At 41.9% G+C, this 128,525-nt stretch overlaps 5 protein-coding genes across 5 annotated transcripts; 2 read left to right on the forward strand and 3 right to left on the reverse strand.

Annotated features, from left to right (window-relative positions):
- The first annotated feature begins 5,755 nt into the window (after nucleotides 1-5,755).
- eps8l2 (EPS8 signaling adaptor L2) lies at nucleotides 5,756-24,444 on the forward strand. Its single transcript, XM_070907232.1, has 19 exons — nucleotides 5,756-5,849; nucleotides 10,492-10,556; nucleotides 12,129-12,290; nucleotides 13,439-13,588; nucleotides 14,647-14,726; nucleotides 14,868-14,977; nucleotides 15,123-15,193; nucleotides 16,337-16,463; nucleotides 17,445-17,533; nucleotides 17,628-17,702; nucleotides 18,598-18,746; nucleotides 19,441-19,609; nucleotides 19,703-19,737; nucleotides 19,830-19,935; nucleotides 20,249-20,368; nucleotides 21,257-21,332; nucleotides 21,436-21,607; nucleotides 22,600-22,732; nucleotides 23,574-24,444. Exons 1-19 carry the CDS (start codon nucleotides 5,756-5,758, stop codon nucleotides 23,649-23,651), a joined length of 2,061 nt encoding a protein of 686 aa, XP_070763333.1. The 3' UTR covers nucleotides 23,652-24,444.
- Nucleotides 24,445-24,991: 547 nt separating this feature from the next.
- fads2 (fatty acid desaturase 2) lies at nucleotides 24,992-29,543 on the reverse strand. The gene is made up of 12 exons (XM_070907157.1): nucleotides 29,334-29,543; nucleotides 28,668-28,778; nucleotides 28,124-28,321; nucleotides 27,940-28,041; nucleotides 27,737-27,862; nucleotides 27,599-27,659; nucleotides 27,442-27,518; nucleotides 27,215-27,312; nucleotides 26,475-26,571; nucleotides 26,298-26,377; nucleotides 25,254-25,379; nucleotides 24,992-25,043 (listed from the first exon to the last, which is right to left on the reverse strand). Exons 1-12 carry the CDS (start codon nucleotides 29,541-29,543, stop codon nucleotides 24,992-24,994), a joined length of 1,338 nt encoding a protein of 445 aa, XP_070763258.1.
- Nucleotides 29,544-35,399: 5,856 nt separating this feature from the next.
- LOC139287125 (leucine-rich repeat-containing protein 10B) lies at nucleotides 35,400-36,602 on the forward strand. The gene has a single exon (XM_070908111.1). The coding sequence runs from the start codon at nucleotides 35,400-35,402 to the stop codon at nucleotides 36,600-36,602; it is 1,203 nt and encodes a 400-aa protein (XP_070764212.1).
- Nucleotides 36,603-39,052: 2,450 nt separating this feature from the next.
- Nucleotides 39,053-42,196, reverse strand: saxo4 (stabilizer of axonemal microtubules 4). The gene is made up of 11 exons (XM_070908187.1): nucleotides 42,130-42,196; nucleotides 41,885-42,002; nucleotides 40,509-40,671; nucleotides 40,368-40,413; nucleotides 40,121-40,221; nucleotides 39,910-39,975; nucleotides 39,714-39,800; nucleotides 39,569-39,634; nucleotides 39,371-39,465; nucleotides 39,152-39,253; nucleotides 39,053-39,071 (listed from the first exon to the last, which is right to left on the reverse strand). Exons 1-11 carry the CDS (start codon nucleotides 42,194-42,196, stop codon nucleotides 39,053-39,055), a joined length of 930 nt encoding a protein of 309 aa, XP_070764288.1.
- Nucleotides 42,197-57,998: 15,802 nt separating this feature from the next.
- On the reverse strand, nucleotides 57,999-78,439 carry syt7a (synaptotagmin VIIa). Its single transcript, XM_070907282.1, has 8 exons — nucleotides 77,235-78,439; nucleotides 73,249-73,380; nucleotides 63,619-63,721; nucleotides 61,212-61,479; nucleotides 60,217-60,386; nucleotides 59,781-59,895; nucleotides 58,914-59,113; nucleotides 57,999-58,103 (listed from the first exon to the last, which is right to left on the reverse strand). The coding sequence occupies exons 1-8, from the start codon at nucleotides 78,437-78,439 to the stop codon at nucleotides 57,999-58,001; spliced, it is 2,298 nt and encodes a 765-aa protein (XP_070763383.1).
- Between the last annotated feature and the right edge of the window lie 50,086 nt (nucleotides 78,440-128,525).

A 128,525-nucleotide genomic window follows, 5' to 3' on the forward strand; every position in this document is an offset into this window, starting at 1 on the left:
TTGTTTCACACACTAATGTGCTTTAAGTTTGTTCATGAACAGTTGAATGTACAGGAATAACAGATTTTTATTGGCTCTTCTTGTGTCTTTCAGTGTCCATTCAGATTATTATCTATTATTTGTTATAGCTGAATCCACAGCCCCTCTGCACTTATGTGTACAGCAGAAATCGAAGTAGCTTTATCTTTGAGACAATTTCAATATTTGTAAGGTGAAGTTTGGTTATTTATATATATTTAACTGAATTTGTATAATTCTAAAAATGTGGGGATATCTGTTGAAAGTATCGGTTGATCTGTGCTGGGAAGATCTCTCAGGAAGTATCAAATAAAAGAAAAATCTGTTGCTATGTCTGTATGGCAAAGAGACCTGTCAGGTCATGTTCTTCTGTATATATCTTTTATGTGTCAAAGACAAAATCTACATGTGTGTTACTATTGATTATTTCTTTTAAACATCCCACATTATTAAAGTTTCATATTTGTTCATCTTTTCTCCAATAGAGGGCAGACTTGTTTTGATTAAGACAGTGACAACACAGATTTCTTCTTCTTTTCTTAAAGGAACAATGTCTTCCATTTTTAGGACTTTAATGACTCAATAACTCAACTATAGTGTGGTCACACACATGCCAACAACCTTCCAATATTCATACTGATTTGACTGACTCAAATGGCACCTATAAAAAATATTCAAGCTTTTGTTTGGCCCCTTAAACTTTTAACACATATTTGATTTCAGATCAGCACTCAACCTCAGCACTTTATTCACTCAGGTGAAGATCGCAGAGCAGTTTCTTTATTGTTGTATCTATCAGTAACTTTCAGCCCCACATTCTTCAAACAGGTCATTTCTCAGCACTGACAGCTTGAGTTAATGATCAAACCCAGTGGCAAGGTTTCCAAAGTAACCAGTTTCAAAACAAATCACATTTCAGAGTGCATATGCTTGAGCAACGGCCGAGCACACATACAAACACTTGCATTTCACTGACTGCAAGCCAAGCCAGTGTGTGTGCAAGCATTTGTATTTATTCGTTTATTTTCTCTCAGTGCTGGTATAATGAGGTGTGTGATAATTGTTCTTCATTTTTGTCAAAACATTAAAGTGTTTGTTCTTGTACAGTAATACCCAGAAGAGGGCAACCGCATTACCTTAATGATTTTCTTTGCAGGGACAGCACACTACAGCTGGACAAAGAGTGGTCATTCTTACCAGCCAGTGACATTGACACCTGGGCAGTGTTCCACACTGTTGCTCCTCTTTCATTCACCCTGTTGAATCCAACTAGTTTAGACCAGTCACTACTCTGCTGCACAAAGTGAAACCTGAGGAAATTAAATGTTTCTACAACTGAAGAGCTTCCATATAACACTGTATTTAGGCCAATGCATTTGTATACGCATTTGTAAATCATAAACAGAAAACAGTTCTTTATTGCCATATAAAAAATATCACCCAGAGCATCTCATATAAGGAGTCCATATAGGGAACTTGTGCTTTACAGCAGTGGTCAGAGGTTCACAAGATGGTTGAAAAAAGAAAGAAAACAAAATTATATTTATATAACTGATTCTTCTATATATTTTGCTTTTTTCATGTAAAAAAAAAAAAAATCACAAATCAAATTAATTTGGCTAGTGAACACACTTAGACCATAGCTTGTAATGTGGGGTCACAAGTAGATATAGCTTCATTTTAAGGGGTATTTTAATTATTAGAGCACAAAGCATGGTGATTAGATAGCAGAACAATTCGCCCTATGTTTTGAAATCAAGCTGCTGAGTGTGGGGTTATTGTTGTTGTTGCTTTATGTAATGCAGGTTAGTGACACACATGAGTATCACCAGCGTGCATCCAGACGCTCGTCTCTCAGGAAGACTTGCAGCAAATTGAGAGAGAAAAACTTCTCACCGACCGAGCCACCTGCAGTCAAGTGTCCGCGGAGCTCCTCCCCTGTCTGATTGAGTTACCTGCAGCGGCTCCTATCACTCACCTGCTCCCGCGTTGCCTCCTCAGCGACTGTGTTTCTGGGAACCGGCAACAAAACGTCTGCGCTCTGTGTTGGACAGCAACTGTAGACTACTGTTTACACTCTTGGATTTCTACTAGAAGTATCGACCATTTCCCGCGGAGTTCATCGTCCCGGTCGGCTGCGGGCTGTGATGGCAGCCTGATGCTTCAGCTGCTGCCTCGCACACGTTTGTCACCTTGAGCATCTCGTCAGGAAAACACCACCGTGGGTTCCTGTAAGGGGTAAAAGATGCTCTTTCTTTGGTTTTCTTTCTTGCTAAATCATTTTTCCTGAGCCCTTTAATGACTTCATGCTGGTTTCAAAGTTGAGATTGGTTGCACCTATTTGTTTATAGTGTTGATTTATTATTAATGATGTATTGTTTTATTAGGAAATGTCCTCTAATATGTATGAATTGTCAGCTCATTATTAATGTTTTGTGATCAAGGGTGCAGGTTTGAAGCGATATTGACACTTGGAATAAATCCTTCAGAAATTTTACAGTGATTCATCTATGGAGTAATTCACATACTGTAACATTTGGTAAGAGTGATGTTCTGCTTCATTGAAGTTGCAAGAGAGCAGAAAACTACATGTTGCTACCATGAATTTAAATCTGATGTCACCCGCAACCTTAATTACAGCATTTAGCTTTGCTGAGAGGAATGCGCTTTCATTTGGGTTCAAAATGTTTGTAGATAATCTGCTAGTTTGATTTTGAATTGAGAGTATTCAGAGTATACACTCAGACCCTCCACACTGCACCTGTATACTCACAATACACCTGTAACATCATCAGCAGATATCATCATAACAGCATAGCATTAGATAACTGTTATCTCTTACAAAATGCTTATTCAAGAACATGGAGCAACGTCCAGATCAGAGCAGACTCACATTACATAAGCTGTAACTGTCAATATTTTCTAATACCCATCATCAAATGTGTTGTTACATAAAGTCAGATTATTTTCATGCAAAACAGCACACGACATTCTCTGAGCATAAACTGTCTGCAGAATCCCATGTCCGATAAGAAACATGCATGTCATTATACTGATTTGTTTGGTCAGGGATTCTAAACGTCTAGGTTGAAAGAGGATACACTATTTATCAGACATGCATAGTTATTGATTAATGTTCAAAGACTGTGATTTTGCACCTGTTTATGAGGATTTCAGGGTTTCTTATGTGTTTTCTTTAAATTGTTAGCATGACAATTGATGATGATTTAACACATGAAAAAGAAAGAAGCAACACAGACCACATGACTGATACCGCACGCGTAAAACTGTATAAGGGAGGGCTCAGCTGAGCCAGGACTGAAGTAATCATTGTTATTCTCATCGCTCGCAAAAGATTTATTGTCACTGAAAGCAGTGTGAATACGACAACACTTGTCTAACTCATTCCGATAACTTTCAATCAAAAGAGCCAGATATTATCAGTAATTTTGAAAAATTTGTGAGTTTATGTGTAAGATAAGCGCGCAGCACACCCTGCTTCTATTTTTGTGTTATTATTGTTCTAATACTGTGTAATTACCTCTGAATAAAGGGTTGTCATTATGGAACAATAAGCACCTTAGGCTGAGTGGAGGGGAGGTGTGCAGAGGGCCTCTTGCCATGAGGTTGACAACACATGACACCCAGCCTGTCCTGCTCCGGCTTCACCTCCCTCCTGAAACCTGGCAGAGGGCCAGAGCTGGGAACAATAGTGTGCAGAGAAGATGACCAGAGAGATAAGGACAGAAAGAGGAAGTCTACCTTTTGTGCTTGACTTACTAAAGTAAATAGGACTAGTTTTCGTTGCTCATTTGCATCTCTCAGTATGATTTTGTTGATCCTTTAGTCTTCAAACAGGCGGCATGGAGCTACATGTGTGCATCTGTACAAAATCATACTTCAGTAACATTAACTTTGGTCCTGGCTGTGGACAGTTGTTGTTGTGATTTGGCCTTACTTTGCTTCAGAAGATATGAAGGGATTATCTGTTGAGGGCGATTATGTTTATGATCTGCTGCAAGATAAACCTGAGTGACCGCACCTATAATCTGTAGCTGTCATACACAGTATTTACCATGTGCACGTGTAGTTTACCACTGCTTGTTATGCAAAAGCTATGTTTATAGGTCGGAAAGGAGGTTAGGCACTACATGAGGAAATGACTGTCTCATAACACTGTCATGGACAATTCGAGGAAAGCACGCCCAGCGCCACAAAGTGACTCGAGCTCAGTGTCTTACAGGTTGAATTGTTCGTGCAGAACAATTAAAATGCTTGCTGGTGACACAGGATCCTAACATCTCGCCACCGAGTGGGTTGCCTAAAGTGATATACATGGCTCCTTGGAGTCTAAAAGTCGCATAAGGTAAAAGGTGCTTACTATATGTTATCTCCAGTGTTAAATACAATTCACTTTAGCCATTAACTTAGAGACACTTATCAGTGGAATGATAAAGTCCATAACTGATCTTAAAGGGAGCAATGTAGAGACCACTCTGTTGTGTAACAGCTCATTAGGGTTGGACACAGTTAGACTGATACAGTATGTGTTTAGCCTTAGTGTGTGCCTGATATATATTACATAACCTTGTCAGTACATGCCTTGACAGACAAGTCTGAGTCTCCAGGCCCAGAGGGAAGGGCGTGGGAGAGTTTCGCTCTCTCATTTCCTGCTCCCATTAACCTTTCAGATTTAGACACAGCCCTCTGTTACACATTTGCTTCGTCTCCTTTAAGGCCACGCTAATTATCAAATAGATAGCATGGTTGGGTGTAAATACCTACCAAATTAATTAATTGCAGCTATGCAGATATAGTCATCAAGAGAGTGGATCTAATTACACAGTGCATATCAGCCTGCTGTCTGCCATTGTCCCAGATCAGTCCCTTGACTACCAGCAGCACAGGCCCAACACCTGGCTCTCCACAGTGGAAGAACAGGCTGTTTAGTAGACTATGCCTCAACTTTGCATACCATCTCTACAAGCTTAGTGAGGTACCTATAGCTTTGTAACACCATGGACTGTATATGACAGCTCACCAAAGTGGAATGAGAGAGAAAAACGAAAAGATACCTGATACAACAGGCATTAAAACTGTCTTTTTTAGATGAATAATGCATGTTTGTTTTGGTGGAAGATGTTTCCTCTCCGCCACCGGCCATTTCTCTCTCTCAGTCTATCATTGACACCCACTCTTCTTTCTTTCTCTGATTCTCATCCTCTATGTTTTTTTTCTTCAGGTGGATGCCTTAAATCATGAGTGTCCTTGGACCTCCGTCGAGGCAAGCCAAGTGAGTGTCGCACACATTCCTGCTTCCCCTCACATGTTTACCTGTCTGTGTGTTAGCTAATCTCCAGTGCTAGGCTGAGTTGCTGTCACACAGGCGCGAGAGAATCACTAACCCAGTATGTAGAAGGTGGTGTGGGTCAGGGACCTCGGGCACAGAGCGGCTCTGTTGAGAATTGTTTGCTTTGCCTGGGCTCCTGGCTCTAGCCTCCCTTCATGTCCCACACCCCCTCTCTCCCTCCCCCCCTCTCTCTACCTTTTCCACTCTCCCTCTCTCTCCCTGGCTGGTCCATATGTTCAGAATCTCAGACTAATCTCATCCAGTGCTGGCCAGTCTGCTCTCCATATATCACTCCTATTTTGTGGGCTTGCGTTCATGAGAAGTGACAGTGTGGGAGTCTCAGAGGGTTTGTGACACTGACATCCAGACAGAGGTGCAGGGGAGAAGATGAAGAGCATGCAGCGTAACCCTGTCTCCTCTTCTTGTCATTGCAGTGGAGTGGCCAGATCGGACAGCAAGATCAGCGCCAAGGCCCTCTATGGTAAGTGATTGCATAGATTTTATTGTTCGCCTGTTTTCAAGGCTTTGCCTTTACATGCCCTTCAAATATAATTACACCTGATCATATTTCTGTGGCATGAGTCACTACAGACTGTTAACAGCTTAAAGCTTGTAATTGAGGAGGTTGTGCACTCTTACTTGTCAAGCAATCGTTTTATGAAAGCTTGTTTAAGTGTGTTCTTCTTCATTAGACATGATTATTTCTATATTTAAAGCCAGACAATTTTCAATATTTGTCTTATTGTCAAAAGATCCTATGATCCTGTGTAGCCAAACCTTAATTGTTGACCATAAACTGTTAAAAACACATAGATGTGCCTCACTGCTGCACTGGATGACATATTGCTTCATCACGATGAACAAGGGCACTGTAGTTTATTTTGAGTCAGTCCAACGTACACCGTCCTGCTACTGTTAAAACTCTCTAGTGCATGAAATGTGTGTCAGTCCACGGCTGAAAATTGTCCCCAACAAAAACACTATTTACTCCTGCTTGAGTAACTTTTGCTAAAAACAGTGCCCAACAGTGCTGTCTTTTTACAAAAATGAAGCTATAGTATATTTGTGACCCATTTTTAAGTATTACATCTTCAGTAGGAACAAATCACAAATACACGAATACAGTATCTAACGCCAGCCTTATCCTTTGATACCTTTCCAAGCTGTCAATTGTCAAGCTGTGTGGATCAGCACTGTAATTGACTCAAATCACAACAATACTCTATTTGCCATGCAAATGTCAAGAAATCCAGCACTCTTACTCTGCCACATGTTGTTGCAGCCCCACGGCGCCTCTGACCTATCACAGTCTTCTCCCCAGAGCACACACACATAGTGATAAGAGGGGGCCGAGGTCCTGCTGAGGGGCCCTGTCGTGCTCAGGCTGCTGACACCTCTGTCAGACACTGAGGGACATGGGCGGGAGGCTGGGCTCCTGAGGGGAACATGCACAGCATGCTGGGATTTGTAGTCAGATGCATCAGGCTTTTTGTTGTTTGTCTGCTCTTTGTAGTCACGTTGTGTGCAGACGTATATTTATCTTGTCTGACTTTCAATTTTTTGCACATTCTTTGAATTGAAGGAGGGTGACTGTGGTGAAACTCAGTAATGCAATTATGAGATTTTATTTTAGCTGTTGCATACTTGTGCTAGGGCGTGTGTGGGTGACTGAAATGTGCTATGTTACATTAGCAGGGAGGGCAGGGTGTGCCTGTTTTTAATGTGTGGTTGGAACAGGGTGGGGATGCCCATGTCTTGCAGGTGAATAAAAGACGCATTGAAAAGTGGAAAGGAAAAAGGCGGACTCTGCCTCTTGCTCACCTCTGGTCCTCCCCGCGCTGCCTCAGACATTAGCTCACTGGTCCTTGCCGGCACCTCCTACCACACTGCCAACATAGAGGAACATTGTACAGCATATCATAGGCACAGATAGAAACCTACACCGAGCTATGACAGGACGACCTGCTTTCATGCATCGCTATACTGTTCCAAATTTAGAATGGCCTCAAATGACAGATGATGGTATTGTAGGGATGCAAGATGTTCCCAAACCATCTGACTGTGCACCTCGTTGTGTGTGAAACATTTTTGTGCCGTGAAGTCATCCAAATATCCACAGGATGCGCCCACTCCTGTGATCTCTGTGAAATATCCCACTGTATGTGTGACGAGGCTGTGCTGTTTTCCATTGGCTCGTCTCATCTTGTGCGGCAGATGGTCTCCACTACCTTCTCACTGCAGGATGACAGCAACATGTCTGTCCTCCTGAACCAGAGAGGCAGGAACGCGGACAATATTGTGTACCATCCATAAGCAGTGGGAGAGATTTGGATGGATACAAGTCTGTTACTCACTCCATGCTGAATAAACATGTAGAGGAACAACAGCAAAAGTCCCAACTCAATCTCCTGTATGCAAAACTCCCCGTCATTCACACGGTGCAGGGCAGCACACAACTGATGCAAATGATGCACAGGTCCTCCCACCTGATCTGTTATCAGCAGCTTTGGGGTAAAGCAGAGAGGAGCCACATCACACTCACCATCCCTGGACTTTAGACCATCCAGCATCTTTCTTGAGTTTCTCGGTTTGTGGTTGAGGAGCATGTCTCTGTCAGGTAAAATGTGTAGAAAGACTTTGATCTCGTCCTGCTCCCCCTGTTTTTCTACCACTTGTCGTGTAATTTCTGTCAGTCAGCCTTGTTTATGCAGTTCCACTCTTGTTGTGTCTGTTTGTGTCTGTGAAATCAGGGTTGTTTTACAAACTAATGGTATGTGTTTGGCCTCTTACTGTTCTCGATAAACAAATGCGCAATGCAAACCTGTACTGATTTGTTTTACATTAGTTTGACTCTGTGGTGAATCAGGCTGTGAGGCGTGCTGATGTCATATGATCTTTTGATGTTGCATACAGGACTTTATTCTTTTTATTAATCAAACTAAGTTTGAAAAAACTGCTGTCTTGGTTTTGGATCAGGTTAAATTCAGAGCTCAGTTTGTTTAAAGTGCGGTTATTAGGGAGGTTGGATCGTCTGATTGATCTGGGCCATGTATTGTTTTGATAATCTGCCAAGCAGCCATGTTTATCACCGGCCATTGACTCTGGAGAGCCCTGAGGATCTGCCCATCTGCCTGCTAAGTGGCTCTTATTGCACGCTGTCGCAGCGCTGCCAATTGATTGGCGTAAATGTCAGTCATTAATAAGACATGGGCCGAGCTCGACTTTCAGAACAACACCTGACGCTTGTGTTTCACCTGTGTGGAGCCGAGCAGGAAGGAATCAGCAGGAACAGGAAAGACACATGCTTGCGTCATTTGGACGGTGACAGCGGTTGTGTGGATATGAAGTGCTGAGAACACTGAGGAGCTCTATGAGGCAGGTTTACATCACACTGAATCATCATAAAAGGGATATCAAATATTAGAAGGTACTTTGAGCCTTGACACACATTTTGTTAAGTGTTATACAAACAGTAGGGCTTTTGTGTCGCTCTCACTATAAACCACATAAAGACAAATGTGGCTGAACGTCTGTATGAAAAGAAAACCTGTGTGGCATCAAAATGTTGACTCTATTGGGTGGGGGACAGAAAGAGACCTGATAGGAGATCTGGCAGTGGAGTTGATGGCCTGATTATTTAACCGTAATTGTTACCTGCAGACTATTCACCTGGTAAATAGGTCAATGAGCACACTGGCACATTCATTTAACACTGGCCAGTTTGAAAAAAACCCAGCCCCAGCCAACAGTACACGCAATGCTGTGAACAATTTTAAAAGCTCCGTCGTTACAAATGTCGTGCAAACTTTTAAGGGGGTTTTGATATCCCTTCATTGTTTATTGGTCTGTCTGCCCGCAACTTTACTGTTTTGGTTCACTCTCACCGCTCTCATATTGTCATTTTCAGCCGCAGCAGTCAGTTGTTTTCATCAAAACCCAGAAAATACCCACTGTACACTACCTGCTCAGTACTAAACAGCTAAAAGAGAGTTAATGTTGGCCCTTACATTCATCACATGGCCAGAAATAAGACTGATAATGATAATGTAGCTCCATAACTGCTGGATGTGTAATAAAAAACTGTTTGCTAACAAGTCCGCGATTCTGGATTTTTAAATGTGTAGATGAGCTTTTTAAAATGCCTAAGTAATTTATTAAGTTTTTTCATTTTTGTTTGTGGAAAAACCACATCAGACACAAATTATTATTCACAGCAGAGTATTTTATATGTCTTAAAACATGTCTGGAGTGGACCTTTAATTTGGTGTCTATTGTGTGGATTTGTGTGGATCTGTTGTATTCTTGGTTTAATCTTTGTTCAAATCACTGATAGCCTTGACAAAAAATAATTTACAACACTTGCTATTTACGGTACCCTCACCTGCCTGACTACTCAACAGACTTGTAGTAAAAATGAGAGCATTACAGGCTAATTTACAGTATTTTTACCAACTAGAAGGTTGATGACAGTTTACAAAACAGATGGAAGTGAGCGTGGTGCTGTTGAGAAGTAGCGGCACTGCTCTTTGGCCCTGCACTAAATCTTTTTCTGGTGTCCCAGATGGAGCGGGCTTTAAGTCACACAGACTCTTTGATATGAGATTTAATAATTACCTTCTCGGATACACCTGTTTCCAGTTTACTTGTTTACAGGATACATTTAGACAAAATTATGTTAAAAGATGTAATATCACTAGTATAGTTTGACAACTATTGCATTTGTTGCAGAGAAATGCACCTGTAGTTTTTACTGCTCTGTTGTCAAATATACTGTAAAATACACTATCATTTGTCTGAAACAATCATCTTACTGTACATAGAATATTGACATGAATATCTAACAGTATAATAGACTGTTTATAGACGTCTACTGTTGCCCCATGAAAAAAAAATACACATGTTACGTGTCCTTGTTACTTCCTTATTGCGCTGCTGGTCTTTTCAGCTCACACATTAGCGTTTCATTTCATCTGTTCACTCTGCTGAAGCGGGCAACATGTGGACTTTAGGTCAGTGTCACTACTGTGGCTGTTTACATAGAGGGATATACAGTAAGATCACAGGCAGGACTTAGTGGTTTTCTCAGTTTCTCACTTTTAATATGTTTGTTTTCTTATCAACAGAACAGAGGAAAAAATACTCCAACTCCAATTTTATCATGCATGAGACGTCGCAGTATCATGTTGAGGTAAGTTCTGCTCTGTTTCTGTCTCCCTGAAAGATGTTAAAAAATTATAATTTTGACTGTTGATGTATTAAAAAAAGTTAAAATGAAGCAAAATGTACGGAAAAATAGAAAGCTTGGCACAAGATTTGAAACTCAATCACTGTATATTTATTCAATGGCATTGACTGAGGCTGGGAGGTAAACGGATCAGTGTGTGAGGCACTTTTGAGACATGGTGAGGTATAGGAAACCTCACTATGAGTGATCCCAGACCGTTGCAGTTTCCTATGTATTGAACTGTTTATCATCCTTCTATATCATTTAAATGTTTTATTTACTTTTTAATATAATTTACTGTATTATCATTATTTTGTTGCTACATGTGGTACCTGTGTGGTCAGATAAAGGCACCGGATATAATAAAAATAGAATAGATTGCAAATTTTGAAATATGGGCGTTCTGGTAACCCATTCGTTTTAAACCACATAACCATTATGTCTCCAGTTTGAACCCAGCTGAGGACCTTATACTTGAGGTCCACAAATGTACGGATTTATAATTTAAAGGTCATTGAACCTCACGTGTGATGAAAGTAAAGCACTTTCTCTAAATGTTGTGGCGTATTGTTCTGTCGCTCAGAGATAAAAGCTGACAGTCAAGTTCATCTCTTGATCTCTTGATTCTCGATTCTTGAGTTTTATGAACTCTGCCATAAAACAGCTATCAGGCCTCAGATTGCAGCAGTGGGGAGGTTATGTTGGGACATGCTTCAGGTCAGGGATGGTACTGAACTATGCCCCGTGTCCGTGTGGATAGGATTTCTCGAAATGTCTATGCATTATCGCACATGGGCAGGTAATCACAGATAACAGCCGCGCTGGCAGCAGTCGCATGCAGAGCCGGGACGTGGCAATATTGCTGTTTTGACATTAGATAAAACAAGACAGTATTTCAGACAGCTAAATAACATCAGCTGAAGGTATTGTGAGAAATGTTGCAGTATTTTTACAGATTATAGCTGTAAGAAAACTGTCCTAAATATACAGTACAGTTAACAGTTAGAGCTAAATGAATAGTCTGACATTTTGGGCAAAATACTTATTTGCTTTCTTGCTGAGAGTTAGATGAGAAGATTGATACCAGTGTCATTTCTGTATGTTCAATATGAAGCTGAAATCAGCAGCCGGTTAGCTTAGCATAAAGTCGGTACACGGGGCAACAACATCCGCCTACCAGCACCTCTAAAGCTCACTAATTAAAAGGCTATATCTTGTTTTGTTTTTCTTAAACAAAGCGTAAAAAAACATCTACTAGCTCCAGGTTCATATTGAACAGACAGATATAATAGTGGTATCGTTTTTCTCATCAACCCAACTATCTGTAAGAAAGCAAATCTATTAAATTAAAATAAATGTATTTCCCAAAATGTGGAATTATTACTTTAATACAGACAGTTAACTAGAAATAATTTATATTTCAAATTATGCCGATCCAAAGCATACCCTTCCTACTTTCCATACAGCCATTGTTTTTAGGTCATAGTCCCCTCACGGCCAAAAATCTTGTTTACCAACCCACTGTTTTCTCCTCAGCATCTCTCCACGTTCATTATGGACAAGACAGAGTCCATTACCACAATGGATGATGCCATCAAGAAACTGGTCCTTTTAGACTCAAAAGACAAAATCTGGACCCAGGAGATGCTCCTGCAGGTCACGGACAAGGCGGTCAGGCTGCTGGATTGCGACACACAGGTACAGCTCCACATTTGTCCACACGCACGTCATCATCACATTATGTTAAAATGCAATAAATGTCACATTTACAGTCATTGATTTGTGTTTAGGATTTACAGTATAACATATTTGCCAGCAAAGAAATATTTGAATCTGATTTTGTCTCAAAAACATGAAGAAAGTACATCTGTCATTTGTGATGTGCTGTAAAGTCAATTCACGGGTCACTGGGAGAACTGCTCAGCCTGCAAAAACATAATGTCTCTGTGGCTCTGCAGGAGATTTGTCAAGTGTGGAAATATTCAAGTGACATCACCTGGATAGCTCGATAGCTCTCAGATCAATTTCTGCATTACAAAGTAATGTACAAAGGGCATGGAGTTTGAAAGACGTGAGCATTTAAAGATTATGAAGTTGCGTTGTGGGAATTGTAGGATCCAGTGTTTTTGGAGCTAAACGTCAGGATATATCTGCCTTCATTGCATCAGTATTGACCATTCTTCAATACTAAATTTATACACCTGCAGTACTGAGGTGCCTTTCTGGCTCCAGCCCCTCGCAAATGGATGTAGTATATATGTCTGTGTATATTTGTGAAATAAAAAATGTAACATGTATTTTATGACATTTATTTTGTACATACATGTCAAAATGACCTACATACTGTAAATTATTATGATTATGTGCGTTTACACAGTGAACAGCCATTAAAGGAATGGTTTGACATTTTGGGAAATGCTCTTATTAGCTTTTTTGCGAGAGTTAGATGAGAAGATTGATACCACTGTCATATCTATCCATCCATATCTATATCTATATCTATATCTATATATATCTCTATATATATATCTATATCTATATATATACATTCAATATAAAGCTACAACCAGCAGCCATTCTAGCTGTTCCCCCCTGTTTCCAGTCTTTGTGCTAAGCTCAGCTAACCTGCTGCTGTCAGTAGCAGAGTGGCATTCATCTTTTTATCAAACTCTCTGTGAGAATATACATCTAAACATATTTCCCAAAATATCAAATTGTTCCTTATATTATACTTCTCTACCTCATAGACATCTTTTGGAAGACTATTTGTGGTATTGTTGTATCTTATTGAAGGCTTGGCCTACTCAGATAGGCCTCTAACCATTCCTCTGTTCCTGCTCCTGCAGGAAGAGTTGGAGAACTTCCCTCTCCCCACCATCCACATGAGTCAGACGGTCCTGAATCAGACCCGTTACCCTTCCGTGCTGCTGCTTGTGTGTCAAGACAAAGAGCAGCACAAACCCGACATCCACTTCTTCCACTGTGACGAGGTGGAGGTGAGTCTCACTTTGAATGTTACAGGCTTGGCTCAGTTGTCCGTGCATGACTGGTTGGCTTTTGTGTTTTGTGTCATTCATAAATCCAAGCTGCTGTTGTTGGAGCGCCAGGTCAGATTTCAGTGCTGTTGATGGCTGTGTGTTTGTGTGTATCCTTTTACATTTTTTGCAGCCTTGTTCAGAGATATTGGGTGAAGGGAAGATCTCTCCTTGAAAGAGTGTAATACTATAACTTAGACAATAGACAATACCTCTTCATAGTTCAGAATCACTACTAGTAAGTTCAAAGAAAACGCTTAAAAGACTGTTGATCATCATAGTTGGCCTCATAAACACTGAGTATAAAGATCTGAATGTAACGACCTTTGGATTATCACATATGGGTCATGGTTGGCATTTTATTGAAAGAATCTAGATTAAAGTATGGGGGAAAATTGTTATTCCTCTGTCATTTAATGTGAAGGAAGAATAGGAAAGTTTGATGTGTACAAAATCTTAAAGATGTTTTTGGTTTTGGGAGAAAAGCTCAAATGGTTTTGTGATGCATTACTGTGAGTCAGTTAAGTTGATTTATTGAGCGAGCATCAGAATATGCATCACAAGTCAATATAAACAAATTAATGTACAAATTGCGCACTAACACAACATAAAATTGTCAATGCAAGGCCTGTTTGTGGGTTTTTAGATGCTGACCTTTCTATTGTCTGTAGGAACAACAGCAAAAGTTAGGCCTGATTGCTCCTCAGTTTTGCAGCAGCCAGAGCTTTGTGACATAGATGATCGAAGATAAAACGATATGAATGGATTAAAAGTAACTCACTTTGTCCAGTTTATATTATGTAGAATCCATCATAAGGTAGATGTCATTGTCAGTTTGCAGTGAGATATTAAACTGCAAACTCTCAGCATTCAGTTTGACATGGCAATATTACGATTGGATCGCTGGGTACGAGAGGAAGAGACAGATATGTTTTTCCCTAACGATGGCGCTGCGGTATAAAACTGTATAAAAACATATGTTAGAGTTGACTCTGTGTCTCTCTCCTCACTTTCTTCAGGCTGAGATGGTTCATGCAGATATAGACAGTGCCATTGGAGACAACAAGCATGGGAAAAAAATTAGGCTTCAGACTCTGAAGTGAGAAGAGCATTACACACACACACACACACACACACACACACAAATATTGCAGTAAAATACACATTGAAGGAGACACTGGCGATCTGTTATTAGTAGTTAGGGTGCTGAAGGTCTTGATGCCTCCTCCTCTTCCTCCAGGGTGAACCAGGAGAAAATGAAGCGTCACAGAGAAACCATCCTCCCCCACTCGGCCCCTAAAGGCCCCTCACCTGCTGCGAAGGGACGGGTGGCAGCCATGAACACACAGGGTAAGAGTACACACACTGTACATGCACCCAAAAGGAAGCACTTTGTACAGCTCACATACATTCAAAACTACGTTCTCACAACAGCTGCATTCATATCAGTGTGTTTTGTGTTAAATCGCGTGAGCTGTCTTGTGTTTGGATGTAGATCGACGAGCCTCCGGACAAAATGACACAGAGTCACATGAAAAGCTGGCCCAGCGCATTGAGAAGGATGTGGTGAGTGTTTTTACCCACAACGACAACTGTCATTAGTGTGAATGTCGATTCAGCATTCACACTGATGACAGGTATAAATGCCAGTGTGTCAGCATTTACACTGTTGTTCTTCTCGCTCTTAAATATTCTGACTTCTGACTTTTTCCTCTTCTGTATGTTTTTTGGTCAACTTCTACTCCTGCATACTTTCAGCTGCAGAAACCATTCAACTATCAAAATGTTCATCTCTTTAGGGACATGTGTGTTTGTATTCAGTTAAATTTCTACCTTTTATTATTTTGTATAATGTAAGTCAATGGAAAGAATCTTCAAATCCTCTTCAACCTACTCCACTTTGAAATGCTTCTCCTTCCACACACTTACAACTATTACTGAGCAGTGTACTTGAACTAGTAAGATGAAAACATCAACTCGTGCACCGTCAAGTCAATTTTATTTTCTTAGCAAATCACAATTTGCCTCAAGGGGCTTTACAATCTGTACAGCATACAGCACACCCTCTGTCCTCAGAGCCTTGATTCGAATGACAGAAAACTCCCCCAAAAAACTCTTTTAATAGGGAAAAAATGGAAGAAACTTCAGGAAGAGCAACAGAGGAGAGATCTCTCTCCCCGGACGGACAGACATGCAATAGATGTCGTGTGTACAGAATAGATTCGCAACAGAAAATCATAGTATGTACAATTATGAAGACAAAATGTATATTGTAAAACATCTAAACACCAGCTTTTGTAGCAATGTATTTCAGCTCTTAGCTTCTTAAGGTAATGCAGGTAAGCTTCCAATTCTGGCAATTCATTTCACATTTCTGCATTTTCAGCAACGCAGTTTATTCTTCTGTATGTTTTTCAGTCAACTAATGCTTCTGCATACTTTCAGCTACAGAAACCATTCAAATGTAAAAATGTTATGCTCTCGATGGACGTTTCTATTCAACTTTCTAACTTCTCAACTCCCATTTCTACCACACTTACATTTCAGCTTCCAGGTTTTTGAATAGTGTAGTGCAATACATATAGATTTATTTCAGCTGTCAGCATTCACACGCATTTTCAGCAGGAAATGGATTTTCTAGTTACATTGCACAGCTCCTTTCACTGATTTATAATGCTTTATTCTTCATGCTAAATTTGTGTCCCTCAGCAAATCCTCAACTGTGCCCTGGATGACATAGAGATCTTTGTGGCGCAGCTGCAAAAGGCAGCAGAGGCTTTTTCCCAGCTCAACCATCGCAACAAGAGTAAGAAGAATAAGAAGAAAGGACCAGCAGGTCTGTCTCCCTTTCTTCTGATGTGGTGGCACGAATGCAGTGACAATATGTTCATATTGCTCACGTCGCCATGTTTGTGTCTTTTTGTGTCCTGTGGCACGGGACTCTCATCCGGAGACGCATGTGTGGTAGTAGTGGCCAGTTTGTTAAGTAGCACAGTACTCATTACTCAATTGTAATTACTGAGGTAATATTATTACTTCTTATTCACTCCCTGGGAGTGCTGATCTGGTGTATTTCTGTCATGTTACACCCACAGACTTGATGATTGATGTATTATTATCACTGTGCTTCAGTCTGAATTGCAATGTTATTGTTATGTTTTTGTCTGACAGAGTAAAAATATTGGCAATACCGAAGGAAACTAAATTCAGTTTAATTCTGCATGAAGCCTGGCATGAGATGCAGAATAGATGAGTCAAAACAATTTTGTGTTACTTTTCAACACACCCTTTGGTAATAACAATGTAAAAGTAACTCAAAAGTGAGTTGACGCTGACTACAGAGACAGATGTGCTGAAAATGATGTATTCTCAGTTTCTCAACCTTAAACTTGAAGTCAGAATCCCATGTGGGGTTCACTTGTTGTTCAAAAGATTTTTAAGACTGATTGCTATGTTTCTAAAACATATTTCTAATTTAAGAATTAAATCAGAAGGTCACAATGTAAATTCGTTATGTAGCTATGATTTCTTCTCTCCTTTTGGGTCACAAGTTGAGAAACCCTGATGTAGCACATTCTTTCTTGGGCTTTTACTCTCTGGCCAGGTTGTTTATTAACCAACCATCACTGTATTGCTAACTTTTATTTCACTGGAGAATTGTAAGCTTTTGTACAGACGCAAAAATAAGATTTAGGTTTCTGGCTTTGAACCCTGGCCAGAGAGTGAAACCTGTGTCCGGTCTGCAATATGTCTGCATGGAAGTCTGGTAACTCTGCCTGAGTCTGCGTGTGGTCATTGTTGCTCTGGTTGTTTACAGAGGGAATGCTGACCCTGCGAGCCAAGCCCCCCACAGAAGCAGAGTTCATTGATAGCCTGCAGAAACTGAAGCTGGCCTTCAACCTCTTGGTGAGATTTCACAGCTCCTCACCTCCTCATCGCTCATCAGTTGCCCTCTCTTCATCACCTCCTCACTCTGTGTCTTTCACTGCGCCCCCTGTAGGCCAAACTGAAGAAGCACATCCAGAATCCAAGTGCGTCTGAGCTGGTTCATTTTCTCTTCGGCCCTCTGGAGCTGGTAAGAGCTATAAACCTGATGTCAAACAGGTTTATATGGATGAAAGGCTTACAGGATATGCCATCATCCTGAACACATGGGGATTTTTCTACATGTCAACAATATAAATCCATGTAATGCTAAACAAGTTCTCCATGTCATTGGATACCGTCAATGTTGACTGAGCCCACAGGCACATCTGACAAAAATACACTGAGCTTTTTTTTTTAATGCACAGAATGAAAACAGTTTCATTCAACAGTAAAACAGCAGCTTTTGCATTGTCGCCATGAGACGTTCCTCTTTTGTTTTTATTTTTTTATGGCACCACACCCACTGCTGCTCAGCTAGACTGGAGCAACGTGGCTTTCAGCTCTGACTCAGGTGCAGCCACACTTACATAATGGTGGTTTCCAAAGCCGTGGTGTTCAGCCACACCTTAGATACTGCTTGATAGAAGCACAGAGCTGTGATTGGGCTCTGCATTGATATGGTGAAGTAACCTCTGGACACGTTGGATTTGCTTGATAAGGTCGAGATAAAGCCGGAGCAGCAATATTCAAAGAGTGGCCCCGCGGTCACTAACTGTCCGCTACAATCTCAACACGCAGCAGCTTCAGATACATGTGTGTTTTTATTTGTTTTATGATGTAAATAAGATGCCATAAATACATATTTGAGTGTATTTAAAAGAGTTTCCAGATTCAAATTAAGAAATTAGGATTGGGATGCATTCAGTCTTTTGGCAGATTTTCATGAATAAAAAGATTTTAGTAGAAACACATTTTTGTATATTTACACGTTTTGGTGCCCGTAACAAAATTCAGGTATTATATTGGCAAATGTCTTTTCTTCTTAAAACATTGTTAAAAATCACTTGTGTAGTCAATCAGTAAACTTCTGAATGCGTCCACAGGTGCTGCAGAGCTGTGGAAGTCCTGAACTGGTGCGTTCAGTGATCTTCCCTCACCTTTCCAAAGACGCGGTCGACTTCCTGCGGGGACACCTCACCCCCAAAGAGATGACCATCTATGAGCTGCTGGGAGAAGGATGGACCAAACCCAGGTACATAAATGGCTGCATTTACGTAGAGCTTTTATCCAAAGCACTTTACTATTTGCCTCTCATTCACCCATTCACACACACACACACACACACACACACACATGGCAGTGAGCTACCATGCAAGGTGCTGGCCTGAGCACTGGGACCAAATGGACATTTAGACATGGATGCATTATTACTGTTGGCGCTGTCTGGACGGATGGTCATCACGTCCCTCCTCCTCCTCCTGCAGAGCAGAGGGAAAAGCATGTGTGGTAGTAGCAGCCAGCTTGGGGTTTTGTTAAGAAACACAATACTCATTTCTCAATTACATCTCATTACTGAGGTAATGTTGTTACTTATTATTCACTCTCTGGGAGCACTGATCTGGTGTATTTCACTGTCTGGATCACAGTGTCATTGTGAAATTTTTGCCTGACAAAGTAAAAATATTGGCAATACCAAAAGACATCAAAATTAATTTTAATTTTGCATGGAGGCTGGCATGAGATATAGAATAGATGAGTCAAAACAATTTGAATCTTCACAGGTATTGAAACCACACGTGTCAGCTTATTTATGGACTGAAAGTGTGAAAGCAGTTGGTTTATTACTGTCAAAAGTAACAATATTACTGTAACATGTTGCTGAGTGTTGCTTTACCACACAACAGTGGTGTGAAAAAATGTGTTGTTTCTGTGTGTCTCTCCTGCAGAGCAGAGTGGCCCAGAGATCAGTGCGCTCCTCCTTATTACCCAAAGTTTCGTAACGGCTGGGAGCCACCGGTGGAGCTCTTCAGGACGGCCCCATGGGAAACAGAGGGACCCATGGGGCCACTGGGGTCTCCCACCAGCCCCGACTACAGAAAACACACAGCTGAGGGTGTAAGAGTTCTGTTTGTTAGTCACCGTCTGTGAATGTACAGACCATTAAAGGTCCCAACCCCTGAAAATCTAACAACCGGTCTGTTTTTTCAGTTTTATGGAACTCATTCCTCAAGCTCGTCAAATGGGTAAGTAATGAAGTCCTTCACACACTTTGCTGTCACTTACACACACAGATACATGTCGGACTGTGATGAGAGAATACTATGTGTCTTAACAGGTCTTACAATGGGATGCCCCACACCCCCAAATATGCCAAAATTCGCTACCACTTTGTAGCGCGGAATGCCAACGAGCTGTCAGTGCTGCAGGACGAAATCCTCGAGGTAAAAACAGTGTCATGTTATCTTCATGTTCAAGATTGACAGGCAGCTTTTCTACATTTGAACCAAATTCAGATTTGCATTGTAGCATCTGACTGGGACGATGCAAACACTTCCTGGCCTTCTGTCAAGTTAAACATCTCCACTTTCCTAAATGTGATTGCATCTGCTGTAAACAAATAGTAAAAATGAAACTGCCACTGCCAGCGCTGAAGCATTTTCACCTGTTTCCAGGTCAAGAGTGGGTGTTACACGAGACTTGAGTTTAATTACAGTTTTCAGTGCTGTTGAATGAGATGTGAAATGTGTCTCGCAGGTGATAGAGGATGACAAACAGTGGTGGAAACTACGGAATCGCAGCGGCCAGGCCGGCTACGTCCCATTTAACATCCTGGACGTTGTGAAGATAGAGGAGCCAGAAGGCGGCTACAGCCAGGTGACCTGCTATACTGTACACGCAGGGCATTAACATTACATTCTTTGATTAACACACATAAAACTTTTCTAATAGCATCACTAAAACCTCAGCCATTGGTGTCACACTTGGCATTTCTGAGCGTATGTTGTCGCTGCGAGGTGTATTTTTAACGTTGCCACAGGCAATGTGATGTCATGGCAGAAAGTTTCCAGCAGCTACTCTGAAAACATTTTAGACTCATTGTTCATCATCGTTTTGCAGCAGTATTAAGATACCAGTTTGTCTGACTGTAGACTCAGTAGACCAGAATGCAATGCAGCCACAGTGCATGTTGTGTTTTGTATAGACTTTTTTCAGATTTTTGTACATATGGGTCGTATCACCTTCACTCACTTCCCGTACAGTCATAATCCTTAACTCAACTGCACAAGATCACACGGGTTGTCAAGAGGTGTCAGAATGAACTCACTAAAGTATAAAGTAATGAGACTGGTCAAGGTTAAAAGTTCAAAAGATGATTAGGACACAAACATTGTAATGTGGAAGAACATTTGCAGTTTCATCATCTGAACACTGGTCCCAGATCAGTGCAGCTTTGTGTACAAACCCTCTGCACTTGTTACCCTACACATTGTGCAGCATATGTTCCCACCCTCACCAAAAGCCTACATTCCCAAAGACACGCACTGCAAAGCATTCATGCTGCATGCAGGTTCACCAACGCCCTGCAGCAGGTACTGCGTGCAGCTCCTCTTCCTGGTGTGAAATACTTTCACACACATATTTTGCTTTTGGCTCCTGGGCAAAAATGTATCGACCAGCATGAGATGAAAGACAAACCTGTTTTTGGAATAATACTAGCTGCAGTTGCTTTCTTGTGAACTGTGTTTGTGTCTGTGTGTGCAGCAAGGCTACAGGACGTCACCTCCTGGTTCTCTGAGCCATGGAGACAGTTTCAACAAGGGTCGACCCAATGACAAAAGTGAGTGAACACACAGAAAGTAAACAAAGTCAGAATTACAGATCTGTGTTTTTTTCCTTACAAGTTGTTGTAAGGCTTGTTCTTTGTTGTTTCTGCGCTGCAGGGATGGATGAGGTCAACAACGAGTTATTGATGATGATCACTGCTAATAAAAGCCAGCCACCCGCCAGGAAGTTCCGCGTGGAGCGACCATCCGGCAGCCAAGTACCGCTCACCTATGACTCGGGCGCAGAGCAGGTGATCGCATGGCTCAGCGCGAAAGGTTTCTCAAAACCGTAAGTCACCTGCGATGCTCATCAATCCAGGAAATCTAAATATCGTCCCACACCTTAAAGTTGTGTCAGGAAGTATTAAAAATTGATATTTGGATCGCATTCTATTTCTTTAGTACTCTCAGTAATAGATTTTGGTATTTTAGTATTTTCTAGGCATTCATGGTGGAAGATGAATCCTATAGATTTTGATGATCCTCTGACTTTTCCTCCAGCATGAGGTTGACATTTGTGATTTTGAGTGAAATATCTCAACAAATTTGACATTCATGCCCTGCTAAGGATGAATGTGGTGTTCCTTTTCACCCAGCGCCATTATCAGGTCCCTTACTTTATACTAAACACCTGCAAAACTAATGACATTCCCATCAGCCTCGGTTGATCGTCCTAAACTAAGATGGTGAACATGATAAGAATTATATGTTAACATTGTCACTGTGAGCATGTTAGCCTGCTGACGTGTCAAGTCAACAACATCACAAATCACACAAAGGGGCTTTACAATCTGTATAGCATTCATCCTTAGACCTTTGATGACGTCAGCATTTAGCTCAAAGCACACAGAGCCGCTAGCTTTAGCGTTTGTTTAAAGATATTTTGGTACTATGTATACAAAATACAATGATTTGTTGTGTTCAGATGTTTCAGCTATTGGTACTTTTCTTATGTTGGCATCTGGTGTGTTATACACCTTTTTATATGTCATAGGGAAGAACAGGAGTGATTAATGTCATTAATGATGTCTCAGTTCTATTAAATGTCCCAGTTAGTCCTTTCAGTGAGTCAGCATGAACAATATCAGGCCGCTGGAATAGACACACCCCAAATTAATCCAATCTTATTAATGTTATTGATTACACCTGAGCTTCCTGCTGTTTCATGTCAAAATGCCATAAAGACTTTTTTGATCTCGGTGTACTCAGTACAGGAAACAATGTAAAATTAAGAAATACAGTTAATTCATATGTAATAATAAGTACATTAATTGTCTGCAGGACGGTTGAATGTTTGGGGATCCTGACTGGAGCCCAGCTGTTTTCCCTCAACAAAGAAGAGCTGAAGGCGGTGTGCGGAGAAGAAGGCGGTCGTGTCTACTGTCAGATCACCCTGCAGAAAGCACATCTGGAGGTCAGTCAAGCAAACTGCTGACACAGCTGTCACGACAAAGCTGTTTCATTCACAGTTTGACAAAATAAAAGTCACAAATGAACACACTTGTTTCCAAAAAAAATGTGTAATGCTCACATGTCTCAACTTTCAGTCTTTTTCTGGGCATGTTAAGACAAACGAATACTCTCAGGTATATAAAAGCAGAGTATTCGTGAGTCACACTCTTATAATTAATACAGATGCAGTCCAAAAAGTGGGTGTGCACACTCTGTAATCAGGTCAGAATTAACTAGGCAGGATTATGTAACAATTTCAAAACTACCCATATGGATAATAACTTATAATGAACAGTTATGCAGAATATGTTTAAAAAGAAATACACAAAAAGTAATTAAGCCATAACAGTATACAGTAGAGGAATCTTACACCACAACTATTGGAAATATAACCTCTGACACACTTAACTCAGATCTTAAACCATAAAATGATTAATTACCTTTGATATCGTTGAGGATGATGCTCCTTCTCGATACTCGTGACAAGTTTTGAGGTTACATACAACAATAAACAATGTACTTTTACTTTCGTTCATGATTCATGATTCATCCAAAGAACCTTAAAATCTTTTATTGTACTTGGATAAGAAAAGTAGCACCAGCCAGTCTGCCGATGCTTTTGCAATTTTATGTCTTAACAGTCACTGAAAGGCCCTTGTCCAGCTCATGACCTCTGTCCCTTTTAAGTCCTTTGTCTCTCTCTGTATTCTACACCTCATAGAGGATCCTTGAGCGGTGTTTTGAAAGAGAAGACAAACATTTAAAGAAGAATAAAGATGAATCTTCTTGTGTTTCCTTTACAGAAGACGAGTGGAGACTCAGAGCTGCAGGAGATCATGAAGAAGAGGAAGGAGAAGATCAACTCTGGCAGCAAAGACTGAACCGCATGACCATTACTCTCTAACTGCAGCGGCTTTTCAGTGACCTACAGTAGAACATGCTGAAATGTTGTATACATTTTTAATTATATATTTATTTTGTATCACCCAATGTGTACGTATCAAGTGTTTTCCTATCTAATTATGTTGCTTTTATTTAGTATCTTTAAATTTCATTGTTGTATGAAAAGAGGAACATATGAATCTATGTACAGTTATGTGTGTGTGTGTGTGTGTGTGTGTGTGTGTGTGTGTGTGTGTGTGTGTGTGTATGTGAGTGGGAGTGTGTGTATGCACAACATGCATGTAAAGTACATATTTGTACGAGCTGTGTGGTTGATGTTTATGCTCGTTGTCAATATTGCAGCTGCTTACTGAATGACTTGGTAAATACGTAGATCTTAGCTATCGCATATCTAAATCTGTGCCAGAATGTATTGACACATTTTCCAATATATAGCCAATTATTTTCATATTACTGTTTACAGATATAATAAATAATAAAACGTCCTGATTGGTCCCTGCAGATCAGCAGTAGGTGTTAATATAAATCAGAATTCAGACATTCTGGCAACACAAAGAAACTGTCAATAATCCTGCATGAAGTTATTGAGATGCTGTCATTAATGTGTTTTTATGCAGCATGACATTTTTCAGTGTGAACTGCACAGACACACAGGAATATTAAGGAATGTATGAGAGTACGTTGCTCTGATATGAATAATTAAATGAAGATTAAGACAAAACATTCAAGGGGGTTGTAAATATTATTAAAAAGTATACAATTAAAAAATAAACTTGGTAAATATTTGATATCACATCTTTCTTTTGTACATTATTCTTGTGTTTGTGTGTGGATCAATAACACCAGTTGAGGAGAAACAGTCAATACAGTTCCTTTATTGTATACTGAAAGATCAGAACAAGAGTTGCAAGTAAAGAAGAAAGTTTGACAGAAGAAAATTATAATTAAGTGCAGATTAACATTTAAATCTTCAATTACACCAGATTTGTCCGTGTAATTGTCATGTTTTATTGTTCAAACTGTGTCACGTGATAGATAAAGAAAAAAAGAACATCACTTTAAATAACTCACAATCAGTTTTCACAATTTTATTTATAACACCATACTACTAAGGCAGTTTAGAGAAATCCCGTGAGCACTAAAAATCCTGCACAGAATCTGAAAAGACTGAACTATAACACCAACAATAAGAAAAGATCATTCCCACGCTATTAACTGGATTATAAAACCAAACAGATACAATCAATTTATGATGCAGAAGAGGAGACAAAAACATCACTCCTTTTAGGTACAGTGTAGAGAATAAAATTGTCATTGGTCATTTATGGAGATACGCATCGAGCCAGAGGTCCCCTGAGTTCTTCAGTGACCTGAAAATGACAAGAAAATACACAAAACATCAGTTAATCAAGAGCACATCTTTCAGGCAACAGGTGCATCCCTCTTCTTTGTCTGCAAGGAATTTATAGTTTGTGGAAAAAAACATTTACACAAGTTCAACTGGACACACACTTTTCAACAACCTCAGCGTGTCTGACCCTGGCAGTAAATGAATATACTGCTATTATTATTGGACTTACCTGATAACATCAGTGAGGCCTCGCCACATTGTTTTCACCTTGTAAGGAATCCCATGTTTCTCACACAGTGCGCGGACCTGCGGGGCCACCAGGTGGTAGTTGTGGCGCGGCATCGTGGGAAACAAACTTCAGAGACAAAAGGGAACAAAAGACGTCTGTCAGACACAACAGCATCCAACGTGTCTCAACGACTGTGTTTTAAATTACTGTACAGTGAAGGACATCTGCACTTGTTTCACGCTGTGTGTTTAAAACAGTAAAATCTGCAGCGTCTGACTGGAAGCAAACCGCTCAGTGAAAAGGGTCTTTTGCAGTTCACATTTGCTGTACGTATGCTCTTTTGTAATTGATACTGCAGCCTGAGGCAGGCACTTGTCTTTCTACAAAGGAATAAAAATACAGCACATGTGAACTTCAAAAGACCTTTTACTCTGAGCGCAAACCAATACACAACTAGTCGGACATTAAAGTTCACAAAGAAATGAAAATTCTCATTTACAGTAAATTGACTCACCTCCACAAGCATAAAGAGATGTCAGTTTAATTTCCTTCAAATGCATCTTGTTGTGACAGTGCCCTTCATGAACGCTACTATTTTCACAGAACAATTTTGTTTTGTTTTCATATGAGATTTTCTGTATTTTCTGTAGTTTTTGAGTGTTAGACTCCAAATAAATAATAACTAACAATGTTCATTTGATTGCTCAACACTTAGTCACACATTTCTAATGTAATGAGAAATACTTAAGATTTGAAACCAGGTTTTCAGGGTCTTTAAGTAGCTTCAAGGTTGTTAAAATCATCTTCTTCCATGCGGTCATATTCAGTGTATTCTACAGCAGCTCTTAAATGAATCACTACTGTATGATGTTTACACTGAGTAAAATGTGATGGTGATTGCTGTGTGCTCCAAGAGCTTTCAGAGATGCCTGATGGACCCTTAATGCTTTTTTGTATCTACAGAATGAGTTTCTCTCATTTGATTTTAAAAGCTGACACGACTCTACGGCAGCTTTGTGTCAGTTTGAACGCATGTTGACTTACTGGTGTTCGATTTGAAAGTTGAGGTGTCCGCTGAACCAGTCGTTGAGGAAGGACTGCTCGATGTTACACGTGGCTTGTAACTGACGTAGAGGACGAGACAAAAGAGTGCAGGTGAGTTCACACACATCAGCAGCGCCTGCAGGGTGTAAATAGAGGGTTTCATAATGAACCAGGTACCTGCATGGTCAGCCAGTCATGGTGTTTCTCGTGGTCGATGTCCATCGGCAGGTGATTCATCTGAGTCACCCACACAAACCAGTGGCTCTCCAGAAACCTGTCAATCATAACAATACAACACCAGTCACCGAATAATGTGTCACACATCAAAGTGTTGAAATGTGCTATCACTTTCTAATACGCCCTTCTTTATAAAGTGTTTGAAAGTTGAAACTAATTTAAGTTAATAAATGATTTATAGATCAGTAATAAAACATTTAAATAAAAAACTTTTGGGTTGCCAGATTCAGCAAAATGTCTCCAGCGTAACTTGCTCTGTCTTCTTTTAATCTCGGTTCCAGTGACAATGAATGTGCCTCCTTGTGTTTTAAATTGTTCAGAGTATGTTTAAAACGGGAGGTGTGTGTGTGTGTGTGTGTGTGTAAAGATATTCATGTTAGATTTGGGAGGTGTGTTCACTGCACCTGTTACAATACCAGTGCTTAATTTTTGGTGGGAAAGTGTGAGGTGAAATTGGTGAATAGTTTGGGGAAACATGCTTTAAGAAATGTTTGTACACGATGGAGAAAAACTGTAAATTTAAATGAAGAATTCACATTTAAGAAAATCCTTCATTAAGCATTTAAAAACAACTCTCAACTGATCCATTAATTACAACAGATGAACACTTTATAAAGTATGTCTTATTAGAAACTGTTGCCAAAAACAGGTTTGAGTTCAAATTCCTCCAAGTCGTTTACCTGACGAAGCTGATGAGCGCCACTGAGCCAAACAGGCCGTACAGAGGAGCATAACAGCACAGGTAGCGAAGGTAGTAAGACATAGACCAAGCCAGATCCTTCACAAGACAACAAGGTTAGTGTTTGTTTTTCTTCAGTGCTGTAAGCTGAAACATTATCGGAAGCATTCGCCTGCATGTAAACAGAAGATCTTCACTTTAATTGAACTGTACCACACAGCATCTTACCACCCAGTCGTGGCGGGAAATCATGGTGCGTATTATCTGAATGTGGAAGTAAACTGGAATGAGAAGCGGCGGTCCAACTAAAAGAGAAAAAGACAGCAATTATTCCTGAAAGCTTTTTATAGTTTGGGTCTTTTTAAATGACTCCAAGAAAACATACCAAGAAGGAAGTACTGGTGTTGGTGATGGTAGGGCATGTATTTGATCTTTTTTATGCCATACTGTATCAGAGAGGAACAAAGAGTTAGAAGATTAAACACTAGATCACACATAAATCAGAAATATCAGCTTTGTGTACCTCCACTGGTTGAGTGTTTCCAACTACGAACACGTGCAACATGTTGACATCAGGGTCCTTACTGAAGATGTTGGGTTTAGCGTGGTGCTGGAAATGCCGATGGTTCCACCAGTTTGCAGAGGCTCCCTGAGAAAACAAGTCTTTTAATATCCCTGTAAAATGTTCAGAAAAGAAATATATATACGACAGAGAATGATCACTACCTTTAAATGGCCGATGATAAACTTGTGCAACATGTGATTCCACCTGGACTTCTTGAAGACAGACAGGTGGCCAAAGTCGTGCTGCAGCCATCCGGCCTGCGACTGCAGAAGAAGAGAAACAAGCTTTTTGAGATCTGTTCGCCACAGAATTCGACTTATGGTTCGTTCAGAGATAGCGAGCCACCTGAGCGGTTGCCAGCAGGATGGAGCACAGAAACGTCAGAGTCCAGCTGGTGCCCCAGAGCCAGATGATCAGCCAGGCGAGGGCCTCCAGCAGCAGGATGTGACCCAGGTGGAGGCAGAAGAACAAAGGCCGAGCTCGAAATAGACCGTCGCTCTCCGCCTGCGCACGCAACGTGTGGAAATCCCGTATGATTGCAGCCTGAGAGCAGAGAAGAAGAAACAAGACACATGTGAAGCTCAAAAGATGAACGTTTTTAAAGCATTTGAGGGCGTGCAGCATCAGGGTGTTGGTACAGAAAAGAACAAGAAGGCATTAAGGCAGTGTGAGTTATTTAACAGCTAATGAAACACGAGTGTCCAGAATCTCAGATGAACACTGTGAGACTCATGAATAACAAAACAGATCTGTGAATGCTTCTGACCTCCTCCTTTTCCTCAGGTGTTTCTGTACATGCCGCCACGCTGCCCCACCGACACTAAAGACACTAAAGCTGCCACGTAACTAATGTAAAGGTTTTATGTGAAAGATCTGAGCCGGAGCTCACATTTTTGTTTCGGTCCTGGCTGGGCTCCGTCGCTGCCAGCTCTCCAATCTGCAGCGGCTTCAGAAACTTCTGCACAAACTTTAAATCGGGATGAAAAGCAGTGAATGCCTCCTGGAAAACAGAAATGAGAAATCCCGTCAGTGATCAGAAAAAGAAAAAAGACACAGTTCTACACAAATGTGTCTTTGGATCATTTGACCTCTTTGGGCCTCCAATAGTTATTTAAATGAAACCATCTGAGAAGTTTAGATGGAGAATGTGTCTTTGGTTGAACTGCTAACAACTCAGACATCTGAAACATGACAAGCAGCACCAACTTAACACAGACTTTTTGTAAGAAGCCACTGATTTAGAATTATTATAGAACAATGTGTTGGATTTAAAAAGCTTAGCATACATTTTTTCTGAATCTGTTCAGTAACTAGTAGCTGCGGCTGTCAGATAAATGTAGTGGAGAAAAAAATTATTATTTTCCTCTAAAATGTAGCGGAGTAGAAGTATAAAGTAGCATAAAATGGAAGGTAAAGTACCTCATAATTGTACTTAAATACAGTACTTGAGTAAATCAAAATTCCACCACTGACACTCTTCTTCTTCTTCAAAAGCCACTTACATTTCATTATTCATATAATGTGTAAGATATATAACAATAAAAAAACATATCACCGTGGCATCCTCTCCAGCATAGTGGTTGATGACCCGAAACCCTCCTGGGTGTCTTTTGGCCCACTGTGTGATGTTGTAAACCTTTCGATCGATGACGAGCCACTGGTCATTCCTGTTGCAGTGGCTCTGCACCTCCCCCCAGGTGTAGACACCCCCAGCTCGCCCGCTGTCCGGCTCTCCTGGCTCCGTCAGCTGGCCTCCACCTCCCATCCTCGCTGCTGTCTCTGGCCTGGATCCACCTGCACACTGAAAGATCCAGTCAGCCACAAAGTCAGACACCTGGATGTGAGAACAGTCTGCCTCACACCCTCCTGACAGTCGGCAGACACCGGTTGTGCAGAGGGAGCAGCATTCAGAGGAAGAGGGTTTCTTAACCTGTTGCTCTCTTTACTTTAACCACCCAGCTGATTGTATCACAAGTGGAGAAAGACAAAGAGCGGAGCAACATCTTCACTAATAATTGATGATGAAATCCGACAACCAGGAGGCTGCTGAGGAAGCAGGGCGGATTTTCACATATGGACTTTGCATCATGTGTCTGTATCGACATTAACCATGAATTTGAATACCAAGTGTTCACCCTCACATGGTTAAATTCAGGAGATAATCTATATTTAGCCTGTATGTGCGTTTTAGACTATTCATTTTCATAGCAGCGCATGTATATCAATGAGTCGCCTCACCCTAATGTGCGGTTAATGTGTGAAAATAGGACACAAAACCGCCCTGATGAACCACAAACAGTCAATCGAATAACGTTTAGCGCCTGTGCATCGATTAATTCAACAATAATCGCAGATAGCGGGTGGCAGGCTGTCCAGCCTGCAGGCCCGCTGCATGAAGAAGGAAAATATTTCAGACTTACAGTCTCCAGATTTTGGCTACTCTCCCCGGGTTTCAGACACATTAACAGACCGGCTCACTTTGTGTGCTCCCGTTCCGTTCAGATCCATTTTAAATGGTCAACATCCCAAAATTCAGCCTCTCTTCTTCCCCCAATATGTTCACGGACTCATTCACCCACTCATTCAGTACAAATTCCGAGCCGATCATTCGAGGGTTTCTGGGCCAATCGGCGTACAGTATATCCTGGACCACTGGCTGATGTGCAATAGGCTCAACAAGCAGCCCATCTGAGCGCGCTCAGACGGAAAGAGTCTGCATGCGGGAGCACGTCACTTTTTACACTATCCTCCATTATATACAGGGGTGGAGACCTTTCACTTCAGCAGCAATAATACACTCCATGCCTTCAAAATATACACAAGTATTAGCGTCAACATATACTTAAAAGTACCACAGGTGAAAGTAGTAATTATGCAGAATGGCTTATTTAAGATTCATGTACATGTTATAAACCTACTGGATTAGAATCATGCATTAATGTGTCCATCACTAATGTTGCAGCTGGTGAAGTTGGAGCTAATTTGAACTAGGATCTATTTTACATACTGCTGGGTGGCCTAGTCCTTAACAATGCGTCGTCATTTAGTAGTTGATTTATATTTTGTGTTGATCATCTGAATCTGTAAAGTAACAAGTAACTAATGTTGTCAAATAAATGTGTAGAAGTATCAAAAGGCAGCAAATGGAAATACTCAAGTAAAGTACAAGTACCTCAAAATTGTACTTAAGTAGGCCTACAGTACTAGAGTAAATGCACTTAGTTACATTCCACTGATCATATATCAACATACACTTCAGAATATATCACATTATCATTGTACAGTATTCAAAATGGTTGTAGTTGTATTTATGGCTCTTTATTGCATTGTTGTTTATTACTTACGTCATGGTGATTTATGTGGCTTGGCTGCTGTAACGCAGGAGAGTTGGAGAGTAAGTAAATCCTGTAGATCTATAAGTAAAACCTTTACTTGGTTGTTGGCGTTTGATGAGACTTACTAACTCTACCACGTGTGTGTGATGACTCTGCAGAGTGTTGCAAGACAATACAACTTGAGAATGAGCGGCCATAAGTTGCTAAATGTGCGAATATGACAAAAACATGTGTTAATATATAAAATAATATATCATGTGTCGATATGCATAATGTGTTTTGTGGTCTCCACGTTTTCGACACATCTAACTTGCAAGACAAAGGCAAATATTTTTCCACAATATATGTTACAGTAAAAAACATTTTGGGGGCCAATTTTGACATATTTGGGGGAAAAAAACATTTCTTTAAAAGCTTTATTCAAAAGTGTATTTATTTTATTTTATGTGTGTCCAATGAGTCATCTTTTTAAAATGTTGTTTGATCCAACAGGACAATAGTGACAAAAGTAAACAGTCATATAACTGTACTGAAACCATAAATGTTTTTTCTTTCGTTTTTAAAGCTAAAAATAAGAGGACAGGAAAGTTTAGGCTGATAATATTACTGATATATCTGATTATTAACAACATAATATCCATGAACAGAGGCATATTATATATATCATATCAGAGAGGCATATCATATATATGATATATATAATATGTCTCTGTTCATTATATATATACATTATGAAGCTGTCTGTTGCAGTTCCCTCTTCCACCAGCAGATGGTGCAGATGTGCTCCTTTAGTCAGACATCTTCCTTGTCCTCATTTAACCCCGAGGAAGCAACAGCAGCAGGTATCATTACAGTGTTGTGTTGCATACAGACATGCAACAATGTCGTGTGACCCAAATGTAGTATTCCATTGTTAACGATTTGCTCTTTGGTACGTTATGAAAAATGACAATTCATGTCAACATTTCTTTTATCTTGTTTGTATTCCCATATGTTTCCCGCGCCGGCCGGCTGGATCATGCAGTGCTTCATCTGCATTCAACACATTCACCTCAGCAGTCACATCCATTCACCGCCCGAGGTCTCTGTCTGTCTGTCTGCCTGTCTGCTGCTGCTTACAGTCCATTGTGTCATTTCAGGGTCGTTTCAATGCGATGCAGAAATTTGCAAATCAGCTCTTTTGGTCCTCAGCATATCAGACAGGATTATCCTCAAGCAGCGTGCGGCCTGTCTCCCTGTTTGTCCGCTTCTTCTGCCACAGCTCATCAGGCTGACAGAGGCACTGCACATCTGACCCCAGCAGCTTTTCCAGGCTTTTCTTCAGTATCACCACCAAACAAAGCAGGCTGTCAATCACAAAACCTGCCTGCTATTGTCAAGTATTCAGTAAAGTCAGTGGAGAGCAACAAAGTATATTTTGGACAATTTGGAGGTATTTGTACTTGAGTATTTCCAGTGTGGGAGACTTTCCTCTCTGCTGCATTTCAGACAGAAATATTGTACTTTGTCTTCCACTACATTTATCGAATAGCAGAAACTTTCTGGTTACTTTTTTATGATGCAAATATGATGCATCGCTGTAGATTAAACTGCACTTAAACTTCTGCCAGTACTATACAGTGTCGGAAGAAGTATTCAGGTATTTTGCTCAAGTACAAATGGCAATAATCACAATGCAAAAATACTGCATTACAAGTAAAACGTCCTGCATTCAGAAGCAGTTACTTTACTTATTACTGCATTATTGGATCAAATCATTGAGTAAAAGTATAATATTTCCCTCTGAAATATAGTAGACTTGTAGTACAAAGTACTGAAACATAGAATGGAAATTCCTAAGTAATACAAGTACCTCAGAATTGTACTTTAGAACAGTACTTGAGTAAATATATTTAGTTACATTCAACCCCTTGTAATATACTCTTATGGAGTATGGATTAATGATTAATAATTAATTAAAGTATTTTGACATTGTTGTAAGTAGGAGAGGATGAGAATATTCCTCCACTGGGTAAAGTTAGCTTGTGCTGTAACTGCTGTTGCCCTTTTATTTCAAACTTGCTCTGGGCTCAGCCACATTTTGGTGCTATTTTGAGCTGCAGTGTACGAATATATTGTAGTCGTGTCACATTCATTTCAATCTGAACTGCATTTTAGTAGGTTTTGTTATCTACGTACCTATCTATCTATCTATCTATCTATCTATCTATCTATCTATCTATCTATCTGAGCTGGAGAGGGATTCAATTCTGTAGACGTATAAGTAAAACTTTTATGAGGTTATTGGTGTTTGGTGAGACTTTTACTCCACCACATTTATTTGATGACTCTTTGCAGATCAAGAATTTAACAATCTATAAAATGTCACAATAAAACTATAAAAAATATGGTAAAATACTCCTAATCCTCCTAGTTAATGCATCAATATTTCTTACACCGGTCTGAGGTTGGGCACTGTGAGGGGTGGCAGCAGTTTACAGGTTATTTTTGTGTCTGTTCTGTGTCAAAGCAGAAAGTCACATGAAGTTCAGCTTTTTAAATGGTCTATAAAAACCTGCTGAAGCTGATGTCTGTAGTGTTTGATACAAACCAGCACTGGAGTTACCATCTTTGGGGTGTCCAGGAGACTGTGTGGTGATTACTGGTCTTTTACAGTGTATTATGTAGCAATACAACAATAGAAAAATACTCTGTTACAAGTCCTGCATTCAAAATGTGAAGTGAAAGTAAGTATGTAAAGTAAATGAAGTGGAGCAGTACATTATGTTCCTCTGAAATACAGTGGGGTAGAAGTATAGAGTGGCATAACATGGAAATATTCAAGTTAGTCAAGTTTTAAGTACCTCAAAATTAGTTTAACAAAATCAGATGTACATATGTACTATTTGACTGGTGATGAATTAAAACCTTCTTTTTTAAAATTAGTGCAGACATTACAGATAGAGAAAGGGATATAATACACAGACACAGACAATAGGACAATAGGAATAGACAAAAGAAAAGAGGTTTACATGCATGTACACAATAAATGCAACATTAACAAGGAAAAAGTAATGTTTACATGAGATATATACATATACAGTGCATGCATAAATATATTTGTATATATAATAGACATCTGTATACTACTAATGTTAATAATAATTGAGACATGCAGGACAATTATTCTAATAACTCTTTATGTATGTGTGTATGTAATGAAAAATGTCACGTGTGTGTTGTGTGTGTAGGACTATAACCGCACAAAAAAAAGAATAAACAAATAAATAGAATTTACATAATGTTTACGTGCATTATTTAATATTAATGTTTGACCGTGAAAATGCTGACGTTTCAAATCACGTAAAAACACGCGAGCGACAGGAGATAAAGTTTTTTTTTTCATAGACTACTTTTAATAAACAAGCGCACACACACACACACACACACACACACACACACACTGACCATGTGATGTGAATGCCCCCTGTTCCGGTTACAGAGGGAGGGAGGGAGGCAGCAGTTCAATGTAAACCTTCTCGCTGATGGACAGAAGCGGCCAACATCAGGAGCAGAGTCACTCCCTCAGCCCGCTGCAGTTTCTCAAAATGTGCAATTTTCTTCCTCCAGCGCGGATTGTAACTCCGGGAGACCTCGGCCTCTAATGGGGAGCAGCTGCATTAACTCGTGGACACACTTCCATTAACTGTTTTTTTCTTTGCCGCCGGCCAGGTCACCGATCTGCGCACGCACTGTGGGCTTATCCTGCGACAGCCGGCAGGAAGAGGGACAGTGAAGTGACTATTTAGTGTCCTAAAGTGACACTTTTGTCCTGTTCTGATAGAGAGACCGGATCACGTGGACAGGTGACCTCGAAGCTGCCTGTTATCTGTCTCTTAAAAGCCTCGAGGGAGTTCAAGAGGAGAGGAGAGGGTAAGGACTGTAAGAATCCAATTTCAGCTCAAAATTCAGCTGTACTTTGACCTCAACTACCAGCAGCACTATTACTATTATTATTACTATTACTACTACTATTACTATTACTACTATTACTACTACTATCATTACTATTACTCCACAGCTTGTTAGATATTTTCTGCTGGTGTTTTCTGTTCAAGCCTTAGATGAAGGGACGAAGAGATACCTGACAAACATGGCCGCGAGAGTGTTAATTGGCCCCGACCATGATGCTGTTTGCAGCCGAAACAGCAGCAGCTCCCAGGCTGAGGGTTAACTTGTCACAGACACTACCTCATCAAATGACTCTGTCCTGACTCACATAGGAGTCAGGGGCTGCAGGCCACAGCATGGGCAACTCCTCCAGGAAGGGAGAGGGAGAAGAAGAAGAGGAGGATGGGGGGAAGGATGGTGAGGAGGAGGAAATCACTGAGACGAAGAAAGAAGAGGCGGAGGAGGTGGAGGACGAGCTTCCGCTGGGGGTGGAGGAGTTGTTTGAGAGTGGGGATCCCGTGCTGGACTTGAGCTACCGTAAGTTTAAGCGGCTACCCTCGCGCGTTTGCGGACTGATGCACCTGGAGAAGCTGTATGTTTGTGGGAACAGCCTGCGCACTCTGCCGGACAGCATCGCCCAGCTGCAAGGTCTGCGGATACTCGCCCTCGACTTCAACAAGATGGAGGACGTTCCTCAGGCCGTCTGCCAGCTCACTAACCTCACTCGCCTCTACCTGGGCAGCAACCGGCTGATGAGCCTCCCGCCTGAGCTGAGGAACCTGCAGAGTCTGCGCTGCCTGTGGGTGGAGAGCAACTACTTCCAGAGTTTTCCGCGGGAGCTCTACGACCTGCCTAACCTAAAGTCCCTTCAGATTGGGGACAACCGGCTGAAGACGCTGCCCTCTGACCTCTGGCGTATGGAGGCTTTGAGGGGATTATGGCTCTACGGGAACCGCTTTGAATCCTTCCCCAAAGTCCTGCTGCGCATGGAGAGCTTGGAGATACTTGACCTGGACCGCAACAAGATATCAGAGTTCCCCAGCCTGAAGCGTCTCCGAGCCCTGCGCCTGTTCTCCTACGACCACAACCCAGTGGACAGCCCTCCGAATGTGGGCGAGGAGGTGCTCGTGGTTGGGGAAGGCGCTGCGGAGTTCCTGGAGGCGCGTGAGGCCAGGAACGAGAGACTTCGAAAGGCCGCAGAGCAAGAGGCCGAAGAGTTGGCTCTGCAAGGGGAGGAGCCGGTGATTCACGGCATCCTGAAGAACAGCGGCTCCAACTCGAAACAGGCCACAAACGGAGCTGTGGTGACTTTAGGGGACGCAGACAGTAAAGAGGAAGGAGCAAAGGAGGATGAGGAGGAGAGGGAGCTGCCCGTCACTGAGTACGACGGAGCTGATCTTGAATATGACGAGGAGGGGGTCGAATATGAGACGGAGGAGCTGATATGCGAGGGAGAGGGGTTTGAGTATGACGGAGAGGAGCTGGAGTACGAGAGGGCTCAGATGGACTATGAGTATGAGGAGCTGGAGGACACGGGGAGGCAAGATGAAGGGGCATGAAAAACAATCCCCTCATACATCCGTACTCAGATGATCTGCAGGCAGGTGGAGGTGGAAATCCACAGATTCATTATTTTGAAAGAAGCTGACACAAATTAGCTGTGCTGCTAATTCATTATCTATCGTTAACTGTGAAAATAAATGAGCATCGAGGCATTATGAAGCTATAGACCGACAGCACCTGTGACATCTCAATCAGCTGCAAAATGACCACATCAGAGCAGGACTCAGGTGGAGTGTGTGTGTGTGTGTGTGTGTGTGTGTGTGTGTGTGTGTGTGAGAGAGTGTGTGTGTACGGCTGTTTTACAGTAGGGGTTGTTTTCTGAGTGTACACTGGAGCCTTCCATTATTAAATATTAACTCAGCTGATGAAGCCTGTGTCAATCATTTATGGTACAAATATGTTGTTCATTGGGAACTTGAAAGTACCAGTGACTGTGTATATGACTGACATGCTGTAGTATTTCCACACATCATGGCCAGTGTCTGTTTTATGAGCCTGCCAGCGCACCTTGGCTCGCCTCATTGCTATTTTTATAAAGCGAGAAGCGGGTGCGCGCCATGTAAATGTGTGTATTGGATTTAGATTTACAAAATATTTATGACATGCTAAACACAACCCCCCCCAACCCTTGTCAGTGTTGTGTAAGCAGTCCTGTGGGTGTCAGTGCCAAGAAAGAGAGGGTGACGAGCAGGGTTATTAGAGGGTTGAATAGCTGGGGTGCCTCACCATAAAAGGTAAGTCCATAGGGAGGCAAACATGAAATAGACTCACATGAAATCAAGCAGGAGATTTTTATTCAGATAAAATAAAACCTGAAGCCCCCTGCAGGTCAGAGACTCAGGTCCGTCGTGACCTTTGTATACTCCTTTTCTGTCTGTGACTGCACCTCTTCTACCTCCGTCTCTAACATGAAGCGGGCCCGAACCTTGTTCTCCTCTCATCTCTGCACTCATTATTCATGTGGGGCTCGTATGTAATCCAATCCTCTTTCCCTCTGCGTATCTTCTCCTCACATCTCATTGAAAGAGTGAAATATTTATCCCAATGCTGAAATATTTATGCTCGTACTCGTTTTGGCTGTGTGTCTCGACTCATTCTGTCTGTGCTTTGATGGAAACAGTTGCAGAAAAGACTCAAAACTGATTTTGAGTTTCTGTTGAGCTGCAACTAATGATAACATACAGTGACCATGCTAACATGCTGATGTTTAGCGGATGTAATGTTCACCATCTTAGTTTAGCTTGTTAGCATGCTATCATTTACTAATTAGCACCAAACATAAAATACAGCTGAGACTGATGGAAGTGTCAGCAGTTTAGCAAGTATTTGGTCATAAACCAAAGTATCGGACAAAATTAAATGTTGACCTGATGGTGGCGCTAGAGGAAATGTTAAAGGGCACCAAAATTATTACACTTCCTCTTGAAGGGGGCATGAATGTCTGCACCAAATTTCATAACGATCCATCCTATAGGTGTTAAGATATTTCACCAAATGGTGGCACTAGAGGAAAAGTCAGCGGATCATTAAAGTCAGTAGGATTTATCCTCTGGGGATCATGAATCCATCCAACAGTTGTTGCGATATTTCAGTCTGGACCAAAGTGGTGGGCCGACCAACAGACCAACAATGTCATCCCTAGAGTCACTATCATGGCTACAATTTCCATAGTATATTATTAAGTATATTATTTCACTGTTCACCTCAGGAAGCTGTATAGGCAGCTAATTAAACATGATCTACTCTCTAAACTGAGCTGACACCAACAATTCTTTGCTGAAGCTCGGTGTGGTTTTACATATCTCTTGTTTTGACAAAGTAATCTTGAGTTTATTTGACTTGATCATGTAAAACCACTGCAGTCGGCCTACAGTCGGTGTACAGTATAGAGCTACAGTATCAGACACATACCGGGACGCTTTTGGAAACTCAGTCCTCCTCCTGTCCGTGCTCTGCTGCTCGCTCCACAGCTGTGGGTGGCAAAACAGTTTGACACACCGCAGACGTCGATGGGAATCGGTGCCACACTCAGTCTGAGTGTAATTATTTTGCTCATTAGTTTACACTCCTCTCATTCTCTGTAGGTCAGTGACGGCGAGGCAGTCAAAGACAATGCATCGCCTCCTTCACTCCCTCTTTGGCTTTCACACGACTCACTTCACACAACCGTCTGACTGGCAGCTTTTCAACTCACACAAAAAGGACTTCACAAAGAGATGAAAACGATCTGCTTTTTGACAGGACTATTGTGAAACAACACAGACGAGGGAGTGATTAAGGTTTTCAGGATTTCACTGTAAGGAAATGTAATACTGTAACAGTTCTGACTCACACATCCAGAGTTTTTATCTCTGCACAAATGACCCAGAGTCATGTGTTAACAAGAAACCCCATATTTTATTTTTGTGACGAGTAGTCATGCAGGTTCCATCACATGTGCGAAGGTCTAGCCTCTAAAGATGAACCTGTGAAATGAAAATGAGTCATGTGAGTCAAAGGAAGCGTATACATGATGGGGCTTCATGTGTGGAGCTTGTTTGTGTACCTGTCCATGTCTCGACGACTGTAGCCGTTGTCCCTTTTTGCACCGATGATTCCTGCAGTGTGGCCAGATTTCGTCTTTTCATAATCAGCCTGATGACAGAACCTGGAAAATATTTATTTTTTAACTCGATATTTGTTGACTAAACAGGTGCTTGTATAATATCCTGTAATTTTTCATCCCAGCCAGTTAATATTATCTGAAGGTATTCAACTCACTTACGTGCTCTTGTTATGTGTAGTGAAGTGTGAACTATCAAAAGGTGTATTAGGGAAAGCCTGGTTGGTTGGAGCATTGAGAAGAAATCCTGTGGGCTCCTGGAAAACACAACAGACTGAAAACAATACTCAGCAGATAACAGCTCCAAACACAGAGGTAATATTTATTATAAGAAAAAAAGATAAGATAAAAATATATAACCTTTTTTCCAAAGGTCTTCTCAGTTGGTGCATTTCTTTTAGTCTGGCGTGATGGCAGAAGGGAGGTCTAGAAGAGCAGAGGGAAGGATGTTCAAGTTATATCATTAAGATGGACTACAGCTGGCTGAGAGCGGGTCAGTACTTACTGGGCAGGCCAGGGGAGCGACAGCACCTCGAGTAAATCCTGTTTCTCGAGCAGGATGGCTGCACAGGCTCGATCTCGCCTCGGTGCCCTCGAACACAAGCGCAGAGAGACATTTGTTAAACCTTACGGATGATAGAAAATAACATTGCATCCTTTCAAAAGAGAGGGTCAGAGTGGGAGAAGTTCTGTGGGTCAACCTGTAGAAATGACGGCTGCATGAAGTCACTCTTCATCACTGAGGTGTGAGTCTGGTGAGGTTCAACCTGAATCAGACAAAGAAGAAAAAGGGGCAAAGACAGACCACACATAAGAAATAACTGGTGGACCTGCTGTGTGATTACAGATGTAAACACAGACAAGGGATAGTATATGATATATTTTACAAGAATGACTATTTACAATACTTACCATGCAGCCTTTTCTCTCCTGAAATGTGTTTAGTTGAAGGTTTGTTCCCTCAGTGAAACCACTTTCTCCTTTTGGACCCACAGTCACACGGTTCAGGGGAACTGCAAAGGTGTAAATGCACCATTTACAAACCCCAACAGTCTTCTTTCTCTTAATCATGACAACTACAGCAGCCTGTGACATATTTTCACAAAACTGTGATGTCTTTTGAAACTTTTAGCCCCGGCAGGTGGAGGCTTTATTTTACCTGGTGGTGTGAGACGATGTGGCACAAACAATCTGTGGTATTCTGTCTGAAGAGACATATTGACGAAGACAGATAATGAGAAACGCCCTACTCAGTATTTATCTTCATGTGACAAGCGTTGTTATGTTTATGTGCTGTTACCGTCTCCTCCGCAGCCACTGTTTTCTGATGACTCCTCAGCTGATGGAAGCCGCTCTCTCCGGGTTTGTTAACAACGTTTGGCAAAGACCCCGAACAATCAGACCGAATGTGAGGCTGGTAGTGTCGTTTAGTTTGAGACACGAAGCTGTCAGATAACAGGAGTCTGTAGACGAAAACAGCACACCTGTGTTAGAGGCTTTTTGAGAGATGAGAGGAAGAGCCACTTCATTTATCACAGCCAGGATAGTCACAGTCAATCGAATCAGTTCAGGAAGTTGGTTTATAAAACTGCAAATACAGAAGAACCTATTCCATCAAACGTATCAAATCTTACGACTGAGAGACTTAAAGTGTTCACCCAAATGACATTGGGTATGTGCTTTCTTGTCTCTAGTGGTATCTAGCCATGCAGATAGCTTCAGTTTTATTTGCCTAGTTCATGAGAAGAGATCCAACCAGCCAAATCAGATGACACCTGTGAGGATTGATTTCTGCCTCCATCCCAATACAACAGAGGTGAATAATGTTTGTTGTTTGTGGTGCCCATTGCATTGAACAACAGTAGCTTTATGATAGGGACTATTTCTTTGGTAGAAAGTAGTTCCAATGGAAAGTATCAAGTATTCACAGTCAAATCAGTACCCGATTTACAGGGACATTGTTTCTGGAAAACGCATTGGTGTTGAATCTTTTTCTATAAAACGAGCACCACAAATGAAGCTCTATTCACAGGATGTACACCTGAGAAGCCCTGCACACCCAGAGTAAATTCACACAGGAGATTTTAATCATTTTGACTGATTAGACCTCTTCTCAGGACTGTGTTAGCATGTACAGATGGTGCTTGATTGACATTTCAGTGTACTCTCCTGTTAGCTTTGTTGCACTGGACAAATATCACCTCCGTCACAGGCCTTTTTTTTCACAGTAGACGTTTTGACATGTCCAAGTAGGAAAAGCATGCACAATGCCAGGACCCTGAAGCTGAAGCAGCTAAATCTATTTATTACTCTTGTGCTTCTTCCTACTGTGACATGTCAAAATGTCCTCTGTGGAAAAAGTGACCTCACTTAATATCCCCACAAGAAATGTATTGACACAGGTGTTTTCACTTATGTTGTCTGATTAGACCTCCTCTCACGACTGTGGTTGATTGACAGCTGGGACAATTTACACTTTCATTTAGCTTATTTTGCTTGCTTAGTGTGGTAGCTCCACCCAACTTCCACCTGACTACAGCTCTAATCAGCCAGGCTAATTGAAAACACCTGTGTCGGGCCTTTAAGGCAGACGAGAAATCCATTGGTAAGCATCTAATTTAAATCTTTATGGTGAAAGCCTGTAGAGCACGAGTCTCCACCTTCTCTGACACTTACCCAAGCTGAGGGTTGTCAATGTGGTCCAAACTGGGCCTGTAATATATGGCTGGTCTCTGGTTTGATGTGAAGCCTGTCCCACTGGGATGTCCGAGGTAAGAAGTGAAGTTCAACCTGTCTGGGTCTAACAGTCCTACAAATATTGGCCATCAGAATCGAATCAGTATGATGAAAATTATTTCTGTTTAATGCGGAGACTTTCTGACTACATACTTAAAATAAACCTTCATCATGCACTCTCTCACCATAAGACGCTCTATAAGAAGTATTGTAGAGTTTAACTCTGCTGCCTGTTGCTCCAACAGTCGGCATGGCTATCCTTCCCTGCTCAGCCATCTGTGTCTGCTGTAATGGAAACCGTCACAGACAACAGTGATGGATAGCAAAAATCCTCTGGGCATGTGCGCAGCGCTGTAACCACAAATAAAAGCAGCAAACAAGGTGTGACTCCTTTGTTTTTAGGTTTGATAGTATCCAACAGAGAGCTCTCTGAAAAAGTGATTACAGAGTCTGTAGCAAATAATGCAATAAGTGCTCCCTTTATCAAATGCTGTTTGAGGAGAAAAGTTCTGAGTAACAGCAGCGCTGCAGTGAAGTTACAGGTATGTTTGTTTACACCAGATATAAATATGTTACCCCAGAAAAGAAGCCACAGCAGAAGAAAAGCTTCACTTACTCCCCAGACGCACCTGCAACTCCAGGTTGTTTGCTCACCTCTCTTGTGTGGTGGTTTTGTGGGTAAACAGGTGTCTGTTGCTAGGAGATTCAGCACAAGGGCAGCAACATTAACGCCTGTTATGCAAGTTATTTGATCGTTACAAAATAAGATCCTCTGCATTATTTAACGTTGTAAGATTTCCATTTTGTTGACTGCAATTTTCAGCAACATTCAGCTGTTTTTCTGCATTTTATAATATCACCAAACACTGTGTTGTTGGATACAATAGTGGTCTGGAGACCCAATCAGATGAGCTCAAATATTCCAAATGTATTTTTACTTTCATTTATTTTAAACTAATATTATTTACATACATAAATATACATTAAAGTGGATATTGTTGCAATACAAGACATAATGATCCTGGGATGTTTCAGCCAAGCTACTCCACAATTATTACACCTACCCCCTGGTAACTGCTGAAGTACCCCCTGTGGTACATATAGTCATGTACTTGCTGTTTGGGAATCACTAGACTGCCCATTATTTGACCACCTGCACCTTGTCCTATAATATATAATATATTATTATTATTATTATTATTATTATTATTACAAGAAGAACTAACAAAATAAGGAGTAGTAACACTGTACTATATTGCATTATATTACAACTATTATTATTACAATCTATATTAGACTATATCACAGTATTCTTTTGACTTTCTATTACATGTACATTATATATTATTGTATTAGTATTATTGTAGTACCACCTACACATTTCTCATTTATAAGCAGCACATACATGTATAATTACTGATAACACTCTTAAATGTAGAAATAAGTAAATATAAGGACATTTTAAAGTGTAAATTCATGTACAGCATTTTAATTTCATATTATTGTAACTGTGTTATATTATATTGTAATTCATGATCTGTTAATATACCAGAATCCAGTTATGAATTCTTCACAGGAGGACTTAAAGTTGTTGACAACTACATCATTAAACAAGGAAAGGATCTTATATCTGCTTACAACTACTTTATAGTGTGTTATATCATTTATTAAATGTTTATATAATGCTTATAAATGCTAAACAGGATAATGTGTTTATGGTGTAGTGGATGTATATTACACACAGTATATTGTATATATATCATATCATGTATATGTATGTGTATTACATTTGTAGTTTAATGTATTTATCATTCATATTTATACTGTGTACAGTAAACACACCATGGTTCCCTGATCAGTACTCTACTGTCACTGTCAGTGTACTACCTTAATAAGAATTATTACTGCTCATATATATTTGCACATTTCATTATGTAGTCTATATAATACATGCGGAATAATCCCTTATCTGTTATCTGGGTGTCATATGCTGCACTGATTATAATTACTTTTGAGACTTGATTCTGGCATTTAAAAATACATTTGACTTGAGTCTTGTGCAGTTACGTGTGAATCTCCTTGCCTGGATATAATTAGTCTTTCATTAAATATTTGAGCTGCACAGCTCTCATACTAAACATCCCCTCCCAGACTGGACAGTTTCTCCATGTGTCCACTGGATGGCAGTGTGATGCCACAGTGGCTCTAACTTCAGCCTGGCTCAGGAAAAGATGTAAGGTTATGTAAAAATGATGGATGGCTTGAAATTTGCATGACATCTTGATAAAAATGTCCATCCCAGACAGGGAGTTATCATCCACCGCTGTTAGCAGGGAGAAAATGTCCGTACACCATCTATACATCTGTACAAATACATCTACATGAGCATCTCAATTTAATCTGGAGGATATTCACCTCCTGGTGTATTTAGGACATCAGGAAAAACAGTCTATCTAATATTCTTACTAATTAACTCACCAACAGGAGGATTTTTGCATTACATTAAAAGAGTAAAACAGTGTGATTTCTATCCAGTGGATCTTACACAACCCCTGCTTCATATCAGAGATCCCACAAGCTCTTCAAACACACAGCACGTACCCTTCAAAGACAGTGTGGTTGTCTTCACTGTTTTATTATTAGGTGAGGCTCTGAATTCCAGTATAAAATCTAACTGGGGTTTTTCCATGACAACCTGCTCACCCTGTGGATCACTAAACCTGACAATGCATAATAGTCACATCGTTTCCACACACTTCCTGTAATTCTCGCTTCCTATCCCTTCTCCTTTCATCTCATTTCCTTGGACTCACACTGCATCTTCACCTCTGTCACATCACTTCTTGCTTCCTTTCTTTCCTCCATCTGTCCAATGCTGGCAGTCGGCGGAGCCTATCTTTACCAAGCTGTTGCTTGTGTTGCCGTTCCACATTCTTTCTTGCTTGACATGCTGTCGTGCCAAGCCTGGAACTGTTCATTATCTTCTCCAAAAAATAACTACAGGGAAACGCCTGCATCATTGAAAGTGACAGTCTCATTTCCTGCTTCTTTTCTCTTAAACACAATGTGCACATTATTGGCATTTCTAATTATAAATTCACAGGGATCCATACAGCAGGAATAGACCATGCGCCTATTTCTATTCCAGTCAAAGATTACACCAGATGATTTCACTTATTAGAACAACTTCAGCCGGAGAGTCAGAGAGGAGGAACTGATCAGCAGAAGCACCTGCTGTACTCTGTTTGAAATGAAAACCTGCAGACTCTCAGCCCTCCGTGTGATTGTTCATCTCTGCAATACTGCAGTCTGTGTTTGCTCTGCATCTGCATAATTCACACATGACATGAGTGAGCTGTAGCCAGGCTCAGTTTTAGGTGACATTCTTGAGATCAAATTCACAATAATGCTGTGAAAGAAATAATTTAAAAAAAACAGTCCACCTGCTGCAACAGTTTGCACTTGAGATAACACTTACAACGCAGAGGGAGCTTAAAAGATGGGGAGAAAAAAAAAAGGTGGGTGCAGTGGTTCTAAAAATAGATGGAGGTGATGCAAGCAAGGGTCTCCCGTCGAGCTGATGCACTTGGCTTGCCTGCAGCCGTCTGTTGTAGTTCAGGGAGGGATGCAACCTCGGCCCCTGTCTGCAGGAGCTCGGCTGGCTCAGGGCTCGTCTGTGTTTCCTGCCCAACTCTGCTGCTTTGGGTTTCTCTGTCGGCTCAATAGCATGATTCTATGTCTGCCATAGAATAGCATGGAATTAATATTTAGAGAGACATAAAGAGACAGCTCAGGCGCTGAGACCCTTCTTTGTGTGTCAGGTCTCAGAGGTGCTCTCTCTGCTTCACCGCCTCACTGTTCTGGGTTTTATCTTCCTTCCTGCTTCCTTTTTGACTTCTGTACTTAATAGGCAAATCTGGCACGGGCGGTTTTGGAGTAAATTGCATTGTCATCTTTTTCCATTTTGAGTTTCAGTCGGCTTCAGTGCGTATAATGCTAAGGAGGCAGGCTGTGATGAGCAGAGGTGGATTCAGGCATAAAATAAGACTTTTATAGACAAAATGGGTACATTTCCTGACATGTGCGAGACAGGCTTCAGTGTTACAGATTCAATTAAAGAAAAACAATCTATTTCACTATCATGTTGGTGATGCAAGAAATGCCTTCGTATGCAAATACTGTCTGTAATGTCTGATGGATTGAACGTGAACCACAGACACAGCTGTTGATCTGAAGTGCAAAGTGTCTCAAGTGAACAATGCGGGAGCTAGTTAATGAGAAAATATGCCGTCATCCTTGAAACTGGGATGAAAGATTCCTTCAGAGTGAAGCATGTAGCCGTGCGTTTCATTTACCTTCATGCTGACTAATGTGTTGCTCAGAGCAGAGATGCACTATACATTTTTAATTGCTCTCAAAGGCAAATACAACCTTAGCAAATTGCCGCTTCTATCAGCAAATGGTGGAACATGTTAAATTGGAATGATGTCATTACAGTTTCTAATTATTTAGATTGCAGTTTAATTACACTCTATGTGTCTGAGAAACACCACACGGCCGCAAGTGTGAGGACAACCCTGTTAACATTTTGAGGTGGGGGTGTTTTTCCCATTCTTTTGGGCAAGGGGCCTTATGTCCAATTAATGGAAATGTTTATGTTAGAGTGTACAATGAGGTTTTAGATAAAACATCCAACTTTGTGGCAACAGTTTGGGGAGGACTCTTTCCTGTTTAAACATGACAATGCTCCCGTGCACAAAGGAATGGTTTACCAGTTTGGTTTGGAAGAGCTCCACTTGCCTGCACAGAGTCTATTATCAATTAATTTGCTGACTATTGTCAATTAAATGATGTATTGTTTGGTCAATAAAATGTCAGAGAATTGTGAAAAATCACAATTTCCAAAGTCCAATTTGACCTATTCAAATGTCTTTTTTGTTCGACCAACAGTTTAAAACTCAAAGATGTTCCTTTTACTCTCATAGAGGACTAAGAAAATTTTACTGGGCTGTACTGATTTTCACCACAACAATGCTGATGTTTATCATGTTAGTATGCTAACACTTGCTAATTAGGACTAAAGTTCAATCTAAGCTGATGGGAATATCATTAGTTTTGCAGCAAAGTTATTTGAATTCATCTTCTAGGGACCCTAAACTCATACATTTCACTATGATTGTACCCTGTATGATTATATGTGACAAATACACTCAAACTTGAATATCTGGAGCAAACTGCATGGTAACCCATCCAATAGTAGTTCACTCAAAACCACAACTGTCAACCTCATGGTAGCGCTAGAGGAAAAGTCATGGCATCACCAAAGTCAGGATGATTCATCCTCTGGGGAACATGAATATCTGTACAAAATCATGGCAATCCATCCAGTACCTGCTGAGATATTTCAGTCTGAACCAAGGAGGTGCCATCACTAGAGCCACGCCACTAACAAGCCCATAGTTTTAGAATGAGATGTTGAACAACCTCATACAGGTGTAATGTTTGGTTGCCCACATACTTTTGGCCATGTAGTGCATCTCCAGTATTAATGTCTATCACTCTTCAAATAACGTTAAAATAAATAAATAAAACACAGAAGGAAAGACCATTGAATCACTGGACACAGGTGTAGTAAAAATTACTCTTTAATATGGAACAAAATCAGAGCTCAGCTCCATGGCTCCGTCCACCCAACACACTCTAACACTGATGGGTGGAGGAGAACGAGAAAATCAACCAGTAAGATCACAGTCCGCTCGGCCAAAAAACAGGAGAGGCTAAAAAAAACATGGAACGCAAAACCAATGTGCTACTGGGTTTGACCTCGAGACGCCCTCGCTCCATTCCCTCCTGACCCAGGATGTGACCACAGGGACAGGCCTCTCCGTCGCCTCCCAGGGCTCTCCCACCTCCTCACCTACCTCACCGTTCTCAAGTGCCCCCTGGAGGTCAGCGGCTCCTCAAACCAGTCGGTGACCCACTGACCTCTCAGAGCCAGGTGAGGCCGGCGTGAAGGCGGGTTTGGAGGAGCAGAGAGGCGTGTAGTGACGGCCTTTATGCTGAGTGTGCTGTCGGTTTGCGATTCTCATTGGGACGTGAACACAGACAAGTCGTCTTGGTTATTATCATGGCTCCAGTGGAAATGTCTGTGGTTCAGTCCTTCTGCTGTTTTACTGCCAGGAATCTAATCGAATCTTAAAAATGTTGCTCACTTGAGGTTCAGATGGAATGTTTTGAAGTTTTTTTGAGGAAATGAGACGAAGCAGGAGGGAGAGGACGTCTGCGGAGGCCCCCCCCAGTAAGAACCCGTTACTATCCTAATACAGGGACATCAACAGAAGTACTACACAGATATGTACAGAGCAACCAAGCAACACATCGGAATATTGAGTAATAAATCTGGTGTGGGAAAGGGAAGGTAATAATAGTCCGGTACAAATGCACATATCCCACCACTTTTTTTGTGTAGTATGGTCCAATCTTTAAGGCTATTCTCTTGCTCTTGCTACAAACAGGGCCGCAGTGAAGCGACCATAACATAGATTTCAGTCACAGGTCTGTGCTTGACTTCTGAATATGGCTGCTTTGTGTTTCTGCATGCTGAGCTAGCAGCTGCCCTTCTCTTCAAGAGACTGTATAGAGAGGAGGCTAAAAGCACAACACTGTGAAGAGAAATAAAAAATGAAGGTATGACCAGGGGTGAGGATGCATCTTAGCTCTTTTTTTGTGCTAAATCATTCTCTGGTCCACAGAGCTCTGTAGGAAAAACAAGGTGCTCTACAGTAATGTGGAGGGTGACGGATGAGAGCTGCTAATGGACAAAGAATTGCAGATAGATGAGGAAGCATGGATTACTGGGAAATTAGACTCTGGTGGTGTATGCATTACCAGCTGAATGGGAGAGTAAATGAACAATCGAGCAGAGGAAGTGGAAATCTATACTTGGTGGAGGATTAAAATGAAGCGTTGTAATGAAGAAGCAGAGTGGACACGAGGAAACACAGAGAGAGAGAGAGAGAGAGAGAGAGAGAGAGAGAGAGAGGGCATCTGCCAGCTTCAGCGAACACAGTCATCCTGCACCTTAACACACACTGCGTCACATGACAAACTACATCAGAGAGGAGGGAAGAGGAGGGAGGAGGGAGGCACTGCACAGAGAGCACTAGCACTACCATGGACGGACACACACCTAACACACACACACACACACACACACACACACACACACACACACACACACACACTACTGCACAGGGTCCCAGTCTGCGTTCCACTGCACTCTCCTGGCTGCCTGAACCTCGCTGTGTCTTGTCAAGAAAAAAAAAAGAAAAAAAACCCAAAAACAACAAAACAAACCGATTAACAAACAAACGGACGAAAAGAAGAACAACACACACTTTGGATCCCACTGGCAATAATAAAAAAATAAACCAGAAACGAAACCTAGAATATAAAAAGAGCCAGTGGCACCAGGTTTTACAGAAAGCATTTTCTCAATGACTGGCTTTTGAACAGCTCTACTCTTTTTCTTTTAGTCTACCAAGTATATACTATTAACCTTACCAGGCAGCTAAAATCTATACAGTACTGTCATTTTTCATATATTTATAGATATTTATACACTATACAAAGTTGGCAAAAATACATAAATAAATACATTAAATTAGATTGTACACATCACAATTGTGTGTTTTAAGTTAGAGCACTCTTTGTTGAAGAGGTGGGCCATGGCAAGTTGAGAAAGGAGGTGAAGAAACAGGAGTGTTACCCTCGACATCCCTTAACACAAAGGAGTCACCATCAGACTCTGCGAGTAGTGTTTCAGCGTATGGCGTTAGATCAATTAGGTGTATTGCTTATTACCTACCTGATTAAAAATGTCCACATTATGGCAGGAGTTAGAGGCCGCTCTAACCGAATCACAAAGTCTATTTACAACCAGCGAGGAGAGAAAAATACACGTACTCTAAAGGATCTGGATTTAGAGAAAAAAAGTCTGAATTTATTTGCATCGATAAACGACAGATTGTGTGTGTGTGTGTGTGTGTGTGTGTGTGTGTGTTTTCTGACTCCCCCTGGGACTCCCTTTAAGGATGGTATTACAAATGAAGGCAGGACTGTATCCACTGTCCTTCCTGCAGACGGCTGCTGGGAGTATCTGCTGTACCATATCATGTCTGTGGCGGAGACAGTCCGAAAAGTAATACGAAGCCGATAAGCTCCATCCCTGCGCTGTACACAGGCCCGGCCAGATACATGAGGCTGTGGCATATTGAAAATAGGGAAGTGGGTGTACAGACACCTGCAGAGAATAACTGGACTACAGCCCTGTGCATTTTTATTTTTTGGAAGCAGCAGTGGGCTGAATATATGTCTGCTGAGAGGGCACAGAGCACAGTTTGGACATTTGGAGAGATCAATCTTTGGCTGATTAAAAACCCTTATTTCCACTGTGTCTGCCATACGGAGGTTTATAGTTTGGCTCTTGCACTAATCCTGGGTTTTTCTGGGAGTTTTAGAGTTCTTACAAATATCTGACTAAGCAGGAGACAAGCATATTATGCGGCGAGTTCACGGCAGTCAGTTGTGCTTAATCATGAGTCCTAACCCCAAATAAGAGGCTGAATCACAAGCATGCAAATAGTCTTTACAGGGTCAGGTGGATGATGTACGTCCATCCACTTGGAATCCGCTCCCTCCTCCATACATGCCCATCCCCATGTATGGCCTCCAGCAGAGCAATAATGACTCCAAATTCAATGAGGAAGGCATCATCAGTGTCAGTACAGGGCCAATCCCGTCTAACACAATGGCATTACAGTAAATCCCCAAACCTATAAGCAGACAGGGTGAGATGTGATGCCAAGCGACAGGGGCAGACTGACTCCACAGGGAGGCGAACAGTCCTCTCACACAGCCCACAGAGGAGCACTCTGTTTTTCATGTTTGTAATAAAAACACAAAGATGTTTTATGGCATAAATAACACACGCTACAATTTGTGCCACATATCGCTCAGTCTATTTCCCAGAGGTGTGGGGGGAGGTGGGTGGGTGGGGGGGTGGGGGGGGTAAGGTAAGTGGCAGTGTTGCTACAGTGGGCCTGGGATGTGTTGGGTATCACTCCTTCCCTTTGTTTCTCTTGCCCCGACCTCACGACACCTCCAACAAAAATACAGCGGACATCAAAAGCCCTTATTCAAGAAGGGCAGGTATAATCAGCTTCAGCATCGTCAACATCACCACTGTTATTCATGAATATCATTGTTTTCTTCATCATTTCAAGTGACAAATGAAAACTCGGCGTACAACAAATGTTAAATTTTCACCAACGATATTTACATAAAGGTTTTCAAAAACAGAAGGATTTTCTTATCACATTTTTGTAAAGAAATAAACCCAACACAAGAACACCTAGCACACACATACATACACACTGACCAACAGTCAAATGTGAACAGAAAGAAAAAATATATTATTACTTGTTATTGTTTTTCATATTCATTTTGTTACCATTCAAATAATGCTTAGGCTACTTGAACCCTGATTGGGAGAAGTCACATTGGTTTTCACCAGATGCTTAAAACAATTGAAAGGGTGAGTTAGGGGAGGTGAGGTCTGTCTGCGCAGGGTGAGACTCACACGGGGACTGACAAAGGTCACCAAGAAGACTTCCGGTCTGACTCAGCCGCCATAATATGATTCAGCGGAATAAAACATCGACTGCAGTCCCTCCAGGATGAGATTACTACGGCCTGATTTTAATCCACGCGCGCACCTGAAGTTCTCCAAGGCATAAAGCACAGTGTACCCTTAATTCAATATTGCACAAACTACAGCAAAGCAGGCACCTTTCCAATAGCGTGAGTCATTGACACTCATCTTAAGGAAGCCATATCCATCAAGGAAAACTAGTGTCGCAGAGTAAGGAAGGGGCTGAGAGTATGACAAGGACAAACAATATCATCAGGCTCCGAAGAATATCTTGCTAATCCCTTGGCAAATAGGTGTGACCCCTTGAGCCAATAAAGCTTTCAGTTATTTAGAAAGTAAACAGAGAAGGGACGGCTGCTGGTGACAATGATGAATTTGGGGGGACACACCCATGAATAAACATCTTAGAGAAGATGAAAGTCCAGGAGATGGATCTTCTCCTTCACTACATCCAGCTGGACAGACTGATAACGAGACTGAGACGCTACAGTCACGCTAGCGGCTAAATGCTAATGTCAGCAATGCTAATATGCTGATGTTTAGCAGGTATAATGTTAACAGTGGCTGTGTTTGAAATCTCTCCGTATTTACTATATAGTGCAATGTATAGTATATATATATACCACTAGGCTTAGTCTGCCCATGGCATGTTCACTACTTTGTTCTAACAATCCCACAATGCAATGTGCCTCATTTTATAGATGTGAAAATTAACATTGTGCAAAATTATGAAAAGTGTCCGAAATATCAATCTACTGCTCACTACTTAGTGAATAATTGAGTGTCTCTTAGTAGTGAACGAGTGAACAAGAGGGTGACACAGCTCTTGTTCATCACCTTAGTTTAGCTGATTAGCATGCTAACATTTGCTAATTAGCACTAAACATAAAGTACAGCTGAGGCTGGTGGGAGTGTCAGAAGTTTTGCAGGTATTTAGTCATAAATCAAAGTATATAAAGTTTTGACATGATGATGACGCTCGATGAAAAGTTAAAGGATCTCCAAAGTTATTGTAGTTCATCCTTTGAGGGACATGAATGTCTGTACTTAAGTTGTCGAGACATTTCACTAAAAGCCAAGAATGTCACGTTGGTGCAAGTGGAACAGTCACCAACATTAGTAAGCTTCATCTCCGGGAGACCATGAACATCTGTACAAAATTGAATGCAATAGTTGTTGAGATATTATAGTCGTGGTCAAAATGACAGACCGACATTGCCATCCCTAGAGCCACGGAGCTAATGTGGCTGAAAACACATGTTGGCTGTTGTTAATGTTGACGAAATTTGCATAAAACTTGAAAACAGAAATCAGAAAGTGTTCCAATACCATCCAGATTGAACACTAATTATAGAAACAGGAAATAAGCAGGGTAAACATTTAATTTACGTAACTCAAAAGTCAGTTTTAAGAGCCTTTATTCAGTGGCAGAGTTGTGGGCAGTGTTGGCTGTGTCTGTCGTCTTGAATTAATCCTTAGTAATCAAACTAACCTACCAGTTGTCTTCCCCCTGATGGAAGACAGAGCTGAGGCTGAACACAAGGAGAGCAAGTACACTGAGTGGAGCATCTGCAACACTGCCATGCTATATTCATGGGCTCAGGACAGTTGAAGGTCATTGCTGACTGAGTGTCGGTGCCAACAAAACGCGATATGTTTAGAGGTGTGAGACAGGTGGCAGTATAATAAAACTGGGATTTGGAAATTGCTTTCTCCTTTATACTGTTTGGCTCTGAGCTCACCATCCATTTTAATGGTGCTGCTGTTTGGCTGCTGGCGATGAGAGAACATAATGTTTGGGACTCCTGCTTATTTTATGGAGTGTGCAACTTTGTGGATACTCTGTGATGAATTACTTTCCACTGTGATACACTGTGTTTCCTAAAGTAACTCTAATTTTTGTCCCATTTTTAGAGGTAACTGTTAACTTTGTGACCTTGAGCATAAATAGTCTAACTAATTTTGTGAGTAATGCTTTTCTGTTTGGGCTCTCAGAGACTAATAGGGAGATGGCCCTGTCAAGATAACACACTGCATATGTATTTCTTTGTGAATGACTTTCAGGCAAACAAAATAAATATATATTTGTTTCTGCATAACCTCTACAACATATTAAACATGCTATATCTCCTTATCTTGGTAATATAACAAGGCTTTATGGTCTTTTCTGTATTTTGTCACCTTCGTCAAATATGCAAGCTCAGTTTATGGCATTTTCAGTGAGGCCAGAAGAAAATAAAAATATTTAAAACTGCAACAACTGCCAAACATAACTTTGACATATACTCACGTTAAGTTGATCTGGCAGACTTGTTAGCAAACAGCTGCTTATTTAGACATCCAGTAGTTATGGAGCAACATTAACATTAATTTGGAGTCGTTTTTCTGGCCACCTGATGAATGTAAGTCCAATGTTCACACAGTTTTAGCTCTTTTTTTGGTCTCCACCACCATCCTGAGGTACATTTCTAGCTCTTTTAGCTGTTAAATGCTTCTCCGTGATCACTACAAGCGACCCTTTTCAAATTGTCATCACCTTACATTGTTATTATAAATAATATCAATTAGCTGCTTTAAAGGGGAAAATTGTTGATTTTGCAATTCATATTATTTTTACATCCGCAGCTGTGAGGTCTGTGGTACCCTAAACATTGAGGAAGTGAAGCCAATGTCAACTAAACACAGGGTGATAAAATTAGGAAAGAAACACATTTTAGAAACAACTTCATTTAGCTCAGTAACTTCCTGCCTTTGCCCAAAGGTTGGGCTAAAGTGTCACTGGCTGCTTATTTGATGACTTCCTATTCACATTTGAGAAGTATTCAAAAGCACTCAGTGTTATAATTTTTAAAAAGCCCAATCCTGTAGCCCTCCAGCCTCCAGTCTATCTTCGAGGATCAGCCGCGTCACACTGTGCCTCATGTTACTAAAAATAAAGCCATATCCCCCAGTTTACAGGGTCTCTGATGACTAAGCTTTGTAAACCCCTGTAGCACAGCAATTTATCACTCGTTGAGCAACATGTAATCTTGGTGAAAGGAACTGGCAGAGCTATTGTGTTGACTCATCACCTGCACACCTGCACATTCAAACCACGTTTGGTTTTCACCGCTTCAGCGGCGATCGCCTCCTGATTATTTCCATCATTTTTGACTGACGAGCCTTTATCCCTGTCCGTCATCTTCATGGTTACTAATGAGAGCGCTCCACATTTTGTATTATTCTTAGCAAGTATTACCTCTGCAAATAGTGAGTCCCCCAGGTCCGAGGAAGCAGATATTGCTCCTTTCTGACCACCTAATGGGAGTGTAATGTGCTGTGACACTGCAGGCAGTGGCTGTCAAAACAGTGGGCCCTGTTCCACGGCTGGCCAATTGTTCTGAAGGGTGCTGGACTGGATCAGTGCATCACAGCAGCCAGCACCGAGTCTCACACGAAAACACACTGCCCAGAACACACTCGCAGCACACAGTGTGCTGCCCAGACCGGCTTTTAGAGACAGCAGACGAGGACTAACTTTGTGCACACTGGACTACAATTACATAATCTTTCTCGTGGTGATCAGGTTATCGTCACCACAAATCAATATGTGCACAAATACATGAGATACTATCAAATTATCGCACGATAAGAGAAAATAAAATCCACTGCAGGGCCCACAGCATTTTAGGCAAGGATTTTAATGAGGCCAGAGTTAGTAAAACTAAATATGCTGCATTAATGGAAGCAGTGACGCTTCAACGAAAAAACAAAATGATTATATTTGCTTGCTAAGTCAGTCTAACCTGAGAGATGTTTAAAAGGTGGATCCTCATTTATAAGTCGCTCAAGTAAAACAAATCCTAAATAGTTTACAGGATTATGCTTCACAGGACTTTATGAATGTAAAAACACAGACAGACAGTTACAGTAAAGAGCAGACTGAGAAAGAGTCTGTGTGAGCAACTCTTAATGGCTGACCGTATTCACGTTGCTGCTTCATGACTGTTTTATTTACGTTACAGAAATATCGAGCTGAGCTGAATGTGCCTGACAAGCAGGGCAGCTACCAGCACACTCTGTGGTGCTCTCAAGCACTCAGGGAAGAGATAATGTCTAATCTGCTTCTACAGTATCTCAGAGTGACAGATCAGACCATCTAATATCACACCCGCTGTCTGTGATACTCAGTCGTTCATAGTTTCGGTGAACAACAACAAATACTCGGAGAAGGCCATGTTATCTTATTTTTCTTTCAGCGTTAAAGCCATAACGCACATCTGTCTTACTGTTTCCAGATATGCACTTATTGTTTCAGCATCATGAACTCATACAGAAGCATCCAGCCTCTTGGTTAGAGCTCTGACCATGCTTGCTGTTGATCAACACATTGTGTAATAGCGCTGTCATGTTGGACGGCCTCCATGTGACAAGCAGACGAGCCTGATCTCTCCATCCACGCCTGATATTTCAGACACTAGCAGCCTGCCACCAGGAGTCTGGTAGCTGACATACAAACACACACACACACACACACACACACATACACGTACGCAGGTACATTGAGAGGAACAAGTAGAGGAGGATGAGAGCCCTACATCCATCCTCTGTGTCCTCCACTTCATCTCCAAACCCTGAAATCACAGAGCAGACGTCTCCTCTCCCCAACTGCTGCTCACCCTTTCAGATACTCCTCCCTTAATTTTCACCAGTACTATAATCATCATCAAAACTGTCATCATCATTATTGTTATTACATTTTCAAAAAGTGCAGATAGAACACCCCCATGCCCTCGTTCAGAAGGCAGGGCAGTAAAGGAGGATGGGGAAACAATGGCAGTAAGAAGAGCAAGAAGAGCGCAAGATGAGAAAGAGAAAAGAGAAGAAGATTTCTGCCAAGTCTGAATTGTGTTGCTCCTGTGTACACACACACACACACACACACACACACACACACACACAACAACAGGCACACATTAACGTAGCACACCATACAGTCAAAACTGGTGGAGGTCGACCCCCATCAGCACAAAACAAGAGCACAGGGCAGCACAAAGAATTCATAGCATCAATAAACAGACAGAAGTGTGCACACAACCGAATGCATGTGCACAAACAGCGCAAACTTTGCCTTTTGCTTCTGTTTTCATCTTAACATTGGAAGAAGATTTTAAATTGGTTTCTTCAGTTGGTGATGCTGCGAAAAAATGACATCATCGTATCATAGCGGATTTGTTTTCTTTTTTTTTTCATCTTCTTTTTTCTCTCTCCATGTCAGGGCTTTTTGTCTGGAAAAATCAGGAGCGATCCATTTCACAAGTTTTATTGTGTTCCTGCTTTCCCAGCTTCGGAAAGTTCAGTTTATTTATTTATTTTTTAATCTCTATTTTTGTTGGAGCTACAGCACAGCACCCACATCACACAGACGACAAGTGGGGGTACGGGGGGGGGGGGGGGGGTCCAGAAAAGGAGGTGGGGGGGGGGTCACTAATATTGTGCCAGAGGAAGAGAAAGAGGGAACAATATTGTGAAGAGATAAAGAAGAGTGTAGAGAAGAAAAAAGAGGAGGGAGAGAAGAAACAGCAGTATCAACAACTCCATCTTGAGTTCAGCTGGTTTCATCACAAACCGAGTATTGATTGCTTTCGACAACTTCAGCTGAACATTAAACCACTTTTGAGTAAAAGCAGGGACTGAAATGGGGAGAGGATATAGTACACTTGAGACAGATGACAAGGACAATGCGACAAATGAAGAGACGGGAGATGGGAAACAGCAGACAGGCTATGGGTAACATACTGTATACTAGTCATGTGTATAGGGGAGTTCTGCCAATCTATACACCTAATATATTAATATGTATATGTACATATAGTACATACTGTATAGTATTGTGTACCTGGAATAGTCATACAATAGGATTATATGAGATTAGATCGTTACTTAAGATTCTCTGTGATCCCACGGGACTGGCACCTTAAATGGGGTCAGGGGCTGCAGTGCAGTTCAGAACCAAGCAGTCGACAAAGAAACTGAATATCAGACCTCCATAGGCAAAGTGCATAAGGACAGACAGACATACAGACAGTCAGAAACAGGGGGACCATTGGCGAAGTGGGGAGACAGAAATTAAGAACAGCTGTATGAAGAGGAGGGAACAGAAGAACAGCGAAGAGTCGGAGAGGAATAGAGATTTTGAAAGAAAGGAGTTTAAAGGTTTAAGAGAGCAGATGGCTAATTGTACCCGTGTTTCGCAGCCTGGCAGCAAGTCAGTCTTGTGCATAAGGACAGGAGTGGGAGGAGGGGAGGGAGGAGGGGGAATAGGAGACGGGAAGGGGCCATGGAGGAAGCTGGGCGGTGCGATCAGGCCTTGAGAGCGTGCCACTGGGCGACGTTAGTACGCGGCCGAGCGAGCATGTCTTTCCAGTGCTTCACCTCCGCTGGTCCACTCTTCCACGATAGGTAGATCTGAGAGAGGGGAAGAAGAGAAGGCGTGATCATGTAGATAGATGCAAAACAATACATAACCCTTTTCAGACATGGAATGTGTAACATTGCTAGCTTCATCTCTCTGTTAAAGTAACGCCTTTTTGTCGTTACAGGTGTGTCAATTACGTATTCAGACAAGGCAGCACCTTTTTTTTGGGGGGGGCGGGTTTCACCGTTGAAGCCTTAATCAATGAAACTTACTTCTTGGCTGGGAGCAGTAACTCCCTGGAGTCTCCGTTGGTTGCCTGGCAACTGCTCCCGGCCAAGAAATAGTCGGCCCATAACCTCCCGTAAAGCAGCGAACTGACATTTTCACACTTCCGTTTCAGCAAGTTTCAACAAACTAGACATAATGTGTAAATTAGTGAGCTTTAGAGGTGCTGGTAGGCGGATTCTGTTTGGACCTTTGCAGAGCCACGCTAGCTGTCTCTCCCTGCTTTCAGTCTTTATGCTAAGCTAGGCTAACCGTCTGATGATCAAATTGGAAGCTTTCTCCTCATTGATTTGTTTGTTCACTGCTGGTCAGTAATGTATTTGTATAATTCACTAATTCATTCCTGTATCGTTTTCCTCAGTGCGGTTTCTGTAGTCGCCGTGGTGACAGGGCGAGTCGCAAAAGCAAGTTGACCGACCTCAGCGGCGACCGCTTGGTGTCGGAAAGTGCCTTTACTCAGTTTCAGACATGAGGCCAACATGTTAAATTGTCATCACATCTATGTAACCAGGAGCTGAAGGGGCTTTTATGTTGTAACCAAGGGCAACAAAACAAAGAGTACTGTGAAGCGTTACCTTGCCGATAACGTCGTTGCGGCTGAGCCTGTCCTTGTCCATGACGGTGATGATGATGGTGGTCTCCCTCAGCACATGGGCGGGCACGTCGAAGGGGAAGGATTCGTTGAAGACAGGGTTCAGACAGCGCTTCATCGTCACTGTCTTCTTCTTCTCTACACGCTTGTCCTTGTGCATCAGCCACACCTTCACATATGGATCTGCATTGTGGACGCAGAGAACAGCAGTTAACATGAGAACAAGGATGAAGATGCTGGAAGGTGATTTTTGGGGTCAGGTTTGCAATTACCCTCTTAATTGTTAAAGTCCGGGAAGGCAGCAGGGAAGCAGATACCTAGTTTGAGCTCAAGGTCAACTTATCCCCTGAGCTAGGAAACATACAAATGAGGAAGTATTTATGGAAATAGGGCCTGGGATTTGTACTACCAATTCTGGAGCATTATCATATTCTGTAATACTACCAGACACCGCTCCTACTACTGCAGGAAGCAGTAATTTTACAAAAATATGCCACAGAAAGCATTTCACAGCGAGACCTGACACTTTAAAAACTAGCACCAGACTGAGCTGACACAGATTTGGCTGGGAGGCTGAAGATCCTTATAGATATACAGAAAGAAAGAGAACAGGAAAAAGGCAGAGATGCTTGATGTAATGTCACCTTGCTGCTACAGCTATCTACAGTGTGACCCAGCTCGGGAGCCAGACGGCAACTGCTCTCCACCCCGGACAGGTCAGTAAATGTTTGAATACGGAGCCGGAGCTGCGTGTGAAGCTGCAGAGCTTCCAATGTCACGAGAAGGGCTTCAAACTGGTGAACAAGGGTTAGAAAGAGAAAAGACTAAACAAACTGAGAGGATCCTGTACCTGAGGTGCCCCCGATATCCATGGCTTTGAGATTACGTGCTTTGATGATGTTCACAGTGATGGTGTTGGCAGTGGGATTATAGCAGAGAGACACCAGCAGGTCTCCTCGTCTCCCCTGATGACCACACACACACAAACACAATGGAGTATGAATCACCCAGTCTAATACCGGACTTCATCAGAGAATATCAAACTCCAGATTACTCACTAGCTTGTTGTGTAATCTTACACCACTGCCCTTTCAGCTCTAACCCCTTGTGCCAAACACATATGGTCCAGTGACCAGGCTGGCTTAGCTGAGTCCGTTGCTCACCCTAAAATTACGTCAATCAAGCTCACATGCTGAAAGCAGTCAACAAATGGCATCACACTTGTTTTAATAAAACATCTGAATGAAAACACTTCGCCATCATTCGGCCAGATGGCCCGCTCTTACACTGCCATCACTGCAGGGCTTGAGCTCCTTCCAGAAGGTCTTTATCTGGCCCAGTTCCACCTTGTTAAGGGGGATTGACACCTCTCCAATGGGGTCATTCCTGCTGAAGCGGTCGTAGTCCAACACCTGAAGGTATAGAGTGCGCTCTCTCACCTTCTCATAAGGGAAGCCTGAAACAAAGACAGAAACAAAAGAGAAACATATTCTTGACAGTACAGGGAGGGCAATGTGATCAGCACCGTGCTAACAGGGATGAATTTGGCAAAGGCCAAGGTGCATTTCAAAAACTGCAGGACCAGCCACCGCTCTCTCAAATGACTGAGAGGGATCATTATACTCTAGTCTCATTCATTTTTCAAGAGCACTGGCTATTGTTCTAATTTTGGAAAGAGCCTTTTGAACATTATATTGGCTATTTTACCAATGCACTGTCATCCAAGCACAATGGTCATAATGAAACAAATTCAGATCATACAGAGGTGAGACACTTCACGGCCGTCTGCGTGGCTGCTATTAAACATCTGCAGTTTGCAGCGCTCAAGGTTTTTTGAGCTGGAAGTTTTAACACTACAAAAATGTAGTGAAAAAAAAACTTCTCACCTTCTTGGTGAATTTTCACACAACTCCCACAATGTTCTTTTTGCATTGAGAAACGACTGACATGACAGATTCAATATTTGAATCCAAATCTGATGACAGATGCTTATGTTACTGGGCCACTGTCAGTCAAACCACACCCACACAGTCCTGATGAGTTTGTGTTAAACTGTTAATAAATAACAACTAAATACATTTTAACTTTAATTTTGAGAGTTGCTCATTTAGTTATGAATATTTAATGCTGTAAGTTATGTAGGATTTGAAACTAAGTTTTCAGGGGTTTTAATTGCAAAAAAATGACAGCATGACAAAATGGAAAAATGGAAAAGATGTAATAACAACAATAACGATTGCAACACTTCTTTGATACGTAGCTGAGTGGAAATAACACAGACCCTCGAACAGGAAGGTTTCATTCCAGTGGGGGTTGAGGTTCTTCCTCTTGACCTTGGTCTCCAGCTTGTGCTTCTTGTCGGGCAGCAGGTAGATTTTGACAAAGGGGTCAGAGGTGCCGGAGAAGTCCTTGGCCGGGAGCTCCTGGCCCCTGAGAACTTTGACGGTGAGGGTCGTGTTCTGGAAGCTGTAGCCTATGCTGAACTGGATTCGGCCCAGCTTCTCACTGATAGGTCCCTCACCGTCATCATCCTCCGAACCTGGGGACAGCTGCGGGCCACAAATGCAGGCAAATAAATATAAACACATGCAGCAGCAGCAGCAGCCACTCATGAAAAGTTCAGTCCAAGGGCACACACTTTCTCTAACACAATCATGTGCACACAGACCGTGACAGAGAGAAGCTGCGAGGGGAGGAGATTTTAGGGCTGCATTTCTATCACGGCATACTCAAGCAGCTGCTCAAAGGCAGAGATTGGTCTGACATTAAGAAGACTGAGAGAGTTTTATTTCCTTTCTAATGTTCTTAAGAGGCAGGAGGTGCTCAGATTGAAGATACGAGAGCTTTAGACCACCCATTCTCTCTCACAGCTGCTTTATCACTGCGGTGCACTAAAAGGCCACTATCTGATAGAAAGCAGCGGACAGAGAGAGGGAAAGAGAGAGCGAGAGACAAACAGAAAGAGCAGGAGAGAGAGAGCATTGCATGAGGGGCATGGAGAGAATGGAAGCGCAGCTCAAGGTTGGCATTCTGCACTTGCAGCGGTCTTCATGGTCGCTTCTTTTCTCCCCGTGGCTCAACCTTCTGCTTCTGTCCTTTATTTTGGTTCTCTCTCTAACAATAGCATAGTGCTGAGACAACCAGCAGTTCATAAGGGCACTTTGTGCAAGAGCCTCCATTGTCACTCTGAGAAAGATTGGCCTTGTTGTCTGGTTTGCATGCAAACCCTCTCTCAGAGCATTACCTGAAATTGTTGATTTCAGTGCTTTAGACCAGAGTTTCAATTTCAAAGTGACAAAGACTCACTCACTCAGTGTGAGTCAAGTGTGAAATATTCCAAGTCTAATTCATCAAACAGTGTGAGTCACCTTGGACGGCTTGTCTCGCTTGATTGCCACTGTAGGAACTGCCTGTGTGGGTTTTTTTCTATTATGGCTCCCTTTTTGCCACGTGCAGCTTTAAATCAACCTGTGCATGGAGGATGACTCGGCAACAATGGTCCTACCTGGTGACTTAAAATTACCTCGTGAGGTAAATGGCCAAAAGTATGTGGACACCAGCATATTAGACAGTATGTGATCACTGCACATTTCATTCCAAAACCATGGATATCAATATGATTCTTCCACTCTTCTGGTTTCAGGCTTTCCAAATGATTTTGGAACCTGGCTGGAGGGATTTTGCTTCCATTCAGCCACAAGAGCATTAATGATGTCGGGCACTGATTTTGGCTGATAACGCCGGGCTCACAGTTGGCGTTCTGATTCATCACCAAAGGTGTTGGATGGGCTTGAGGTCAGGACTCTGTACAGGCTGGGTAAGTTCTTGTCAAGGTCAGTTTACTAATTATGAGGAGCCCTAAGTCTGGGAAAATAACCGCTTGAAGACTGCAACTTACAACAGAAAGCCTGCTTTTATAAACTTTACAATAGGATTTGTTATTTTGTTTTTAGAACTTGAATCAGAATCATTTTGCTGCAATTTTACCATTAATTTTTTAATCCGTCTCTTGTGAGTCCCTCAGTTTTATGGAAGTGCAGTGCTAAATTGCTGGAGTGCCCCTTCAAGACTTCCCTTCATGAATTAAATTCTACTGTCAACAAATCCCTTGAAAAGCCAAAAACTAACAATGAATTGGCCTGATATCTTACTCCTCTCTGCCATGGAGCTCCATTGTTGTCCAAAACTACTGAGAACACATAAATGAGCCACATCGCTGCACTGGGTGACATGCTTCTTCAACTTTTGGTTGTTTTTATTCAATCTAATATACATCATACTGGCGCCTTAATTACCAACTAGCGCATATTTATCTGCAGGCTAAAATAGTCCCAAACAAATTTGCTATTTAGTTCCATATGAGTAACATTTGCTAAGATCTACAGTGCCCAGCTGCTTTAGGAAGTAACTCGCGTCTTCAGTAGGAATCAATGGGCTTGAGGCTTGGTGCCACAGACACGGTGGGGGAGTCAGAAAGTATTGAGAGACGGGCTATCATAATGTTAGCTTTTTTGCTTTTAATGGAATATGTCGACGATAAAATAATAGAGTATAACAGCTACCTTACCCTTTAATTGGATCTATGGGTGGACAGGGGCATCCACACACTTTTAGCAAAATAGTATCGATTGAGATTCATCAGCATAGCTAACAGCGGGATGGATGTGAGGTGGGATAGAGGGTCTTACCATCACCATGTCTCCAGTGAGAGAGTTGGCCAGGTCAGTCACGGAGGAGTGGCCGTCAGCATCAGGGGGTTGGCCCTTGGGGCTGTTAGCTGGCTTGTTGCCCCTGTAAGCAAAAACACAGGTTGACCCAGAGGGAAAACGGCGAGGACATGTGCTGAGAAGCTAACTCGTCTCCAGAAAGAGAGAATGTCTGAGCACACAGCGAGTCCAACCTCCACCTGTTTGGCGCTTGAAAACTGACTATTTGAAACGACCAATTGAGTCCAAGTTTGCTTTTGGATAGATGTCCCATCAAAGTAGATTGTGCTTTTTCGAGCTATCATGAGCGGAGCCAAATGAAATCTGCCAAAGATTGCACAGATTAATGGCGGGCGCTAGAACTGAGGACATTTGATGTGGTGATTTGTGTTTGATGAAACTTGGAATCTGAGATGACTATACATATGTCCAGTGTGGCAAACATCCATATCTCTAACAAGAAAGTTACCTCCACCAAGTGAACAAACACATTTTCAGACAGAACACAAAACAGAACTACTAAATAAAAAAATCTCCAATCCCTATAGAGTTCATGATCAACCCTTATTCCCTCTAAAGACATTAACGTGACACACATGTATAATGACATGTATAGCAACAAGACGTCACTATAAATACAATAAACAGACATGTATAGCAACATGTAGAGGACCAGACATTTCACAGGACAGATGTTGAACAGTTTTGTGTGTGTGTGTGTGTGTGTGTGTGTGTGTGTGTGTGTGTGTGTGTGTGTGTGTGTGTGTTTAAATCTCTCAGTTATCAAAAATCTGCATCAACATCACAAAATATTAATAAAAACATAAAAGAGAGAGCAGAGATCTCCCATGGCAGAGCTGGTACTTAGGTACAAATGTTAATAGATGTTAAGTTTAGTTCCTTCACATGAGGATTGTTGCAAACATAACGTTAAAGTGGGACAAACATTCTGGGAGAAAAACCTCTATGTTCATACATCATGAAAACAAGAAGAATCACAAAGTTTAAAGAAAAAAAAAACAGCAAAGAAGACAAAAAAAATTAAAGAGAAGAAATATTATGAGATTAAAGAAAGAATGAGGAAAGATAGAACAAGAAAGAGCCAAATGCCAAAGTCCTGGCCAATGTAATGTGACACATTGGACACACAGCAGTCCATAGATGACTGGTCAAGGCACATGGAGCAGTTGAACACTGAAACACTGTTAGGCAATAAACAAACAGTAAATAGAGAAGAAAAATAAGAACTGAAACACAGAGAAATGAGGAGACGCAGAGAGGATGCTGAAGTTGCAGACACACACTGGACAGAAATCATAAAGACTGTAGATAAGATAGAAGGTTCAACAAGGAATGTAAGAAATAGAAAAGCAAGCTGAAAATTATTTATCTGTATTAGAAGAGATAGCAAGTATCAATAGCATGAACAGTGAGGTTACAAAAAAACCAAAACCAAACAGAGAGTGAGATTGTTACAAACACCAGCACATTAGAGAGAAAAACAGAGCTGCAAGAAAAGATAGGGAATGAAGGAAGGAAAGCCTGGAAACACAAGAGAGGCTTAGTTTGGTCAGTCTGATAAGTATCAAAGAATAAGAGACAAAAATAAAGAGCTATGCACACACAATATCTCTAACAGGAGACAAAGGGGCGGACATGCTAAAGGGAGAAAAAGAGCACAGAGAAGAAAAGAAAAAGACAATAAATACAATTGATCACCAGGAAAAGGAGAGGAAGAACCATCGTTCTTTACGTGTAGAGCTCAAAATAAACGATAGATGAGTTATAGTATGAAAGAGAAATAAGGCGTATATACACCACACAAAAATATAATATCATTGAAAACACAAAAAGGGACAAATAGTAAGAACATAGGAAACGCACATTTAGAGTGTCACAAAGGAGGGCATTGGTAGAAATGAAGTAATAACTACAAAAGTTATATAGAAGTTTTTTTAATCTAACCTGATTTTCCAACCATTAAGCAACACTCTAAAAGTGTGGACTGGGGACACAAGGGCCAAAGCACAAACTGGCATTGGCTACATGTGCATATAAAATATATGCAAGTAGTTGTCACTCAGAGAGTGAAGGCAATGCCTTGGACAGGCAAGAAACAAGGAGCCCACAGAAAGTCTGTCTGTCTGGCCAGCATTCTCTGTCGAGCTTTCCACTGAGAGAATGTGCGTTTCATGGGTGGTACTTTTTTCTTTTTTTTTGTTGTTGTTGGGGGAAATCTAAACTGCAAATTTGGATGAGAATTGATGTTGAATGCAATAATGTGTACAGTTTGGCAGAAGACAAGGACAGAACCGGGGGAAAATATACTGACAAATAGACAGACAGAAAAAGCAAGCAAACAAGACAAGCAAACAGACAATCACTTCAACCAGCAAAGGAACCAGAGCGAGACGGGGGGAAGGAGGGATGTTAACCATTTCGAGAAGGGAATATTCATCAATTGGTGTTAGTTGTATTAGTTGCCAAGGGAGGTAATTGCATTTTCAGGGCCCTGTTTGTTTTTTTTGTTTTTTTTTGCACAGACTCTAAACTGCAAGCAACGAGTTTGAGAGGAGAGGGAAAGGCTGAGTAAAACACTAAACCAAGAGCTCAAAAGAGCGCTAAAGCAAGGAGAGAGACTTCTGGTTTTGAAGTAAAGCAAGGCACCTCCCTCCTCCTCCACCTCCCAACTATCGATGGGGGAGTGAGCGTCTTCAATTATTCATTCTCCTTCATGCTTCATTCAGGGGTTCAGTGCATTCTCAGGTAAGAGCTAGTGCAGCCAGGGGAATGGCCTTTCTACCAGCCCTGCTCTACAGCACCTGAGGTGGTCCTCTGCTCCAGTGCTGCCTCCAGGCTGTTTTAGCAAAGCGGCTGGAGCTGCAGAAAATAAGATACTTCCTCCAGATCATACAGTATATATCATGAATTGAAAAGGGAGATTGGTTTCGGTTTATTTAATTTCTATAAAAGCAATATTAATTGTGGCAGATGGTAATACTACAACTGCTACATTCTGGTGCCAATGCTTTTTCCGTCTGACCCCTTGGGGGTTGGTATGGAAATTGATGCTTTAAAGCCTGCAGTTGTCTTCAGTATCCAGTGGGAGGCAGAGTGGACTCGAGTTCAGATCAGATTCTCCCACAGCTAAGGCACAGAAAGTGGGCTGTTGGCATAGCAACGGCTCTAGAAACACAGACCATACATATAGGGGTATAGGGTGTGTGTGTGACAAGAGGTAGTTGGGAGTGGGCGCAAGGGAAGGGTGTGTTTAGAGGGGTGCAGCAAACAGGCAAACACACTGAGAACAAAGAAGATAAGGTATAGGATATATGACAGGTACGGGTGAGAGCCTCGCAGACACACACATTCACATGAACAGACATATGGAGGCAGGCGGGGCCACTTTGGGTTTCACCGTCCTGTGATACTATCCTTTTTTTGTTACCTGACCGAGGGCCAGCAGCTCGAAGAGAGGGGGAGGGGGGGAAAGACACTCCACTTCTAGGCTGGAGAGAGACGCGAGAAAGAAAGCCCAACCCAGACCCCCCTTTTTTTTTGTCCCCACCCCTCTGCAAACATGTCACACTCAAACAAACACGCTCGCCTGAGACCATGAAGTGATGTATTTCAACGTCTATGCTCAATTTCATAGCCACCCACTACATCTATCATTCTTCAGGGGCCAAAGCATACTTCCCAGGATCATACACAGTCAAAACCACAGCAGTGAAGCATGGCGCTGCTTACATAACTCATCATCCACATGAAACACATGTACATTCACACTAGAGTCATCCCCGCTGCTTCACGTCTCAGGCTACGGCCACAATTTCTGCTGCGACATATAAATATGAATGCTTTCACCATTAACTAATTACTTCCCGCATGTTGGAACTGGAAATGAGTCTAAAATAGCATCATTTACTGAAATCTCATTTCAGGAAGGAGCAACAAGGGAGGTGCTAAATGCTGCCTTCTGTGTGTCTGCTTCTTTCACTGAACTCCAAATGGAAATAGAAAGCCACAAGACAATTCAGCGGGTGCCAAATGCTGATCTTTATAAGTGCTGTTTTATGTCTATTTTAATTAGAAGCCGTATTTCTGACGGGTTTTTTTAACATACAACTACTTTTAACTCGGTGGCCCCTTTGACTACGACGCATTGCAAACATGTTTACTTTTGAGTCTAAAGATGAGCTTAGAGTCTGCCCTATCTGTAACAGTTGAGCCTCCACCTCCCTTTATGGCCTCCCAATACTCTCTGCAATTTAGCATTCATGTCTCAGAGCTCAATTAAAATAACTAGCCTATCATTCCGGGGAATTTCAGCAACATGAAATCATCAAAACATTTTTAAAAGTCCATTAAAACTCCAAACATGAGTCTACCAAATGTTTTGAATCCCGATTAAATTCAAAGGTTGCCTCTGAGGGGGAGGCTGCTGCAGATGTGCCACCTGTTCTGAGGCAGGACACAGGGGTCCCAGGTTAATGCTCCAAATAGCTCATCTCCCCAACCACCATCCATCTATCTGTATGTATGAGATGAGCATGTGTAACAGCGTGTACCTGCTGGCTAGAGTGCTGCCTTCAGCCCCTCATAACGCATGGATGTGCAGAGTACAATAAGTACTGCCTCCTACTCTCATGGACGGAAGATGGATTTGTACCATGAATTTCCTCTCATCCTCCCCTGACATATGGATGGATGGATAGATGTATGAATGCACTCCCCTCCTCCTTCTCTCTCTATGACTCCTTTTTTTTCCGCCTTAATGCTATCCACTTTCCCCGTCTCTTCGCACGTAGCCGAATGCATCTCAACATTCCCTGTGATGTGTGGATGAGCATGATGGCCGCAGAGAGTCAAAGCCTCAGGGACGGTCTTAACCGGAGCCCCCGAAGACTCTGCTGATTAGTTGGGCCCGTTAAAGCCCCTGTCACAGGAGGAGCACTGTGTCAGACTAGCGGAGCATAGTATAATCAATTTGCATGTTTATGTACAAACACACATACAGATTATATCATCTAGAAGAATTATAACAGTCGTTTTTTTTCTATTATCTAAGAAAACAAGGCCTGGAATTACCCATTTAAAATCTTAAACCTGTACTCTACACACGTACGTGACCTCAGAATGAATTAACATTACATGAGCCTAAACACACATCCTCCACCACATAAACATTAACCTCCTCCTACTCACACTAACGCGGTTAGGGCACAAACACACAGTCATGACGTTAAATAAACACACATTTATATTGATTTAGATAAAAAGGTCATAACCGCCATATGCTGTGTTTGTCTTTGCCTTTCATGTCAAGTTAAGCAATGTAATAAGCTCATAAATTATGAAGCTATATTATATAGCCCATTTGGCAATTAACAGACACTCAGAGAGCGAATCCCATCTTTGAGGCAGAGAGCATGCATCTATATTTATCAATATCTGCGAGATGTATTTTGAAACAAGAAACAACTCCACTGGCTTACACAAAATGATGTAACATGCATGGATGAATAATTGAAAGACCACAGGCAAGGGGATTGAATGTTAATGTGGCACAAGGATATACACCCCGCCTCCTCTGTCCTGAACCTCCATCCTCATTGGGCCACTCGCTTGCTGCTCACAGAGAGATCTAGATTCAAAGCTCTCTGGGATTTGTGGCTTCTCTTTATAGCAACACTGGAGGAGAACTTACAGTATAGGTTCACTGAATCGCAACAGAATTGTATGAGTGAAGACCAATGAGGCATCAACGAGCCACTCTAACATCCTAATTAAGCTTTCTAGGATCTACAACCTATGGGATGTAAACATCTCAGCATGTGTGGCCCCAGAATCAAAGCAACACACAATTTGGTAATCCAACCGAGTTCCTCTGCTGTTTAATTGTGCAACCTTCCCGCCCTCTCTCTCCCCTGAAAATGTGTAACCTTGCTTTGAAAGTCTCTATCACTACCACCAACTGCAGTTCAAACTGTCAGTCAGCTCCTGCCTCACTTCATAAACAAATGGCCACGCCGAACACTTTCATCCAGCGATCGCACACACAAGGTCAGTGAGGGAGCGTAATGAATATCACGCACTATAACACCTTCTCATGGCCGATGGGGATAACAGTGTGTTTGTTTGGCTTGCCTTCAACTATGGCCAAGCTACAATGAAGCGTTAACACACTGCTGTAGGGGAAATGAAAAGCCTCTCTGTTGTTATTTGTCAAATGCTTTACATACATGTTTCCATTAACAAGATTAATTGTTGTGTAAAGCCTGCTGTTTCCAGTGGTGGAAGAAGCATTCTTCTTTTATTTAAGTAAAAGTATAGCAATACAACAATGTAAAAACTCTCCATTTTAAGTAAATGCCCTGCAAGCACAGGAGTATTATCAGCAAAATGAAGTTCTGCAGAAAAATATATTATAAAATATGATATTTTTAGATGGTTGATACTGATGCATCAACGTGTAAGCAGCATTTTACTGTTGTAGCTGCTGGAGGAGGAGATTGTTTTAACTACTTACTACTATATACTGTTAGGTAGTTAAGTCCAGTGGTTCCAAACCTGGAGGTCGCACAATAAATCTGAGGGGTCGTAAGATGACTGATGGGACACAGAAGAAGAAACAAAGCTCTGCTACACAAATTTGTATTAATTACTTTGGAATATTCTTGCATATTGGATCACTTGACGTCTGAAAACATGACAAGGGGATAAAACTACATACTGCTTTTTTTGTAAGAGGTCACAAACCAAAAAGGTTGGAAACCACTGGTTGACTATGCATTATATTAAAACTACATTATTTATTCACCCATGTTTCATTATGTAAATCTTAACAGTAAATATTTACTATAGCTGTCAAATAAATGTACAGTACAGTGCTTGGGTAAATATACTTCCACCTCTGGTTGTTTTACTAATGTATGGCACCACATATCAGTTGTGCAGAGCAGCACTTTGATATTCATCACGAGCAGAGAAATTTAACTTTTATGTTTGCATTGAGAGTCACATAAACTATTCATTCAGAGGCTTTATGTTGGGCTGAAATAATTCGCCGTGACATGTTGTTTAGAGTTTAATGAATTCACGGGGTATAACATGAGTGATGCAGGTATGGAGATGAGTGACGGGCACATGAAGGACATGTTGGATGTAAATGCACAGACTGCGATGATATGGCTATTCAAGGGGTGTGGAGAGCGAGGGACGTATGAAAGCGTGGCTATGTCTCCAGCTCGAAGCAAGCTCGAGAGCCCCGTTTAGAATGAGCAATATGCCAAGACCGTAATTGATTAAATCATGGTCAGACATCTGTGAAGTCAGCATTAACACCACGGGGAATGATATACTCCCAGCAAGCTTACACCTTGCATTTCTTATATACTGTGGACTTTTATTTGAGCCTCTAAATTTAGCATCCAATTTAAGTGTGGCTAAATCATTTATTACTCACTTGAAGTTGTAATCTATCATGAAACAAACAAAACAATAAGTGGTTCAAGTGGAATTAGTTTACAGCTCAGGAGAGGGATACACAGGAGCTCACTAAACGGCCAAGATATTTGAAGCGTTCATTATATTCAAATTTTTTCTTTTTTTACTTCTCTCTATTGTGCGTAGACTGTAAGCTGCCAGTCATTCTGCTTTGACTGAAAGAAATTAAATGAACCTCAGGTTAATCTAGAAAATACCACAATGCACTCAATCACCGTTAATCGAGGTGAGTCCTGCTGGCCATGCGCTGGACTGAGCAGCCTGCGGTTTCTGCTTGCTGTTTTTAGTCTATTAGTGGATTTCACAACCCATTTCAGGAGGTTTCCAGGTGAACACAAAAGCTGGAAAAGCCAGATGTAATGTGCAGAGCAAATTACACAGAAAATTGTACTCCTCTGTGGCTCTGCGGGTTTCACACTAATCCTGAACAATGGAGATAGTTTTGATGTTCACAAACGCGACATTCTTACTCAAAGAGTACTTTCATGCTTGTTTGTAACTCCGTGTGGCGCTGTGTTGATTCTAGGGAAAGGCCACAGGATGCTTCAGGGCAAGAGACTAAAATGAGGCAGACAAACCAAGAGACAGATTCTTTCACGAGTTGTTCCACTAGGCATATTTTATGACAAGTAAAAGGTGCTTATTAGTTAAGGGAAGATGATTGCTACCATGCTGAAAACACAAGAGACTCTGCAAACGTCTCCAGTTGCACAGCCCACATGTGCAGCTTCATACTGCAGCTGTGCAGTCAGATAAGAAAACGGTTACCATCTGTATTGTAATAGAGCCCTAGCTTTAAATCATGTGTCAAATTGATGAAATACTTGTGAATGAGGAATAATTAGTGTGACGAGTAAATCAGAATTTGTTCACCCTCCCCTGCCATTTTGTTTTAAGGTATGCGTCATATTATGTATCTCCAAATTGTCTCCAATTTGTCACAGACTCAAAGTGAGGTTAAAACGACCTAATTGGACTGCAGAGGAAATCGAGTGTGTCGCATCTGCCTAGGGCTGGACCAAACGCAGGATTTCACTCTGACTCTGGGGTGTTACACGCTGGCGCAAATAATCAAAACCGCCATCCATGTCCGAAAATGAACAATACAAGCACGAGTGCGGTTTGAGCTGTTGCACATGACACAGTTACTGTACTCATTTGTTAGTCTTAAACTGTTCCACAAAAAATTGGTCCAATTCCTGAACGGAATGCAAAACTAATTATTTGGGGAAATAGGGAGATGCGAGCGAGAGTGGTGCATCCTTATAGACGAGTGGAAATATTTTGGCTTCTAGTGTGTAAGGTGGCTGGCAAGGAAAAGGTTTATTTTTAGCAGCATGTTTATGTAAGTGACTACCATGTTGTGGAATAATGAGGAGACTCTCTGGGCCCTCGGTGGAGCTACAGAGACGGGACTCTCAGAGCAGCAGAGGGTGATTGAAGGAAGCTAATGAGCAGGAGAGGAGAGAAAGAACACAGGAGTAGAAAGGATTGGGATAATAAAAGCATGGAAGTACAAAGGAAATACGACAATTACCAATGGGAGGGCTCTGTAAGGCAGGAGTGAAAAGACAAACAAATAGAGATGAAAATGGCGGAAGAGGATGTCTTTGCGATGGGGGAGATAATTATCATGGTCAGGAGAAAAAAAAAAGACCACTGGCATGAGAAAACACTGCTTTATTTGATTTGCCAAAATTTTACCCTTAAAAGCATAAAAAAGGACTGTGAGTACCCAGTGAGCAGTTCACTGCTGTGATTTATGAGCTCATTACTGCTTTACAGCTATCATCCACATTGCTTTATCTCTTTACTCATCTCAGCATTATAGGATTTCTTTTTTTTACATTTGGTTTCATAGTCAGCTCTCATTTTTATTTCTGTAACAGAGTGTCAGGCTCTGGTGCTATTTCAGGTGCAGGTCTGTGGCACAATGCACTTAAGTGCAGTGACTCACCAAAAGCACTGCAAAACAAAACTACTCTCCTCTACCTCAATTCTGAAATCATCTCTTGTTTTTCCTCGATATCATATCCTTCACGTCCTTTCATTTGCACTCCATTCTCTCACATACAACAACCACTCTCACACATTATCTGGTACCTCTTCTCAGGAGGGGGCTCCTGATTGGCTGGTGGTGCCGCCTGAGCTGTTTCCTGCAGGTCAGGGATATTGGCAAAGTCATCTTGCTCGGCCACACCAATGGCCAAAGCCAGGACCACCATCTTCCCTTCACTGGCTCCCCATAAAAAAATACAATAAGAGATAGAAACAGAGATAGAAAGAGAGACGAGAAAAGAGACCAGATGCAAAGGATAGGGAAATCGGACATAAAGAAGGTGTGGTGCAGGGGGAGAGAAGAAAAGAGAGGTCATTTCAGGTGACAGCGAGGACAGAAAGCAGAGAGGCGGCGGGACAATAAGAGACCATATGAGAGTAAACAGAGGAAGCAGTGACAGAGAAATAAAGGGAAAAACACCCCAGCACTAAGCACTTTGTCCAGGGAAGGATATTAAGAAGATACCTTAAACTGAAAGGCCAGATTAATAATAATGTAATGGTTTTAATGAAGTGGCACTGACAACAGGTGCAGGCTGTGTTCACATCATACAGACAACAAATAATTAAGGGAACTGGTTGATGATTAGTTAATGATTGTTAATGGATGTGATATTCAGCAGCTTGCACATCAGCTTCCACATCAGCTTCCACACATTTAAGCAGGTATGTACGGGCCTGTGTGCACACACTCACAAACCACACCACCCACACACACACACACACACACACACAGTCATTTATCTAGTTATTTAACCTGCCTTCTGCTTTCCCTCCAGACTCACCTTTCCCATCGAACATGCCTGTCGTCTTTCTCCAGAGTTAAGATTTAATTAAGCCTCATTAAGAAGATCTGGACTAATTGTTTCTATTTGAGTGACACAGTGTCTTGAGGTGCTCGGTGTGTGTCACCGTTTTCTGGGTCACTGCTCTCTCACTCTCCGTGTTGCACTCTTCTCATTTCATCTTCTCTATTCTGCCACACTTGCTCTCCAAATCCCCTTTCCCCCCTCATCCCGATCCCCTACTCTTAATTCTCTGCCTCCTCATCACTGCCTCCTTCCCTCCTTCCTGTCACCCACACCCACGGTTCTATAGCTTAAGCCTCTGACTGCGTTACAATACCTCTGCTAAGAAAATACGGTGCTGCCAAGCTGTGGAAAGATATCACCCTAAACTTCACAATTTCATCTTTCTTACACGCCGTGAAAAAGCTTTTCTTGCAGCCCCATAAAGCCTTGCTTAATAATCTCCGTTATACGTCTATACCAGTGGTTGCCAACCTTTTATGTCTCACCTACCCCCACAACCCCTTTCAGATTAATGTTGCATCCACATGGATTCAGGCAGACGGTAGACGGCAAACCAGATATCATGTTAGTAGACGAGAGCAGGATGGTAAAATAGCAAAATATTTTAACTTTTTGCCATTCATTATTTAACTAGTTGAACTGTTAATCCAATATTTTTAGCTAACTATAACCTTCTATCCACCACTTTAAGGTAAAATATTTCAACCTTTTATCCTTTACTTTTAGCTTATTATTTCAACGGTTTATTAGAGTCTTTTAGCTAACTGTTTCAACCTCTCTGATAGCTTGCTGACTAGTTTTCACACACTCAATTGCAACACGTGTTCATGTGTTACTCAATATGTGGATTTGTTTTTATAATATTAATTAACAACTGCAGAAGTACCCCTGGTCTATAAGGTATAATGGTATGGTGCTTGTATTGTAACAGTTATTGGATCCCACTTCTCCCATCACCTTTTAAGTATGGGCATTTACACTCAAGAATATTGGTTAAACACTTCAATCAATGCACAGAACATTAAGGAAGCAGAGGCGAGAGAGGAAGCAGACATTAATGACACTGGGATAAATTATTGATTTTAAGCCAAAAAGTATGAAGACCAGTCGTCCAAGAGATCCATTTGGTCAAATGGCTCTAAAGTCTAGATATCTGTGTCAATCACATCAACACATTCACTGAGCAATGATTCACCCAGATAGGGAATCTGGCCAAGACTGAAATTAACTGGTTTGAACAATGGGTCATGTCTATTACTGAACCGCTCTGTCATCAATCATATGAGGTGTTGCTGTTGCAAAGAAGGAAATACAACAATGACCTCAATCTCACATTTACAATGATGAGTGCTATAGTTGACTATTATGGGCGATATTCTCAATGACCTTGGTGGTGGCATGTGCTACATCCCTAATGCTCAGTTAGCCAGTGGCATTAGTTCAGCTGTGTCGTTCTCAAATGTCCAAAGAAGCTTTAACGCACATAAAAAAAGAAAAACGAACTGTGAAAAGCTAATGTAAAATGGATTCATAGCAAAGGGACATTAAACACATGTTGTACCTTGGCAGTGTCCTTCCTCATCCCTTCATCACCCCGCTCTCCCCCTCATCTGCTCCCCCCTCCACTTCTGGCCTGAAGTAACAATATGTTGTAGAAGTAATGGTCCTGGTGACATAAGATCAATGCTTCAGGGTTAACACAAATCTACACACAGCTGCTTAACCCTTGTTCTTATACTGATGCACTGTGACACGTGTGATGTACACATGTAGACACACTTGTCACCAGGCTAGCCGCACAACCAGCAGACACAGAGTTACTATTAGCATAAAAGTTACAGTGATACTGGAAAAAGAGGGGCCATTTTAGTTGTAAATACTACAGATTAAGCCTACTGGTGTGCCTCCTGAGCAGGATATTTAGTCATTTAAGTCATTCCACAGGACGGCTCAGAAATAACATCATGTAATTGAGTGGGACGGTGTGAATGTAAGATATATTGTGACTTTTTATGACACTTTCTCATGAATATTTTGAACTAGCACCACTAACTCTGTCCTGTAAAGACAATTGCAGCAGACAGGCTGAATGCCATCCAAACAGATGTTACTGTTTAGCAGAGCACACAGCGTAAACATTGAACAATTTATCACAGAATGGGATAGAAATAGCCCACAATATGTCGGCAAATTCCTTGCCATTTTTCATGCACATGATGTCACTCATTTTTAAAATTAGGAAAAATGCTCAGTAAGAAGCTCTGTAATTCATTTCAGCTGATCACCAATGCGGCACTGAGCAGTCATATGAGCAAATGTTGAAAACTATCATTGCTCTCGATGTATTAATTAATTAAACACTTGCTTTCAGTTGAGATTTGAAAGGATCATAAAACATGTCAGTAACCATATGTACTCCCCCACTAAGAATACAATCTAATAAACATAATCTATAATTGTTAATATCAACGCGTGATCTGTGACATCTTTTTAAAATGAGATGTTGATCCATCTCCTACACAAACACAGGGCTTAGAGCTACATTTACATTTATAACTCTACCCTTATTAACATATATAATAGCTATATTTTTCAAATAAGCCAAACTCTGGCCCCCTCATCTGCGTTCAACTTCATCATCCTACAATAACATGATAAGCTATAATGCGGACTGACTGCCTTTGTAACAGTACATAGAATATCTCATTGCCAGCGTTACAGTGAAAGCAATGACTTAACTTTGTGCCAGACAATGCACCAAACACACTATCTCATATAGCCATGAACCACAACAACACACACACACACACACACACACACACACACACACACACACACACACACCTACATAACACACATTTATACATGTATGCACACAAGCACACAGTACATATTTTGACAGACAGAAGTAATATCCTTCCCTGGATATCAGATGCAAACTGAAAGAAAACACCCGAAAGAAAAGGCACAGAAGAGTATTTCACAAAGATAAAGGTAAAAGCAGATTAGTTAGTACTTAAACATAGATACATTATAAACTATTTGATTCTTAGACATTAAGCGTTACACATTAAATCAAAAAGATACCTTAAACAAATGCATAAAACAACTCTGCATAGCATAGCATAGAGTGTAAGACACAGATAGAGACAGAGGCCTAAGCAGGTGACACTACACAAGACTCCATAAAGATATGAAGGAAGAGTTGTAGAGACTCACAGGAAGGACTTGACGTCCAGGCCGCGATTCCGGATCTGGTCCATCATGTAATCCCAGCTGCCAGGATTGGCACGTGAACGCCCTCCTGCGCCACCTCCCCTATAGCGAGAGGCACCTGCTCCCGCTGGGCTGCCCCGTGCACCCCTGGGACCACCTCGTGTACCTGCACCACCACCCTCACCACTGCTGCCACCTCCCTCTCCTCTCCCAGCACCCCCGCCTCCCCCAGGCTGTCCAGGTGCAGTGTGTAATTGTCCCAAACTCTGGGATGTGGTGGGGGGAGTGCCGAGACCAGGGCCTGACGGGTGGATGAGAGGCTGCTGAAGACTTTGCTGGCGCAGCAGCGTCCGCGGCCGGGCCGGCCCAGAGGGGATGTGCTCCAAAGTGGATGCATAGGATAAGACTGGATCCCCAAAGCTGGGAGGGCAGAGGAGCAGGGAGGAAAGAGAGCGCGAAGAAGGCCACGGCCGGCAGAGGACAGGATGATGAGGAGGGAGGAAGGAGTCAGAGGGCACGGAAGAAGAATAAGAAGAAGTAGATGTAGGAGAGGAGCCGTGGCAAGAGGAGGTGAGTTGGTCAGAAGTGGTGAGGTCAGGAGATGAGACGTGGAAGAGAGGGAAAGAATCATCAGAAATGAGACAAGGTGGCACAGGACAGTAGGGAGACACAGCAGAAGAAGTCAGGTTGACGTCAGGATAGATACAGGAAAGTTCACCCAAACAGGAAGTTGATGATCGTGAGGGGGAGGAGGTGGATGGAGGAGGAGTGGTATTTGAGGACAAAGTGGAGAAGGAGGCAGAGGGAGGAGCGTTGGGAGGTGGAGACAGGAGGAGGAGGAGAGAGAAAGAGAGCAACGTGAGGCAGCAGCAGTAACAGCAGTAGCAGAAATAGCAGTAGAAGGTGCAGCCTGAGTGATCGCTGTGTGCTGTGTACTGCTCATAGCGCTGCGTCGGGCAGCAGTGTGCCGACTGCGAGCTCGCCCTGTGCGTCTGCGTCAGATGTGTGTGCACCCTGCGTGTCTGCGCGGTCTGAGCGTGCTGTTTGCGTGAGGGTGTGTTTCGCGAGGGCAGTGGTCGAATGTGCACTGTCCGCACGGGCGTGGTGCGATTCTGCGCCACGTGACCGCGTCGAGGCGCGTGGGTCGTGGTTTTGCAGCTTCCAGGCCTTCTTGACGAGGGTGTTTTGGTCTGATGAGAGATCCCCATTTCCTCTACTCGTCAGTCAACTTTTTCCATCTCTGATAGCCTCTCTTCCTTTCTCTCTAAGTCTTTTTCGTCTTTTAAATACATGCTGCACCTCTAGAGACATCCCAACAGCCAACCAAGTCCTACAGTATGACACCCTCCCTCTGTCAGCCTCTCATTTTCCACTCCTCCCCTTTATAAATGCTGTTTAATACCCTTTCTTAAAAATGTTTCAGCAGTCACATCAACATGAAGGTGTGTGGCACATTATTGAAATGTCTTCCCTTTCTTACACATACAACATTCCTGTGTTGTGGGCTCTACAGTATCTTGTATCATCTTTTTTATATTTTCTTCTACTCACTAAATATATCCTCCTCTCTCTCAGATCTCTGTGTAACCCAGACTACCAGAATTAGGTCATGAGAGAGCTATTCACATCAGTTAGGTGCAGTTTACTCCGCTCTGCATTACTTCACCTAACACAATTTTGCATAAGGCTTTTAGTGGGCTATCCATCATATTTAACGGTCACAAATAAACGGATAAAAAGGTAAATGGAAGGTTTTGCTGGAATTTGTGGGCAAAACAGAGGAAAAGGAGAATAAGAGGAGGGGCTTTACGCAGCGACAGAAAGATGGAGAGCGCGATGGGAACGATAAGAGCAGAGGGTGACGATGGAGGAGAGACAGAAAATGGGGTGCGAGACACAAACACAAGAGACACAGACACTTATAGCAGCCTGAAAATAGAATCCAATTATAGACAGGGGGCAAAAAGAAAGATGAGAAGAGGAGAGAAGGAGGCAATGAGAAGTGAGGTAGTGATGAGCGTAAATGTGTTGTGGAGGAAGAAATCACAAGCACGAGGTGCCAAAGGAAGGTGCAAAAAATCACGAAGAACCGAAAATTAACCGCCTCATTTACAACACTCTGAATATAGACCCCCTAAATCATGTCGTACGTCATGGCTGTGGGATCCATGCAGTCAACATGCAGTTCACATTTCAGGCTAAATCTTAATTAAAAGGCGCGCTGGCATGGCATGAGGCATTATTTCAGTCAGTGTGTGAAAATGAGACTATTTCTGTAATGCATTTTTGAAAAGTACACTTGCAGGCAGTGCAGTTCTTCACATAAATAAATCATGTTCTCTTGCAGATTTATACAGGAGCAGCTGGGCCGATTGTGTCAGCTGAAGGTTTGAGTCAGTGTGATACAGCTCAAGCAACTATTGTTATCTTCTCATGATGACGAGAGTTCACATTTCCCCAGTGCTCACACCTTGATCTGTGCCCACACACTCACCTTGACACCTGAGCTGCACTTTCCTCCCCTGCTGAATTTGACCTCACTCTCCCTGTTTCTATTCACAACTGATTCATTCATGTAATCATAGCTGCTGCTGAGGTAAAAATGCGTAAAAATAACATTTGCAAGTTTATTCTGCTGCACAGTGCCTGAAATGTTCTTTTTTTCCTGCCCGGTTCTGAACTCACTCGCTGGGTCTCAATCCTCCGGACTGCATGTGGCCCTGGACGGTCTGCCACCTCCCGGCCTTCATTCCCTCTGTCACCATGCTCTTCATGCTGTCACTGCGATAAGGACCCCCCCCATCATCCCCATGCCCAGTTGCTGCCCCCTTCTGACCCCCTGATACTGCCCCACTAAGAGAGACAGACAGGGTGCGGAGGTCCCACAGCAGACAGAGGGTATAGAAGAGGGAGAATAATGACAGGCAGAGGAAAAAAAGACCAAAGAGTGTGAGAAAGACAGACACAAACACACACACACACACATACACACACACACACACACACACACGCACACACAGGAAAATAGATTGAGCAACCACATGGCTAAGGAAGTGAGACAGATCAGTAGAGTGTGTGAGGGGGCAGGTCTAGTTTTCCAGGCCAAGTGAGAGGCAGGTGGATGAAAAGGTCTGGAGTCCAGAAGGATGGGGGAGAGGGGAGGAAGCGAAGGAAGAGGAGGAGGAGAAGGAGGAGGAGAAGAAGAATTTATAGGGAGCCTGTGGAGGGTGGAAAAGCAGCAAGAACTCAGAAAGAAGTCACTCCTTTGGGCCTGGAGGACCAATACTACAGCTGCCAGCATTCACTAGTGGCAACAGTGTGTGGACGCTGGTTATTTAGTTCTCATTCTCTCATTCATTTAGGCATTTGGGGCTTGAGATGTGCTACTACAGAAGGCAATTCAATGGTAGCAACTTAGAGCAGTAGCAACTAGAGGACGGCTTGTACTGAAGTGAGCAAATAATCGACTCATTTGGGAAGTCATCCAAAGTGACACTCAGTTAAATACAAGTGCATTTGTTCCTGTAAACATCGATTACACTTTAGTTTTAGGTCTTAATGTGTAATATTTAATTTTTCAAAGCTCTACTTGTCATTTGATCACCACTTAGCATCAATAAGAGTAAACAGGAAGCAGTGAAATACCTGCACCACCGTGATCATAAGGGTAATCTAATCATATCGACCTCCAAAAAGGGTACAAGGCACAGAAATTAATCAGTGGTCATACTTAAGAGCAGTTGTCAACTCAGACTTCCTCTGAAACTGGTTGTAGGTTTAAAATGTCATGTCTACTCTGAAAGAGTGATGATCAAAAATAAAGCACAGTAGTGCCCTCTGGTGACATGACTACATTTCATTAATATGCATCGCGCTCCTGCTCCAGGAGACACAAAATAGGAGGCACAGAAGACGTCTGGTGTGCACGTATGAGATCAGGGGGATGCTACACTTGCATCACGTCCCTTTGAAGGTCACCTTTCACATTTAATTCTGACCAATTGACCTGACAGTGCATGTGGATAAGTCATCAATCACAACAACAGCATGGATGACACTGCTGAAGCAACGGTCAACACATGAGACACGGGCCTCATTTATCGAGCCGGGCACAAGGTGAACGTCTTTACTCTTTATTAAAAATAGGAACACATAAATAAATGGGACCATGAATCACCAAGAGTAGTTAAAGCAATATAGCATTCCAATATTAATCCTGCTTCTGACTGAACTTCACTGAAAGTAAAAGTGATTTACAAAAGACATATAGCCACATAATCTTTGACAGTTTTTCATCTTGAAGCTTGATCAAATAAAGTATAATATACAGTAAAAATAATTCACTCAACTTGATGAGTAAATTTGAAAAATGTTACATGTCAATTCACCACCGCTATTTTCTCAAGATTGTGTCATGACTTTTGCTGGCATAAAATATATAACAAGTTCAATTTTGAAAAATGGTAGTATTGAACCTCCAATCCAATAATCCTTAAAAATGGAGATTGATCGTGCAGCGTAGGTAACCTGCTTGATAAATGAGGCCCAGTGTCATTACAGAGATTGAAAGCTGCTGATCTTGAGAGAATCTCAAACAGGAAATGATTTCCCAGCTGTCTGTTGGCTTTAGCAGCATATTATTGGTTGGAGTCAGAAGGTCGTCCCCTGTCTCTCCTAGTTAAAAACATAATGTTCATTATAATAATGTTTACTTATTTTAACTGAATGTCAGTGTTTTTACTGACCCACACACTACTGATAAAACAGCTCACTTTAACATTACTGCAGTGAAAAGGTCATCTATTTTTTTAGCGCTGGACAGAAAGAAAGACACACTTGACAAACAGCTTTATTGACAATAAATGACAACCTTGAGGGTTTCTTAGAAAATGAACTTCTCAAGACACAAGCCCCAGCTCTAGACTAAAGCTGGTTTCCTGAGATCAGCAGCCATCATCTTCAGGCAGAGTTTTCAGACAGTAATCCATATATCCACCGCGTTCGAAAGCACACTTCTGCCCCCTTTCTCCAGGCAATTTAACACACAGTCCTCAACAGCTAGGTCTATTAAAGATGACCAGTTATTAGACAGTTTATCAGACAGGTGCCTGGTAGCAGGATGTCTAAGCTTAGAGTCCTCTCGGTGCCCGGAGGGAGATACGTATGACCTTGCGAGTGCTTTATTGGATTCAAGTGCCAAGTGAATGAAAAAATTACTTTTATTTCATCACGTAAAAACTCTGTTACCGTATCTCTCGAAATGATGGACAGTATTTCGAGTATTGTCTCGAAATGATGGACAGCAGACACAGTTCAAGTGCTGCGATGTTAGTGCAGTACACATTAGATATTAGGTTGATGGGGATCAGCGAGACGCCACAGATGGATGTAAACCACAGGTGAACACTGGCACCACACTGCAACCTGGTTTAACGGTCAACCCTCCACAACAACAACAACAACAACAACAACAACCAGCGAATTTCAGTTCACACAAGCAAAAGGACAGAGAGAGATACACAGATTACAGAGAAGGTGGGTTAAAGTATACACATATCTTTTGGAGAGAAAGGCTACGAGGGTTGTCCGTCTCCATGGTTACAGCCCATGGGAGAGAGGTGAGAGGTTAGAGGTCAGAAGTTAGTGGGACCGGCAGGGCTGTAGGGAGTAGGGGGGCATCTGAACATGCGCCTCTGTGTTCATTAAGAGGTGACAGGATGTGAGGAGTAGCGGCAGAAATTAGCCTGGGGATGTTACAGGGCTGTGCAGCTTTGCCACTGCAGTATTGTCAAATGGCTATCGCGGGGATGCTTTAATGTGCGTGTATGACATTTCCTACACTCACATTTCCCAAGCAGATTATGACTAATCATTGGTAACCATTTCTGCCCTCCAGTGTGCTAACATTGGGTGGGTTATTATTGTTTCCGTTATTACTATTGTTGATGGAAATCGCATTATGCAATAATAATAAGTCTAGAAATGTGCAGTTTGTGTATATTGCAACACTGTGACATTTATAGAATGGGCTTTTTCAAAAGGCCTTTGGGTAAATATTCCTGGTTACTCATGAGACAATTTTGGCGTCAGGAATAGAAAAATAATAGAGATTATGAAACTAGGTGGATTTAATAAGCTGTCAGGCATTATAACATCAACATCCAATGGTTCAATTTGATGAGTGACTAGTGGTGGTGACTGCACAGCTAGAAAAGGGGATGGCGTTAATAGGGGAGAGGAGAAGAATGCAAGGAAGGGATGGAAAGGGAATAAAGGAAAGGGAAGGGAAAGGGGAGAGTGGCACTGCCCCTGCCTCGTTACAGCCCTGCTCAGGGGGAAGTCTCTTACCAGCCTTGGACCAAGACTCACTTGAGTGTGAGGCGAGGATCTCCATATGGGGCATAGGGAGAAATGTTTAGTACGAACTCCTTGGGCGGATAGGAGCTCCACCTCTGCTGCACTGTGCTGCTGTCATTGTTATTCCAAAAGTCTCTGTCTAGATCACTGTGGCCAAAGAGAGAGACAGGTCAGAGCAACACAACTATGCGACAGCCTCGGCACCAACCAACCATTCACAACAGGTGCTCCTGCTTTTGGAGACGATGCGACGGCTTGGTTTGAGGAAGACGGTTGATCTTACAGCTGCATCGAAAGGGAATTCGAAACAAAACAGGCCCAGATTAATGTCTATTTTTCCACCGGGAGTTGACAAATCACCATAGTGGTTCGATTAAAAAATAAAAAGAAGGGGCAGCCTGGGGGAAAAAGGCATTCACAAAAGCTTTTCATAAAGCAATGTGCTGTAGCAAAGACAGAGAGGTAGATAGGAGATAGGTAGCAAGGAAAGAGGGAGTCATAATCTGATGAATACATACAGCACGTGATTACATTCTGTTCATCTAGCACGGCACCACTGATGAAACACATTTGAGTAAACATTATGAAGTCTGGCCCCCATCCTCGGCGCGAGCAGTGAGAACACAAGAACGCATGAGACACAAGGCAGAGAGATAAATCGCACACAGTCAAAGTAGAGGAGGAAAAGCAGAATCACTGATGTCATACAAGTCACACAGCAGTGGTCAGAGCTGTTGCACAGGGACAGAGCAGGAGAGAAAGGCAATGCACGAAGAGAAGAAGTTTGAAGCTGAAATGACCAACAGAGCACACCAATGCTGCTGGAGCCAGTGAGAAAGAAAATGCAAAAATTAAGAGACCCAAGTCAGAATACATTCACATAACCCATCTTCAGTGCTCAAACAAGTCCGTTCAGAAAACAAAAAGTAAACACAGACATTCAAAAATAGCTGAGACAGCAGGCTATAGAAGAGAAGTGGTGATGAACAGGTTAATAGAGGCATTTTGTGGAATACAGTACTGTACTTTGCATTACAAAGCTGACATTTTCTGGTACTGACCTACTGCCTTGTTTCATCAAGCACAGAAAATACCTTAATCTTAGTTTGAGCCCTGTAAGAAATGTTAGAGCAAAATCCTCCCAAACGTTTATACGCCAAAGATTTCACAAAGAGCAATCCAGCCCCCCTCTGTTTACTTAAACCTGCACCATTTTAAGCAATGCAGAGGCGTGGCTAAAGGCCTGCACTTAAGGGAGACCTATCTTCCAACCCATAAGATAATTGCAGGAGCAGACTCGTTCCAGCAAAAAGCTTCACAGGTAAGATAATGCAGATTTAATCTATACTGATTAAATCACTAACCTTTCATTTAATGTCTGCCCGAACATGCTCTGGTACAGATTGTGCTCTTCAAGATAAAACAACAGGCTTCTTTTTCTGCCTTGTTTGCGCAGTGTACATCGAGGGACTCGAAGCCGAACCAAATGGAGTTCATTATCACCAGATTATTCTACCCCAACCAGTTACCAGGCACTTACTTGATGGCTTTCTTCTCCCCTCGCCCACGTGCCGAGTCTGGAGTGTCTGCTGTTTCCACTCCTGGCTTATTCCTCTTCCCCTTGAGCCAAGCGGAGGGAGGGGATGACAGAGAAAGCAGAGAAACAAAAGGTTAGCTTAGATTTGTCCTTTGAAGCTGTTTTTTTTGCTATACTAATTTCAAGTGTAAATGCCTCTCCCATTATCTCAGGAACACTGTGCCATCAGTCCTTTACCTGATGGTCTCCTGATTACACTCATCAAAGTCAAATCAAATCTGCTGTGGAGAGCCATTTCTGACTATGATTATCATTTGCACCACCCTGAAATTTACATGGCAATTGCCTCTTTAAGGTAATCCGCTGGGTACTGGAGAGAAGCCTCGAGAAAGTCCCGCACCAGCCTGATTTCAAATAGCAAGAGCATGACCTGCTGTAACCATGGAAATAATGGCAATTTAAAGGCTTCGAAAAGTGAGGTCTGCTGGGCGCATTCTACTGGAAAAGCTCATTACAGTTAAAGGTGTTTCGCACGTGTCACAATGAAAGTAATCTCTATTGACACTTTGCTACAAGTGGGACAGGGAGGGGATCAGTCTAAAGCTGCCCCACCCTCCCAAATACCACGCATGCTTCCCTGACAGTGATGCTCTGATACACATCGAGGACAGGCGAGGATTCTCCATCCCTGAAAATGAGTGGGAGGAAAACACACTGAGCTGCCACCGTGGCTTGGCTTGGACAATAGGGTTTTAAGTTGGCTGAAGGGCAATTTCCTGTGGTAGGCTTGCTGGTTGGGGACTGAGCATGGATCTGGAGACAGGCGATCTCAAGCTGGACTATGGTTATGTACAGACTAGGCAACCTCCCTACTTCCACTTTACTCCTGTAATGAGACTTCATGATAAGCCTTACCAGACCGTACTAGAGTTCTGCTACCAGACCTTAACCCCAGTGACAACGTATCAGGTTCCAGCTGTTTTGTCACAAAGAGTGTCGGACTCTTGTTCGCTTATTTGCAAATATAATGTTTTAATAAATGTATCTTTTCTCTCTCTGATTGTGCCAATCGTCTCCATCAAGGCCTGTCAGGTGTAAATACAAACGTAACGCCCACTGAGAGGAGCATTGCATTAGCATAGCAAGCTAACAATAGTCTGATGATCAGACTGAATTTTTGTTGGGCAGGGGTGTTACTGAGTTTCATTTTGCCCCAAGCAGCGTGTGACGCATCGGTCTTGCCAGCGCCATGTTAAGGTGACACGGAAACTGCAGTAGCCGTTGCTAGGAGCAGCAACATTTTTCACATTGATCAAAGAAATATGTCGATTCAAGAGTTGTTATTCTGTAAGAAGACTTAAAACAACTTGTACAGCTGAGCACCAAGAGCAAAAGTTCTTATAGAGGTGCCTGCAAAAAGCTCTCTGACCACCTGTCTAATCTAAACAGATTTCTTTAAGGTTGGCAGCATATGCAGCATTTATATTCAACCTGTCCTCATAAACACAAACCTATGGAGCCAAGAACTAAACATGGGGAAAAACACAGAGAGGCATTCAGCCAGAGGTCATGTGTGAGTTTCTGACAGAGACTGAATCGACTCAGATCTATCTATGAAACACGCAATGCTTTTAAATAGCAGAAGTGTTTGGAAATGCAAATTGAGCTACAGCCTATATATTGAGTTTCAGAACCTAACAGGCAGACTGATGTAGACTCCATAAGGTCCAGATAACACAGATATCATTTCAAACTACAGTCCACACCTTGGATATTGTTGAACCTGTTACAAAGCCAGAGTTGACAATAGCACTGCTGAGCAAAAATGATAAAGCCCACAATGGCACAACTTAGCAAAAATGATATCCATCACACACAGGGAAACAAAGCCGCTCATATTGTATAATCAGCACTAACCTGAAATACAAAGGTCAACAAATGAATAAACATAGATGTGACAGGAACGAATAGCTAAACAGCTGCATAAAAGAGGTGTGTTTGTAACTTAAACACTGACTCTGAGATTAACAGTCTCTTTATAAACTAGCATGGACACGGAAGTACTGAGTCTAGATACTGAACACATCACAACATGTCCGTATCTTCTCAGCCTACATTATAGAGACCATTCATGATCTTTTATAGTCTGCTTTAGGCATTTGATAGCTGTTATCATTGGCTTGACATGCTGGTGAAATACATATGGATGCAATCTACCATTAAAGCTTCAAAACATCTGCATGCCCAAGAGGTAGACTCTTCCCTATATAATACTGTATTCTTGTATGGTAATTTCTGGGGAAGGCAAAACAGTCTGACTTTCTGTCAGGCGAGGACAAGCTATCAAAGGAAACTCATGTATCATTCAATGCTATCGTAAAAATTTCAGGAAGGTGGGAAGACACAGAGGATGAGTGAGAGTCCAGTACAAAAAGAGGGGTGAGAGCTGAAAATAGAAATCAAATTTGAAAAAAAAAAAAAAAAAAGCAAGGCGGTGCAGACAATGAGAGACAAAGAGATGGGAGGGAGGGACAGATGCGAAAAGTGAACGGAGAGAAACAATGAGTGACAGGAAGTCCCGAGTGGATTGGATGTGACAACAAGGAAGGACTCAAACACCCTGCAATGGGCATTGAGTCCAATGATCATCATTTCCATACACACACACACACACACACACACACACACACACACAACTCCTCCACACCTTTCCTCCAGCTCATTCACAAGAGTGGATAACGAACACTCTGCTTCTATCTTCAAGGGAGCTGTGGAGGCTGCAGGGATCCATAGTGATGAACACAACAAAGCTCACCAGCTCTAAAGACATGAGGCAAGAAACAATAAAGAAAATCAGCTCAATACCCCAAATGAGGGTTAAAGCAAACCAATGGAAGAGCGAGCAATTTCCCCCCTCATCCTCTACTCAAATACCCTTGAAAATACTTAAGTCTAATTTAAACCAGACGTCTTTTTTGTTAAATGACAAAGGGTTTCACACGATTACAGTATTCAGTGCTGTCTGGCTCTGAGCCATGAGTTCAAAATAGCTCCAACTGATGTGATGAACCAATTATGAGACATACCCAAATTGCAAGCAAGGCTCAACTTGGACAAAAAAAAAAAAAGCAATCCACTAACACTTTTTAACAATCAAATCCCCACAGAGCATGTAAATAAATAAATAAATAAATTTATTGAAGTCTACTACAGTAGATCAGCTTGTGCTACATAGTGACCGGTCACTAAAGGGTTAGGGTTAACCCTAACCCTAAAGATTGTTTTTTATCTGCAAATATTACGCTATTAGCATTATAAGTAAACTATTACTGTTTGACAGACTATCTGCTATTACTATTATGTTTACAAACATTACTGATGCAATTAAACCTTCAGCAGCATCAGACAAGTTTAATTATTTAGATTGAGTCATTAGTTTGGGAGTGATAGCAGGTTCTAATCCTGTGTTTTCAGTTTTAATACTGGTGTTATCGATTTTGTATATATATGGATCATGTTTTTAAGTTACTGAAGTTTGAATGTTATGCTTCTTCTATGTTGCATTCAGTAACACAGTAATCCTTTCTCAGGTGACTGTCCTCCCAAGAAGAATGACAGCATCCATCAGTTCAGTGACAAAGCCATGTAGTGGTCGCAGTCTGACGGGAACAAAGGAGAAAGTCAGGTGACGGTGTAATAGAACGGGAGGAGGTCGGGGTGGATGGATGGGTCAACAAAACTATGATCTTTCCCTAAACCTAACCAAATCGGTTTTGTGCTTAAATCTAACCAAACCTTAACCACAGCGTTATAAAACTGAATTTGTTATAGTTTTGGAAAGCACAGACAAATGATGTTGCCCTGCCGCTTCTACAGTATGTCTCGTTCTAGTGGGTGTGACCAAATTTTGTCGTTTCATTTGCAAGACTTGTTGTTTCTTTGTGTAGAGGGCAGAGTAAGATGGTTCTCCACCTTTTGTCTTATGCCCAGTGTATAATGAACACCTAAAAAAAATCAAGGAAATAATGTTCAAAAACCTTCATAGTGAAAGTGTCACTCAGTAATTACAATATATTGACAAATGAGAGCTGAAATATGCTGACATTTCAGATTGTGCAGACTATCTTTAATGTGTTATAAAGACTTAATTACTGATTACCCTAATAACCACTACAGATTCATGTGTTTACTTGCCGAGTCAGTTATTTATACAGGCATGATCATGGATGTATTAAAAAGGGGAAGGGGCCCAGATTTGCTACAGGACTGCAGATGAGAGAAAAAAGACTTGGTGCTGGACTGCCCAGGGTGAGGCTGAGGGTTTTCTTGAAGAATACAGACAGAGTGAAACTACCACTCTCTCTGTCTCAGTTGGCAGTGCACTGCCTTCCAACACCCAGCTGTGTTTGTTTGCTGTGAATTAGCAGGCAGCAAGAGTCTACATGCTCGCTCAATATTACCCACATCACACCATAATTAGAGAGGAGTGCACCATTAAAATGGTCGTCCGCTGCTAAATCATCAAGTGATCACTCGTTTTTTTGCGTCTGTCAAAACAATGTTTTTTTATATACCTGTGTTGCTCTGTAGTATTCGCTGACATGCATCAAGCATGTAATCGCAGAGGCATAAAATTTACATATCACAAGGAACGCTGCCAACACTATCTGTCACTTGAATGTGACAGGTCAAGGCTTTAGATCCACATAATATGCTGTTATTATAATATTCCCAATGACTGTGACAATTCTCCTTTGAAATTCAATAATTATTGATTTTCACATTTTCTCTCTCCTCTGATTGGCATAATTACTATCATCCTCCTAACGACTGTGAACTCCTGACTCCCAGTTAATGCAACCAAAATACTGAAGGTTGTTGATACAAGCCCAAGAGGGATCGGATCAGGCTGTGAATCTGGTCAGGTCCAATCTCAACTCCACTCACAACTATGTCTCGGATCAAACAGCACAGGGCTCACAGGAGCAAGCAGAGGGTTTCTGAATGCCAAACAGCCACTGCTGCTCAAACAGATGTTAGCTGCACCACCTCTGATATCCGAAAATCCCACCCAACACCTCCAACACGGGCCCCTGCTGACAATCATCAGCCCCACAACGCAGGAGCTTAACAACCATGTGACTCGTTGTATTTTTAGTTTTATTCTTGTTTTGTTGTTGTTGTTACCACCTTTGTTTCTAATTACAAAACTCATAATAATGACAGACATGAAACCAAACAAAATCAGTCCATGCAGAAGAATAATTGCTGTGAAAGCTGAGTAAAAAATGTGAAGTCGCTTATAAAAATGACATTGGCTTAGCGCATATTCTAAAAATTTCATGCTGATGCATCTATAAACAGCAATAAGCAAACAGATTTAGCGAGCAGCAGAAGGAGACGATAGCATTCAATGCGCAATACTTCCAGGGGGCTTAGATAACAGAAACCCAAGCAGGAGGGAGGCTTCAGGATGACTGCACATGAGGAGTTTTAAAATAAAACCCATCGCACTGGTTGCCAAAGCTAAAACACCGAAAGCAACACTCACCCAAAATGTCTTGTCTATTAACCTATGAATCATAACCAAAACTGGCATGGGCCCACTCGTAACTGACACGTGAAGCTTGAGGCAAACATTTGTTCTTATGAAAGCTGACACTGTCAAAGAGTACACTTGGAAATATCAAAAATGAAAGTTTTGGACGTGGACTTGCCTCGTGGTAGCTTCATGAGCACTGAGCACTTTTTATTTAATGGGCATAGAAAATCAGCCTGCATGAATTTACAGTATACTAGATACAGTATGCATTTATAATAAGGGGTCTCATCTGAAAGCAACCATGTTTATGCAAATCATACTGTATATACATTCTAATCATGTGCTCAGGGAATGGACTGCTACCATGGAAAACAACAAAGCTACAGAGATCAAGGGAAGTGAGGGAGAGGAAACCTTTTTTAGAAGGCCAGATTGTACCGCTGCTGCGCCTTCATGCTTGTTAGTCACATATAGAAAATAACACACCTGAAGGATGATGATACTAATGTTAGAATTAAAATAATGTATTTTAAGAAGATTATTTTTGAAGTATTTCAGCTTCGTCAAAGTGCAGTGTATCATCAATAACACGTTGATCATTATAAAAAATGACTGCCATTTATCTGAGTCACATTTAATTATTTTGTACATTAAGCAGCTGTGTTTAGTGTGGTTTCACACCAGTGGGCGGCCGACATTTTTCTCAAAGTAAGTGGTCCGAAGACTACAAAGGGCTTAATTAACATCTTAATGCCACTCTGTGTTACCCCCCGCCACCACACACACAAACACACGCCCTGAAGTAACCAGGCTAAGATGCACTGATAAGAAAGGAAAATGAGACATGCACAAACGGCATCACCACTGAGATAGAAGCACATCTTCTTGTGTGTGAGGATGATGGGGTGGTCATAAGGCCAATAGATGGTCATCCTATCGCAGGCCGCCCCTGCTCTGTGGCTCTGTTACAGGATGGAAATAAGATCCATTTACAGCAGCGCTCCGGAGAGGACCCCGGGCACTTTCCAAGATGCTGGCAGCAGAACTACCTCCATCCACAGCAGGAAACTAGGAGTCATTCACTGCTCCATTTACTTTAAAGTGGAATATCAACTATAACACGATGTTCCAGCGAAGCAAACAATAGAAAGACTGTGTCGTACCGCCGTCCCATTTCAGCACAGACCATTTCCCCCCCTGGTTCATATACGTTATAACGGCATCGAGGAGTAATCTGGATGCAGTCACCTTCTGGGAGTTAAGCAATGCAAATGACATAATGTAGAGAGGCATGTGGTGTGCGGAGCCTGCTGCAATGCCAAATCCTGCCATCTGTGGACCAATAAGTTTCACAGCAGTGCAATGGTGAGCTGAAAAGAGTAAGAATTCAAGCCAACACTAAACTTGAAACAGGTGACCCATGTTCCTGGGTTGTACAAGCACAGGATGAATCAGAAATCAATTAACTTTAAAGGCATGCAAATCTAAAAAAAAAATCAGTCAAGTGAGGTGGCACTCAGCGGTACTGCTCTGTCTGCCTAATGAGTGGTTGCCTCCCTTTAATCAATCACATTTCATACCACATAATCACAATGACATGCCCTCTATTAGAGGTCAGTCTGCCTGATCTGAGTTCTGTTTCTCCTCAGTGAGCAGACTGGTACTGATGCTGCCTCAGCACAGTTTACTAATGTTGGAGCTGTATCTGTCTGAGGGATTCATTAGTTTGAGTCTGCACTGTTGTGGTCATGTGGACACAGATGTACCTGTGCCCATTGTTTCTCTACAATAACATGCCGTAGTGGAAAGTAAATAAGTACTCAAGTACTGTTTTTTTTGTACTTAGATTTTACTGCACTACATTTCAGAGGGAAATATTGTACTTTTTTACCTAAATACATTGATTTAACAGTCATCGTTACTAGTTACTTTTCAGATTAGGATTGTACGTACAAAAACATATGATAGATATTATAGATTAATCCTCGGGTTCCCAGCCTGGTTCTGCTTGCAGTCCATTACAAAAAAGCAGTGAGTCATGTTTCAAATGTCTATGAATTGTTAGCAGTTCCACCAAAGAGACATTTCATCTCTAAACTTCTCAGATGGTTTCACTTAAATAACAGTTTGAGGCCCAAAGAGGTCAAATTATCCACTATTTCACAAAAAGCAAAAATTCAGTTCAAAGTCCAAAAAATTAATGCAAATTGGAGTCGCAGAACTCATTTTTTTGTTCTTTCCTCCCTCATTAGTCATCTCACAACTGCCCAGATTTATCCTGTGACCCTTTAGAGGGGGCCCTGGACTGTAAAGTGGTTAGAACTAGCTCCATCTCAACCAGCTACAACATTAAAATGCAGCTTACAGATGGCTGCAGCAGTATCAACAATCTAATCATATAATATATAATAATATATATGCCACAGGGGTAATTTTTCTTCAGAATGAGTACTTTTACTTATGATACTTCAACTAAATTTTGTTGCTTATACTTATACCTATTACTTGAAAAGGATTTTGAAAACATTTACTTGTAATGGAGTATTTTTATACTATATTGGTACTCATGAATAAGTAAATGGATCTGAACACTTTTCCCACCACTGGTAATATGTCTTCATTAATAACTGCCTTGTAACAGAGAATTCCCAGTTCAACAAGACTGCACATAATATTTGCACATGTTTTCATAATATTTGCACACAGTGTCTTTTCTCCAATGCACTAAAGTGCCTTTTGCTATTGCACTCACAGACAATGTTTATTAAGGCTCACTGATTATTAAAGCATATTAGGATGGCAACAAATGTGACTGGAAGCTACAGTATATCTGTTAGTGAAGCTTGTGTGTTCGTGTGTGTGTGTGTGTGTGTGTGTGTGTGTGTGTGTGTGTAAACTCACCAGCTTGCGTTGACACCAACCACAGACGCCACAAAGAGCCACCAGCCAAACAGCACACACTGTCACTGCGAGGGAGACCAGGAACACACTGAGGGACACTGAGCCTGTACGCACAAACAAACACACATACACAGGGAGGCAAAAAACATGAGAGATGCTTTTTTTTTTTTTTACATTTTCTTCGTGTGTAAAATATAAACATGGGATTTTTGCTATAGAGGTGATTGTATGTCACAGTAAGTCATGTTCTCAAAGGGAGCAACCCAAAAGAAAAAAGCTGAGCCTTCTCCCTCCACGTCTAATTGAATAGCCAGGCAGAGCTGCCATTTTTACATTCTGTCATAAGGAGCTGAGAAATACAATCTCATCACCACCCCCTTCGTGCCGTAGCATTTCAATACCTTTCCAATAAGGGCTGCAGCCAGGCATCACTCAGTTGCACACACATCACTGTCATGGTGTCACAGCTTGTTAACTGACAGACTGAAAGTGAAGGGGGGGGGCAGGGAGAGAGGAGAGTGGAGGGGAGAGGAGGCTGGACTGACAATACAAGAGAGCTCATGATTAATGGGTATCAGTAGATGCCCAGTGAGAGACTTTGCTCTGGAAGAGAGTCATAAAAAAACATCATCTATTGCTGCTTGCACGTGTCTCGGAATGTGTGTGTGTGTGTGTGTGTGTGTGTGTGTGTGTGTGTGTGTGTGTGTGTGTGTGTGTGTGTGTGTGTGTGTGTCTGCGTCTGTTTACATGCTAGTTATGATACTTAAAACAATGAGTGGATTTAAACCCGTGAGCACTTTGGGTTTCAGATTCTCCACATTTAAGCAATTAAGTGGCCTTCACTTTAGAGGACAAGGACATAAAGCCTCATTGAGCTTTGATAGTTACACGCCGGGAGACAATGCTAATGTATTCCAATTCGTGATTTCCTTCCAACAATTCTGATTCCTAAATATACAGTGATAAACGGGTGTCAGAATGTATTTTCACACACCACTGAGTGACAAACACTGACAAACACCCATGCTTTCCTTTCAATAACTGGGTTTGTCTTCTCCCCAATTGCTGTCTCGTTCCCTTCCTTTGCTTGTCACAACTGGCCTTTTCATCCCACTCCTCCATCATATCTCTGCTTTATTCTCCACCTCGCCATGTCCTCTGGGAACAGACGAGCTCAAAAAGGAGGAAGAGTGGCGGGTAAACTTGTTTCATATGGAAAATAAGAATGGGATCAGCATTGTATTCCACAGCCTTCCCTCAGCCTCAACTACTGTTTTGAAGTCAACGTGACACCTGAGGCCACTTGCAGTCAGAAAAGAGAGCGTGCATACAGAACAGCTAAGACCACGGGCAGCACACTGAATAACAGGTAGATGACGATTAGACTTCTACTGCTAGACAATCCTTTAAACACAAATTCTAGAGAGTGACTGTACCAAAAATGAACCATTTAGTTTGTGCATTTGCACTAAAATTTGTATGGACATGGCCAAAATGGAGGATGAAGAGATGTGGGCAATTGTTTGTTTGTTAATTTTATTCCACTCTACCAATGCTGATTGATTCAGAACTGGAAATGATTGTCAATATACATGGTGTTGCCAACTGCTTCTTTTCACCTACCAATGGCCGGGTCATGCAATCCCCCTTAGGGTGCTTTTAGACAGCAAGCAGTTGCCGCCGCCGCCATTGTTTTTGATGTAAACACAACAGCAATGCTTCCGGCTCGGCAGCAGCAGCAAGGACGGGGAGGGTAGCTGCCACTCTTGCCAACATGCTCAGCTATTTACCGCTGCATTCAGAGTTAAGGATGGTTCAAGTTGCTGCGGTCGGTTCAAAATAAAGAACACAAATGTTGGCATCCGCTCATTGTCTGAAAGCACCTTTAGACCCTCTATATGAGCCAAAATCAATTTAATCATTATGTATTTCTATTTATATGTTGATATTTCATTATATTTGCTTAAGTGTTTCATATATTATGTTTAACACAAAGTGTTGTGGATTTTTGGAATATGGAGATTAAAGGCAGCATTTTCTATAGAATAATCTGTTTTCATCAAGTTTATTTTGTACATGCTACAGTGAATTAATAAAGCCTTTTATGCTTTCATCTACAAGAGGAGCCAGTTTGAGGTGCATAGGATAAGAAACACAAGTCAGCTAAAGGTTTACAATCTTCATCAAATTTGGATCCTACAACCTCCCTTCCCAAGCAGGTGCTCTAACCAACCAGTAGGAGTCACTTGTGGTAGGTATCTCCAGCGGGAATTGAACTATGCTCTCTGTAGTTGACAGAAATCTGCCCATGCACTTGTACAACCTATGGGATAAGAGTCCTGATAACAGCAACTGCCCCAGACTGGAAACCACTCGATCCGACTTGACTGATCTTGTTCTGATCGTGAAGGTATAGATATAATCAGCGTAATAGTAGTGTCCCCCCATTATTTATCTACAGTCAAAGAGACTGCTAATGGTAAAAAGACATGTTCACGCGCGTCCTGAGCATTAGAGGGTCAGTGAAACACAGCCAGCTCCTGAATGATGAATATCTCTATTCATAGGTGTTCAGAAATAGACACAGGCTATATTATCCTCTACTGTATATTCATAGAGAGGTCAATAAAGTTGAGTCCATTAGATGTCATGACATCAGCAAAGGCAGCGATGGATCTTAAGTAAGGAAAGCTGAACTGGTCTCCAGCTAAGGGCATCTATGGTAGCCTCAGTGCTAAGTGGCTCTGTGATGGATGTTGTGATTTTTGAAGGGTTCCGAGAGTCAGGTGGATCTGTGAAAGCCAGCAGCTGATGTAGGGCCCTACATCCTGTGTTCATTCTGAAGGTCGAGGGGTGGGGTGGGGGGTGGTATGGTTTATGATCTGTGTCAGTCATGAGAGCTAAGGGAGTAAAAAGCCTCCAAATAAAATGCAGCATCCGAAGAGGCCACGTTACTGCTTTCAGTAATGAACAACTGGATTCTGCTTCCCACTTCATGGAATATAGCTTCCCTTTTAGAGAGAAGCTACAGAGAAGCACTGTGTGCAGGCAGTGCAGAGGAATAAAAGGAAGGAAATGCACACTGTGTGGAGGTATTAGGGAGATATGCAAATCTTCAGCACTATGACTGTAGAGAAGAAGAGGCATCATTAGAGTAAGAGAAGCCTGCACTACATAAAGCTATCACAGCACTGCCCTTGAACAAAACAAAACTTTCAGCTTGAAATACTCCAGCAGGTGACGCATTAGTAAGTGAGATCATTAGTAAGGTGAAAGATAAAACAGTGTTTGTGTGCTGAAACTGGAATAAGAAGACAGTTTCACTTGATGAAAACTGCTAACGTGACAGGTGCTAAGCTTTACTATACTAGGTAAGTAACAAAACATACCTCCAAATGGAGGGTGATGAATCACGTCTAAAATGGTACCACTCAGTAAAACTGACAAGTGAGCTGAACAAGCCATTGAACCCTTTGATCAGAAGCCTTTAGAAGTCAGAGCACTCTTGAACTTGAAAGTCGCTGGTTTGTTTTTGGCTATCTCTTTTATATGCACATAAAAGAGAAAATAAATGGCACTATGTGCCGGGCTGAGTAGTGGCAATGGTGGTGTAAATGAGCTTGCAATAAACCCTTTCACTGAAGAGGACAACAAAGACCAAGTCATGCAGGAGGTTAAATATGTACATTTAAGGGGAAAGCAGAGACAGAGGTTGCAGAAAATATCAAAGTACAGAGTCTTTAGTTTGGAGTGATTTTAGTGCATAGCAGCATTGGGTACAAGCATTACTGTGGTTACACACATGTAGGTGATCTGGCCCACATGCAGTGAGCTAAGCCAAGCAGAAAGGGACCAGTCCTCAGGGGTAGAAGAAATTGCTAATTGGACAGGCGGAACTGGAGCAGTGTCCAGTCAGCAAAGCTGCCACACCGCATCTTTATGCTCTGACTGAGGTGGAGAGGGTAGTGCCTCAGAAGCTCTGGGTGCAAAGCTCATAGCCTAATCGCCACTTCAAAGTGCCCCCTCCTTGTATTTGAGCCTGGGTTCTGCCCTCTTTAGAACCACTGAGCTGCTGTTAGGGTAATCCTCAGATGTCACTCAGATGTTTTTACAGTCTGTCCCCTCTGAGGCAGAATCTGTGTGCAACAGCAAAATGTTACTTTCTGCCAGTTATATCGTGATACTGAGTATTTCAAATTGCTTCTATCTACCTTCTGGCTCAATTCTACGCTGCAGTTTATTGCTTTTGTGTTACAGTTATTTCTCAAGACAAAAGACTGGGTGGCAGTAAACAGCACATTCATTTCAAACTTAATATTTCTCCTGTGCTCAGTGGCGTAAAATGATTTGTGTGGGAAGAGCATACAACTGATTCAAGAGGGGAGATGTGGATAAAATGAATAATTACTATGGTTCCAGGTAAATAGTGTCATTGTCAAACAAACTGATGAGGTGACATTTCACACAGCGAGCCCAGAGGTGGTGTTGTGGCATGCTCAAAGGATGGCCTGCTGTTTTGGCATGTTGTAGCCCTTTTACTGTTGTTGCAAAGCCAGCCCGTCTGGCAAGTCTCAACAGGCATTTGCTTGAGACAGAACGTCATTTCAAGTAGGATGTACGACAGATGATTGACAGTTCTCGCCTTCATGCAGACATCATTGTGAACCCTTCCTACAGCTATTTCAACAAATGCACCACTTGGTGGGTGGGCACTGGTATTTGTTTTTGAAACATGGCAGCTATTTAAAAATGTCAAATATCTTCCAAAGCAATTGTATGACAGCATTTACAGTTGCAGAATCATGCTTCATTTTCTTTAATACATACTTTAAAAGGTTATTCACTAGGTTTGGGAATTATAGATCAAGTCAGGTAATTTTCTTAACCTTTCTATCTTGTCAGACTCAATCGATTCTCAGAGGACATTTTGGTTTTACAGACCTATATGCAGATGTACTATACAATTTTTAAAGATTGATGAATACATTTTTCCTATTTTCCAAAAAGCCCTTAGTTTCTATTCATTTCAGTTGGGTATGAAAACCCAATATGAAGTTCATTCATCCATTACTGTACTTGAGAACAGCACGAAACTACACATTTACATGATCCTTGACAACACATTCATGTTTGCTTATTGTCTGTCTTCCTGAGTTTGATTTTCCGACAGCATACTGTAGCTTGTCAGTGTTTGCCACCACCACTTTATGTAACATTACCACCATCATTTTGTGAAACAATATAGACAATTTAATGTTCACTGTGATAGATTACCTTTCTCAAGCAAGTTGGCAGCAAAAACCAAAAGCAAATCGATCTGTGGAAGGTATAGGGAACATCCATTCATCTAAAAAGCTCGGGTATGCTTTGGCAAATTCTAGTAATGTTGAGTTTATGCAATTTGCAGTAAATGAAGATAAAACAGTCTGGTATGGTCCTTTAACCATCCTTCCCAGTCTGCAGTGGACACTGGAGCATCATGTGCTGCAAATCACGGGGATGTGTAGAGCAACCAGTGAAATTTGACAGGTGGAGAGAGAGAGAGCACCTGTGGTGAGAGTGAGAGTGTCTCTTGCATCCCCTGTAGGCTACAGGGAGCTTTGCCGGTCCTCTGTCCCTATATGCTCCCTGTGGCTCAGCTGCAGCACTGCTGTGCTGTCACAGAGGCTGTTTCACAGCGAGAGTAAGAGGACTGCCACCCACGTTCTGTCTGCTCTCAGATGAGGGATAAGATCCATCTCAGCCCAGTGACAAGCCGGGCGGGAGTCGGACCAGCAAGACGTCATGTGACACATGCCTGGTGTCACCTATAATGGCACCATCATCTTATTAGCACCTCTGACACTGAATGGGTGAATCGCCCCATAAAAGTCAACACGATCTGGACACTATGTGAACTGAAGCTGTGATAATGTTTTAATATAGTTACAAGGGAACACCAGTACACTAATATTCTTCTGTGACTTAGGCAAACACTCCATTTCAAAATGTATATTTATGAGTCCTTAATATAGCTTCAATATTCTTTAGTGTAGATACTTTTTTATGTAATTATTGCAGTGTCAACAAATATAATACCCACATAAATTCCGAGGCTAACATTTTAGAAATACTGTCTTGTTATCTACTAATGGTAAATACTCTGGAGTGTCTGTGAAAAACAACCCGCAGCCTGCTCACTGAATGAATAGACTGAATAGCTTAACTTCTGTGTAGTATGTAGGGCCGTATAATACTGTCAAAATGACATACTGCAATAAGAATAATGAATGTGTAATTACTGAATATTCCACACTTCTTTACAACACCAGTTTGGGCACCTACTGCTCAGATTATCCTTTTCTTAGAGCCTGGTCCCTTCATAAAAAAATTTAGCCTGGTGGGAAACTGTGTGATATTAACATATTATATATTTTATTACAAATTGTGAAGCCCTAGTGTCTGGAAAATTAAATCATCTGGATCTTGAACACATTTTCTTTAATATTGCGATCTCAGTGGGAGGTAAATGAATAGTATCTACTTTTAATTCTGATTGATTGAGTGATAAAGATAACATTTTGGTTACATCTAATTCTCCTAATGTCTTTGATCAGGACTTTATACAGTATGCATGGTCTTGATCTATCACATAATCTATCAGTGTCTCTGCCATGATTTTCTCCCCACAGATATGCCTCAGAAAGACTGAATTAACTGGTCAGATTGAAATGGATGACTTTCATATGGAAGCTACGGGAAGGACTCAACACATTTACCAAGGACACTCTTCCCCTGCCTCCTAACAGGCCGACTTCCAATTTGTAAGAGACCCTGCCTTGCATCAAAAACACATTAATAATGGATTACAGTCATATATCACCGGATGATTCCAAAACACTACTTTAAAAGAGGCTAACTCATCTGCCTGCTTGGATATTATTTTAGTGGAGCACAATGAAGAAAACATTCAGATATATGATCATTGATTCATCCTCTCATGTTCCTCATGGCAGAGTAGCCCCCCCCCCCCCTTCAGACTTCACCTTTCTCCTCTAAGTACTCTTGCAACTTTCACCTCCTGTCCTGAGTGTCACACTGGGACAAATGGCTGTTATATATTCCAGAAACCGGATCAAGCTGAATGAGCTTTTTTGGCCCCTGAGTCTTCAGGATGTTATGGCTTCCTTACAAACAACATATTACTCACCAGTCCCACTGATGCCCTTGACTTTATTGACTTAAGTCCACATGGTGGCTGTTGAGACTCTGGCAGTAGACTAGTGTCCATCTCAGTAATGAGCTTGTGAGCTGTAAACCAAGTCAACCATGACTAACATTATTCCAGGTTCAGGGGCATTAAATTGCCTATATATAGCATGGTTTATCTGTTGTAACCAAGGTTAGGGTTTGCAATAAAACAGCACTTCACTGAATTGTGTTACTACACTACTTCCTGGTTTCTCCGTCTTTCCAACCTTATCAGCATGTTGCCCCACCCCCCTTAGTTACTGTTGCTATGCCTGTCAAGCTTTCTGTTCTGCACAGCACATAAGCTAATGTTGTCTGCCATGATAGCGGTGGCAGATTTACCACCTGAAATTCATAATATTTTATGTAACAATGGGTCCTTAATTTCACAAAGCAGTAAACAAAACAGCTTCTCATTCCCGACAATCTTCTACATGACGATCCATGTAGAAGACAATCAAATAAAGAAACAGCTTCTTGTTCTTGTTCTTGTATTGCAGTGTAGAGCTAGTTAGTCGTAGTATTCTAAGTATAATAGGGAAAAGTTATGCTCTAACATAACCCTGTTACTTAGGGCTACTTAGCTTAGCTTACATACTTTTCAAACTGTATGTTTGCACCTTTAACGTTACAAGAGAAAAGGCTTTTAGGATGAGGATAGGTTTGGCAAACGTAACACTATTTTCGGGTAATATTGAATGGAGTTACTGGAGAGTAGACTTAAAGTCCAATAAAGAGCAGATCAGAGCTGCTAACGTTAGCCTAAATTGTAATAGCATCCAGGACTGGCCTCTACACAGTGGTGAAATTCTACACAGTGGATGTGCTTGTCGTGAACTTTTCGTTTTTCACGTAACCTGTAACCCACAAAATAATATAAGCTACTGTAGTTAGTTAATGATATGCTCCTCGGCCTTGGAAGTAATGCCCAGGTCCTACTGTTACCTAGTTTGATGGACATGGTAATAAACGCATTCCTTACATTTTTACAAAAAAGGCACCACCCTCCAAATCAGTACTGCTATTCGTGGCTCCTCTGACTTCCCACATCCCCAATGTTCACTTTCTATCACCCTCTTCTCCTCTACTGTACAGTAACTTCTAATGTATTGTTGTATCACCTTAACCATCTGCGCTGAAAGTTTTGTTTTAGTTGCAGCCTTTCTAAAAAAAAAAGGGGGTATAATCACATCACAAAATTGCAAACACAAACTAATACACACATATTTTTCCACTTGACACAGCTTAAGCACAGTGACATGAGTGGGAACACATGCGCTTTAGGGATGTGAAGAAACCAAGAAAGTGGAGAGAGAACAGTGCAGGAAAAAGCAGAGTGGGAGTGAGGGAAGAGGGACTCAACTGTAATGCTATTGAGGAGCAATTTGTGAAGCTTGTGCATATGCATACAGGCCTACAGTCCCCATCTGCCCACATCATCAGCTCACTGCTGGTGACATCAACCAAGACAAAGAGGTCTCGGATGCTCCAGATGTATTATGTGGGTGGCATTATAAAATCTAATCCAAGTCAAAGTCAATTGTATTTGCCTGAGGATACAGGGCAGACTTGCATGCATTCATGGTATGCTTGTCTGTGTTGATGTGTGTATGTGTGTGCGTACTTGTGTGTGCGTACTATGTCCAATTTCCAGTGCTCCTCTGCACATAAAAATATTAGCCTGAATATTCCCGCTCCTTCAAAAATGAGAAAACAATTATTGAGGGTGTAATTAAAGTATTGGCAGGACAAGTGCAACTTTAATTGAATGACAGCTAAATGACAGTCAAGTGACAGTGAAGCAGCCCAGTCCCAGCATCTCTGTTACGGTTTCTGTAAAATCTCATCAGACACCACGCAACTCCACAATGAGCTTATCTTAAGACTCTTTACATGATTATTCACAACAAAAAACAGACACGCATCTATCAAGCAAAGTTCATGTGAAAAAGCCAGACGGACTCCATTTGTCATAAATGAATTAATTTAGATTTATGACCACCTGGAGGCCTCTACCTTTGTCTCCTTCATTCAATTAAAGACTGCTTGTAAAAAAGCAGTTTATTACCTGTCTGGACAGACCAGGCAGTGAAAACCCAGGACACTGCAAACCTTAGCCTCTTGCTAGAGGTTAGAGTAGTGACTCGGCCACAACCCCAGCCAAAGTCGTCTCTTTAGACTCCATAAAAAAGCCACTAAAAGACAGAGCCCACGTGACTTGATGCCATCCGTGCATGTCTCTCTCTGTCTCTGTATGTCTGCCTATGTATGCCTTTGTCTTTCTGCAAGTGGCACTCACTTTCCCTGGAGTCAAATCCTCACACTGACTAACTTGTACCCTCGGCTGGTGTCATGACTGATCACACTGCCTCGCCTGTGACCACAACCTTCTCACAACTGGTGTCAGGAGTGCTGGCAGGGGGGGGGGGGGGCAGCTACTATAAGTACAGTAGCTACTGTAAGTGAGGGAACGGCGAAAGGTTACTTTGGAAGAAAGAATAGGTCTGGTGTTGTCTTTGTATGTGCAACAGGCTGCCGAACTGTAATTGACACTGTCATTGCAGTGCAGAGGGAGAGCAGGACTACTCACTACAGGGTGCATTATATTTGTTCAGCGGCTGCGGCTCTCATGACATGGAACAGAGAATCCCATCTCTCTAGTGACCACCTCTCTCCCCAGGTGACCTTTCTCGTCAGCGGCTGTGCATTAACGGTAAAGCTCTACTATGGTCGAAGTGATCCTGTCCTCTTCAGTGCTGCGGACTGAGCAGAGGCCCCAGGGACGACACTACATTGGCTCAGCGTCAAGAGGAGATTTAAATACCCCTCTGCTTTTAGACTCCAGCTGGATAGACACCACAGAAAATAACTCTCATTAGCATCAGCCAATGTCAATGGAAGGACAAATTAAAGTAATGAAATATATCCTATAACATCTACTGTAGGTTTTAATGTATCTCTTTCCTCTGACTCAAAGTGGGTTTCTTCCAAAAAACACATTTAATAATTAATGATACAATGTAATATGCGGCATGTTCCCAAGAATGAAGTTTTAGTTTTTGAGACAGATAGTCAGCTCTGTATAAACTTCATAAGCACAGGGTCATCTTGGACGGGCCTTCACTGCTGCTGTCTGTTGCCTGACTGCCCATTGATGTGTTTGCTTGTATAACTGTCAACAATTTACAGCTGGGTAGTACCCAGCAGACTGAGACATATTGACGATGCCATGCAGCTGCTGGCTTGCAGCAGGATACAATCAAGGGCTCATGGGAAATATAGTTTTCCACAACTACCGGTCCTTGTGGCCTTCACTTCTGCCGGGAGCAGCCTGTAATTTTCCTTTTACATTAACTCAATTACACAGCACCTGAGGACATTTTAGCCTAGCTCCATACTGTAATAGCTTGTTTTAATTCTTACTCACAAACATATTAATGGTAACTGTTGTGGAGATATGAGCTTGACACTCTCCCAGCTGGGCTGTTGCTGCAGTCAATATGACCTCAGAGTTCGGGAGTGGCCATAATACCTGCAATAGCGTGCAGGATGTCACTGTTTGTCACGTCAACCAATACAGCAAAGTATTCCATCTGGCTGGCAGGGCAACAGAGAATAAATGGCAGGCTTGGCTGCTGCCATTAAGCAGACTGACACACACACAGCTCTCACACCTACTTGACATTATCACCTTAACATCACGACAAGGATGTCATTTGGCTAACTATTGCAGGCGTAGGTGAGGGGGAAAATAATAGAGGAGTGTGAGTTCAAGCTGAAGAGGAATTAAGAGCGACAGAGAGAAGAGATTGAAGTTATTACTGGAGATCACCTTAAATGTTTCTTCAGCAGGGTAATAATGAGTAACACAGTATTTCTACCACAAATATATGGTTAAGAGTGGAAAGCGTGTTGGTGCTTTGTTTTCTCAATTTACTTGGTTCCCTCTCGAGAGCTCAGAGTACTGTATTCACTGGGGGACGCCTGACCTGGGAACATGCAAACTAAGTTGTCACAAACAATCTAACTAGGATTACGAGCATTATTTATTGTGATTGAAATGAAAAACAAAGAGGCAGAACTAACCTGATCCGTGGCTGATTTATTAACTCTCTTCAAGAGAGCTATAACTCTCGTCATGTGTAATGAGCCAGATGGAGTAGGCGAGGAATAACGGATGCTGTTGAGGCAGCCTCTCAGCCCCATGTCTCAATGAGGTCTGTTAAATTACTAAAAGGACAAACAGGGCGGTTGTGTGATTTGTATGCAACCTGACCTTTAAGCCAATCAAAGGGCTCTTGAGAACACAAAGATATCCAGGAACAGTCTCCAAACAAACGTTCCTGTTAGATCAGTATCCCATTAAGATTTTGTTGTATTTAACAGAGGGTTTTCCAAATCATCCTTCCTGTGTTCAGTTCAGTTTAGTTTGGTTAGAATTGGGTTCAATTTGGTGAAGAAAGGTCAGAGGACACTTTTAGCCATGCTAGTCAGTTAGCCCCTCACTTTGGTTAAGAGTGATATATCTCAACAACTATATGAATAGATTGCCATGAAATTTAGTTTGAAAACTTTGGTGATATTTCCACCAGCCTCAGTTGTTCTTTGTGCTAATTAGAAAATGTTAGCATGCTAATACACTGAACTATATTTGAGCATGGTAAACTGCTCCAGTAAAACCTGCTACAAATCAGCATGTTAGCGTTGTCAATGTGAGAATGCTAGCATGCCAACATCAGCATTTACAGCCTCACAGAGCTGCTAACGTGGCTGTAGACACTCAAAACATTATACCACTGGCGCTGTTACATAAAAACCTGTGTAGATAGAGCATGCAATTCAGTCAGAAAAGTAAAATAAATATTGGATCGAGCACTTAAGTGTTTTGTGGACATTTTGTGATTAAACACACCACTCCTATTTGAAAATCAGTGGCAATTCACAAGTTAATGGAATGGTTTTTACACAAATCCCTGTCAGTTATCTAATGGGTATGTGTAAAGTGGCTAGCACTATACTATTTCAAAACACTAATTGATGCACAGATGAAATGTAAGGTTCAGGGGGAGTATGTGTGTGTGGGTATCAGTCCATGCCTATTTGTGTAATTGTTAGAACGTGTGCTGTGCTTAGCGTGTGGATGCAGGGTGATTCACCAGGCCGTTCTGGAGGATTCCTGTGTGGGCTGAAAGTCGTGGAGAATGGGACATGAGACGAGGGAAAACGGGGGACAAGGAACAGGAGATAAAATGGCACATACTGAACAACGCACAAGATTTGTATTTCCCTTTTGGACCCCCATAGTCTTTGTCTCCAACAACTGGTGAAATAACAAGTGCCACTTCCACAGTGTTCCTGGGTGATGTATGGTTGAATGGTTGAGTGGTCATAAACAGATGATGTAATAATATGTAGGGGGAGGGGTCTGAAGTGTCGCTCCTTCCTGCATCTGGCTTGGAGAGATTGTGCAAACCTTTGCTCAAAAAGCAGCACCCAAAATAGGATTAGTCCAGAGCACGTAACAAAAATCAAACGCAGAGGACTGCCAGCATGCCCTACCTCGAGGCTGTGCTAGTTGGGGGCTGGCAGGCTGGAGGCTGGGGAGAGGGAGAGGAGACCATGCGTATGGCTAGCTGTTTCCGTGCAGCCTGGCTGGAGGAAGACAGCAAGCGAGCATGGGCACGCAGGCCTACAGATGCACAGGGCTTTTCATTAGCCTGCTTTCCACTGCAAAGCCAAAAAGGACTTGGCAGGGCTCACTCATTATTCACATCACTAACTTCCCTCCTAAAACAACTGTGAATCTTTTTGTACTTTGTTGCTGACAGTGATGATTGGCAGGTAGGTAATAGTAAGAACAAATAGTTTTATAATAAGTATTATTATTATTACTTTCCAGCTGGCCATGGTTGTGACAGGTCCTACTTGGCCTTATTGTTGTGGCTGGTGGCCCATAATCCTGTCAGAGAACAGCCCTTCCACATGTGTTTCATGCCCTGTTCAGACCAACTGCATCCAGAATGTGTCTAGCTTGAGTTGCAAATCACACTTGGCATGAGAATGTGTCTAAAAGTGACTACATTGCTTCCTGGCTCGCATTTGATTTTGTCTGTGGGAAACTGCAACCACTGCTTAACAGGAAAACACATTTGTGCTCAGCCACAGAGCTGGAGACAAGAAATGCTGTTTGTTACCTCCCCTCGTGAATCAACTTCAATACACTGTCCACGCTTTTTGCCACAAACAAACAACTTGTCGTGCTTTATGCATGTTGTACAAAGTTGAAGTTGACCCCACGGCCCTTGCATGCAGTCAAGGGGGCACTTGCTTTCACACTACATTGAATATGCAGTCACATGCATCACTGACCACCTCAGAATGCTGTTTGAGCGATTCAATCCCAGGAAATCCTCAAAGCTGTATGGGTGCATTTACACCTGTATTTTTTAATGCTGCTCACATGGATTATATGTAGTGAAACCACAGACGCCTCCTTCAAATCTCATTAACACTACCATGCAAGTGGATCAAATTTTACAGCAATTTCTTCCAATTACGTTTCATGCTGCTAAAATGACAGCATACCATCATAGCTGCGCAGCAAAACATTTTGTAGAATAAGAACAAACAATGACGAGTGCGTCTGTTAATTATGCAGGTGGTTCAACTAGTGGCTTAATCAGACATGCAGGTCTCCATTCTCAAATCTATTTGCAAAGCAGCATTCAACAGGTGGAGCATCGAGTGCACAAGATGGACTGATATTACAACTTAACGTCCGACAGCACTGCCTCAAACCACTGAAACAACACGCTAATGGCTCCATGCAATAGACTTTCCTTCCCCATCACTGCACGCAGCAACAACCTCAGGTCAGCACCATAAAGATGGCCATATGCTCCAATATACTGTAACCACTCAGACATATTAAAACTTGCAAGAGGTTATTCTGAAAACCAGACCATCAAACAATTCTGGATGTTTGGTATTGTGTTCTTTCCACCTCAAAGATAGTGTACTTTTAACTACTAGAATATGACTAATATTACTACTGAAATAATAACACCAGAAAGTCAAAATAAACACCATTTTATGGAGCTATGTATTCAAAATGTAACTTAATTGAACCTTTATTCCAATCACTCTGTGGCTTCACCTGCCCTTCCTCCCTCCATACATTTCTCTGTTTGTTTCCTCGCTCTTCTACCTAAACCTCCCAGGCTCCATGTACCTGGGCTTGTGATCTCTTAGTAGATAGTACTCTAACAGGAGGTATTTTATGGTTGACTTCCAGCCTGTCAAATCTGTCTGGAGCACATTACACAAAGTGCTGCTGCAAACAGTGGGTAATAAACAGAGGGTGACTGAGCAGAGTGTGCTGTGTTTAGAAGTAGAAGAAGAGGAAAATGGAGCAGCCAAAAAGACACAAGAAGTATTTTCACTGGACTTCCCGAAGCGATTCTCAGCTCACAACACTCACTCCCCTCCTCCTCCCTCGACCATCCTCTGCTCCTCTGCCATTCTAATTCTGTCCCAGTCCTACAAGGTTTAAACTTTCAAAGGTAATCTGAAGTAATACAGACCAGTGGTTTATGAGATGCAAATATAAGACAGAATTAAATATTTAATACAAATAGCCTATTACATTATATTAATATTTTAGAGGAGTAAAGGAGAGGGGGTGACCGTGGCTCTGGGATTTGGACTGAAACAGAGGTGTGTGCAGAATCTGTCTGCACAGAATTATAATATTCCCACTGTTATTAAAACAGGGGCCATCATTTTTTCCCTTTAAGACACCAACGTGTAATACAACATGAGGGACTGGCGGTAAATACCACACATGCATCACATATGCCACTGTGTTTACAGTTTAGGTTATACAGCACCAAGCACTATAGATCCACGTATAGGCTCTACTATATAACCTTGGGCAATTTATGTTTTATACATGACCCTTTCTTGGTATGTCTCATGTCAATAGAGCCTGCGTGAACGGTCATTAATGAGGTTTGTCAGGCGCTTTAAGAAGGAGGAAGATTGTCGGAAGAAGCTGGGAGCCACATGCCTGTCAATCCTCAGCCATGTCTGATGTGCAGTCATTGTGTGTTTGCCTCAGAGTCAGAGCCTGTTCAGTGGGGGATCTCAGAGTGGAGCGATCATCAAATATTAAGTGTAATTTTTAAGAAACGCTACTTCTAAAACAATCCTAATTATGAACATTCTCCCTATGCAGCATCGCTTCTCTCACAGCTGTTTCTGGCGCACCCATTCTACCTCCTCTAGCTACACGCTTAAAGCCTCTTCCGTATTTCTGGCTTCTGCTCGATTCTCCCACTTTGTCCTCACCTCCTCCCTCTGTTGCTCTGTAATTAAACAGTGTGTTTTAGAGGGCAATGGACTCAGAGACAAGACAGGAACAGATATACCCCAGGGAAAGATGGTGTGAGAGGCAGACACTATGACGTCCTATGCATGCATTATCCCTCTATGATAGCTCAATTAGCAAGTGAAGGCCTCCATCATCTCGTTAAGAGCGTGCTAACCGTCACTGGTGGGCAAACAATACACTGTCCTTATCAAGTGGATAATCACATATAAGACAACATAATTTAGCACAATCAGTCTCATAGCAGCTCACAAACATTACCACCCAGGAAGGAATATCACCGCGGGTAGGATGCACTGTGGAGTCAGCAGCACACTGGATGGTAGCATGACAATTATCATATAGCGGTTTTTGGCATTCAGGCTTCTTGTTTTGATTATGTAATCAACATGCTTGTTTTGGTGGTGAGTGAGCTGAGCTGAATCACAGTGCATTCTGGGAGCTCTCTGTTTGACCTGCATGTTTGTTTTCCGGGCTGTGCAGCAGGATCCTGTCTGTACCCAAATATCCCGAGTGCATGGAACACACCATGGGACTGGAAAGTCAAGATTTCTCTGTTTACTTTGTGCAAATGCGTGTCTGAGGGCATTTGAACGTGTGCCAACTCTGTGGGCAAATAGACTCCGAGAGTGAGTGACCAAATATTGAAATATCACCCAATGTCAAGACTATTGGAGTGTATAATTCTTCGGCTTTTATGACTCATTAAGGGTATCAGTGGCCCCTCCCAAACCGGAGAGCCATAATCACAAAGAAGGGTCTCAGGGCGGTTGGCATTAATCAATGAATGTTGCGTACATGAAAAGTGATCTGTGGATGTAGAAAAGCGCGGCTGTTCATTAGCGTGAGAGTGAAAAAGAAAGAGAGATATTTCCACTGCATGTCAGATTTGTGGACCAGTGGCACAAAAGGCACATTTCAGCTTTGTAGCCCAGACCAATCAGAAATGTACTGCTTGGACGAGCCAGCCCAATCTGCTGTGTCTCAGCTCTACTGAGTCCAGGGCTGAGCTCTCTCAGCTCACTCCCATGCATGCACAATTGCTTGCATCCAATTCATTGTGCTCTTCCAGCTGCACCAATTCATGCCGCTGCCAAGGCAAACATAGGATGATAAGCCCGCGACCGCAAAAGTTAGACAACTGGTGGGGAATCAAGAGGAGCGATGAAAACAGTAATCCAGATCATTTTTGGAAATGGACTGGAAGGAGGGAGAACAATAACTAGAGTCTCCCAGCTGTTGGTATCAGTAATTTGATCTTTTTGTGTTCATAACAGGTACTCAAGGTCAGCAATGCTTTTCGAGAGCCGAATGTTCAGCTGGAGAATCCCAAGCCCCCCCCCCCCCCCCCCCCCCCAGGTTTTACATTTCCTAATCAGTCATGTGAATCCATATTTGGGTTTAGGGTTTAGAGATGTGGGACTGTGTATTTCTTTTGTCCGTGTCAGGTTTTCCCATCATCTGTCCCTCCTGCTTAGGCTCATTACTCCCTGTTCTGCCTGCTCCTCCTCCTGCTCCTCCTCCTCCTCCTCCTCGTCTCTCCCATGCTCTCTCCGTCCCATTCTCTACAAGGAGCTCTAGTGGGGCACCACAAGCACGAAAGATGCCAATTTTAAAATGCCTTCTTTGCCCAAATGGCTAAATACACCTAAAGCAGATGTGAAACATAATAACTGTGTCAGCGTGGCCACTGAAATGTAATTTTTTTTCAATTTACCAAAATAAAATGGGGATTAGGAGAGTGAATAGAACAAAATGAGGACATACTGATAGCTGTTGCTGAAAATCTATCTTTCTATTATTGTCACTATGGTTCTAGTAAAAGTATGAGTGTGAAAACAGTTTGTGTGAACTCTCCCCACACACACACACACACAGACACACACTATCACTCTGTTGAATCCAATTCATGACCCAGCCCCCCTCTGTTCAGTTCTGCAGAACAATAGCTTCCTCTTCTTCTTCTTCATCTACAGTATCTGTGTATTTCCTAACTAGTCCTGATGCAGCCACAAAGTGAGAATAGCTCTAATGGAAGAGAGTAATGCAAGGACACACAGACACTCGCTGCCATCTCTGGCATTTCAACCTCACACTGTCACCAACTACCTGCCTGGCTTGAGCACAGGGGAGACAGGGCTGGATGGCTGATCCATCAGGTATTGTAGCTACAGTTATGGAACAGTGAGTGGACTTAATCCAGGGAGAGCGCCTACCTTTAAAGCTAGCTAGATAAGGCATATGAAGGAAAAATATCCCTTGCCCTGCCGGTCACCACTGAAGCAGGGTAATAGGGAGATGAGACAGAGGAGGAAGGAGAGAGGACAGAGGAAGGAGGAAGAAATGCTCAGGCAGCCAAGCTGAGGAGATGGCACTCATACAGCCCAATCTGTCAGTCTGACTACCTTGCCAGATACAGGGTGCCTCACAAAAAATCACACACTTTTTCGCTAAATACCAAGAGACAGTGCAGCTACACACAGAAACACACAAATTAATGCTGCAGCACACACACCAACTTGTGGAACATGCTGTACTGAAGCAAATAGCATGATGAATCTCCTGTAAAAACATTTACTTTGTAAGAAAATACATGCACTTTTCAGTTTTTTTTACCTGTCTTCCTGCACACTGTCAACACTTGCAGTGAATTTTCACAAAATTTATCATAAGTGTTGGGAGTGTGTGGGAGCTAATGTTTGTTACTTGAACTTGTTACCTTTTCTCCTACGCACCTATCCCCACACAGGTGTGCAAAGATCATCTTTACTGTATACCTTTCTACCTTTACCACATATTTCTTAATATTAAATTATAATTATATAATAACTAACTACCTACCTAACAGGCTGCTTGGCTTTCCTTTTGTTGGAATTTTCGGGAAATACGCTAATTTGGTTATGAGTAAGATGACAGGGACAATACCACCCTGATGTCTGTGCAGTAAGTATGTAACTACAGCCAGTTAGCTTAGCTTAGCATAAAGACTGGAAACAGCTAGCCTCGCTCTGTCAAATGCTAACAAAATCCACTTAATGCTCAAATACTGGTTCCGGCCAAGAAATAGTCTGGCACATAAGTTAAAACAATGGCTTCCTTCACACCTCCACGCAGATGACTAATTATGGACCTTGACCTCTACATGCACTGCAGATTTTCCTCAGAGTGGGTGTTTCAAATGCGGCTTCATTTTCTCGGCACAAGTATGTAAATGAAATCATTCAAAACACAAACTACTACAACCCACATCCATGGTATCACCTAATGCTACCTAGTTAGGTGTTTGCTGACTGCCGCGCAATATTCTGAACATGATGAAACTATTCAAGTAGTCCGTCTAATATTTGTTCGTGTGGTCAGTTTTAGTTAACCTATGTATGTAAACTTGTCTCCAACAGTGGTTACATAACGAGCCACAACGTAAACGTGCATGTGCACTCATGCGCGCATGTCAAAGGTGTGCTCCGGTACTTAAACAAACTGCACCTCACCTCTGGTGTGAATGTTGGATCGTCTGTTTCGGAAAGTTACACAAGTGGTGGGACACACACCCCTATAATCCAAAATCGTACAGGTGAGCGGGGAGGGGTTTTCAAAACTATTCGACCACCTGACAAGCATGAGTATGCTGGCCCCTTACTGGCCTATTTCCTGAAATGTTGAACTATTGCTCTAATGACTTAGGGCAGTTTCCTCGGGACACCCTTGTGGATAGATGGTGGTTAAGAAGACACAATATACCAGCAATGTCCCTGGTTTCGTCTCTCTCCCTGTAGGTCAGCTCCGCAGGGTCTGTTTAAGATGAGTAAAATTACGGTCTATGGCTGTCAAACTGCTTTGAACCCATTATTACAGAAGCTATTACTCTTCATCTGTGTAAAATCATGGTGTGGAAAGATTAATTACTCTTTCGAATGGTAATGATGTCTGTCAACAGGATAATTTGCCAAGAATTCGCTGGGAGTCTTAAACTGAATGCGATTGTGTGACCACTGGAGGTTTAATGTGAGGATTAGTGGCGGTGATTGCATTTTAGGATGACAGAGTGGAAAAAGGACATTTTTTTAAAAAGTAAAATAAAATGACAGAGCATGAATACATTAAGACAGGGACTATCTGAAACAAAAACAGTAAGAGCTGGGAGTGACCTCAGGGGCCCCCCCACAGGGTGAACTCTTGACCTCCTGCAAACAAAGTCATCATACGTTATCACGACTCCACACACCATTGCTCCGGAGAGATAATGTCACAGAGCACCCGAGCCACCTCAGATCTTTCACATCAGCACCTTGGTGCTCCAAAACACTATGGCAACTGCTCACACGCGTAATCTCTCCTGGGTGTGAGATGCAAACAGGGCTAATATGTTTGAAGAGACAGCAGTGATCACCTTTCCAAGTGACTCCTTGCATCCTGCTAGGATAAACGAATAAAGAATGTTCTCAGCAAACCACAATCCCGCTTTCAAAACACTTGTGCCTAAGATGACAAGCACGGGGCTATCCATTATGCAATAGTCTCCCTTTCTCCATCACTAATCAAAATTAGAGCAGGTTCTCTGGATGGGATTAACGGTTCCTTCCTCTCGTCTGTTTTGCGTTCAGAACACAGTAAAAGGTGGTAGGATGTACCTGCAGAACTACTGCGTTTAATCTTTTGCAACACATGCTCTTAACAGAATGCACCGTGGCACCTACTGAAAGTGGGAGCTGCAGCAAGACAGCAGAGGTCATCGAGTGGTGAGCGGAGAAAAAACAACAACAGAGAGAATAAGAGAAAGAGACTGCGAAGAGAACATGGATCAACACGACGGGACTGGGTGGTTACGCAACAGCATACATGGAAACGTTCCCTACACATACACACAGACACAGCATAATCATAGACATTACAAACTACCACCGCTGCCTCTGAGTCAAACATGTTAAAAGTTACACGTTTATTAAGCCATTCCTGTCATGAAAACAGGATTGAAGAGAATATTAAGTATTAAAGGAGTGTTGTGAAGCCATATTACAAGCTCCTTTCATCTCTGGCTTTCTCTCTTTCCCTCCTCTGCTTCCTTTCTTCATCCCTCCCCCATAAAATCCCCCCCCCCCCCCCAGACTAAACCAATCGGCTGTCACTAACCCTTCATTCTTCACTATGTAGGCCTCCCATCTCACTGTTTTTCTCTTTAAAAAGATACACACACACACACACACACACAGAGAGACATATACACGCAGGGCCTCCTCTCCTCTGTGTGACCTTGACTGGCTAGCACTCCAGGGCTTGTTCTTTGCTTCTCCCTCTCCCTCTGTCTCTCTTGCTCTCTCCATCTTTTCACGCTCGCCTCCACTCTATTGTCTGCCTCTCTACCTCTTGCTTTCCATCACTCTTCCCCCAGCCCGGCTGATGTTAACCGGCGCTGTCCTTTTTCCCCTCCTCCCCAAGACACAGTAGGAAGGGACGGAAGATGGCAGAGAAAGGAGAAGTGAAAGACCTCCCCCTCCTCCGCAATCTAGTCAGCTGAGAGAGTCCACCATAAGAATAACTCTGGTTCTACTGAACTGTATCAACAAGTCTGATATGTGGATGCTGTCTTATTTCTTATACTGAATGATATCAAAAAATAGGACATCAATCACTCATTAATATGACGTCAAAAAAGTGTAATGAAATCCAAAAATAATCGTGTTAACTCACAAATCTTCCGATATCCAGCATTGCCTTGTATTACATAAGACTAACTTTACCTTATGTAAGTGTGATATTTCGACCAGGCTGCGGGGTAATCAATAAAAAGTCATTTTCTATTCTTTACAAATGCGATTTTATTTCTTTGCAGCGCATATTTGCTTGATGATTCAAAGTGTCATTAGACTTTGCTCTAATCAGCTGATGCGGCTTCCTGTTTCATCTGGGAGGATGATGAGCTCTCAGTGGAACAGTGAAACAGCAGGTCCAAATCCGCGTTTCATTGCAGGTGTTTCTACAAAAGCATCTAATTACCTGCATTGCAGCATTGTAGCCTGTTCCTTTGACTCCAGTGATCCTTGAGATTTTCTCAATAGCATAGCTCACAACATCCATCTGTATAATAAATTGGAGCCGTTCACCATTTGACTATCTATTCAAAGCTAAATAAACTTAAGCTCAAGTGACGGAGTGATCTATTAAATGTCAAACAGGCTGATTAAGCGCGCTCTACAATTACGTTAATCCTGTGCCAATTTATGTACCGCACATATCTAAAGGTCTCCGCTGCGATTGTGTTCACCAATCTGATGCTCACAGACTGAATCTACTGCGTTTAATTCAGGCTTTGCTGTAAAATATGACATTTTCATCAACTCTACATCTGATATCAATACAGCAAGCTGACAGGACAACAGAATAGCTCGCAGCATCTTTATGCGTTAAACAATATTAGGAGAGAAAATAGAGGCCATCGTGAATGAATATCTCCAGTAATCTTCCTTTTAAGTTTAATCACAGAAATATAGACTTGTTGAAGGCAGCTGCTAAGCCCACAGCGATACCTTTTCTCCCAGCATCCTTTTTCAATTCATCTTGCTCTAAGAGGCATGGACATTACAAGACTGCCACAGCAATCCCCCCAAATAATTTCCCATCCCACATTAGTAAAACAGCCATGAAGTAGAAGGACATCATCAATTTCTACAGGGCAATAATAACAAAGAGGTTAGGAACTCACAGTCTTCGGCTGACACTTACACTTCACACCACGTTAAAGACTCTGCACAAATTCCCTCCATTTTCCAATTCATTTCCTTAGCAGTTACAATCCTTTGATGCATACCAAGAATTGACATACACCACCAAGCTAGAACTGTCAAAACCGGGGCATAATGAAGGCCATTTCATCGGTGACTTCAGTTAATCACACCCATACAAAGGCTCTAACCACAGCTTTGAACATCTTTATAAGAGCATATGTGGGGCTGCCGCCTGTCGTTTGAAAGGTAGAAACAAAGTCAGGGGTCTACAACTGAAGAGGGACCACAGAAATCCAGTTGGATTGTTTTATTTCAAAAAGACTCTACAGCCATGCTAGAGGCTCTGTGAGACTGTACTTTGTCAGCATGCTAACTCACTGTCACTACAATGCTAATGTTTCGCAGGTATGATGTTAACATGTTCACCATCTTAGTTTGGGAAGTTAGCATGCAAACATTTGCAACACAACCGATAATGCCATCAATAAAGCCACGCCTCTAGCATTGCTAAAAAAAAATACAAAAAATTGCTATTTTCTTTCAGGGGCCCAGAATTAGGTCAGTCTGTCTAAGAACTGAGGAAAATGTCCATAAATTATTTTCTAAAAGTTTAACCATGAAAGTTTTAACATTCATGGTATTCCTTCTCTTTTAATCACATCAAAAGGGTGCAGATTCACTGTTTCTGCAAAGATGCCAAAAAAATAAACTCTACCTCCACATGCCAAACTTAAGTCATTTAGATTGGTAGCTCTGGCCGGAGATTTAGACTCCCGGACCAAATCCAGGGCCAGCATCAACCTAAATTAATAGTAAACCTGACAGTATTACTATATATTATATGCAGGTGGTAGATAGTGTGGGGTGCCAGACAGAGTACAGGACCACACATCAGATGAATTTAGGGCAATTTGTCCCAGATGCACAAACTCTGTCTCCAGACTTAGTGCCAGAAAAAGGAGGCAGATAACAAAATGTCGACATACAGAGGACAATATTTTATGCTTCTAAGCGAACAAGTGAAGCTCTACACTGATTTCTTCATTGTTTTTGGACATATTATAGTAAAATGTACTATTATCCAGCACTAGAGAGAAAAATGTCCTCAGGTGACATTGCTCCACCTAGAGAGGCCATAAAGCTGTATTACTGATCCACCTCTTGTTGTCACTTATACAGATCAGGGTGATTACATGCATAATACATGAAGTCAGTCAACCACAGGTTCCCTCTTAGTACACGTCTCCCCAAACCTAACCTGTACCTGAACCGTTCTCCCTCAGTGGAATCGATCAATAAAGGCATCAGCTCCTGTCCAACAAATCTATTCCAGTCAGTTCATCAAAACAGTCATCAACAGATGAAGCTGGAAAGCTCTTCATTCACTGCTCCCCTGCTGTTTGGCAAGCTGAAAACCGCGCTGCGTTTCAGCTGACTACAGAAAGAAACCCTTAGGTTTCTGGCTTCAGCTGATATTCCAGCTGAAGTGGGAATAGAAGTGAATCTCCCCGCTCTGTGTAGCACAGACATTTCACAAGTAGGGACGGTCTTCTAATTGTGCATGGGGTGATGATGCCGCCTGCCTGACAGATTTTTCACACTTGCTGGTGATGGTTAAAAAGGAGAAACACACACTATCATGTGTAAAGCCACATTCAAACCAAATCCATCGATATAAAATTATATTGTTACTTCAGAATTCTTGTAATTAATTATCTGAGAAAATACAAATTCAGTCAGTTAGCATAACTATTATTAATTAAGATACAGTAGGCATTGATATAAAAAACAATTTACCTTTTACCTTTAAAAGGTAATTAAAGATTGTAATCTAGATATAAACCTGTAGAGATGAAATGATGAAACAGAAAATGAATGAGCAACTATTTTGATAATTGATTAATCGTTTCAGTTGTTTTTTCAAGCAAAAATTACAAATATTTGCTGGTTTCAGCTTCTCAAATGTGAGGATTTGCTGCTTTTCATTGTCCAATATGATAGTCGACTGAATGTCTTTGAGTTGTGGACTGTTGGTCGGACAAAACAGGATAACTGAAGATGTCACCTTGGGCTCTGGGAATCTAAATGGGCTTCTTTTTTTTATCATTATTTTAAACATTATCGAGAATAAATCAATCAAATAAACAAATCAATCAATTGATCAAGAAAATAGTTGGAAGATTAATTTATAATGAAAATAATCATTAGTTCCAGCCTACAAAGATGTACACTAAACCTAAACTCTATAACTTAACACCATAGACCTCTTAATTGCTGTTTACTGTTACTTTAACAACTATTGTTGTGTTTAAATAGTCACTGGTTTTACATCTTTAATGTTTCACTACACAAAAGCGTTACTCTGACTTATTGTTTACACTGCCTGTGCCCTACAGCGTTTAGTTTAGTCACCAAAAACTAAATTCCTCCTGTTTCCAAAAGCAACTGTAAAGTGATGAAAGCCACACCCATCACAAACAAACATCTTGTTTGTTATTTTTAGCTTTCTGACAGTTGTTGGTCATTTCATTCATCTTCTGATAGAGTACACATAACACATAACTAAATTTGTTCTTAAACCGACCTCCGCATTAGAGAAATATTCATCATGATTAAGAAAAGTTGGCTGTATGTGGGCTGGATGGTCTGAACATCCACAAGTTGTCTGTTAATGGCCTACAATCAAACCCTGCAGGAGCCCACACCGCTGCATTTTGAACATCAGTAAGTAGTCTAAATAGTTGTTGAATGTTTTCCAGTGGGTATAAATAACGGACCATTTAGCCGTCAGACTGAAGAGACAATGACAGGGTGCCACTTATCCCCAGCATTTCCCCCTTTCTATTGTCTACAATTTACTTTTTTTCTTCACTTCAGAATTGATTGGTGCCCACATCCAGTCTTATTTAAGATGTTTATTTGACAGTAACTGGCAGTTTGTGGGATTGTCAGGCTCACATATGATCAACCTGTTTGTCCTCACCCCCCTTTAATCCTCTGAGGCCATAATCGATACGTCCCTGGTAGACCTTTTTCTCTCTCCCTGCCACTCCACCTTGAGACGCGGTGTGCATTTAAAGGCCACAGCAGTGCGGCGAGGGAAACACCCGCTGGAAAGGAACACCCACTTACATAAATCAATTGAAGGCGTGCCAATCAAGTATTGAGTTCCTTACTTAAGCCCCATCACATTAGTAGTCAGCATACTCATAACTTTACTACTTTACTTGGAGTCCGTTAATCCCTGGTAACAGCCTTTTGTTTTAGCCTTGGCCAAATAACCACCACGTCTAACAGGCTACAGGTAGATCAACAACATCCTGCCTTTAATTACTTCAGCGCCTCACACTAATGCTCACACCTGATTCTCCTTCCTCACCTGCTACTAACCAAGTCCCATACACTATACAGTCTGTTATGCTCCAAACATTTCCCTTTGCATCCCTCTTTGACCTTCAACAAGAGCTAGCCACACTAGCAGCTCTGTGAGGCTGTACTTGGGCACAATGGTGCTTTGAGCTAGCTGAATATTAATGTCAGCATGCTAACATGCTCACAATGACAATGCTAGCATGCTGATGTTTAGCAAGTAATGTTTACCATGTTCACCATTTCAGTTTCGTGTGTTTGCATGCTAGCATTTGATACTTGAGGTTTTCGGTCAAAAATTAAAGTATTAAAGTGTTAAAGCGGAATTTAAATTTTGACCCGATGAAGGCACTAAACGAAAAGTCAGAGGCTCAAAAAAATAATGAGGCCCAAAATGTTCAACCTGTTCAACCATGTCAGGCGATCAACAGACATTAGGATTAATCATCTAGGGAACATGAATGCCTGTACCAAATTGTATGACTGATGCTGCCATCCCTAGAGCAAAGCTGCTTAGCAAGATGCTTCCTTGGTTAAAAATCTGGTAATTCGGATGTTAACTCACCTTCTTCAGCTTTGAATGGACTAAACTAAAATGATTTCCAATCCTGTCATCTCCGCAACTAGGAAAAAAAGTATGCTGGCAATACTTAAGATAAAAAAAACCCTCCACGCTAGCATCAACTGGAATACTGCTAGCTACTGGTAATTAACGCTAATTAGCTACTACCGAGGAAAATTATGATATGTTATGTTGTTTAAATTTGATTTTTAAAAGTGTCAACTCACAAAAATTACAATTTCAGCAGGCATTTATAAAATCCTGCCTGAAAAGTAAGTAGTAGCAAATAAATTAACTAGGCTATTGCTAGCTACAACAAGGTCACATCATCTGTAGCCACAGTAGAGCTAACTATAACGTTACAGCTAACTTGGAGGACCTTTTTACTTATATATTCCCTTAACTTTCATATTGGGACTCGTATCACTTCTGTGGAGGTCAGCTTAAAGTGACCTTATTGAGCTTTCTTACTGAAAAGGACAAAAAATCAATTCAAAGAACTTTTCTGGACGTGAGTTTGTTATCTTTTTAAATGGAAGGATGATTGCAGCTTGTTTCTTCTTTGAGGCTAGCTACGTTTTTATTTCTTCCAACACATACAGGGGCTGCTCTCAATGCAAGCCACCGTCCCCTCCTACCCGACGATGCTGCTCGCACACATCCTGGTACAGTATCATGTTGTTGTCCGTGTGTGGTGAGATCACATTATCTCACATCACAGGGAAATTAACAAAGATGGCTCCTCCCACTCTGCATTTTGCTCTTTTACACCCCCCTCTCCTCCTCCTCCCCCCCTCCCCTCCCTCTCCTCCCCGGTCCTCCGGTCGGCGGTAGCAGCAGGTGTTATTCTCGTATAACCTGAAGATTTAGGTGGTAATTAGCATTTCCTCTTAACCCCAGATAGTTGTTTGCGCTTCATGGTAACAGCAGGGGACACGAGTCGAGAGTGTTTCTGGGCACCAGATGAGAGAAGAAATCACGCCTCAAAAACACGTGGGAGAGATTACTCAAATATGCCTCCTTTGTACCCTCTTTACCCCTCGCGCTGCTGCACGGTTATCTCGCCCCCGTGAAGCAATAAGCTGCAGCCCATTTCGTTAGTATTTCTGCAGGATGTCGGAAGCTGTAGAGCACCATAAATAACTACACACTTGGGTTTCTATGTAGCTAGAGGCTTTGACCTTGTGTTATGTTGCCCTTAAGTAGGCATTTGTAAATGTCCAAAACCTTAACAAGACAAGGCAATGCACTCTGAGAATAATGCATATGATAAAGTGGCTGTGTCTACAACAGGTTCACAATTAATCGTTCACGGTGCATGGGAATAAAAGCAGGATTGGGCTTGATAAACGTCCTCCTAGTAGGCAATTAACTGCACTGATATTACATAATGACAGCCTACACTTTTCACTAACATCACCGGTCCAAGGATGTTCAGAAATACACACATGTATGTTAACGGGGGGGATGTGTGACAGTGGGCTACATCCCCACCTTTTCCTGTCAGGCAGTCACCTCAAAGAGAAACAGCGGGTCAGAAATGAAACACCTTGAAACTGTCAGGATGCTCTTCGCAAAGAGTGGCAATTCTTGACAGGATCTTACCTTTGCTATTGTCCTCTTCCCTGTTCAGATACATGGCTGTTACTTCACTCCGAGGCAAATGCGATGGCGTTGTCTCAATTTATTTGTTGGTACTCCTCTGGCGTGTATCGTGAACTCCGCCGATGTGGTTTGTAGTAGTAGCTGTTTATTGTTTTGTTGCTCCTCAACAGCCTCTCCTCTCCTCCTAGTGGATAGGTGGGCTAACCAGTTTGAGACTCTCTCTCACTATCTCCCTCCCTCTCGTCTCCCTCTTTCTCTCTCCCTGCCTGCTTCCCTCTCTCTCTCTCTCCCTCTCTCTCTCTCTCTCTCTCTCTCTCTCTCTCACTGTGGCTCAGAGGACAAAATGGGAAAAAGTGACTTTTGCAGCTGTGTTAAGAAGTCTCCACCGCCTGTTTGCTCTGCTGCCACGTGCCAGTCTTGATTCTGTTTGTGCATCCATGTGTCATTTTAAAATACTGCTTTGAGGAGTGCACTTACAGCCCCCCTGTGGGATTTAGACAGGGCTTGCACCCGAGTTACATGGGTTAATTGGGACTCTCATTAGTGGTGGAAGAAGCATACAGATCTTTTAATGAAGCAAAAGTAGAAAAAATACAATGTATAAGCTCTCAATTACAAGCAAAATCCCTGCATTCAAGATCATACTTCAGTAAAACATAAGTATTATCAGCATAATTAAAAGAACCCATTATGCAGAATGGGCCCTTTCAGGATGTTGCATTACTATATATGTTGTTGCATTTTACAAGCATTTCATTGTTTTACTTGGTCAATGTAGAGCTATTTTTAGCTGTCTTGTATACTGCTGGGAAGTTTAATCCATAAGAGATGATCGTAGGTTTTGTAAGTAGAATAGTGCTAGAATTATCTTTTTTTTGATAATTGACTTATGATTCAAGTCATGTATCATGCAAAAAGACCTAGTTCCAGCTTCTGCAATGTGAGGATTTGTTGTTTTTCTCTGATTTACATAATTATGAAATGAACATGTTTGGGTTTTGGACTATTGGCCAGATAACACAACACATTTGAAGAAATTATGACTCGATATCGATTAATTGGAAAAATAATGCACAGATTAATCGAGAATGATAATAATCATTAGTTGCAGCCCTAAAAGTATAAATAGCTGTGGAAAAGATGTTGATTAATATGGAGTAAATGTAAAATGTAATATTCCCCTCTGAAATATTATAGAGAAGTAGAACTATAAAGTAGCAAACATGGAAATACTCATGGAAGTGCAGGTACCTCAAAACTGCATGTATGTACAGTACTTGAGTAAATGTATTTAGTTACTTTCCACCACTCGATCTCTTAAACCACAATGACAAATGAGTCATTAAAGCATAAAGATTCCTGTGGTCAGAGTGACACATTTTAATGCTTCCGCCTGTAAAATCTGCTTTCGTGTCAGTAAACACTGATTTACAGCAAGGAGAGGAAAAGACGAACCCATCTGGCCCTGTCACTTCAACCATGCCCCACCTGCTGCATATCCATATCCTTACCTCTTATACAAATGGCAGTCAGATGGTCTTACATTCAAGACACTGTCCCGTGTGAGTTTATTGACCACATTAATAGGCACAGGCCAGAGATTAAGAGCTCTTCAAGGAGTAATTGGGTGCGTCCTCTGCCAGGTTGTGATGTGAGGTGATGTGGTTACTATGCAAATACTCTCCGAATTACATACAGAAATGAGATGTAGATTATTTTACCACTCAGTATTCAGGCTGTCTTACATCACACATAGGCAGCACTGTAAGTGGTGAAGGAACAATTTGTCCGTGACCTTGACTTAGTCCTGGAAAAATAAAGTCAGAAGGCAATTTAAAACAATTTCTTCAATTATTTTTCTCTTCTTGTACTCAGAGCAAATTTCCAATTTGCGATGGAAGTTCTTGTTTCATGAGGCGGGTAGACTGAGACACGGGACATTATAAAATAAATGGGATAAGCCATGACAGTTATTAAAACTACAGCTCAAAGACAGCATCACCACTTGGTGGAAATGGTTTAAGAAATAGAAGTTGTGTAATTAATCTATGATATTAAAATGGAAATCCTTACAGTGCATGCTCGTCAACCAATAACCTCTGACATGAAATCTTTACATTGTATCCATGCGGTCTGTAATGTTTTTATTGTGCTTCACAGCCTTTCAGCGGCTCTCAGTGCACCCAAGTAATAAATATGCAGGTTCGCCTTACAAGCCTGCAAAATAGAAAGCTAATATTCTATTCAATCATGTGGCTCTCTGATATTGCAGATTACAATTCAATAGGATATGAGTAGAGCTGTACAGTAGATGCAAATGCTGTGAGCATTTACAATACTGCAAGTAACAGTTTGCCTGCGTTTTGTCAATAGAGCTGGGAAGGTCATTTGCTCAAAGCATCCTGCAGTGATTTCCATTTGATTATATTTTGTTTTGCACTGCGCTCCGTGCTATTTGTTCACTATTGAGAATCTTTTGCCATTTGTTAGGAGAATTCTCTGCAGACTAATTTGACCACAGTCTATTCCCAGATTTTCCCCCTCCTGTGCTCCCAGCATCATTGTGCCTGTCACTGATGCATCTGTCTCCACTGGTATCTATAAATACCCCCTTCTCTCCCCTTCAAAAACCTGATTCCCATTGATTTAGTGACCTATATACACATCAACACCATCCCCTCCCTTCCTCCGGCTCTCTGCTCCTTCTATTGATGGTCCTTTACTGTCTCCACCTCTTGATTTCCCCTTCCCTCCATCATTCTCTGCCATTCACGCTCAACTTAGACTACCTTTTCCTCCACCTTCTCCCCTCCTCTTGCTCGAAAGCACTAAAGACTAAGAATAATTCACGGTGGAAGCTTGAGCCATGACTCATGAAAGGGATTTTGCATGAGCATAAGAACAGTGGCTGGTGCTCATTTCTATATTTCAAAGTCTTGTCATTGTGGTAAACTGAGCCTTTGGCTAATCTCTCGTGTGTGTAAACACTAGAGTAGATAGCCTGATGAAAGGAGTCTCTCAAAGAGGCACAAAATTCAATATGAAATCTGACTCTGGCTGAAATAAGACCTGCTACAAAGACACAGACATATAGAAAGACAGCAGTGTATGGAAACTAATGCTATAAACAGTAATGTTGAATACATAGCAAACAGTGCGGGATTAATAATGAATAAACCCGTCATAACATCAGTACTGCTGAAGCGTGCAGGAATCATGTGGAATTTTTAAACCTCATACATTCGGTGAAATCCACAAGAAAACACATTTCCATATTCTTATCATGCAACTTATAAACATATAGAAACACCTTATTTATCAAGTGAAAACCATACAGATCACAAGAAAGGCACACCTGTGTGTGAGCAGTATCACAGCTGCAAGAGATGGAAACTAGCATGACTGAGAGTAAGATATCTACACAGAGAGTGAGATTGGAGCACATGATTTACTGACACACCACCCAAGCCCAGCATACACCTGTAGTGTATAGCACAGCTCAGTCTCCCCACACCCACCACGGCAGGGACTACAGCTCTCCAGCAACCCCACACTGACACCTGGTGGCTCCACAAGGCAGCAAATCATCACAACACACGAGTCTCAGCTGTTCTTGTGCCCGAGGAGCCGCACTGCCATCCTCGCACTCTTCAAAACATCTCCCTGCTGTTTGGTTTTCACAGCACTATTACAGACAAAAAAGAAGGCAAAGACGGTTCTTTTGTATTTTGTCAGAAATACAGATACAGTGATGCAGGGGCGTAGCACAAAATTCTGTACATAGGCATCTCCATGGGCCCCTCCCCGCATCCCCAGCTATTCATTATAGTATCTTTGTGGGTCTATGAGGGCCCTGTATACTCAGTCCCCCCCCCCCCCCCCCCCCAAGTCCTAAGCCCCTGCCATGCTGAGAAAAAAGAAGTGTAATCCGCAGCACAGACAACTACATCAGCCGATTTAAGGACAGTCAGTTTATTGAACAGCAAATTGTGACAGGGAACACAATATTTTATTTCATTTTTTTTTCTCCATTACATTGTCAACAATGTCTGGGACAACTGTCATTCACCACACATATTCATAAACAACCTCTGTGTCACAGAGAGAGACTTTGTAGATGGACAGTGGGGTTGGGGTCCTTGTTTTAAAGTGCTGTATGCACAGTTCCTCTTGGAGGAAGACAACAGAGGCTGTGAAGAGAGCTCAGACCCCAGAAGGCCTCCAAGGTCCCCGGTTGCATCATTGTGTGATGTTGTAATTGACAGGTTGTGTTGTGTTTTTTTTTTTTTTTTCTAGTGTGTGTGGCTTCTACTTATTGCATATCAGTGAGCTGGTTCATGAATTTTTCAGTGAATGTGTAAAGCACAAATCTTTAGATTAAAATGTAATAAACTCTTCACTATAATTATAATACATCTCATAATATCTAAGTTACATTCTTATATCTGATTCATTTAGAATATGTAGGCAATATACATTTTGTGGATAACTGCTGATGGGTGACATAGTGGACGCCATCACATGGGTCTCTTATAATGACCTGTTGTCTCAGCCCTGTGGATCAAGTTTTACAGACATAGATAAACTCTTACAAGACTTTAAAAAGTTAATCTCAATCAACATCTCCACTGAAATAAATCAGACATCAATCCATGTCTGCAAAAGCAGCACCATTTTCAAAAGGACTTTGTCTGAGTATAATCAATGTGGGCCATCTCTTGTGCCTAAAATCCTTTGTGCTTTCTTTGATTGTATACACTCTGAGTCATACATTTGGTGTTTTAAAGCTCCTCTGCATTAACCTGCACCCCCAGCTGTGGATGCTGGGGAGAGGAGATGGCAGAGGAGTGTGACAGATAGAAGGAAAGAGGGGAGAGAGAGCATGGGTCTGACAATCAAAGAGAAAGATACCGCAGTGTCACACTAACAACTACACATCAACTACAGCACTACACAGTCAGACACACACACACGCACATACATAACCAAATGCACAAGGTCAGTGAAAATTCACAGCTGAGTAAAACAAAATGACTTGCACAACATATTTCAAGATTCAACCAAAAACAGATCAAATTAATCTGAAAACAACGAGGGAGGAGTGTGGGGTTGGGGGGGGGGGGGGGGTTCAAAAATCATAACAATAATCTCAACAACACAAAAATAGGCATTATGATCACAAAAACGGCGGTTATGAGATGAACATTTCATCGGAATGTTGAAGAAACTACGACAGTAATTTATAAAGACGAGCTCACACGAGTAGGCAGGTCTTTTCTTGCCATTTTCCTGCAACTCAGCTGTCATCTGTCAACATGGCTGGAGGTGCCAGCCGATGTCAAGCGGTTCTGCTGTCCCTCCCTGACCTATGGCTTTCAGTTAAGACATTGATAACGCTGAGATTCGCCAGCGTGTGATTCAGTCGGCACAGCCTTGGTTATTAGCGCCGCCGCTGTCATATTGCAGCTACCTCATGAAAGACGCACCGTTCAAAAAGACAGATGTTAGATTTACAGTCTGATGTCAGCAGGTCTTGTCCAAGGTGTTATTTCATTTCCAGAACTGTTTCAGTAGTGCCATAGGTCATTCACTTCAAACTAACATTTCTATCATCATTATATGATGCGTCATTTGGTCCTAGTTGATAAAACAGTAGGAAACAGGACAACAGGCTGACCCAACTTAACCAATAGCTCAGGAGAAATTGCACCTCCAAAAACCCATTCCAGACCTACACTAGTGTTCCCCTTTGCATACAGTAAAAAAACCCTCATCAATATGCTGCATTTAAGTTCAAATGATGCTTGTTGCATTAAAACATGTTCCTTCATTTGATATGTCCACATCATCATAACATAAAATCACCACAATATGGATTGAGGGGGGAGCTGGAGAGGTAGGTGTGCAAATAAGCCATCATGTACAAAACAAACAATAAATCCTAAAACATAAAAATTCATATCATCTGCATATGTACAATATAGTTAAGGTGGACACTTTGACACAGAAAAGACAACACATACAAATATATAGTGCTATACTGCCTATAGAAAGGAATATTGATAAATAGGTCTCACTCCCACAAATGATAATACACTGAAAAGTTGCATCGCGCATCTACAGTGCAATAGTACAACTGACGAGCTGCTTGAACAGTGGGAGCGAGGAAGGAATGTGATTGGATAATACACATCAAAGTCACCTTGATCTCTGGTGAGATAAACCAATGGCAGGGCTTCAGTGTTGTGATGCATAAACAAGATACGACAGGGCTGCTTTCCGTTGCAGCTTAAAGCAAACAAAACCTCTAAAGCAAACAAGCAGAGATGTTTGGTAAAACTCATAGAACACTGAAACCACATTGGTTTGATTTTCTGATAAATAAAGGTTTTTAATTAGCTCTTTGGGTCCTGCCACTGAATTCAAGTTCGGACAAAGAATTTAAATTGAGTGTGAACTCATCTGTAAACAATAATAATCATGCCTGGATCTAAGGGGTTTGAACTACTCCTGCTAAGGTCTTACTGGCTCCACAATGGATGACTGTACTCAAGAGGCCTCAGCGTGTAATGTTTGACCATTTGTCAGCATAATTACTGAATATCTACTAATAATCTGTCTTTCTATTAAAATTACTTTCAACCCATTTAGAGTTCACAGCTAATGATGCTTTCATCTGAATCCACAATGAATCACACAGGGCAGAAAAACAACTCTCCACTGCTCTCTGTGGGCTGAAATTTTAAAGCCCACTACACTTGACCACAATCCAAATGACTGATGTCACAGCAGGTGTTTTCCGTCATCCATCTGTGACATCACTGATTGGGGTGTGGCCACAAGTACAGCATGAAGCAGTTTTTTTGTACATGTAGTTTGGTCATGCATAATGCCCAAAATGTTGTACACTGTCTCTTCAGCCTAGTGTGTGACTACGAAACTCGAGATATCTTTCACACAGTGGAACCATTGTGGTAGCACTAAACATCAGATGGAACCTGATCTACTTAAAAAGCCAAGGCAATCAAAGTCTGCTCGGAGCTGAATGGTTCTTTACAACCACTTACAGGAAGGGATGTG

This window comes from Enoplosus armatus, chromosome 6 (genome assembly GCF_043641665.1).
Source record: "Enoplosus armatus isolate fEnoArm2 chromosome 6, fEnoArm2.hap1, whole genome shotgun sequence".
NCBI lineage: Eukaryota > Metazoa > Chordata > Actinopteri > Centrarchiformes > Enoplosidae > Enoplosus > Enoplosus armatus.

Coding starts and splice junctions, on each gene's coding strand:
- eps8l2 (XM_070907232.1), top strand. CDS start 5,756: ATGAAGAGCATGCAGCGTAACCCTGTCTCCTCTTCTTGTCATTGCAGT. Junction 5,850..10,491: donor CAGCGCCAAGGCCCTCTATG/GTAAGTGATTGC, acceptor TCTTATCAACAG/AACAGAGGAAAAAATACTCC. Junction 19,610..19,702: donor GAAAACACACAGCTGAGGGT/GTAAGAGTTCTG, acceptor CTGTTTTTTCAG/TTTTATGGAACTCATTCCTC.
- fads2 (XM_070907157.1), bottom strand. CDS start 29,543: ATGGGAGGTGGAGGCCAGCTGACGGAGCCAGGAGAGCCGGACAGCGGG. Junction 28,042..28,123: donor TCCTGCTGGCAACCGCTCAG/GTGGCTCGCTAT, acceptor CTTCTTCTGCAG/TCGCAGGCCGGATGGCTGCA. Junction 26,378..26,474: donor ATGACTGGCTGACCATGCAG/GTACCTGGTTCA, acceptor CCTCTACGTCAG/TTACAAGCCACGTGTAACAT.
- LOC139287125 (XM_070908111.1), top strand. CDS start 35,400: ATGGGCAACTCCTCCAGGAAGGGAGAGGGAGAAGAAGAAGAGGAGGAT.
- saxo4 (XM_070908187.1), bottom strand. CDS start 42,196: ATGCCGACTGTTGGAGCAACAGGCAGCAGAGTTAAACTCTACAATACT. Junction 39,976..40,120: donor AGGAGAGAAAAGGCTGCATG/GTAAGTATTGTA, acceptor TGTCTGATTCAG/GTTGAACCTCACCAGACTCA. Junction 39,466..39,568: donor AGAAGACCTTTGGAAAAAAG/GTTATATATTTT, acceptor TGTGTTTTCCAG/GAGCCCACAGGATTTCTTCT.
- syt7a (XM_070907282.1), bottom strand. CDS start 78,439: ATGGGGATCTCTCATCAGACCAAAACACCCTCGTCAAGAAGGCCTGGA. Junction 61,480..63,618: donor TCACTGGAGACATGGTGATG/GTAAGACCCTCT, acceptor TGTGGCCCGCAG/CTGTCCCCAGGTTCGGAGGA. Junction 58,104..58,913: donor GCAACGACGTTATCGGCAAG/GTAACGCTTCAC, acceptor CCCCTCTCTCAG/ATCTACCTATCGTGGAAGAG.